The sequence below is a fragment of the Oncorhynchus masou genome, chromosome 29, assembly GCF_036934945.1.
Source record: "Oncorhynchus masou masou isolate Uvic2021 chromosome 29, UVic_Omas_1.1, whole genome shotgun sequence".
Classification (NCBI taxonomy): Eukaryota; Metazoa; Chordata; class Actinopteri; order Salmoniformes; family Salmonidae; genus Oncorhynchus; species Oncorhynchus masou.
The window spans coordinates 20,385,000-20,529,178 of NC_088240.1; the positions used below are offsets into that span (position 1 = coordinate 20,385,000).

At 43.6% G+C, this 144,179-nt stretch overlaps 2 protein-coding genes, 1 long non-coding RNA gene and 1 pseudogene across 3 annotated transcripts; 2 read left to right on the plus strand and 2 right to left on the minus strand.

Annotated features, from left to right (window-relative positions):
- The first annotated feature begins 24,477 nt into the window (after positions 1 to 24,477).
- On the plus strand, positions 24,478 to 39,124 carry LOC135521126 (probable ribonuclease ZC3H12C). The gene is made up of 5 exons (XM_064947061.1): positions 24,478 to 25,200; positions 25,370 to 25,509; positions 36,830 to 37,064; positions 37,187 to 37,293; positions 37,389 to 39,124. The coding sequence occupies exons 1-5, from the start codon at positions 24,509 to 24,511 to the stop codon at positions 38,834 to 38,836; spliced, it is 2,622 nt and encodes an 873-aa protein (XP_064803133.1). The 5' UTR covers positions 24,478 to 24,508; the 3' UTR covers positions 38,837 to 39,124.
- A 4,303-nt stretch (positions 39,125 to 43,427) lies between these two features.
- Positions 43,428 to 104,738, minus strand: LOC135519148 (radixin). Its single transcript, XM_064944224.1, has 14 exons — positions 104,535 to 104,738; positions 88,216 to 88,315; positions 69,293 to 69,376; positions 62,129 to 62,347; positions 60,459 to 60,610; positions 59,960 to 60,043; positions 59,712 to 59,858; positions 59,340 to 59,436; positions 56,316 to 56,479; positions 52,261 to 52,391; positions 48,229 to 48,389; positions 46,753 to 46,845; positions 44,624 to 44,833; positions 43,428 to 44,323 (listed from the first exon to the last, which is right to left on the minus strand). Exons 2-14 carry the CDS (start codon positions 88,225 to 88,227, stop codon positions 44,159 to 44,161), a joined length of 1,719 nt encoding a protein of 572 aa, XP_064800296.1. The 5' UTR covers positions 88,228 to 88,315; positions 104,535 to 104,738; the 3' UTR covers positions 43,428 to 44,158.
- LOC135521127 (uncharacterized) lies at positions 85,231 to 86,885 on the minus strand. The gene is made up of 3 exons (XR_010452495.1): positions 86,695 to 86,885; positions 85,944 to 86,300; positions 85,231 to 85,802 (listed from the first exon to the last, which is right to left on the minus strand). It is a non-coding gene; the product is annotated as an uncharacterized LOC135521127 (long non-coding RNA).
- A 16,844-nt stretch (positions 104,739 to 121,582) lies between the features above and the next one.
- LOC135519503 (adrenodoxin-like) lies at positions 121,583 to 134,236 on the plus strand (annotated as a pseudogene).
- The last annotated feature ends 9,943 nt before the right edge of the window (positions 134,237 to 144,179 follow it).

Below are 144,179 nucleotides of genomic sequence, written 5' to 3' on the forward strand. Positions count from 1 at the left end.
CAGCAGGAGCAGGTACCCCAGTTAGAGGAGTCGAGGAGTGCGTCCAGGAACATTTGGCAATGTTACATCATCTTGGTGCCATGATGGAGTGTGTTGTTCAGTCCATGGACCACTGGGAGATACAGGAAGTCTCTTCAGTGCTTCGACCAGCGCAACTGGGGTTACCTCTACCCGTCCCATCCGGAGCCAGTCCCAGTGGGATGCGTCTCTCCCTTCCCAAGGAGTATGATGGGACGGCAGCACAGAGTTCCAGGGATTCCTGTTACCACTGAACCTCTACCTGGCTACTGTTCACCCAGCTCCCTCGGGAAGGGATAGAGTGTCCGCCCTCGTCTCATACCTCTCAGGCAGAGCTCTGGAGTGGGCAAACACCATGTGGGGAGAAGGAGACGCGGTGTTGGACCACTTCGAGGAGTTCACCTGTCGCTTCCAGGCTGTCTTTGACCATCAGCCCGAAGGTAGAGCGGCAGGGGAACAGCTCTTCCATTTGAGGCAGGGGATGAGGAACTCCATGGAATTCGCCCTTGAATTCCGGACCTTGGCCGCCGGAGCAGGCTGGAACGACAGGGCCCTCATCGACCACTACCGGTGCAGCCTGCGTGAGGACGTCCAACATGTGTTGGCCTGCAGGGATGCCACCATCTCCTTTGAGCAACTGGTGGATTTATCCATCACCTGCGTCCAGAGGGGCTCTGTCGGTGCCATCTTCCAACACCCCTGCTCCCGTGCCCATGGAGTTGGGAGGGGCTGTGCGTAGGGAGGCTGGAGGAGGGGCCATCACGTGCACCATCTGTGGCCGCAGAGGTCCTACTGTGCCGGGTGGGTCCCTCTGGGAGTCGAGGCAACAGGAAGGGCACTCTGGCGTCATCCCAGTTGAGTCTGCACCACACTCATCCAGAGTCCTCTGTTGACCACCTGTTTGTTTCCCTGAGTTTTCCCTGCATTCCCAGCATAAGGTGCTCGTCGATTCAGTCGCAGCTGGGAGTTTTATAAAAAGAGTGTTAGTCCTTAGTTTAGGGATCCCCATTATACCTGTAGTTAGACCTTTCCCGGTTCATGCTCCGGATAGTCGACCATTAGGTTCCAGGCTAATCAGGGAAGCCACCATCTCCCTGGCCATGGAGACGTGGGGGGTCACAAGGAGAAAATCAGTCTCTTCCTCATTGACTGTCCTGTGTTTCCTGTGGTACTAGGCCTTCCCTGGTTGGCTCATCATAACCCCACTATTTCCTGGCAACAGAAGGCTCTCACGGGGTGGTCGCGAGAGTGCTCGGAGAGGTGTTTAGGGGTTTCCGTTGGTGTTACCACAGTGGAAAGTCCAGACCAGGTCTCCACCATGGCACCCCCCCAGAATATGCCGATTTAGCTCAGAAGGCGACTCAATTACCACCTCATTGACGGGGGTATTGTGCGATAACTCTCCTGGTAGACGCTGAGCTTCCTAGGAGTCACGTGTATCCCCTGTCGCAAGCGGAGACGGTGGCTATGGAAACACATGTCTCTGAATCCCTGCGTCGGGAGTACATTCGGTCCTCTACTTCACCCGCCATGTTCTTTACCTGTTTTGTGTTTACCCTGTCCTACAGACCAGGTTCCCAGAATACGAAGGCAGACGCACTGTCCCGGCTGTATGACACAGAGGAGCGGCCCATGGATCAGACTCCCATACTCCCGGCCTCTTGCCTGGTAGCGCCGGTCATATGGAAACTGGGCGCGGACATTGAGCAGGTGTTGCGTACAGAGCCCGCTCCCCTCCAGTGTCCCGTCAGGCGTATGTACGTTCCATCTGCTGTCCGTGACCAGTTGATCTATGGCCCACACATCACCCTCCTCTGGTCATCTGGGGATTGGTCGGACGGTGCGCTGTCTGACTGGGAAGTACTGGTGGTCCACCTTGGCTAAGGACGTGAGGGTTTCCTCCTGCTCAGTGTGTGCCCATTGTAAGGCTCCGAGACACCTGCCCAGTGGTAAACTACACCCCTTACCCGTTCCACAATGACCTTGGTCACACCTGTCTGTGGATTATTTAACCGATCTACCTCTTTCACAGGGAAACACTACGATCCTGGTTGTTGTGGATTGTTTATTTAAGTCCTGTCGTCTCCTCCCTCTGCCCGGTCTTCCTACGGCCCTACAGACTGCGGAAGCCCTGTTTACTCAGGTCTTCCGGCACTACGGGGTGCCTGAGGAAATAGTGTCTGATTGGGGTCCCCAGTCCACGTCGAGAGTCTGGAATGCGTTCATGGAATGTCTGGGGGTCTCGATCAGCCTTACCTCGGGTTTTCACCTCGAGAGTAACGGACAGGTAGAGAGAGTCAACCAGGATGTGGGCAGGTTTCTTCGGTCCTATTGCCAGGAACGGCCGGGGGAGTGGGCGGCGTTCGTGCCCTGGGCCGAGATGGAGCAGAACTAGCTTCGCCACTCCTCCACTAACCTCTCCCCCTTTCAGTGTGAATTGGGGGACCAGCCGTAGAATTAGGGTCAGACCGAGGCTCCTTCGGTGGACGACTGATTCAGGCTCGAGGAGGACACATGGGAGGCTGCACGTATTCACCTCCAGCGAGCCGCACTTCGCCAAAAAACCAGCGCGGACCATCACCGCAGTGAGACCCCAGTGTTTGCACCAGGGGGCCGGGTCTTGATGTGCAGTGTCGATCAATGCGGACAAGCTAATCTTTTCAGGGATACCGGAGAATGACAACAGCAGAAGCTGTGAGGACAGTGTCCGACAACTCAACTGAAACTGCCCACTGATGTTGTGTGTAATGTCACTTTCTCCAGACGATGTAATTGGTAAGGCCTCTGGGAATAGGCCACGGGCTATTATTGCATGTTTTGACATATTTAAGCAAAAGTGAATGGTGAAGAGCAGGGAGCACAAACAACACCAACAACACAAACGTGAACACCAAAATAATCCAAAGGGGCGGGTTCCACACGCTAAATAGGGAAGCAAATTTATTTTATTTATTTTTTACCTTTATTTTACTAGGCAAGTCAGTTAAGAACAAATTCTTATTTTCAATGACGGCCTAGGAACAGTGGGTTAACTGCCTGTTCAGGGGCAGAACAAGAGAATTGTACTTTGTCAGCTCGGGGATTCAAACTTGCAACCTTTCGGTTACTAGTCCAACGCTCTAACCACTAGGCAACCCTCAAGAACACACAAAATAGGAACAGGTGTAAGTAATGAGACAAAACTAACCGAAAGGAAAAAGGGATTGGTGGCGGCTAGTAGGCCGGTGACGACGACCGCCGAGCACCACCCGAACAGGCGGGGGAGCCAACTTCGGCGGGAGTCGTAACAAAGGTATGGAATACAGTTAAGTGCTTACTTGGTACGTCTATCTCATCATGCCCATCTAGTGTCGAGGTTGGTGGCGGGAGAACAATAACAAAACCAGCTGATACTGCCAATCATATTGCAGTTGTTTTACAAAAATGTATTGACTGAGCGATAATGTAAACACCCATTCTTCCAAACAAGCTATTGTCCAATGGATTGATGATCATATTATGAGCAACAAAACCTGCTCTTTCTGTCTCCAAATGGTGTCAGTAGAAGAGGTGTTAAACCTATTGAAGTCATTACCCGATGGAGAATCTACAGGTTATGCTCTTAGGGACAATTTTTTACTTTGCTATGCTGCTCCCCAGATTGCAGCTCCACTGAAGTACATATGTAATTGGTCATTGGAAAAGGGGATGTTTGCAAATGTATGGAAGCACGCTAAACTGTGTCCTATTCCGAAAGACTGCAAAGAACTCATTACTCCTGCCAATAGTTGACCAATTAGTCTACTCCCGTCACTCATTAGGTATCAAACCCCCGAGCTGACAAGGTACAAATCTGTCGTTCTGCCCCTGAACAGGCAGTTAACCCACTGTTCCCAGGCCGTCATTGAAAATAAGAATTTGTTCTTAACTGACTTGCCTGGTTAAATAAAGGTAAAATACATAAAAAATAAAATAAATTAAGATATTGGAGGGTATTGTGAGTAGACAAATATGGGAGTACATGAAAAAGAATGATCTGATTACAGTCAATCAGCATGCTTATTGCAAAAGCCATTCCACCACTGCATTGGTTGACATGACTGACCAGTGGCTCAATGCTATGGATAATGGCAGGTTTGTGGGTGTACTAATTTTAGATTTTAGTGCAGTATTTGATTTAGTGGATCACAAAATTATTTGACAAAATTCTTTCATTATGGTTTTAAGGAGGTAGCATAGAATTATTTATAGTCTTATCTAACTGACAGAAAACAGTCCACCTATATCAATGGTTCATTTTCTTCCCCTCATACTTTAAACTGTGGAATACCGCAGGGCAGTTGCCTTGGGCCACTTCTTTACTTAATATATACCAACGACCTTCCTTTTGCCTTATCGGAAACTCAAGCTATTATATTTGCAGAAGATACTACAATTTATACAGCAAGACAATTGGTTCAACAGGTACAGCAAGCTCTACAAGTGGATTTGGAAAACATCAGGGATTGTTTTTGCAAACTTCTTTTAAACACCAAGAAAACCAAAGTTATGTTTGTCTGTTCCACCAACACAGCATGGGATTACAATTAAGTATGTGAGGAGTACAAATTGAGGAAGTGGTAAAAAACAAACTACGAGGAGTGCAGATCGACAACTGCTTATCATGTTCATCTCAAATAACGAATCTATGTATAAAAAAAGTATTAAAACTGTATGCATGATCATAAGGATAGCTACATATTTACCTGGAAATATTCTTAAGCAAATAAGGAGTCAGGTGAACTACTGTTCTGTGGTCTAAGGAAATTCATCAGCAAGTGAAATTAGGAGGCTGTAGATTGCACAGAACAAAGCAGCAACGATTGTTTTAAGGTGGAGATATGGTTCATCTGTTGTAGTTATGTGCAATGCTCTTGGTTGGTCATCAATCAACAAAATAATTTTAAAAAACATGCTTATTTTATTTAATAATTTACGCCATTTAAAACGGCCAAACTCTATTCACATCAGTTTTCAGTTGGTAAGAGACAGACATTCAGGAAATACTAGGAATAGATTGTCCACCATCTATGTGTTATCCAGAAGAGAAATAAGAGAAGAGAAAGAGAAATAGGCTAAATAACATTTTGATTTAGAGCAATAAAGAAATGTAATAATTTATCTGAGCAAACCAGAAACCAGACTTTTGGAAGATTAGTCCAAATGAGGACTAAAAGAGATCCTAATAATCAAATGAAATGTCCATTGCTAGTATTTCTTGGCCCAAGCAAGTCTCTTCTTATTATTGGTGTCCTTTAGTCTTTGCAGCAATTTGGCCATGAAGGCCTGATTCAAGCAGTATCCTCTGAACAGTTGATGTTGAGATATGTCTGTTACATGAACTCTGTGATGCATTAATTTGGGCTGCAATTTCTGAGGTTGGTAACTCTAATGAACTTATCCTCCTTTGTTCTTAACGTACTTGCTTAGTTAAATAAAGGTTACAAAAATAAAAAAAATAAAAAACCGAAGTGGCAGAAAAATACACAGTAGTATCATCCGCATACAAGTGAAGGTTACTTTCCTTTCCTTCCTTTTTTTACAGACAAACAAATATTGTTAAAATAGATAGTAAAAAGTACAGGACCCAAAATCGACCACTTTTGGACACCTTTTGTAGCATCATGGAAACCTGATTTAACATCATTAGAAAATACACATTTTGTCCTGTCTCTCAGGTCGTTTTTAAATCAGTTACATGCAGCCTGATCCAGGCCAATTTTGGACAACTTTTGAATTAATAATGAGTGGTCCACAGTGTCAAAAGCCTTTGACAGGTCAATTATAAGGGCAGCACAATGTTGCCTGCTGTTAACTATATCATTTATAAACAATGATGAAGCAGAGATGGTCCTATGACCTGGCCTGAAGACAGATTGATGAACATTTTGAATACATTTTGCAAACAGGAAAGATCTTAACTGAGAATTGATCACAGATTCTAATATGTTTGCAAGGCAGGAATGATTAGAAATAGGGCGATAGTTATTTATGTCACCAGGTTAAACACCTTTGTGGGGAGGAGGTACATGGGCTGCCCTCCAAACCCTGGGGATAGTACCAGTTACGATTGTCAGAGTTAAAATATGTGTTAATGATTCAGCAATCAAGATGTGAAAAGCTGCAATAAAAACAGGTCAAGCATATCTACACCAGTGGATTTCTTTTGCATCAATCTTAAAAGCAAGGCAGTTAGCACAAAATAGGTAGTAAGTTGTTGAAATGAAAACAAAGATTCACTAGTAAATGATGACTGCCCTCTGGGACTGTGCCTTTCCTCCAGCAGCACTGGCTTAGTCTCATTCTCCATGCCTCTTATTGTGCTTACAACATTACGGTTTACCACTTACGTAAATTGTGTGTGAGACTGCAAAGTGCAAAATATGTTTTTATTCAACTCATTGACTTATAACTGTTTTATAGGTGGTTGTGTTCATCAAGGCCAGTTTTGGATTGTTGAATCACAGCCAAAATCTGCTAATGGTTTCTGTCGAAATAGGTGATCATGCAAAGGATCTATCTAAGCAGCATATGTCTGGAACAGTTGTTTTAGTTTTGTCATCACTCTCTCATCATCCAACAACTTCTACTTGAAAGACATCCATTTCTCAGTCATCAAGTTTATTATAGTTGTGACTGCTGTGCATGTGGATGTTTTTGTGGATGTATTTACAAGTTTCTCTGCATGTTCCCATGTGCTCTTTCCCCTAGTCTCTAGTGGGCCCCAGACATGACCATGGCCCCCTGGGCCGACTGTGTGTGTGTGTGTTTGTGTGTATGCATGTGCATGTGTGTATCAGCAGAAGCCAGCACACTCCCATTCAGATGGGAAAGGGTGGGTGTTTGGGGGTAGTGATGGAGATGATGTTTGGCTTAACAGCTGGCACGGGGCCATAGGAGACCTGCTCCCCGGCTTTGTTCCTCTCTGGCCCCAGTGACATGGCACTCGCCCTGCTGTCCCCCCTGCCTCCCTTCTCCTCCACACCCCTCTCTCTGGACCCCCTGAACCAAACAAACCCCTGTCCGAACCCCACCCTTTCAGGGGCAAGGCCAGTGGTGTCCGATCCATCATGAGTTAATCAGAGAGCGCTAAAAACAGACACCAGATGCACAATGAATGACAACCACATAGATATATAGATATATAGATAACCCAGGCATGAATCTGTGATCGGCAATGTAGTCACTACCACTGCTATGGGTGTTCAAGGGCTGTTGACCTTGTCTCTGTGTCATATATCATAGTAGTAGAAATGACTGGGGAGGTCTGTATAGGGCGTGTCCGGTCAGAGTCTCTGTTAGGGAGTACACTGGGATTCCTAGTGTGCTAGTCTGACTGGCACATTGTTTCTTGGATGATGAGGAAAGTGTTGTTGAGTTAGGCAGTTAGGCCATAGTATCTCAGTGAAGTCTTTACTCCTTTTCTCTGGGTTTGTAGGGGAGGAATCCACTCCATCACTATTAACCAACAGCTCTGAATAAACAGCAGGTGGTGGTGGGGGCGGGCGGGGGGGGTCGTAGAGGTACAATGGACTGGCCTTAGGCCTACTGCCCTCAGGATCACTTAAACCAATGTGCACAAACACACACCACACACACCGAGCATGCACACCTCCCAACACAATACTAACAGCCCTCACACATGCTCCCCCCTATGGAGAAGACCGCAAGACTAAGGAATCTAACAGGCCCCCATGCTGTGTATGTTTGCTCATGCTGTGTATGTTTGCACAATAGAGAGTGTCCATGTGTGGTGGTGAGTAGAGATAGCGGACAGAGCATCAGCTGGGCTTCTGGACTACCTCGTCCCCTTTAGAGGCCCTTTGCCTGAAAAAAGTATGGCACTTGGGTTGAAGAGGAGGCGCTACCAGGGAATGCCATCCCCCTCTGTCCCCTTCCTTCCTCCGTCTTTTTTCAATCACTGTTTATCTTTTAGTATCTCTTTCTCTGCTACTTTCTTGTGGCATGTCCTTCATTTAAGTCAGTATTGATGGGATGGAGCATCTCTCTCTGTCTCTCTAGTTTCTGTTTAGAGAAGGGGCAGTTCGCTCAGCCTAATCAGATATGGCACTTTACAACTACACTGAACAAAAATTTAAATATGTGTGTGTGTTTTCCATCTAAATTATACACATATCCTAGATTCTGGGCCTGAGTAACAGGCAGATTACTTTGGGCACGCTTTTTATCCGGACATGAAAATATTGCCCCCTATCCCTAAGAAGTTTTAAACAGGTCAACATTCACAAGGCCGCAGGGCCAGATGGATTACAAGGATGTGTACTCCGAGCATGCCCTGACCAAATGGCAAGAGTCTTCACATTTTAAACCAGTCCCTGACTGAGTGTGCAATACCAGCATGTTTTAAGCAGACCCCAATAGTTCCTGTGCCCAAGAACATGAAGGTAACCTGCCTAAATGACTACCGACCTGTAGCACTCATGTCTGTAGCCATGAAGTGCTTTGAAAGCTGGTCGTGGCTCACATCAACACCATTATCCCAGAAATCCTAGACCCACTCCAATTTGCATACCGCTCCAACAGATCCACAGATGATGCAATCTCTATTGCACTCAACAATGCCCTTTCCCACTATTCATTGACTACTTCATTGACTACAGCCCAGCGTTCATCACCATAGTGCCCTCAAAGCTCTCCACTAAGCTAAGGACCCTGGGACTAAACACCTCCCTCTGCAACTGGATCCTGGACTTCCTGACGGGCCGCCCCCAGGTGGTAAGGGTAGGCAACAACACGTCTGTCACGCTGATCCTCAACACTGGGGCCCCTCAGGGGTGTGTACTTAGTCCCCTCCTGTACTCCCTGATCACCCATGACTGCGTGGCCAAACATGACTCCAATACCAGCATTAAGTTTGGTGATGACACAACAGTGGTAGGCCTGATCACCAACAATGATGAGACAGCCTATAGGGAGGAGGTCAGAGACCTGGCCAAGTGGTGCCAGGACAACAACCTCTCCCTCAATGTGATCAAGACAAAGGAGATGATTATGGACTGCAGGAAAAGGAGGACCAAGCAGGCCTCAATTCTCATCGACGGGGATGTAGTGAAACAGGTTGAGAGCTTCAAGTTCCTTGGTGTCCACATCACCAACAAACTATTGTCAGGACCCGGTTACGAACCCGGGTCTCCGGAGTGAGAAACAGTCACTTAACCAACAGAGCCACGAATAGTCGGCAGAAACCAGAAGATGAGGCAGACACAGCAGTACTTGAGACGGTGTATTTAATAAAGTAAAAAGTGAAGTCCTTCAGGAAAACATGTAACTCCACAACCTCAAAAGGAATTCCACAAGAACAAAGGTAATCCTCCAAGACAAAAAGGTAAATCCACATGGTGGTAGGTATAGCATAAAAAGCCTCACAAGACACTCAAAAATAAATAAACAAGAACAAAAAACAGAATTCCACAAGAGAGTCCACTGGGATCAACAAGAGTTCACAGAATACTAGGGCTGGGTGCTAACATACAAACACAGAGCAAAGAACTGAGGAAAACTAAGGATTTAAATACAATCAGGGAAACGAGGCTCAGGTGCAAATAATAATGGGGATCAAGGGAAAACAAAAGGTCAAAAAGCACAATGGGGGCATCTAGTGACCAAAAACCGGAACAACCCTGGCCAAATCCTGACAACTATCATGGTTCAAACACACCAAGACAGTTGTGAAGAGGGCACAACAAAGCCTATTCCCCCTCAGGAGACTGAAAAGATTTGGCATGGGTCAGATCCTCAAAAGGTTCTACAGGTTCTACAGCTGCACTCTGCACACAGCTGCACTCTTGAGATCATCCTGACTGGTTGCATCACTGCCTGTTACGGCAACTGCTCTGCCTCCAAACGCAAGGCACTACAGAGGGTAGTGCGTTCTGCCCAGTACAGACAAGTGGTACCGGAGCGGCATGTCTAGGTCCAAAGAGCTTCTTAACAATCTTTGCATAGTCACTTTAACTCTACCTACATGTACATATTACCCCAATTACCTTGACTAACCGGTGCCCGGTTAATCCACTGTTCCAAGGCCGTTATTGAAAATAAGAACTTGTTCTTAACTGACTTGCCTCGTTAAATAAAGGTAAAATAAAAAATTTTATGAACATGCACCTGTGGAACGGTTGTTAAGACACTAACACTTACAGACGGTAGGCGATTAAGGTCACAGTTATGAAAACTTAGGACACTAAAGAGGCCTTTCTACTGACTCTGAAAAACACCAAAAGAAAGATGCCCAGGGTCCCTGCTCATCTGTGTGAATGTGCCTTAGGCATGCTGCAAGGAGGCATGAGGACTGCAGATGTGGTAGGGGCAATAAATTGCAATGTCCGTACTGTGAGACGCCTAAGACAGTGCTACAGGACGGACAACTGATCGTCCTCACAGTGGCACACCACGTGTAACAACACCTGCACAGGATCGGTACATCCGAACATCACACCTGCGAGACACGTACAGGACGACAACAACAACTGCCTGAGTTACACCAGGAACGCACAATCCCTCCATCAGTGCTCAGACGGTCCTCAATAGGCTGAGAGAGGCTGGACTGAGGGCTTGTAGGCCTGTTATAAGGCAGGTCCTCACCAGACATCACAGGCAACAACGTCGTCTATGGGCACAAACCCACCGTCGCTGGACCAGACAGGACTGGCAAAAAGTCCTCTTTACTGACGAGTCGTGGTTTTGTCTCACCAGGTGTGATGGTCGGATTCGCGTTTATCGTCAAAGGAATGAGCGTTACACCGAGGCCTGTACTCTGGAGGGGGATCGATTTTTAAGGTGGAGGGTCCATCATGGTCTGCGGCAGTGTGTCACAGCATCATCAGACTGAGCTTGTCATTGCAGGCAATCTCAACGCTGTGCGTTACAGGGCAGACATCCTCCTCCCTCATGTGGTGAAGTTTTCCTGACATGACCCTCCTGCATGACAATGCCACCAGACATACTGCCTGTTCTGTGCGTGATGTCCTGCAAGACAGGAATGTCAGTGTTTTGCCATGGTCAGCGAAGAGCCCAGATCTCAATCCCATTGAGCATGTCTGGGACCTGTTGGATCGGAGGGTGAGGGTTAGGGCCATTCCCCCCAGAAATGTCCGGGAACTTGCAGGTACCTTGGTGGAAGAGTGGGGTAACATCTCACAGCAAGAACTTAATGTACTTAATGCAGCTGTTGGCCACACCAGATACTGACTGTTACTTTTGATTTTAACCCCCCCTTTGTTCAGGGACACATTATTCAATTTCTGTTAGTCACATGTCTGTGGAACTTGTTCAGTTTATGTCTCAGTTGTTGAATCTTGTTATGTTCATACAAATACTTACACATGTTAAGTTTGCTGAAAATAAACGCAGTTGACAGTGAAATGTGGGTTTATTTTTTGCTGAGTTTTGTTGTCAAAAATTGATTTCTTGTAATCTTTTGGTTGAACAATTTGTAAGTCGCTCTGGATAAGAGCGTCTGCTAAATGACTTAAATGTAAATGTAAATGTAAATGAACAGGTGAAAGGTCAGTGATGAAAAGTCACAATTCGGGAAAACTCAGGTAATTACGAGTCGGGGTGTAGTTCAAGCTAATCTTTTGAAACTAATGTTTTTAATCATTCCGAAGGCACCATTAGGTGTTAAGGCACCATAGGTGTGAAGGCACCATAGGTGTAAGTAAAGGTACCATTAGCAACAGATCTCAACAGGACTAGAAATAGATACGCATCACTGGTTTTAGTGCATTTCACTATGTCAACACTTTTCTTTTTATCGAATTAAAACGTGTTGGAGCACCTCTAAGATGCCTTTTGTGAGACTGTATTTTTTTTAGATGTAAGGCATGAGTTTGCTTGTTCTGTGTTTTGTTTATGCAGAGGAAGAATCCAACATATACGTCTCTCTATTGTTTGTTAAAGAGTTGAGGAGAGTTGAGAGTTGAGTTTGGCTTTGTGCCTGGGAGATATTGCATTTGGGGTTTCTGTGTTATATGCAAATATGTGTCTGTACGTGATAATGGGATACATGTTGTCACAGTAACTGGAGAGGAAATGTAATGCGACATCTCCCTGGCTCTCAGGGACAGAGAGTTACCAACCCCAGTTGTTTAACTGTTGCCTCACACTGACTCTTTGATAACCTCAAAGTCCAAAAGTAATCCCTGTCTGTCGCTATCCGATTCCTTTGAAAAGAGTGCACCATTTTGTCGAAGTGTGTCCAAACATTTAGGACCCCCCTGCCCTCATCCCCCTCTCTCTCTCTTTCTCTCTTGCTCTCCCTCTTTCTTTCTCTCTGGACCTCCAATGAAACTGAACATTTTTGCAGTGTCTCCCTTCACTTGTAATTACAAGTTGGGGTGTAGTGATTCGTAAGGCACCATTAGGTGTGAAGGCACCATTAGGTGTGAAGGCACCATTAGGTGTGAAGGCACCATTAGGTGTGAAGCCACCATTAGGTGTGTAGGCACCATTAGTTATGTTTCCTGACAGAGAGATATCAACCCTCTCTCTTTCTCTCTGGACCTCCAATGACACTGAAAGCTTTTGCAGGGTCTCCCTCCACAAGCCCATCTTAACTTTTCCCCTCTTTTTTCCTTCTTTCCCATCCTCCCCTTCCCCATTCCATCTCTTCTAACACCATTTAGGAATATGCACTACTTTTAACATAATTCAGCTCATTGTCTGCCCACCCCCACCCTCTGGGGGACAAGGGGCCAAGGGAGACAGTGGTCCCCAGTGAGCCAGGTGTTCCCACTCTGTAATGGCTGCAGCCTGGTGCCTCTGCAGCTGCCTGCCGGCCGGGACCCTTTTGTTTGCCTACCATTGTCAGTGCACGCCCCTTGTCCATTCATGGCTCGAGCTGGAGGGGTGGAGGGAAGGGAGAGGTGCTTATTTTATTGCCATATTGGTGTGTGTGGGTTTGTGTGTGTGTGTGTGAGTGAGTGAGTGAGTGAGTGAGTGAGTGAGTGAGTGAGTGAGTGAGTGAGTGAGTGAGTGAGTGAGTGAGTGAGTGAGTGAGTGAGTGAGTGAGTGAGTGAGTGAGTTTGTGTGTGTATGTTTGCGTGTGTGTGTGTGAATAAATGTGTGCCGGAGTAGATGGCTTGGTGGTGGTCACTGCTGTGCTCTTATTGGTCACTAGGCAGTCTGTGTGTAATGGGGAAATGAATGGTAGACACTGCAGCTCCATCTGTTCACACTCACATTGTTCAACCCTCCTGCCTTGGGACCAGACTGCAGCACTACCAAACCTAAAAAGGCATTGAGTTGCGTTGAGTTTGGACCACTGTGCTACAAGGAAGCTTGATTCACTACACCTCCGTTTGGATTTTTTGTCACTTTATTCATTCTCTGCTGGATACATAGAACCTGGATTTGTACGTACAAAAATTTGAAAAAGCTGAGAAAGTCCTTCTGGCATGCTGGAATGACCAAAGCTATTCTGTCCAGAGCATATCTTTAGGAGTTCCTTCTGTATTTGTGTTGCTGTTCTTTTCTTCTTCCTTTTCTTCTTCCAAGCCTGTGGTAAGTCTTTTAATAAACATTTGTATAGGCAGTTATATACATTCATTTTATAGTTACAACAAGTGTATAGTTACAACAAGTGTATAAACTACATCTGAAATCAACATTTTCTCTGTCTGATCCTGACCGTTGCACAGTTTAGTGCACAATTGTTCATTGTCATTGATTATGTGATTTACTTTAAGTGTTTTTGTTTTCCGAAATCTTGGTTGGAAACAATCTTAAATATATCTAATGATAGATAAGCTTTATCCCAGTTTGATTATTTATTTATTTGATATCTATGATAAATGAATTGATAAATAGACTAAATCAATAATACCAGTATACAATCAGTAAAACAGCAAAGATGTAAGATGCTAATTGTCCTAAACATAGATATGTGGTCCTCAGTTGGTTGCGCAGGGTGCTTGCACCACCAGGGTTATGGGTTTGATTCCAGGGGCCACCCATATGTAAAATGTATGTATGCATGACTTTAAGTTGCTTTGGATAAAAGCGTCTGCTGAATGGCATACATTATTATGTTTATACTCTGAACATAGCAACCAGGGAATCCCTACCCCATTGAAGTTTACATTTACAATGGTTGAGGTTAGTGTTAGGTAAGGGTTATGGGTATGGATGGCCCAAGGATCCCAGATAGCTCTAACCCATAAAACAGTGTTGGAGTAGACAATACAAGATGGAGTGTGTTAGTGTTGAAGCTTTTCATTTCACCTTTGGGCTAAAGATACAGTTTATGTTTGAAAGATCAAATTGTTCAATCCATGTAGTCAGGCGCTTTCAGAGTCACCAGTCTTCATGTTTAATGACAGGGGAAAGACAGGTCAGGGATTGCTGCCAATGAAAATAAAACATACTTTCACCTACAGTATATTATGATACAGTGAATATTTTGTCTGAGAGAGCGAGAGAGACAACCTATCCACTGTCGCTATGTACAGACACAGTGAGCGTTGTTATTGATAGAGGCCACTTATAGGCAGACCTGGCTCTCAAGAGAAGACAGACTGTCACACCCTGACCTTAGAGAGCCTTTTTATGTCTCTATTTTGGTTTGGTCAGGGTGTGATTTGGGTGGGCATTCTATGTTCTTTATTTCTTTGTTTCTGGCCGAGTGTGGTTCCCAATCAGAGGCAGCTGTCTATCGTTGTCTCTGATTGTGGATCATACTTAGGCAGCCCTTTTCCCTCCTTCTGTGTGGGATCTTGTCTTTGTTTGTGTGCATGTAGTTTGCACAATGAAGCTGGTCGGTTGTTTTATTCTTTATTGTTTTGTCTTTTCTAAAGTTTCAGTTCGTTAATAAAGTATGTGGAACTCAAAGTACGCTGCGCCTTGGTCGCATCCTTCATCCGACGACACCCGTGACACAGACTATGTGCCCACAATATGAGGTGGAAACTGAGCTGCACTTCCTAACCTCCTGCCACAGATTACACAGACCCACAAAGAATTTTAAAACAAATCAAACGCTGATAAACTCACATATCTATCTGTCAGGCGAAATACCACAGTGTGCAATCACAGCAGGAAGATTTGTGGCACATTGGCACGAGAAAAGGGCAACCAGTGGAGCACAAACAACATTGTAAATAACACCAATATTTATCTGTTTATTTATCTTCCTCTACTATTCGTACTAGAAGTATTTTGCACATTGCTAAAACACTGTACATAGCTGATAATATAACACATGAAATTTATTTTTGAGTGCAATATTTACTGTTAGATTTTAATATTTGAAAATGTTCACTTTTGTTTATTGTTTATTTCACTTGCTTTGGCAATGTCCCCATGCCAATAAAGCCCCATTTAATTTAATTTAATTGAGAGAGCGAGAGAGAGAAGCATGAGCAATAGAGAGAGAGATGGGGGGGGCAGAATATAAAATGAGTGAACGACTGAGCAAATGGAAATTTGTGTTCATGTCTGTGCTGAGGGGTGAAAGTGAGGTCCATTACCGGGTCACATGACAGTGGTGATATGTATCAGCCTTTACTGAGCGCCAGTTTCCGTGGTCCCCTGTGGTTTCAGTGGGCATCTGTTGCCCCTTCTGCCTATACACTCCCCCTGTCCCTCCTCCCCCTCTCTTTCACTCCTCTTACCTCCCTTTCTTTGTCCCTGGCTCAGTGCAGACTTCAGAGTGTCATGGCTCAGCATTCAGAGGGGAATAGGTCAGGTCTTCCCCAGCCCCAGGGGAGATAGCAGGGCCTAAGGGGGCTAACCCTGGCTCTCTCCCCCAGCCCCAGGTACAACTGTCTCGAACACTGAGGAGGAGGCCGCAGCATCTGCTCACTGTAGTAGGACCTTAGCGCCCACTTCCATCTCTGTCTCTATCTCCATGTCGAGATTTAGCTTGCCTTTTATTTCCATTTTTCCATATCATTCTTTGTCTTTATTTGTATCTCTCTCCAGCTGGAATTATAGCTTTACATTTACTTCCACTCATCTTTGCTGGAGACTGAGGCAGCGCAGAGAGAAGAGCAGTTGTGGCGTTTCTAGGACTGCTAGTGTCTGTGGTTATTGTATGCAAAATAAAATGTGCAACCAGGGTCACTTATTTTCTAAATAGCCATTCAAGTTTCTCTTCATCTCTAATACAGAATTGTTCTGGTTTCTGTTGTTGTGTTTAATAAAACAAGATTACACTTAAATCATCATATAAATACGTAAAATAAAGAAGAAATGGACATATAACTCTATAAATGAGTCAAAGGACCTTGGGCATTCATTGATCTGATCTCAAAGCCTTGGAACTCTCTACATTGTAATTTAAATTCAGTGTCTATTCAGCCATGGTCCTTTACATCTGACTACAGTACAATCAATTGACTGAGAACTGCACTGTACTACTTATCTTCATGGGGAGAATGAGTATATCTATGATGTGTAGAAACATGGAAATAATCTGACCTCCTTATCCACTGCTTATGGAAGATTTTAATGGTGTCTGTATTTGTTTGGAAGATTGTTTGGGTAAAATGTGGAGGTTGTGTGTTTGTGTTTAAAGAGAGAGAGAATAAGAGTGTGTGTGTAGTGTTGGTGTGTGTGTAGTGCTGGTGTGTGTGTAGTGCTGGTGTGTGTGTGTTCATGTCGGTGTGTGTGTTCGTGTTGGTGTGTTTGTGGTGTTGTGTGTGTGTGTGTGTGTGTGTGTGTGTGTGTGTGTAGTGCTGGTGTGTGTGTGTTCATGTTGGTGTGTATGTTCGTGTTCATGTTGGTGTGTGTGTTCGTGTTTGTTTGTGTTTGTGTGTGTGTTGTGTTGGTGTGTGTGTGTGTTGGTGAGTGTGTTCGTGTAGGTGTGTGTGTAGTGTGTATTATCATGTTTAAACACTTGCGGATTCCATCTGATGAGCAGTGACTCAGGCCCGCACAAGTACATCTGTTCTGATTTTAATGGGGTAATTGTGTGTGTGTGTGTGTGTGTGTGTGTGTGTGTGTGTGTGTGTGTGTGTGTGTGTGTGTGTGTGTGTGTGTGTGTGTGTGTGTGTGTGTGTGTGTGTGTGTGTGTGTGTGTGTGTGTGTTTGAACAGCCCCATCCTCTGTCTGTGCACACCGCACGCCACTGTGGAACAATGCTCTGTCAGAGGAGTCCAGATTGGGATGGCAGCAGCATTGTTTGGGGACGGCAAGCCAGACACACTTTAGCCCCCCCATATCACCCTCCCACACACACACTCTCTCTTTCTTTGTTTGTGCCCCTTTTGTTGTTAGAGGACTAAATTATTTCAGCCATCTTGTGGCATTCATAGCGACCCACAATGGGGCAGCAGCTTGGATACTGAGGGGCAGGTCATTAGGAGGCCTTTTTTCCAATACTGAGATCCCACCTTTACCATACTTATACATGCAGACACACACAGACATATACACACTCATACATCACTCCACACACACACACACACACTTATACACACTCATATATCACTACGCACACACACCCATACACACTCATATTTCACTCCACACACTGAAACACACTCATATACCACTCCAGACATTCCCTTAAGTTAGATGTGCAGTGGTCTGGTGTAAATACAGGGCTATAGGACAACTGCTTGTGCACATTGATGAAATAATAGTATAATGCAAAAGTCTAGCAACCCAATGATTCCGTGTTCAAATCTCATCACTGACAACTTTTGCATTTTAGCTAAGTAGAACTGTGCAACTACTTACTACTTTTTAGCTACTTTGCAACAATTTAACATGTTAGCTAACCCTTCCCCTAACCATAACTCTTTAACCTAACTACTAACCTTAACCCTAAGCTTAAATTGTCGCCAAGATGGCATAGCAGTCAGACGTCTTTTGTCCTCGTCTTGTCGTGTCCCGTGTATATATATATATATATATATATATGTATTCTATGTATTAACTTTCTTCGCATACCTATTTATATATTTTTTTGCTTTTCCATAAACTCATCTTCAAAACACTTTCCTGCAACCCGCCTCACCAATTTATATTTAAAAAAGGAAAGTATTATTTACCTCAAATCTGTTTTCCTCCATAGAAGCTAACCAGAAGCTAACCAGAAGCTAACCAGAAGCTAGCCAAAAGCTAGCCAGAAACTAGACAGAAGCTAGCCAGAAGCTAGCCAGAAGCTAACCAGAAGCTAATCAGAAGCTAGCCAGAAGCTAGCCTGAAGCTAACCAGAAGCTAACCAGAAGCTAGCCAGAAGCTAGTTAGCTTATTTACTGGCTAATCGTTCGTATTCAGCTAACCACGGTTTGTGGTCATCAGCTATCCTTTAGCTCGAAAATCTATCGCAAGTTTTGTACGGCGCGGCTCGGACCGGAACATACCGGTCCTATTTTTCTCTCCATGTCCCCGGATTTCAACCGCAAGCTCTGGACATTTATACCTGGATCTCGGAGCTAGCTAGCTGCTATCCGTGTGACTATCGGCTTACGTCGATTCCAGAGCAAACATCAATTATTCCGGAGCTAGCCAGCTGAAGAGTTCCATCAGTCACTCCTGGGCTACAATCACCTATCCGGACCCATTTTACTGCCAACGCGGAGCCCCACTGGGCCTTCACAACTGGACTACCGACGTTATCTGCCCGAGGGAGTTATCCAGCTGGCTCCTCCGTCTTGACGTTACCTGAACGCCCATCTGTGGTCCGCTAATTGTTAGCTGTCTTATCGGCTGCTATCTGAATAGACCTATCGGACATTTTTTTTTCTTTCTTGGGCCTCTATAACTATATCTATTTTTTTTTTTGAATTGGATTGATCCGCTCTACCACACGGAACCCTACTAATCCTACCGACAGAAACGCACGAGGTGGCTAAAAACAGACCTCCATCCTATGCTAGCTTGCTACCGATGGCCCGGCTAGCTGTCTGAATCGCCGTGACCCCAACCAACCTCACTACTCACTGGAACCTTTTGATCACACGACGAAGCATGCCTCTCCTTAATGTCAATATGCCTTGTCCATTGCTGTTCTGGTTAGTGTTTATTGGCTTATTTCACTGTAGAGCCTCTAGTCCTGCTCACTATACCTTATACAACCTATTAGTTCCACCGCCCACACATGCGATGACATCTCCTGGTTTCAATGATGTTTCTAGAGACAATATCTCTTTCATCATCACTCAATACCTAGGTTTACCTCCACTGTATTCACATCCTACCATACCTTTGTCTGTACATTATACCTTGAAGCTATTTTATCGCCCCCAGAAACCTCCTTTTACTCTCTGTTCCAGACATTCTAGATGACCATATCTCATTGCTTTTAGCCGTACCCTTATCCTACTCCTACTCTTTTCCACTTGTGATGTAGAGGTGAACCCAGGCCCTGCAGTGCCTAGCTCCACTCCTATTCCCCAGGTGCTCTCTTTTGATGACTTCTGTAACCGTAATAGCCTTGGTTTCATGCATGTTAACCTCTAGCGTTGAGCAATCCCGTATCCGGGAGCGTAATCATAGCCTCAAGCTCATTAGCATAACGCAACGTTAACTATTCATGAAAATCGCAAATGAAATTAAATAAATATATTCACTGACAAGCTTAGCCTTTTGTTAACAACACTGTCATCTCAGAATTTCAAAATATGCTTTTCAACCATCGCTACACAAGCATTTGTGTAAGAGGTATTGATAGCTAGCATAGCATTAGCCTAGCATTCAGCAGAAAACATTTTCACAAAAACAAGAAAAGCATTCAAATAAAATCATTTACCTATGAAGAACTTTGGATGTTTTCAATGAGGAGACTCTCAGTCAGATAGCAAATGTTCAGTTTTTCCAAAAAGATTATTTGTGTAGGAGAAATCGCTCCGTTTTGTTCATCATGTTTGGCTAAGAAAAAAAAACAAAAATTTAGTCATTACAACGCCAAACTTTTTTCCAAATTAGCTCCATAATATCGACAGAAACATGGCAAACGTTGTTTAGAATCAATCCTCAAGGTGTTTTTCACATATCTATTCGATGATAAATAATTCGTGGCAGTTGTGTTTCTCCTCTGAAGAAAATGGAAACATGCACACAGCTGGAGATTATGCAATAATTTCGACGGAGGACACCAAGCGGGCACCTGGTAAATGTAGTCTCTTATGGTCAATCTTCCAATGAGATGCCTACAAATACGTCACAATGCTGCAGACACCTTGGGGAAACGAAAGAAAGTGTAGGCTCATTCCTGGCACATTCACAGCCATATAAGGAGACATTGGAACACAGCGCCTTCAGAATCTGGACCATTTCCTGTTTGAAATTTCATCTTGGTTTCGCCTGTAGCATAAGTTCTGTGGCACTCACAGATAATATCTTTGCAGTTTTGGAAACATCAGAGTGTTTTCTTTCCAAAGCTGTCAATTATATGCATAGTCGAGCATCTTTTCGTGACAAAATATCTTGTTTAAAACGGGAAGGTTTTTTTATCCAAAAATGAAAAGAGAGCCCCCTATATCGAAGAAGTTAACATTAGAAGCCTCCTCCCTAAGTTCTAGCTGTGTCTGAATCCTGGCTTAGGAAGACCACCAACAATTCTGAAATTTTCATCCCAAACAACAACATTTTCAGACAAGATAGAACTGCCAAAGGGGGCGGTGTTGGAATCTACTGCAAAGACAGCCTGCAGAGTTCTGTCCTACTATCCAGGTCTGTACCCAAACAATTTGAACTTCTACTTTTAAAAATCCACCTCTAAAAACAAGTCTCTCACCGTTGCCACCTGCTATAGACGACGCCCCCAGCTGTGCTCTGGACACCATATGTGAACTGATTGCCCCCCATCTATCTTCAGAGCTCGTGCTGCCAGGCGACCTAAACTGGAACATGCTTAACACCCCAGCCATCCTACAATCTAAACTTGATGCCCTCAATCTCACACAAATGATCAATGAACCTACCAGGTACCTCCCCAAAGCCGTAAACACGGGCACCCTCATAGATATCATTCTAACCAACTTGCCCTCTAAATACACCTCTCCTGTCTTCAACCAAGATCTCAGCGATCACTGCCTCATTGCCTGCATCCGTAATGGGTCAGCGGTCAAACTACCTCCACTCATCACTGTCAAACGCTCCCTGAAACACTTCAGCGAGCAGGCCTTTCTAATCGACCTGGCCGGGGTATCCTGGAAGGATATTGATCTCATCCCATCAGTAGAGGATGCCTGTTTTTGAGTTTTTGAATGACTTCCTAACCATCTTAAATAAGCATGCCCCATTCAAGAAATTTAGAACCAGGAACAGATATAGCCCTTGGTTCTCCCCAGACCTGACTGCCCATAACCAACACAAAAACATCCTGTGGCGTTCTGCATTAGCATCGAACAGCCCCCGTCATATGCAGCTTTTCAGGGAAGCTTGAAACCATTATACACAGGCAGTTAGAAAAGCCAAGGCTAGCTTTTTCAGTCAGAAATTTGCTTCCTGCAACACTAACACAACAAACATTCTGGGACACTGTAAAGTCCATGGAGAATAAGAACACCTCCTCCCAGCTGCCTACTGCACTGAAGATAGGAAACACTGTCACCACTGATAAATCTGCATTTGTCTATGGCTGGCCATGCGTTCCACCTGGCTACCCCTACCCAGGTCAACAGCACTGCACCCCCCACAGCAATTTGCCCAAGCCTTCCACATTTCTTCTTCTCCCAAATCCAGTCAGCTGATGTTCTGAAAGAGCTGCAAAATCTGGACCCCTACAAATCAGCCGGGCTAGACAATCTGGACCCTTTCTTTCTAAAATTATCTGCCAAAATTGTTGACACCCCTATTACTAGCCTGTTCAACCTCTCTTTCGTGTGATCTGAGATTCCCAAAAATTGGAAAGCAGCTGCGGTCATCCCCCTCTTCAAAGGGGGGAGACACTCTTGACCCAAACTGCTACAGAGCCATATCTATCCTACCCTGCCTTTCTAAGGTCTTCGAAAGCCAAGTCAACAAACAGATTACCGACCATTTCGAATCTCACCATACCCTCTCTGCTATGCAATCTGGTTTCAGAGCTGGTCATGGGTGCACCTCAGCCACACTTAAGGTCCTAAACGATAACTTAACCGCCGTCGATAAGAAACATTACTGTGCAGCCGTATTCATTGATCTGGCCAAGGCTTTCGACTCTGTCAATCACCACATCCGTATCTGCAGACTCGACAGCCTTGGTTTCCTAAATTATTGCCTCACCTGGTTCACCAACTACTTCTCTGATAGAGTTCAGTGTGTCAAATCGGAGGGTCTGCTGTCCGGACCTCTGGCAGTCTCTATGGGGGTGCCACAGGGTTCAATTCTTGGACCGACTCTCTTCTCTGTATACATCAATGATGTCGCTCTTGCTGCTGGTGAGTCTCTGATCCACCTCTACGCAGACGATACCATTCTGGATACTTCTGGCCCATCTTTGGACACTGTGTTAACAACCCTCGAGGCAAGCTTCAATGCCATACAACTCTCCTTTCGTGGCCTCCAATTGCTCTTAAATACAAGTAAAACTAAATGCATAATCTTCAACCAATCGCTGCCTGCACCTGCCCGCCTGTCCAACATCACTACTCTGGACGGCTCGGACTTAGAATACGTGGACAACTACAAATACCTAGGTGTCTGGTTAGACTTTAAACTCTCCTTCCAGATCCACATCAAACATCTCCAATCCAAAGTTAAATCTAGAATTGACTTCCTATTTCCCACCAAAGCATCCTTCACTCATGCTGCCAAACATGCCCCTGTAAAACTGACCATCCTACCAATCCTCGCCTTCGGCAATGTCATTTACAAAATAGCCTCCAATACCCTACTCAACAAATTGGATGCAGTCTATCACAGTGCCATCCGTTTTGTCACCAAAGCCCCATATACTACCCACCATGTACGCTCTCGTTGGCTGGCCCTTGCTTCATACTCGTCGCCAACCCACTGGCTCCATGTCATCTACAAGACCCTGCTAGGTAAAGTCCCCCCTTATCTCAGCTCGCTGGTCACCATAGCATCACCCACTCGTAGCACGCGCTCCAGAAGGTATATCTCTCTGGTCACCCCCAAAACCAATTCTTTCTTTGGCTGCCTCTCCTTCCAGTTCTCTGCTGCCAATGACTGGAACGAACTACAAAAATCTCTGAAACTGGAAACACTTATCTCCCTCACCAGCTTTAAGCACCAGCTGTCAGAGCAGTTTACAGATTACTGCACCTGTACATAGCCCACCTATAATTTAGCCCAAACAACTACCTCTTTCCCTACTGTATTTATTTTATTTTATTTATTTTGCTCCTTTGCACCCCATTATTTTTATTTCTACTTTGCACAAATCTACCATTCCAGTGTTTGACTTGCTATATTGTATTTACATTGACACCACGGCCTTCTTTTTGCCTTTACCTCCCTTATCTCACCTAATTTGCTCACATCGTATATAGACTTGTTTCTACTGAATTATTGACTGTATGTTTGTTTTACTCCATGTGTAACTCTGTGTCATTGTATGTGTCGAACTGCTTTGCTTTATCTTGGCCTGGTCGCAATTGTAAATGCGAACTTGTTCTCAACTTGCCTACCTGGTTAAATAAAGGTGAAATAAATAAATAACTCCTAACCCTAATTGTTTATTATATTGCGTATACCCCTGAGTCCAGGTTTCCCTGGGTCCCTAGATTAGTGTGTCACCGTGTTCAGATGATGCTGTAATACACGTCCCTTTTAAAGGGGTCACTGAGAAATTAGGAGGCTGGCCCATTAGAACAGGTCTTTCTTTTTTTCAGCCAATCACAAACCCCAGCACACAACCACTGATCCTAGTTTGAACATCAGGTGGTGAATGTAAAGAGTCCCCTTTAAATCATGTCAAGACAAAAAAATATCATCCTGCATTCTCCTATATGGGTGTAGTTGCAATGCAGAGTATGTTATTGAGTGTCAATTCTGCCAGGTTTGTGTGTCTTAGCATGGTGTGTTGTTAACACCGACGTTGATGAGAGCTTCTCTGAATGCTGATTTCATCGCTGCTAAAATGCAAATCAGTTGAAGTGAATGATGGAAACGATGGTTTTAAACCTGCCCTTTTGGAAATGCATCTGGTGTGTCATTCAGCCTAACGCTTAATAAGCTCTACTACAGCTCAGGTTACTCAAATAGAGCTCTTCAAGGTTACCTACCACCTGCAGCATGGGGAGGGCTGGGCTCAGTGATTTAAGGGAGGGCTGGGCCCAGTGATTTACTCTGGCTGTTATAAAGTATCTCAACAAGTTAGGAAATAGGAGTCAAATGACTTGGGGGTTAATTGTAACATTACGAAAGGTTCAGATAGAAAAGTATTGAAAATTCCCCAGATTTACAGGAGGAAACCAGTCTGACCAATGCACTTCCTTCTCCCCAAGGCTTCTGTCTCAGGATTGGTCAGAGAGCAGCCTATCAGCAGCAGTGACATTGGGGTCGTCCGGGGTCAGTGGTCCGGTGTTAGATACTGGATGTATGAGACGGCTTAATGGGCCTGAAGGACCATCTGGAGGATGAAACAGGCCACATCCTCAACCTGGGGCTGGATTTGGACTACCTCCACGTGGAAGGCAGCGACCGCCAGGCCAGCTTGAGTGCCACAGTTGGCACCCACTCAGGAGCCTTGGAGGGGGACGAGACGGAGGTAGGAGGCACCCATAGCAGTGTCAGTAGTAGCAGCATCAGCAGTAGTAGTAGTTGTAGTAACTCCTCTGAAGAGAGTGCTGCGTCGGACAGCGAGGATGAACGAGGGGTGCAACATGGCTCTGGTTCTGACGCTCAGACCACCCACCCACACCCCTGTCACCCTGCTGGGCAGGGCCCGGCACAGAGCCCCCATTCTAGAGACCCAAAACACTCCACCAACCCCTTCACAGTGTATCGCTCCAAGATGGAGTTTGCCCTGAAGCTGGGCTATTCTGAGGAGCTGGTTCTGCTGGTTGTGCGTAAGCTAGGGCCCGACGCCCTCATCAATGACATACTGGGAGAACTGGTCAAACTGGGCACCAAGTCAGAAATGGATCAGGCTGGGGGGTCAGCCACCTCCCACTCGCCCTCCTCCTCCTCCTTATCCTCCTCCTCTCTGGACTCCTGCAGGCTGGACTGCTCCTCCCAGCTGATTTTGGATGACAAGGAGAACATCAGGCCTGTGGTGGTGGATGGGAGTAATGTAGCCATGAGGTGAGTCAACACAAACTGCTGCTGCATTCAGAAACACTTTACTCAGGTTCCTTTTCACTCTGAAAAACCTTATCCACTAGTTCTTCTAATCTTTATTCTGTAGTATTATAGAAATAAACGAAGACGCCAAGAATTTCATGACCATGGATTTGTGTATGTTTTTCCACAGCCACGGGAATAAGGAAGTGTTCTCCTGTCACGGCATCCAGCTGGCTGTTGATTGGTTCCTTGAGCGCGGTCACCGTGACATCACTGTGTTTGTGCCCGCCTGGAGAAAGGAACAGTCCAGACCGGACACCCTCATCACAGGTTAACCAGCATTTCCACGTGCACCCCCAACATTCCATAACTCTCCAAACCCCCACCTTATTTTGATTAAACTCCACCCTCACTCCTGTTTTAAATCACCTCTTTCTCCCAACGTTTGTGTCTTCCCTTTACTGTCAAAGGACAGTAACACCAATAACACATTTTAGGTAATTGAGGATGCTCAAATCTCAGGACATTAACCCTTAAAAAAACGTCATCTATCCTCCTGAGACCCCCCAAAAAATGTTTTAGAAAAAAACATGTCACCAAAAATATGTTTAGGCAAAATTATTTAGTTATTTATATTTCATGGTAAGAGCAAAAATGTCCTCTGTGGTCATTAGGATTTAATTATGAAAACATGTACAGTAAGGGCGAAAAATGTTTTGAGAATAACATAAATATTAATTTTCACAAAGTCTGCTGCCTCAGTTTGTATGATGGCAATTTGCATATACTCCAGAATGTTATTAAGAGTGATCAGATGAATTGCAATTAATTGCAAAGTCCCTCTTTGCCATGCAAATAAACTGAATCCCACAAAAACATTTCCACTGCATTTCAGCCCTGTCACAAAAGGATCAGCTGACATCATGTCAGTGATTCTCTCGTTAACACAGGTGTGAGTGTTGACGAGGACAAGGTTGGAGATCACTCTTCATGCTGATTGAGTTCGAATAACAGACTAGAAGCTTCAAAAGGAGGGTGGTGCTTGGAATCATTGTTCTTCCTCTGTCAACCCTGGCTACCTGCAAGCAAACCCATGCCGCAATAATTGCTTTGCGCAAAAAGGGCTTCACAGGCAAGGATATTGCTGAAGTAAGATTGCATCTATATCAACCATTTATCGGATCATCAAGAACTTCAAGGAGAGTGGTTCATTTGTTGTATAGAAGGCTTCATGGTGCCCAAGAAAGTCCAGCAAGCGTGAGGACCATTTCCTAAAGTTGATTCAGCTGCGGGACCCAAGAAAGTCCAGCAAGCGTGAGGACCATTTCCTAAAGTTGATTCAGCTGCGGGATTTGGGCACCACCAGTATAGAGCTTGCTCAGGAATGGCAGCAGGCAGGTGTGAGTGCATCTGCCTCACATTTTCTCTGATGAATCCCTCTGATGAAATTGTGTGGGGCATTCGGAAAAAAGCTTGTCCGGAGAAGACCAGGTGAGCGCTACCATCAGTCCTGTGTCATGCCAACAGTAAAGCATCCTGAGACCATTCATGTGTGGGGTTGCTTCTCCGCCAAGGGAGTGGGCTCACTCACAATTTTGCCTAAGAACATAGCCATGAATAAAGAATGGTACCAACACATCCTCTGAGGGCAACTTCTCCCAACCATCCAGGAACAGTTTGGTGATGAACAATGTATTTTCCAGCATGATGGAGCACCTTGCCATAAGGCAAAAGTGATAACAACGTGGCTCGGGGAACAAAACATCAATATTGTGGGCCCATGGCCAGAAAACTCCCCAGACCTTAATCCCATTGAGAACTTGTGGTCAATCCTCAAGAGGCGGGTGGACAAACAAAACTCCACAAATTCTGACAAACTCCAAGCATTGATTATGGAAGAATGGGCTGCCATCAGTCAGGATGTGGCCCAGAAGTTAATTGACAGCATGCCAGGGCGGATTGCAGAGGTCTTGAAAAAGAAGGGTGAACACTGCAAATATTGACTCTTTGCATCAACTTAATGTAATTGTCAATAAAAGCCTTTGACACATATGAAATGCTTGTAATTATACTTCAGTATTCTATAGTAACATCTGACAAAAAATATCTAAAGACACTGAAGCAGCAAACTTTGTGGAAATTAATATTTGTGTCATTCTCAAATCTTTTGGCCACAATGGTACATTACAGTCAATGGGCACAGTAGGTGAAAAACATCATTGTGGCATCTGGGTGTCCACTATAGAAGGCATTTCTTAATAAGCTCTTACTTAGCTCTTATTTAATGTGAAACCATTATTACACAGTCCTGCCAACTCATTTAACCTCTAGTGACTCCCCATCCCGCATGAGGGAGCGGAATCATCGACTGACACTAATTATCATAACGCAACGGACATAAATATTCCTAGAAAATATTCCTATTCATGAACATCACAAGTGAAATATATTGAGACACAGCTTAGCCTTTTGTTAATCACCCTGTCATCTCAGATTTTCAAAATATGCTTTATAGCCAAAGCTAGACAAGCATTTGTGTAAGTTTATCAATAGCCTAGCATAGCATTTTGTCCAGCTAGCAGCAGGTAACTTGGTCACGGAAAGCAGAAATACAATCAACTTAAATTGGTTTTTTTAACCTTTATTTTACTAGGCAAGTCAGTTAATAACAAATTCTTATTTTCAATGATGGCTTAGGAACAGTGGGTTAACTGCCTGTTCAGGAGCAGAACGACAGATTTGTACCTTGTCAGCTCGGGGATTTGAACTTGCAACCTTTCAGTTACTAGTCCAACGCTCTAACCACTAGGTTACCCTGCCGCCCCGGAGTAGCCTTTGATGAGCTTCGGATGTTTTCACTCACGAGACTCCCAGGTGAAATAGCTCCGTTTGTTCTTCACGTTTGGCTGAGAAATCGACCGGAAATTGCAGTCACGAAAATGCCGAAAAATATTCCAAATTGGCTCCATAATATCGACAGAAACATGGCAAAAGTTGTTTTTAATCAATCCTCAAGGTGTTTTTCAAATATCTATTCGATAATATATCCACCGGGACAATTGGTTTTCCAGTAGGACTGATTGGAATAATGGCTACCTCACAATGCTGTAGACACCTTGGGGAATACGGAGTAATCTGGTTGATAGCCCATTCACTGCTCAATAGGGACGCATTGGAACGCAGCGCTTTCAAAACATGAGGCACTTCCGGATTGGATTTTTCTCAGGCTTTTGCCTGCAATATCAGTTCTGTTATACTCACAGACAATATTTTTACAGTTTTGGAAACTTTAGAGTGTTTTCTATCCTAAGCTGTCAATTATATACATATTCTAGCATCTTGTCCTGACAAAATATCCCGTTTACTACGGGAATGTTATTTTTTGAAAAATGAAAATACTGCCCCCTAGTCACAAAAGGTTTTAACTATTCCTGGGATATTCACTCGCTAGAAGTAATTTGAATATCAAACTGACAAAAGTGATAATTATTAATTACACACTTCTTTTCAAATTTCCAAAAAATGTGCTGATTCTGACGACAGCCATTTTCTTCTACCAGGAAGATAAAGTTGTCAAGGTCATACCACCACACGTGATATAATTGTACATCCCAGAATGTCCTCTCAAAGGGACAACATGACTTAATACAGTGGCTTGCATGGCCTTAGAGATACGGACCAAGAACTGATGTTCACTGGAGAGGACAAAAAATGGAGGATAAGATGAATGATTTCCCTTAATTGAAATTGAGTAACACCAATGATACTTTGTTTCAAGGCATAAACATACATTTCTGCAGTATAAGGGACTTGCATTATGTTTTATCATTGATAAAAGTTCAATATAAACACAGACATATATGATGTGTAACTATATGTCAATTTTAAAGTGTTTTTCATGGTTGCAAAGGCGAGGGATGCACACAAATTCAAGGACAAACCTGAAGCCACTTTAGACTGTTATAGACTTGTCTAACATTTTACCGATATCATTTATTATTTTCATATAGGTGGAAATTGTGTACTTTTACATTCTCTATAGGCACAAGCTGAGCCCTGGTGTTGGGCTACTTGACATTTAAATGTTTCATCAGAAAAGAATCACAAACAAACGCTGGGTGGGTTTGTTCATGAATACAAATAAAATCAAAATAAATGTTATTGGTCACATACACATGGTTAGCAGATGTTATTGCGAGTGTACTGCAAAGGACTAGAAGTGAGGCAGCCCTCTCTGTTGTTGCCATCTTAATTAATTGGTTTTTACATGTCTCACCAGAGTAAAAGTCTGAAGCCATAGACGATTTCTGCACCTAAGTTCCTAGTTTATATTATACTGTATAAGTTCAATCAATCAATCAAATGTATTTATAAAGCCCTTTTTACATCAGCCGATGTCGTAAGTGCTATACAGAAACCCAGCCTAAAACCCCAAACAGCAAGCAATGCAGATGTAGAAGCACTGTGGCTAGGAAAAACTCCCTAGAAAGGAAGGAACCCAGGAAGAAACCTAGAGAGGAACCAGGCTCTGAGGGGTGGCCAGTCCTCTTCTGGCTGTGCCGGGTGGAGATGATAAGAGTACATGGCCAAGATGTTCAAACGTTCATATATGACCAGCAGGGTCAAATAATAATAATCACAGTGGTCATAGATGGTGCAACAGGTCAGCACCTCAGGGGTAAATGTCAGTTGGCTTTTCATAGCCGATCATTCAGAGTTAGAGACAGCAGCTTCCGTAGAGAGAGAGAGTCGAAAACAGCAGGTCAAGGACAAGGTAGCACATCCAGTGAACAGGTCAGGGTTCCATAGCTGCAGGCAGAACAGTTGAAATTGGAGCAGCAGCAGGTGGACTGGGGTGGACTGGGGACAGCAAGAAGTCATCAGGCTAGGTAGTCCTGAGGCATGGTCCTAGGGCTCAGGTCCTCCGAGAGAAGAGAGAAAATTGAGAAAAGAGAGAAAGAGAAAGAGAAAGAGAGAGAGTTAGAGGGAGCATACTTAAATTGACAAAGGACACCAGATAAGACAGGAGAAATAATCCAGCCCCTGTAATAGCGTTAGAGGCAGAAAATCCCAGTGGAGAGAGGGGAACCGGCTAGGTAGAGACAGCAAGGGAGGTTCGTTGCTCCAGTGCCTTTCCGTTCACCTTCACACCCCTGGGCCAGACTACACTCAATCATAGAACCTACTGAAGAGATGAGTCTTCAATAAAGACCTAAAGGTTGAGACTGAGTCTGCGTCTCTCACATGGATAGGCAGAACATTCCATAAAAATGGAGCTCTACAGGAGAAAGCAATGCCTCCAGCTGTTTGCTTAGAAATTCTAGGGACAATAAGGAGGCCTGCATCTTGTGACCGTAGCGTACGTGTAGGTATATACGGCAGGACCAAATTGGAAAGATTGGTAGGAGCAAGCCCATGTAATGCTTTGTAGGTTAGCAGTACAACCTTGAAATCAGCCCAAGCCTTAACAGGAAACCAGTGTAGAGAGGCTAACACTGGAGTAATATGATCAAATTTTTTAGTTCTGGTCAAGATTCTAGCAGCCGTGTTTTATTTTTTTAAATGTATTTATTTAACCAGGTAGGTCAGTTGAGAAGAAGTTACCATTTACAACTGCGACCTGGCCAAGATAAAGCAAAGCAGTGCGACAATAGTCAACAACACAGAGTTAGACATGGGATAAACAAATGTACAGTCAATAAAAATAGAAAAATCTGTATACAGTGTGTGTAAATTAAGTAAGGAGCTAAGGCAATAAATAGGCCGATAGTGGCGAAGTAATTACAATTTAGCAATTTACACTCGAGTGATATGTGCAGATGAGGATGTGCAAGTAGAAATACTGGTGTGCAAAAGAGTAGAAAAATAAAAACAAATATGGGGATGAGGTAGGTGGTTGGTTGGATGGGCTATTTACAGATGGGCTGTGAACAGCTGCAGCGATCAGTAAGCTGCTCTGACAGCTGCGCTTAAAGTTAGTGAGGGAGATATAAGTCTCCAACTTCAGTGATTTTTGCAATTTGTTCCAGTCATTGGCAGCAGAAAACTGAAAGGAAAGGCAGCCAAAGGAGATGTTGGCTTTGGGGATGACCAGTGAAATATACCTGCTGGAACGCATGCTACGGGTGGGAGTTGCTATGGTGACCAGTGAGCTGAGAAAGGCGGAGCTTTACCTAGCAAGGACCTATAGATGACCTGGAGCCAGTGGATTTGGCGACGAATATGTAGCGAGGACCAGCCAACGAGAGCATACAGGTTGCAGTGGTGGGTAGTATATGGGGCTTTGGTGACAAAACGGATGGTTCTGTGATAGACTGCATCCAATTTGCTGAGTAGAATATTGGAGGTTATTTTGTAAATGACATCGCCGAAGTCAGGGATCGGTAGGATATTCAGTTTTACGAGGGTGTGTTTGGCAGCATGAGTGAAGGAGGCTTTGTTGTGAAATAGAAAGCCGATTCTAGATTTAACTTTGGATTGGAGATGCTTAATGTGAGTCTGGAAGGAGAGTTTACAGTCTAGCCAGACACCTAGGTATTTGTAGTTGTCCACATATTCTAAGTTAGAACCGTCCAGAGTAGTGATGCTGGTCGGGTGGGTGGGTGCGGGCAGAGATCGGTTGAAGAGCATGCATTTTGTTATACGAGCATTTAAGAGAAGTTGGAGGCCACGGAAGGAGTGTTGTTTAGCACTAACTGAAGTATTTTTAGTGCTTTATCCAGGTAGACGGAAAGTAGAGCATTGCATTTGTCTAATCTAGAAGTGACAAAAGCATGGACTAATTTTTCTGCATCATTTTTGGACAGAAAGTTTCAGATTTTTGTAATATTATGTAGATGGAAAAAAGCTGTTCTTGAAACAGTCTTGATATGTTCATCAAAAGAGAGATCAGGGTCCAGAGTAACGCTGAGGTCCTTTTATTTGAGACAACTGTACAACCATCAAGATTAGTTGTCAGATACAACAGAATATATTTTTGTTTCTTGGGACCTAGAACTAGCATCTTTGTTTTCTCCAAGTTTAAAAGTAAAACATTTGCCACCATCCACTTCCTTATGTCTGAAACACAGTCTTCCAGGGAGGGAAATGTTGTGGCTTCGCCATGAAATGTACAGCTGTGCATCGTCCGCATAGGAATGAAAGTTAACATTATGTTTCTGAATGACATTACCAAGAGGTAAAAATATATAGTGAAAACAATAGTGGTCCTAAAACGGAACCTTGAGGAACACCGGAATTTACAGTTGAATTGTCAGAGGACAAACCATCCACAGAGAAAAACTGATATCTTTCATGACAGATATGATCTAAACCAGGCCAGAACATGTCTGTGTAGACCAATTTGGGTTTCCAATCTCTACAAAAGAACGTGGTGACCGATGATATCAAAAGCAGCACTAAGGTCCAGGAGCACGAGGACAGATGCAGAGCCTTGATCTGATGCCATTAAAAGGTCATTTACCACCATCACTAGTGCCGACTCAGTGCTATGAAGGGGTCTAAAACTAGACTGAAGTGTTTCATATACATGGTTTGCCTTCAGGAAGGCAGTGAATTGCTGTGCAACATTTTTTTCAAAACATTTTGAGAGGAATGAGAGATTCGATATAGGTCGATAGTTTTTTATATTTTCTGGGTCAAGGTTTGGATTTTTCAAGAGAGGTTTATATTACTGGCACTTTTAGTGAGTTTGGTACACATCTGGTGGATATGGAGGCGTTTATTATGTTTAACATTGGAGGGCCAAGCACAGGAAGCAGCTCTTTCAGTAGGTTAGCTGGAATAGGGTCCAGTATGCAGCTTGAAGGTTTAGAGGCCATGATTATTTTAGTCAATGTGTCAAGAGATATAGTATTAAAAACTTGAGTGTCTCCCTTGATCCTAGGCCCTGGCAGTGTTGCGCAGACTCAGGACAACTGAGCTTTGGAGAAATACGCATATTTAAAGAGGAGTCCGTAATTTGCTTTCTAATGATCATGATCTTTTCCTCAAAAAAGTTCATGAATTTATCACTGCTGAACTGAAAGCCATCCTTGCTTGGGGAAAGCTGATTTTTAGTTAGCTTTGCGACAGTATCAAAAATAAATGTTGAATTGTTGCTATTCTCCTCAATTAATTTGGAAAAATAGGATGATCGAGCTGCAGTGAGGGCTCTTCGATACTGCACGGTACTGTTTTTCCAAGATAATCGGAAGACTTCCAGTTTGGTGTAGTGCCATTTCCATTCCAATTTTCTGGAAGCTTGCTTCAGGGCTCTGATATTTTCTGTATACCAGGGAGCTAGTTTCTTATGACAAATGTTTTTGGTTTTTTGTGGTGCGACTGCATCTAGGGTATTACACAAGGTAAACTTGTTGTACTCTGACGTTTTTGGGTAGGTGGAGGGAGTCTGGGAGGGAATTTAGGAATCATTGAGTTGTTCGAGAATTTATAGCACGGCTTTTGATGACCCTTGGTTGGGGTCTGAGCAGATTATTTGTTGTGATTGCAAAAGTAATAAATGGTGGTCCGATAGTCCAGGATTATGAGGAAAAACATTAAGATCAACATTTATTCCATGGGACAAAACTAGGTCCAGAGTATGACTGTGGCAGTGAGTAGGTCCAGAGACATGTTGGACAAAATCCACTGAGTCGATGATGATGAAAGCCTTTTGGAGTGCGCCTGTGGACTTTTCCATGTGAATATTAAAGTCACCAAAAAACATAATATTATCTGCCATGACTACAAGGTCCGAAAGGAATTCAGGTAAGAATGCTGAATAAGGTCATTTTATGGGGGGGAAGTGAAATTTGCTATCGTAAATGTTAGCAACACACCCGCTTTTGCGGGAAGCGCAGAGGATATGGTCAATAGTGTAACCTGGAGGAGAGGCCTCATTTAATACAGTAAATTCACCAGGCTTATGCCATGTTTCAGTCAGGCCAAATACATCAAGACTATGATCAGTGATGAGTTCATTGACTATAACTGCCTTGGAAGTGAGGGATCAAACATTAACATGAACTATTTTGAGATGTGAGATACTGTATCACAATCTCCTTCAATAATGACAGGAATGGAGGAGGTCTTTATTCCAGTGAGATTGCTAGAGCAAAACACTGCCATGTTTAGTTTTGCCCAACCTAAATTGAGGCACAGACATGGTCTCAATGGGGATAGCTGGGCTGACTACACTGACTGTGCTAGTGGCAGACTCCACTAAGCTGGCAGGCTGGCTAACAGCCTGGTGCCTGGCCTGCACCCTATCTCATTGTGGAGTTAAATGAGTTGGAGCCCTGCCTATGTTCATACATAAGATGAGAGCACCCCTCCAGCTAGGATGGAGACCATCACTCCTCAGTAGGCCAGGCTTGGTCCTGTTTGTGTGTGAGTCCCAGAAAGAGGGACAATTATCTACAAATTCTATCTTTTGGGAGGGGCAGAAATCAGTTTTCAACCAGTGATTGAGTTGTGAGACTCTGCTGTCGAGCTCATCATTCCCCCTAACTGGGAGGGGGCCAGAGACAATTACTCGATGCCGACACATCTTTCTAGCTGATTTACACGCTGAAGGTATGTTGCGCTTGGTGACCTCTGACTGTTTCATCCTAACATTGTTCGTGCCAACGTGGATAACAATATCCCTATACTCTCTACACTCGCCAGTTTTAGCCTTAGCCAGCACCATCTTCAGACTAGCCTTAACGTAGGTAGCCCTGCCACCTGGTAAACAGCGTACGATCGCTGATCGATTCTTAACTGCAGGTCTAATACTGAGAGTAATGGAGTCGCCAATGACTAGGGTTTTCAATTTGTCAGAGCTAATTTGTCAGAGCTAACCATGTGACATCTCACCATTAAATGTGCTGCATGGTCAAACTGACATCTTTATTGGCCTTGCATCATTTACAGTGATATGGCCTCTGCAGAAGTCAGGGCATTCACACTTCTTGCGCTTTGTAGAGCAGCGCAGAGCTGTTGTGAAGGAATCAAATCAAATCAAATGTTATTTGTCACATGCGCTGAAATGCTTACATAAATGCCCTTAACCAACAATGCAGATTTAAAAAAATACCTAAAAAAGTATGAGATAAGAATAGCAAATAATTAAAGAGCAGCAGTAAATAACAATAGTGTGGCTTTATAGTACCGGTACAGAATCAATGCGTCAATGTAACTGAGGTAATTATGTACATGTAGGTAGTGTTATTAAAGTGGCTATGCATTGATAATAACAGAGAGAGAGTAGCAGCAGCATGCGTGAGTAGCAGCAGCGAGGGTGGGGCAATGCAAATAGTCTGGGTATCCATTTGATTACCTGTTCAGGAGTGTTATGGCTTGAGGGTAGAAGCTGTTTAGAAGCCTCTTGGACCTAGACTTGGCGCTCCAGTACAGCTTGCTGTGCGGTAGCAGAAAGAACAGTCTATGACTAGGGTGAATGGAGTCTTTGATCATTTTTAGGGCCTTCCTCTGACACCGCCTGGTTTAGAGGTCCTGGATGGCAGGAAGCTTGGCCCGAGTGATGTACTGGGCCTTGCGGTCGGAGGCCGAGCAGTTGCCATAATAGGCAGTGATGCAACCCGTCAGGATGATCTCAATGGTGCAGCTGTAAAACCTTTTGAGGTTCTGAGGAACCATGCCAAATCATTTTCAGTCTCCTGAGGGGGAATAGGTTTTGTAGTGCCCTCTTCACGACTGACTTGGTGTGCTTGGACCATGTTAGTTTGTGATGTGGACACCGAGGAACTTGAAGTTCTTAACCTGTTCCACTCCACTACAGCCCCGTCGATGAGAATGGGGACGTGCTCGGTCCTCCTTTTCCTGTAGTCCACAATCATCTCCTTTGTCTTGATCATGTTGAGGGAGAGGTTGTTGTCCTTGCACCACACGGTCAGGTCTCTGACCTCCTCCCTATAGGCTGTCTCATCATTGTTGGTGATCAGGCCTATCACTGTTGTGTCATCGGCAAACTTAATAATGGTTTTGGAGTTGTGCCTGGCCGTGCAGTCATGAGTGAACAGGGAGTACAGGAGGGGACTGATCACACACCCCTGAGGTGCCCCTGTGTTGAGGATCAGCGTGGAGGATGTGTTGTTACTTACCAATACCACCTAGGGGCGGCCCATCAGGAAGTCCAGGATCCAGTTGCAGAGGGAAGTGTTTTGTCCCAGGGTGCTTAGCTTAGTGATGAGCTTTGAGGGCACTATGGTGATGAACGCTGAGCTGTAGTCAATAAAACCAATTCACACATAGGTGTTCCTTTTGTCCAGCTGGGAAAGGTCAGTGTGGAGTGCAATAGAGATTGCATCATCTGTGGATCTGTTGGGGTGGTATACAAATTGGAGTGGGTCGAGGGTTTCTGGGATAATGGTGTTGTAATGAGCCATGACCAGCCTTTCAAAGCATTTCATGGCTACAGACGTGAGTGCTACGGGTCGGTAGACATTTAGGAAGGTTACCTTAGTGTCAAGGAAGTGAGTTTGTATCTATACAGGACCCCCACCTACCGTCAACCAATCATGTGAATGTGGAGAAATATGGAGCTATACAGAGCCCTCCGCATTATTACAACATTTGAAAGGCGCATGGCGATGTGTTACGGTGCTCAATTTGGCCTCTGCAATTGCGTTACATAATGCATACCTCTCTCTCTCTCTTCTCTCTCTAGACCAGGAGATATTGCGGCATCTGGAGAAAGACAAGATCCTTGTGTTCACTCCCTCTCGTCGGGTCCAGGGCCGCCGGGTGGTCTGCTACGACGACCGCTTCATCGTCAAGCTGGCCTACGAGTCCGACGGCATAATCGTCTCTAACGACAACTACCGGGACCTGGCCAATGAGAAGCCAGAGTGGAAGAAGTTCATTGATGAGCGGTTGCTCATGTATACGTTCGTCAATGACAAGTATGGAAGTCCCACCAACACAGTGGACAAAGAGCCTATCACTATTCGTATCTGGAGTTGTTTTTCCAAGGGGATTGATCTGTGGATATCTGATGGTGTGTCTGGTATGTGGTTGTGTCCAGGTTCATGCCTCCTGATGATCCTCTGGGTCGCCATGGTCCCAGTCTGGAGAACTTCCTGAGGAAGAGACCAGTTATCCCAGAACACAGGAAGCAGCAATGTCCCTATGGTAACACCTAGCCATTCTCTCTTATGCATCATTCATTCAGCCTCTTTTGGTTTGTCTCAAAATTGAGAGTTAACCATCCTGTATTCTCTCCTTAGGGAAGAAGTGCACTTACGGCCAAAAGTGTAAGTTCTTCCACCCTGAGAGAGGCAGTCAGCCCCAACGCGCTGTGGCCGACGAGCTGCGTGCCAAGAACTCCTCTTCATCCTCTACCTCTTCCTCCAAAATGGTGGGCGAGGCTCTGATGGTGAAGAGTCACAGCATGTCCAGCAGCTCCAGGGTAGACGGGATCCCAGACCCCCACCAAGCTCCCTCAAGGAGACAGTCGGACCCCAGCCTTTGCGCACCCTCCTACAACGACCTCCTGGAAGAGCGTCTGGGCAGGAGGACTAAAGCAGAGGCCCGCAGAGGGAGTAGCAGCAGCAGTAGCAGCAGCAGCAGCCTCCTGGCTTCTGCTCCTGGGGGACCTCCTTCCAGCCACGGCTTCTCTCTTCAGGACTTTGGGAACACCTCCTCCAAAGCTCCAGGGCTGTCGGGGCTTGGTCACTCAAAGTCATACTCCACCTGTGAATCCCCGGAGCTAAGCTACCACTCCCTGATGGGGGCTTACTCCAGCCTAAGCCTGGTAGTGCCGCGGAGCCCCGATCGGCTGTTCCCAGCTGACCTACGGACGGGCTCAATGGTGTCTGACTGCAGCAGCGAGGGCAGCGTGAGCTCAGACTCCTTCTCCCCTGATCCCCTGCTGGATGACAGCCTCAAGTGCCACTATCCCCACCCCCATCACCACCACCATCACTGCCCTAGCTGCTACCCACATCACCCCAACCACCCACCCCCTGGTTTGACCCAGCACCCCCATGGAGGCTCCCACCATGGCTACCCTCTAGCTCAGAGCAGCCTGGAGGATCCTCCCTCCTCCCTCCACCACTTCAAGGCCCAGCTCTCCTACCTTCCTCCCCATATTCAGCAACCGTCTGTGGGGAGCCACTCTGGCTGTTCTGGGAACTACCCCCCCCAACCTCTATCCCAGACCTCAAGCCCCCACTCCCACTCTCACAGCTCTCCTCTGGGGCATAACCTGGGGGGCTCCACCTGGCAGGACAACAACAGCCTCTACAAGCAATCCCCTGTCCACCCAAGGAGGATCTACCCTGGGCCAGGACAGGAGCAGCGACTGGCCAGATGGGACCTCCACTACAAGCATCTCCCCCAGGCCTGCTACGAGCCTTTCACTTTCCAGTCCCTGCCTGAGGGCCGCAAACAACCCTGGCACTCACCCTGGCCCAGGGGGACACACTCTCCCCATCCTCAATCCCTTTCCTCCTCCCATCTTCCACCTCTTACCCACCACTCTACGGCCCCCCAGCACCAGGAGCCCCCTGCCCTGGGCAGATACCAGAACGTGAGGGAGAATGTGTTTGTCAACCTGTGTAACATCTTCCCCCCAGAGCTAGTGAGGGTGGTGATGGTGAGGAACCCCCATGTGATGGACGCCCAGCAGCTGGCTGCAGCCATCCTGGCTGAGAAGTCCCAGGCTGGCTACTGAGTACTGGCTCTACTGTAGCAGAGGAAATAAGTGGGGTGCTCAACTCTATAGTCTCCCCAAAACATCTACGATGCAGGGGAAGATGCTTTATCTTTTTCCATCAAATATTATTTTTTTCAACCTTATTGGTTTTTTTTCACTGCCCTGCTCGTTCATTACTGTTGTGTGTTATGAGAACTCCTTCAGCACTTAAGGTCAGGATTCCGGAGATTCTGAATGGGATGTGTTGCTTTAATTTATTTATTTTGTAATATATTTTAAATTATTTCTATAGCTTTTCATATTTTTTAATGGCACTTTTCATAGATTTATTTATGATTTTTATTTTATTTTTGGAAATCATATCATAGGGTAAGGAGGGCTCAAGTGTTTCAGGGTGCTTCAGAGTTAGGGAAAGTGTCAAAACAGGGTGAATTCTGGGATTCCAAATCTAGGGTATAGTTTGTCGTCATAAAATTACACTTCCAAACATTTAAACTTAAAGACAAAGCAGATACATAAGTCCAAGCTACACTGATTTCATTTCATCCCTGTCATTTCTCATCAGAGAATTGTTAAAACAGGAGGTGAATTTGATATCATGGTTGAAAGATTTAATGAATTTCCCCTTTAGAGAAGTGAAACGCAGGAACTCCAACTGTTAAAGGCCTGATAAAGTTCATGTGAAAACCCCAGATTATTGTTTACTCTTACATACAGGAGCTAGTTCCTCTCTGGGGAGAGACCAAAAACTTACTTCACAGCATGGAAGATTGCGATATTGATTTTCTTTTCCTTTTTTAAATAATTTTTCTTTGTCCTCCAAAAAACATTCTGGCCATTGAAATCATATCAAGATGGTTCTTGAGGATATTCAAACTAGTGCAGGTGCACTGTTCGTTTTAACAGTTTTTTAAATATATATTTTATTTTACGTATGAATGTGTTAATTTATTTGTCCCTTTGTCATTTTCATTATGAGTAAGAGTATTTTAGTTAAAGAGGGTATTGTTACAAGAGAAGACGTCTGGTGTAACCATCCAGACAGACAGACAACTGTAACTTCAGTCTGTGGACAAGGTATTTCTAAACTCTAGCTCCTGGCTAAGAATCCATTGCAAGTTGTCACTATCACTGAGTGAATATAATAAATAGTTAGGCAATGACACCTCTCACACAGCAGTCCAAAACACTGGACTTGTGTTGCCAAGGTAACCTGACCACCACATACTTTAGTGAACAAGAGAATGCCTCTCCTCGTTGATACAAATTGTATCCTATTAACTTAAACCAGATCATTGTTTTATATGAGAATATTTATACAAAAGGTATTTTGAGTATATGTGGCGTAATTGGTCACATTTGTTACTGTTCTAAAATATACTGAACAAAAATATAAACGCAACATGTAAAGTATTGATCCCATGTTTCATACAAGATCCCAGATATTTTCCATACGCACAAGAAGCATATTTCTCTCAAATGTTTACATCCCTGTTAATGAGCATTTGCCAGGATAATCCAGATGTGGCATATCAAGAAGCTGATTAAACAGCATTATCATTACACAGGAGCAACTTTTGTTCAGTATATATTTTGGGATTTCTAAAAATTGTGTTTTAAGAAGTATTTGTGAAAGAAAAGGGCATCAAATGCAATTTCTTCAAACTACTGTACTGTGATTGATGATCAGCATACAGAGAGGACAGAAAAAGGTTTGGGACGTCCATACCCCATTGAAGTTGACATTTGAAATGGTTAAGGTTTGTGTTAGGTAATGGTTAGGATGGAGGTGAGGGCTTAAGGTAGGGATGTCCCAAGGATTCTGGAAAGCACAGATCGACAGGAAAAGGTGGGTTGTTGTTTTATTATTGTTGAACTGAAATTGTGTTGGGTGGTCTCAGTCATGTGAGTGTGACTGTGGGGGTCAGCTTTATGGTGAAGCCAGGATTTATTTGTTCACCATCAGCCTCTGTTGACAGTCATGATCTTTCTCTTAATATATTTCTGTACAGTGGTTCTCAGCTCTCTCTTCAAACTAAGGCTATCCCTTCAGAGGATCAGTGGAACACCGCTGACTTGACAAAGACAGCACTTAGTCTCTGGAACCAATTTCTCAACATGACAACAGCCAAAAGTGAATTCTTTTAGCTGAGCAACGTGTAGCACCTTCTAGGGCACTATGTGCCAGTGTGCTTCTCTGTGTGGCAAAGTATTAAATGCCTCTACATGGCATTGTGCTTCTTTTAACCACATCTGATGATAGTCTGAACCATGTTCAGTTAAAAAATGTAATATTTTTCCATGTTCAGATTTTTTAAAGAGATGTTTTTGGAATTCTGTGTGATGTTTTTAATTTTTTTATCAGCATTAAGATATTTGAGGGGAATTGTTTGGGTGGTTTTCCTCAGTGTCACTGGATATGGCCTGTGCTGTACTCTACTGTTAATCTCTGCTATAATGAAACACCCTTTGATAAGATGACTTGTTCGGTTTGGTTTGTTCGGTTTGCAGACAGTGTATGTATACTGTATGTCAGTGGAGGCTGCTGAGGGAAGGACGGCTCCTAATGATGGCTGGATTGAGTAAATGGAATGGCATCAAACATGGAAATCATGTATTTGATACCATTCCACTTAATCTGCTCCAGCCATTACCATGAGGCTGTCCTCCCCAATAAAGGTGCCACCAACCTCCTGTGGTATATGTGCTGGTTTTTGTATACAGTTCTTGGTTGAATTTCTTCCACCAATTTTTTTATCATTTTGGAATTTGGTTAATTTTATTTTATCTGACTGGTTAGTACATTATTCTATTCGACTGTTTGTTTCATTGTGTCCGTCTGTATCCAAGGCCTACAATTCAGGTTTAAAAAACAGTTTGTCAGACACTTCTCCAAATACCATGTATAATTTATTTAAATATTCATCCCTGTTATGCTTTAAATCCAACATAATTTGTGCTACAATAAAACTGTTAAATCTAATAAATGCCTTATAAAAGTGTGAAAAATAAGGTTGGGATGCAGTATTCCGTCAGGGACCAAAGCAATTGGCAAAATGATTGTTGAGGGTTAGCCTATGTTATATATGTATTATGATGATCCTCTCTTCACAGGTCAACATGGGTCATTTTCAAGCCAAAATGTAATGGAGGAAAATGGAGAACTGTGACCTGATATGATGTTCTTGCCTTAGTGACTGTACAGTATGTGAATGGGGGGGGGGCAACGCATGTTAAAACAATGAGCTTTAAGTACCGTAACCCCAGAGCACGTGACTCTTTATAACACTCTAGCATGTGTAGCAGTCTTACTTGCTGATTCAGGGAACTGAGGCCAAATGGAAAATGTTGACTCCTTATGAGTTATGAATAATAAAGCAATAAAGCCTTACTGAAGGTGGTGACAATGAGTCTTTTTCAGGGGGAAAGGAATGGGTTTGCTGCCTAAATTGTTCTCAGGTTAATTTAGATACAGTAGGATGCTAGTGAGGCATGTGTGTATCATGTGATAATGGAATTTCAACACTCGGGGGGCATATGTCAGACATGTACTCTAGCCTACACTGAATGGGATGACAGGTTAATGACACTTAATAAGAAGCTCATCATTTCAACACTCGGGGGGCATATGTCAGACATGTACTCTAGCCTACACTGAATGGGATGACAGGTTAATGACACTTAATAAGAAGCTCATCATTTCAACACTCGGGGGGCATATGTCAGACATGTACTCTAGCCTACACTGAATGGGATGACAGGTTAATGACACTTAATAAGAAGCTCATCATTTCAACACTCGGGGGCATATGTCAGACATGTACTCTAGCCTACACTGAATGGGATGACAGGTTAATGACACTTAATAAGAAGCTCATCATTTCAACATCATGATAATAATGCTAGACTTTCCTCCACTTTTGCATGTCAATTCAAATAGGCCTACCTGAAATATTCTTCACAACTTTTATATCTATTTTTTTATTATTATTGTCATACTGAACGGAATGTCTGAAGACGCGTACATAAATAAACTCCAACATCTGAAATTAAATTTAAAATCAAAACAGTTGTTCCATTTACTGTGGTGATGAAGTTGAATGAATAACCTGGTTTGTTGTCATCCACAACACTACACATGTACTTTGGAAGGATTACCACCATTTAGGTTTCACTTAAATGATTTCACATCTAGAAGAGGTCAGTACATATAGTACATACTGTACTTTGGTTGACATTTCAGGATAACACAGTTGACATTACTATTTTACCTAGTCTTAGATTTCCCAGACTGGAACATTGGTTATATTGTGGGAGGCAACCCGTCGGTCTAGACGAGAGACTGTTTTACCAGTTGTAGGAGGAGCTAGACAGATCATTTGTTACATAACCTTAGTGTCAAAACCATGATTTAGACCACTAAAATGTCTCAGGTGGTTTTATGGTTATTTTCCCTTCACTCATTCTTAAAATGCCTGGAAGGTGATTCATCTGGAATGTTCAAAATAAACAGTTCCTCATACCACTCAGTCCATATAATATTGACCTGCTGCCTGCCTCCCATTCCACCCTCATCCAACCTGGGATAAATACTTTAACTGACTGGAAGTAAGAAATATACATGGATTCTTTATTGTGGACCAAAATATATGTTAACAAAACCGTCAATGGACTGTGAATAACACAAACGTATAGGTTTGAAGGGACAAATAAAAACCTGTGTTCAAATTCTGAAGGAATTAAACCACTGGTTCAACATCAGCTGACCCATGACTAGAGCACAGCTAACTCACCACAGTTAAATGTGAAACCAAAACTAAAGTAATGTAAATGAAATAAGACAAATAAGGCAGTTTAAGAAAACCATTTAAATACTTGATCACAAACAAAAAAAAGTAAGGTACGATATTTAAAGCTTTACATACATGCTTGTCAACAACATCAAAAAACTACAAATGGCAATTCTCTCAATAAAAGCAAGATATTCGCTAATTTCTCTCTACATTATTTTAAAAAAATCCATTCTTACATCAGACATGCAAGGGTTCAATTATCCTTTGCTCAAAGAGAAGTTCATTTCGGCAGGATATGTTGCTTGTCATTCCAGATTGGATGATTCCAGATGTGGTTGGGTGGAGCTCTAAGCATGGAGCGGTTTGATTGGCCAACCGCTAGTGGGCAGAGCTTTGGCAAGGAGTAGTGGGTGGGACATTGAATCCACACACCTCTGGCCTTTTTGCAAGTACGGATTTGGGGGAACGGGGTGGGAACGAGCAGGGTCGGCTATCCAAGAAAGTGAGCTGTTGTCATGGCAATGTGAGGGTGGGAGGGTGCTGACTCTTACATGGACTCGAACTCGTCAATGCGCTGCTTGGTGTTGCCCTGTCGGATCTGGCGCAGGGTTTTGTACTTGTCCCTCCCAGCCTTCACATTCTCCGCATGTAGCATGTCATTCTGGGTCTTCTTGGTGTCGTCCCTCGCCTGAGCCAACTCTGAACTCAGAGCCTGACAAAGAGGGAGAGGGGAAAGCAGAGAACACTTCATTTTGACAGTTGCAGACAGATGGTGTATTGTTCAACATATTATCAGCAAACTGTTGATCTACTGACCCCAACACTAGCCCTAGGCCTAAACATAACCCTACATTTTTTTGCAGTTGATAGCTACAAGCATTTTGCTACACCGACAATAACATCTGCTAAATATGCGTGTGACCAATAAAACAGTATTTGATTTTTATCTTGTTGAGCCTGTATGGGTCTATCCATCCTAATGATGTGAGGCCACGTCTTCCTGAGCCTCTACCTGCAGCTGTTTCTTGACGCGTTCGTTCTTCTGGGCCTCTGTGACACGTTCCTCCTCGCTGCGGTGGCTGGTGACCCCGTCACTGTGCAGCTCGGTACTGCCCTCTGCGTTCGTCTCATCTTGTTCATCGTGCTCCGGCGCCGGGGGTGATGACATCACATACTTCAGCTCCTCTTTAGTCTTTTCCAGGTCTTCCTGGGCTGAGATGGCCTGGCGGGAGGGTTAATGTGGGAATAACTGTTTGTCACTTGGTGTTCAATAAACTACTCATCTATTGTATCATATATAACAATCATACAGTACTGACACATTTCAATATTCTATTTGGAACAGGAAACACAAAAACATTATTGCTTACACACACACACACACACACACACACACACACACACACACACACACACACACACACACACACACACACACACACACACACACACACACACACACACACACACACACACACACACACACACACACACACACACACACTTCAAGACAACTTTGTCAAAAGACAGGGACACTTGTATTTAAAGTGCTTGTCGGTGTGGGACCTGAGTAGACCAGAGACTTTCCAAAAACAATAAAACACTCACGCAGACACACACATAGTAAACTAGGGGTTAACATGCAAATAAGGGACACAATAACATCTTAAAATCATATTGTTCTGGCACACAATTTAAAAAACTCAGCTCTTACTCATACATATACTGAACAAAAATACAAAGGCAACATGCTACAATTTCAAAGATTTTACTGAGTTACAGTTCATATAAGGAAATCAGTCAATTGAAATAAATTCACTATGGATTTCACATGACTGGGAATACAGATATGCATCTGTTGGTCACAGATACCTTAAAAAGAGGTAGGGGCGTGGATCAGAAAACCAGTCAGTATCTGGTGTGACCCCTATTTGCCTCATGCAGCGTGACTCCTCTCCTTTACATAGAGTTGATCAGGCTGTTGATTGTGGCCTGTAAAATGTTGTCCCAGTCCTCTTCAATGGCTGTGCTAAATTGTTGGATATTGGGAGGGGAACTAGAGCATACTGACGTACATGTAGATCCAGAGCATGTTCAATGGGTGACAATCCTGGTGAGTATGCAGTTCATGGAAGAACTGGGACATATTTAGCTTCTAGGAATAGTTTACAGATCCTTGCGACATGGGGCCATGCTGAAACATGAGGTGATGGCAGCGTACGACAATGGGCCTCAGGATCTCATCACGGTATCTCTATGCATTCAAATTGCTATCAATAAAATGCAATCGTGTTCTATAGCTTATGCCTGCCCATACCATAACGCCACCTCTACCATGGGGCACTCTGTTCACCCACACAATGCCATACATGTGGTCTGCGGTTGTGAGGCCGGTTGGACGCATGGCCAAATTCTCTAAAATGATGTTAAAAGCGGGCTTATGGTAGAGAAATTAACATTAAATTCTCTGGCAACAGTTTTGGTGGACATTCCTGCGGTCAGCATGCCAATTGCGTGCTCCCTCAAAATTTGAGACAACTGTGGCATGTGACAAAACTGCACCTATTAAAGTGGCCTTTTATTGTCCCCAGCACAAGGTGCACCTGTGTAAAGATAATGCTGTTTAATCAGCTTCTTGATATGCCACACCTATCAGGTGGATGGATAATCTTGGCAAAGGCGAAATGCTCACTAACAGGGATATAAATACATTTGTGCACACAATGAGAGAAATAAGCTTTTTGTGCATATGGAACATTTCTGGGATATTTTATTTCAGCTCAAGGAACATGGGACCAACACTGTACATGTTGCCTTTAAATTTTTGTTCAGTGTACATTAGATCTTATGAATGCTGTTAAATTATTTGGTTTGAGGGCATACAGCCCCACACATTTGGATACAGACACTATTACTTATGTGTCAGTCCCAGGGGGCAGAGCAGTGGAGGCTGCTGGGGACGGCTCATAATAATGGCTGGAACTGAGTGTTTTGGCTGGAATGGAGTGAATGGAATGGTATCAAACACATGAAAACCATATGTTTATGTTTGATACCATTCTATGAACTCTATTCCAGACATTATTATGATCCATCCTTCCCTCAGCAGCTGCCACTGGATCAGAGCGAGGTAGCCGTTACTTTGTGTTGCCATTCAGTCGCCTCCTCTTCCTTCTTCCTCTTGGCCTCTTCAAGCAGAGCGATTTTGGCAGTGAATTCTCCTAGCTCAGCGGCCTGCGAGAGACAAGCACAAAGCACTCTTCTGTCAGACATACACACCAACACACTGGCCACCAGACTGCAAGAGCTGACCATGGCGCCCATGAGGTTTATGAAAATGTAATTGACACATGGTTTCATGGTGAGTACTGTTAACCATGTAATAGCACCCATTAAATATTCTTTGAAATACCAAAGAGAGAGTGGGGGGTGGTGAGAGCAGAGAACTTCCCCTGGGGCACGCTGTCTGCACATTAACACCTCAGATATCTGTCAGCACCCAGAGATTATATTTACTTATCATTGCAAAATAGGCAGGTAGCCTGGCGGGTAGGAGCGTTGGGCCAGTAACTGAAAGGTTGCTGGATCAAATCCCCAAGCAAGGCAGTTAACCCACTGTTCCCCGGGCACTGATGACATGGATGTTGATTAAGGCAGCCTTCAGCACCTCTCTGATTTTGATGGGTTGGGTAAAATGCGGAAGACACATTACAGTTGAATGCATTCAGTTGTACAACTGACTAAGTATCTCCTTTTATCTTAAAGGTTACTGCCTCAGGGCATTCCAACACTGTATAAATGTTATTTCCCTACACCCAATGACAAGGTGTCTAGTCTCTTTGGCTTATTGTCTCCCTCTCTCCGTATCACTCGTAACTCTACCAACTTGGCAGTACTTTTTGGGGATGTTATTTCACACCTTATTACTGTAGCTCAGAACGCATCCTTTGCATTATTACATAAAGCCGGAAATAACTTTTAGATATTAGAGCGGTGGTAGAGCAGTGGTAACTCACCAGCATTTTGTTACAAGCATTTTGCTACACCCGCAATAACATCTGCTAAATATGTATATGTGACCAATCAAATTTGATGTGGAAACAGCTACATGAGCAATAAGCCTACTGTCAGTCATTTGGAGCTGTAAGCCATTAGCAGAGCTATGGGATTCCAGGTTAAATACCATGAGGAATAACCAAATCACCTTTGGAATGCATGTCGTAAAAGCATCCATACATTTTCTGTAAGCAAGGGAGGTGTTTACAAGAGGTAAGTCAGTGTCACTCATTTACATAGAACCATAGGTATTGATGTGATAATAATTTAGCAGGTACAGTGCAGATATGTTGTAGGTTAGAGTGTTTACAAAGGTTTTAGTGTGTTGGACAATCCAGAAGAGACCGATGGCTTAGAGAATTGCTGTATACCTGTCTACAGTAGGTATATGTACATCCTTCCTTCAGGTAATCAATCAATAGGAAGTCGAGTAGGGTGTCTATTATATTGCATTCATCAATCATTTAATATAAAATCAGTGATTTCTTCAAGGAAGGAAGGAAAGAAGGATGCACTGAAAGTATGTTAACGGGACCCTGATCGAAAGTGGTGAAGTGTTACCAGTTGTTCCTGGTTCTTCATCTGGTCAGCGGACTGTTTAGCCAGCGCTGCCTTGGCCTCCTCAGCTGCCTGTCTCTCTCCCTCCAACCTTTCCGCCTCCTCCTTCGCTCTCTTCCTCTCCTGGTCCAACTCCAGGGCCCTGCGTGTCTGCTCCTCCAGCTCTGTATGAGTGCACACACACACACACACACACACACACGCAACAATGTACTGTATAACAAATATAATCAGATCTTAGTTAGAGTCGCACCTATAGCGTTTGCTTCCAACTCACAAATACATAGATCCCCTGAACGCAGCCCACTCTCCTGAACGCAGCCCACTCACCAGATCCCAATTACTTGAATTCTGTTTTTGCCTGCCTCACTAATGACGCCTTTTGCCTATTCCCTGCCTGTACTTTAGCCTATCGGATTTCCTGTTATTGCCTGATCTCCCGGATGACGTTACTAGTCTTTCCCTGCTTGTACTGTTGCCTTTTTGGACCCCCTGTGTATGACCTTCTGCCTGCCCCTGGACCCAGCTACCTGCCACCTCCTGTGGTCCTTTACAAATAAACACCTGCTGCACCCTGCTCTTGAAACCAGCTCTCTGTCTCCCATCGTGTTCATTACAGCACCCATCTTTCCAGACACACATTCATCTCATGAAACACAAGAGGACTTGAATAATCTCCCAATAATCTGGAACACAAATGTTTATATAGGGAGATACCTCTGAGAAAGGCCCGACCTATATTTGATGAGAGCATTTCTAGAGGCAACATTCTGTAGAAATCAATCATTCTGATTGGAATGGCCCTTTCAGGATCAAATCATTTTTTATATTAGCTAAGCAAACTCCTGTCTTTTACCAACAGAATGGCTCTGCAGTGATTCATTAGATCTGCTGGGGATTTCAGGGCTGTAGCTAACTCTCTCCCTCCAGCCGTTCACTATGTAAATACCCACCAGGTGTGTTCTGTCCTTTTCGGTTATGACAGCCGTGGTGCTAGGGCCAACACTATAGAGAATGAATGTTCATGTCCCCCTCCCTGTAACATGATAAAACAGCTAACAGTCCTTCTATGGTCTCTAAATGATAGCCCATTCCTCACTCCTCCTAATAAGAGCTAGTGTGCAAATCCCAGTGTTGCGTACTATAGCATGTGAACATGTCTGAACATCAGCTGTGAACTACAGCGGGTGTAAGTGTTACTCCAGGGTGTTGGTTGCATGATAACCTATGACATGTAAAATAAGTGAGATGATCAGTCCCATTTACATTGTTCCTCTGAAGTTGTATCCGTTGCTGGTGTGTGTGTAATGCATGTGCATGTAATTTGTGTGCATTTATGTAATGTAAGTGTGTGTGCGCGTGTGTAATGCATGCATGTAAGTGTGTGTGCGCGCGTGTGTAATGCATGCATGTAAGTGTGTGTGCGCGCATGTCTAATGCATGCATGTAAGTGTGTAATGTTCATGCGCTTGTCAGAAGTTTACATACACTTAGGTTGGAGTCATTAAAACTTCTTAGGGATCAAATCCCATTAACGGGATCAATTTGACAACATCCGGTGAAATGGCAGAGCGCCAAATTCAAATTAATTTATTAGAAATATTTAACTTTCATACAATCACAAGTGCAATACACCAAATTAAAGCTTTAAAGCTTTGACAATCCAGCCACAGTGTCAGATTTCAAAAAGGCTTTACGGCGAAAGCAAACCATGCTATTATCTGAGGACAGCACCCCAACAAACAAACACAGACAATAATATTTTATCCAGCCAGACGCAACACAAAACTCAGAAATAACGATATAATTCATGCCTTACCTTTGAAGAACTTCTTCTGTTGGCACTCCAATATGTCCCATAAACATCAAAAATTGTAATTTTGTTCGTTTATATCGATTATATCGTTAGATCTCCAAAATGTCCATTTATTTGGCGCGTTTGATACGGAAAAACATTGGTTCCAACTCGCTCAACATGACTTCAAAATGTCTAACAAGTTACCTGTAATCTTTGTTCAAACAACTTTCCTAATACAACTTTAGGTTGTTTTTAACGTAAATATTCAATACAATTTAAGACGGGATAAACTGTGTTCAATAGCGGATAAAAACAAAGTGGTGCGAGCTTCAGGTCATGCGCCCCAACCACAACAGTACACTAGACTCAACCCTCGTTCTGAAAAGCCCTACTTCTTCATTACACAAAGGAAAAACATCAACCAATTTCTAAAGACTGTTGAGATCCAGTGGAAGCGATAGGAACTGCAAGCAAGTGCCTTAGAAATCTAGATCCACATAGAAAAAACATTGAAAACACTCACCTCAACAACAACAAAAAATCCTAGATGGTTTGTCCTCGGGGTTTCGCCTGCCAAATAAGTTCTGTTAAATTAATATGCATATCCTAGCTTCTGGGCCTGAGTAGCAGGCAGTTTACTTTGGGCACGCTTTTCATCTGGACGGGAAAATACCGCCCCTAGCCTAGAGAGGTTAAAACTAATTTTTCAACCACTCCACAAATTTCTTGTTAACAAACTATAGTTTGCAAGTCGGTTAGAACATCTAATTTGTGCATGACACAAGTAATTTGTCCAACAAATGTTAACAGACAGACTATTTCACTTATAAGTTAACTGTATGACAATTCCAGTGGGTCAAAAGTTTACATACACTAAGTTGACTGTGCCTTTAAACAGCTTGTGAAATTCCAGAAAGGGATTGCATGGCTTTAGAAGCTTCTGATAGGCTAATTGACATAATTGGAGGTGTACCTGTGGATGTATTTCAAAGCCTACCTTCAAATTCAGCACCTCTTTGCTTGACATCATGGGAAAATCAAAAGAAATCAGCCAAGACCTCAGGAAAAACAATTGTAGACCTCCACAAGTCTGGTTCATCCTTGGGAGCAATTTCCAAACACCTGAAGGTATCATGTTCATCTGTACATACAATAATACGCAAGTATTAACACCATGGGACCACACAGCTGTCATAACGCTCAGGAAGGAAACGCGTTCTGTCTCCTAGATATGAACGTACTTGTGCAAATCAAAGTGCAAATCAATCCCAGAACAGCAGCAAAGGACCTTGTGAAGATGCTGGAGGAAACAGGCACAAAAGTATCTATATCCACAGTAAAACAAGTCCTATATCGACACCTGAATGGCCACTCAGCAAGGAAGAAGCCACTGCTCCAAAACCAAAACCCAGACTATGGTTTGCAACTGCACATGAGGACAAAGATCGTACTTTTTGGAGAAATGTCCTCTGGTCTGATGAAACAAAAATAGAACTGTTTGGCCATAATGACCATCATTATGTTTGGAGGAAAACGGGGGAGGCTTGCAAGCCAAAGAACACCATCCCATCCGTGAAGCACAGGGTTGGCAGCATCATGTTGTGGGAGTGCTTTGCTGCAGGAGGGACTGGTGCACTTCACAAAATAGACGGCATCATGAGGAAGGAAAATTATGTGGATATATTGAAGCAACATCTCAAGACATCAGTCAGGAAGTTAAAGCTTGGTCGCAAATTGGTCTTCCAAATGGACAATGACCCCAAGCATACTTCCAAAGTTGTGGCAAAATGGCTTAAGGACAACAAAGTCAAGGTATTGGAGTGGCCATCACAAAGCCCTGACCTCAATCCTATAGAACATTTGTGGGCAGAACTGAAAAAGTGTGTGCAAGGAGGCCTACAAACCTGACTCAGTTACACCAGCTTTGTCAGGTGAAATGGACCAAAATTCACCCAACTTATGGTGGGAAGCTTGTGGAAGGCTACCCGAAACGTTTCACCCAAGTTAAACAATTAAAGGCATTGCTACCAAATACTAATTGAGTGTATGTAAACTTCTGACCCACTGGGAATATGATGAAAGAAATAAAAGCTGAAAGAAATAATTCTCTACTATTATTCTGACATTTCACATTCTTAAAATAAAGTGGTGATCCTAACTGACCAAATACAGGGAATTGTGAGTTTAAATGTATTTGGCTAAGGTGTATGTAAACTTCCAACTTCAACTGTAGATACCTTTCTGGGCCTTTAGCGTCTGTTGCTCAATCTGTCTGAGCCTCTCGACAAGCTCGTCCTTCTCCTTCTCTATCTTCGCCCTCTCCTTCTCTGCATGCTCTCGTTTTCTCTTCTCGTTCTCTAGCTGGGCTCTGTAAAACAAAAAGAGGCACAGTTGATGAAAATGCCAGGGCTAATAATATATTCAAATTAAATGTAATTAATTGTTGAATATCTTACTCATATCATTCAATATTTTGTTGTATAAAATATGATCACAACACTGGTGCAACTTTCTGCAACTTCAAGATGCTTTGCAAAAAGGTAAAACACAAAAATGCACTTCCGGCGCCAACAGAGATGGCCGCCTCGCTTCGCGTTCCTAGGAAACTATGCAGTTTTTTGATTTTTTTTACGTGTTATTTCTTACATTAGTACCCCAGGTCATCTTAGGTTTCATTACATACAGTCGAGAAGAACTACTGTATATAAGATCAGCGTCAACTCACCATCAGTACGACCAAGAATATGTTTTTCGCGACGCGGATCCTGTGTTCTGCCTTACAAACAGGACAACGGAATGGATCGCATGCAGCGACCCAAAAAAACGACTCCGAAAAAGAGGGAAACGAGGCGGTCTTCTGGTCAGACTCCGGAGACGGGCACACCGTGCACCACTCCCTAGCATTCTTCTTGCCAATGTCCAGTCTCTTGACAACAAGGTTGATGAAATCCGAGCAAGGGTAGCATTCCAGAGGGACATCAGAGACTGTAACGTTCTGTGCTTCACGGAAACATGGCTCACTGGAGAGACGCTATCCGAAGCGGTGCAGCCAACGGGTTTCTCCACGCATCGCGCCGACAGAAACAAACACCTTTCTGGTAAGAAGAGGGGTGGGGGCGTATGCCTTATGGCTAACGAGACATGGTGCGATGAAAGAAACATACAGGAACTCAAATCCTTCTGTTCACCTGATTTAGAATTCCTCACAATCAAATGTAGACCGCATTATCTACCAAGAGAATTCTCTTCGATTATAATCACAGCCGTATATATCCCCCCCCCAAGCAGACACATCGATGGCTCTGAACAAACTTTATTTAACTCTTTGCAAACTGGAAACCATTTACCCGGAGGCTGCATTCATTGTTGCTGGGGATTTTAACAAGGCTAATCTGAAAACAAGACTCCCTAAATTTTATCAGCATATCGATTGCGCAACCAGGGGTGGAAAAACCTTGGATCACTGTTACTCTAACTTCCGCGACGCATATAAGGCCCTGCCCCGCCCCCCTTTCGGAAAAGCTGACCACGACTCCATTTTGCTGATACCTGCCTACAGACAAAAACTAAAACAAGAAGCTCCCACACTGAGGTCTGTCCAACGCTGGTCCGACCAAGCTGACTCCACACTCCAAGACTGCTTCCATCACGTGGACTGGGACATATTTCGTATTGCGTCAGATAACAACATTGACGAATACGCTGATTCGGTGTGCAAGTTCATTAGAACGTGCGTTGAAGATGTTGTTCCCATAGCAATGATTAAAACATTCCCTAACCAGAAACTGTGGATTGATGGCAGCATTCGCGTGAAACTGAAAGCGTGAACCACTGCTTTTAATCAGGGCAAGGTGTCTGGTAACATGACCGAGTACAAACAGTGCAGCTATTCCCTCCGCAATGCTATCAAACAAGCTAAGCGTCAGTACAGAGACAAAGTAGAATCTCAATTCAACGGCTCAGACACAAGAGGCATGTGGCAGGGTCCACAGTCAATCACGGACTACAGGAAGAAATCCAGCCCAGTCACGGACCAGGATGTCTTGCTCCCAGGCAGACTAAATAACTTTTTTGCCCGCTTTGAGGACAATACAGTGCCACTGACACGGCCTGCAACGGAAACATGCGGTCTCTCCTTCACTGCAGCCGAGGTGAGTAAAACATTTAAACGTGTTAACCCACGCAAGGCTGCAGGCCCAGACGGCATCCCTAGCCGCGCCCTCAGAGCATGCGCAGACCAGCTGGCTGGTGTGTTTACGGACATATTCAATCAATCCCTATAACAGTCTGCTGTTCCCACATGCTTCAAGAGGGCCACCATTGTTCCTGTTCCCAAGAAAGCTAACTGAGCTAAACGACTACCGCCCCGTAGCACTCACTTCCGTCATCATGAAGTGCTTTGAGAGACTAGTCAAGGACCATATCACCTCCACCCTACCTGACACCCTAGACCCACTCCAATTTGCTTACCGCCCAAATAGGTCCACAGACGATGCAATCTCAACCACACTGCACACTGCCCTAACCCATCTGGACAAGAGGAATACCTACGTGAGAATGCTGTTCATCGACTACAGCTCGGCATTCAACACCATAGTACCCTCCAAGCTCGTCATCAAGCTCGAGACCCTGGGTCTCGACCCCGCCCTGTGCAACTGGGTACTGGACTTCCTGACGGGCCGGCCCCAGGTGGTGAGGGTAGGTAACAACATCTCCTCCCCGCTGATCCTCAACACTGGGGCCCCACAAGGGTGCGTTCTGAGCCCTCTCCTGTACTCCCTGTTCACCCACGACTGCGTGGCCACGCACGCCTCCAACTCAATCATCAAGTTTGCGGACGACACAACAGTGGTAGGCTTGATTACCAACAACGACGAGACGGCCTACAGGGAGGAGGTGAGGGCCCTCGGAGTGTGGTGTCAGGAAAATAACATCACACTCAACGTCAACAAAATTAAGGAGATGATTGTGGACTTCAGGAAACAGCAGAGGGAACACCCCCCTATCCACATCGATGGAACAGTAGTGGAGAGAGTAGCAAGTTTTAAGATCCTCAGCATACACATCACAGACAAACTGAATTGGTCCACTCACACAGACAGCATCGTGAAGAAGGCGCAGCAGCGCCTCTTCAACCTCAGGAGGCTGAAGAAATTCGGCTTGTCACCAAAAGCACTCACAAACTTCTACAGATGCACAATCGAGAGCATCCTGGCGGGCTGTATCACCGCCTGGTACAGCAACTGCTCCGCCCTCAACCGTAAGGCTCTCCAGAGGGTAGTGAGGTCTGCACAACACATCACCGGGGGCAAACTACCTGCCCTCCAGGACACCTACACCACCCGATGTTACAGGAAGGCCATAAAGATCATCAAGGACATCAACCACCCGAGCCACTGCCTGTTCACCCCGCTAACATCCAGAAGGCGAGGTCAGTACAGGTGCATCAAAGCTGGGACCGAGAGACTGAAAAACAGCTTCTATCTCAAGGCCATCAGACTGTTAAACAGCCACCACTAACATTGAGTGGCTGCTGCCAACACACTGACACTGACTCAACTCCAGCCACTTTAATAATGGGACTTGATGGGAAATGATGTAAATATATCACTAGCCACTTTAAACAATGCTACCTTATATAATGTTACTTACCCTACATTATTCATCTCATATGCATATGTATATACTGTACTCTATATCATCGACTGCATCCTTATGTAATACATGTATCACTAGCCACTTTAACTGTGCCACTTTGTTTACATACTCACCTCATATGTATATACTGTACTCGATACCATCTACTGTATCTTGCCTATGCTGCTCTGTACCATCACTCATTCATATATCCTTATGTACATATTCTTTATCCCCTTACACTGTGTATAAGACAGTAGTTTAGGAATTGTTAGTTAGATTACTTGTTGGTTATTACTGCATTGTCAGAACTAGAAGCACAAGCATTTCGCTACACTCGCATTAACATCTGCTAACCATGTGTATGTGACAAATAAAATTTGATTTGATTTGATAAGAGCAATACAGAGATATCCAGTCCATAGCTGTCTCTAAATAGCCTCATTAGACACACGAGAGCAGTGTTAGGATGGTGGATCGGCCTAATATTTCAATTATATTTCTGTAATTCCCAATATCCGCTCTTCTCACCTCCTTTGAGGAGGGAATACAGAGATCCACCCTTTATATAGCTCTGGTACAGAGATATTTTATACAATGCTGCCCCCTTCTGGTCAGGATCACAACTACATGTTTGCATGTGTTCTTTCTGTACCTTTCCATCTGTTTGTGGTGTTTCTCCTCCCTGGCCTGGGCCTTCATTTGCTGAACCTCAATGGTGTCAGGCTTCCTCCTCCTCATGTACAGTTCATGGTTCCCCATGCACAGCGCCAGGATACGCTTGTTGATCCGCAACCGCGGGGCATAGAACACAAAATCCTATAGAGAGAGGAGTGGAGAGGAAAAGGGGAGATGAGGGAGAGGCAGAGAGGAGGAGGAAGAGGCAGGGAGGAGAGAGGAGGGGAGATGAGGGAGAGGCAGAGAGGAGGAGGAAGAGGCAGGGAGGAGAGAGGAGGGGAGATGAGGGAGAGGCAGAGAGGAGGAGGAAGAGGCAGGGAGGAGAGAGGAGGGGAGATGAGGGAGAGGCAGAGAGGAGGAGGAAGAGGCAGGGAGGAGAGAGGAGGGGAGATGAGGGAGAGGCAGAGAGGAGGAGGAAGAGGCAGGGAGGAGAGGAAGAGGCAGGGAGGAGAGAGGAGGGGAGATGAGGGAGAGGCAGAGAGGAGGAGGAAGAGGCAGGGAGGAGAGGAAGGAGAGAGGAAAAGAGGAGGGGAGAGGAAAAGGGGAGATGAGGGAGAGGCAGAGAGGAGGAGGAAGAGGCACGGAGGAGAGAGGAGGGGAGATGAGGGAGAGGCAGAGAGGAGGAGGAAGAGGCATGGAGGAGAAGAAGGAGAGAGGAAAAGGGGAGATGAGGGAGAGGCAGAGAGGAGGAGGAAGAGGCACGGAGGAGAGAGGAGGGGAGATGAGGGAGAGGCAGAGAGGAGGAGGAAGAGGCAGGGAGGAGAGAGGAGGGGAGATGAGGGAGAGGCAGAGAGGAGGAGGAAGAGGCAGGGAGGAGAGAGGAGGGGAGATGAGGGAGAGGCAGAGAGGAGGAGGAAGAGGCAGGGAGGAGAGGAAGAGGCAGGGGGAGGAGAGAGGAGGGGAGATGAGGGAGAGGCAGAGAGGAGGAGGAAGAGGCAGGGAGGAGAGAGGAGGGGAGATGAGGGAGAGGCAGAGAGGAGGAGGAAGAGGCACGGAGGAGAGAGGAGGGGAGATGAGGGAGAGGCAGAGAGGAGGAGGCAGAGGCACGGAGGAGAGAGGAGGGGAGATGAGGGAGAGGCAGAGAGGAGGAGGAAGAGGCAGGGAGGAGAGGAAGGAGAGAGGAAAAGAGGAGGGGAGAGGAAAAGGGGAGATGAGGGAGAGGCAGAGAGGAGGAGGAAGAGGCACGGAGGAGAGAGGAGGGGAGATGAGGGAGAGGCAGAGAGGAGGAGGAAGAGGCATGGAGGAGAGGAAGGAGAGAGGAAAAGAGGAGGGGAGAGGAAAAGGGGAGATGAGGGAGAGGCAGAGAGGAGGAGGAAGAGGCACGGAGGAGAGAGGAGGGGAGATGAGGGAGAGGCAGAGAGAAGGAGGAAGAGGCAGGGAGGAGAGAGGAGGGGAGATGAGGGAGAGGCAGAGAGGAGGAGGAAGAGGCAGGGAGGAGAGAGGAGGGGAGATGAGGGAGAGGCAGAGAGGAGGAGGAAGAGGCAGGGAGGAGAGAGGAGGGGAGATGAGGGAGAGGCAGAGAGGAGGAGGAAGAGGCAGGGAGGAGAGAGGAGAGGAGATGAGGGAGAGGTAGAGAGGAGGAGGAAGAGGCATGGAGGAGAGGAAGGAGAGAGGAAAAGAGGAGGGGAGAGGAAAAGAAGAGGGGAGAGGAAAAGAAGAGGGGAGAGGAAAAGAAGAGGGGAGAGGAGAAGAGGGGAGAGGAAAAGAGGAGGGGGGAGAGGAGGAGGGAGGCAGAGCAGGGAGGGGAGAGGAGGAGGGAGGCAGAGCAGGGAGGGGAGAGGCAGAGGAAGGGGAGAGGAGAGGCGGAGGAAGGGGAGAGGAGGAGAGGGGAGAGGAGGAGTGAGGGGAGAGGAGGAGTGAGGGGAGAGGAGGAGTGAGGGGAAGGCATGGAGGAGAGAGGAAGGGAGGAGAGAGGAAAGGAGTGGAGGGAAGAGGAGGGAGGGGAGAAAAGGAAAAGAGAAAGGGGTTGACTCATTTTGCAGGTAATTTTACATTTAAGGAATTTAGCAGTCATTTTACGAATTTACAGATTAGTGCAATGTCTTTATTATATTATCAATATTTATTGTACATTGTGTTGTATTGTTTCCTCCCGCCTTCCCCAACCTTCCCAGTAGACTGACCAACCCTTAACCTTCCCCAACCTTCCCAGTAGACTGACCAACCCTAAACCTTCCCCAACCTTCCCAGTAGACTGACCAACCCTAAACCTTCCCCAACCTTCCCAGTAGACTGACCAACCCTAAACCTAACCCTACCTTCCTGGTAGACTGACTAACCCTACCTTCCCGGTAGACTGACCAACCCGAAACCTTACCTTCCCAGTAGACTGACCAACCCTAAACCTAACCCTACCTTCCCGGTAGACTGACTAACCCTACCTTCCCGGTAGACTGACCAACCCGAAACCTTACCTTCCCAGTAGACTGACCAACCCTAAACCTAACCCTACCTTCCCGGTAGACTGACTAACCCTAAACCTAACCCTTCCTTCCTGGTAGTCTGATTAAGCCTAACCCTAAACCTAACCCTACCTTCCCGGTAGACTGACTAAACCTAACCCTACCTTCCCGGTAGACTGACTAAGCCTAAATCTACCTTCCCGGTAGACTGACTAAGCCTAAACCTACCTTCCCGGTAGACTGACTAACCCTAAACCTACCTTCCCGGTAGACTGACTAAGCCTAAACCTACCTTCCCGATAGACTGACTAAGCCTAAACTTACCTTCCCGGTAGACTGACTAAGCCTAAACCTACCTTCCCGGTAGACTGACTAAGCCTAAACCTACCTTCCCGGTAGACTGACTAAGCCTAAACCTAACCCTACCTTCCTGTTAGACTGACTAAGCCTAAACCTAACCCTACCTTCCTGTTAGACTGACTAAGCCTAAACCTAACCCTATCTTCATGGTAGTCTGACTAAGCCTAAGCCTAACCCTACCTTCATGGTAGACTGACTAAGCCTAAACCTAACCCTACCTTCCTGGTAGACTGACTTACTGGAGCTTTCTTGTCGATCGGTTTGATGACAAACTTCTTGTCGCTGAAGGAGATGTTCCTGATCTCGCTCCAGGGGAAGCCAATCTTTGGTGTCAACCTGGGGAGAAGGGAATGAAAATATGTACTGTCTCAACACTATGCTAGTACAGTACTATGCCATGTGAAGGTAACTACCTACCCATATCAGTGTAGTATTAAATTAAGCTAGAGGCACCATCCATGCCCAGCAGAGGGCGATAGTGTCATGGAGTATATCTGACAAGGCCTTGCTCAGGTATGCTCTCTTATGTTCCACCTTAGTGGATGAATGGCATATTCCACCTTCCACTCTAAAATAACAACAACAAAAAACTGTATATCAGTATTGCGTACTTGTCCTCGTGTTCGTAGATATTGAGTCCCAGTGCATCCACACCCAGCCACAACTCTGTTCCCTTCTTGTTCTTGATCTCAAAGTAGTTGACGCCATACATCTCCAGGTCCTGGGCTATCTTCAGATACTCCATCACTGAGTCCTCTCTGTGGACACAAACACACATTACAACTTGTGTAGAGAAGCAAGTTTGACACTAACAGACTCATAAAGAAACACACATATAGACCCTCATACAAAGCCCTACCTGAGCATGCCTCTGTGTTCCTCATGCCAGGTCTGTATTCTGTCCTCCCACTGCTCCTTAGTCAACTTGTGCTGCTCCAAGACTCTGCAGGACACACAAAAACATACAAATGGTTATTCAAACAGGGTTATTCAAAAAGGGCCACACTAGAGGCCTAGCATCAAAAGACAGAACAGATTTATAGTGAGGGAGGGGCAAGCCACTCTACTGAAGAACAACTCCTTTACAAAAGCACACAATCCCTCCCTCCAGCACACACTAACGGGGGAGTATGGAGAGAATTCATTAAGTACCAGGACATTCCAGCCTCCTCAACCATTGTAGGAGCAATTTCAATAGAAATTCTCTGAGTTACTATGACAGCAAGACTCTTCCCCTGGTATTCTTTGAGTGGGACAGAGAGGGGCAGAGGAAGTGAAGGTGGAAATGTGGAGGTCTCTTCTGTACAGAGAGGGTTAGAGAGGGGACAGAGAGAGAGAGGTGCGTGTGGGGTACGGACCTCTGTGGCAGCAGACGGTCGGAGGTGAGGTAGCCAGGCCTGTGGAGTTCTCTGTTGTAGTCTGCGTACTTGGCCTGGACAGAGTAGGAGGCCAGCAGCACGGCTGTCTCTGGAGGACAGTAGTTCTCATCATTCAGGATGGCCTCCTTTACCTGGCATGGGCAGGGAACACACACACACTTGTTTAAGTACTTTGTTTGGATTTGCAATGTACATTGTGAGTATGAAGGACACCAATAAATACTGAACAAAAATAAACGTAACTTGCAACAATTTCAAAGATTTTACAGTGACAGTTCATATAAGGAAATCAGTCAATTGAAATAATTTCATTAGGCCCTAATCTATGGATTTTACGTGACTGGGAATACAGATATGCATCTGTTGGTCACAGATACCTTTAAAAAAAAGGTAGGAGCATGGATTAGAAAACCAGTCAGTATCTGGTATGACCACCATTTGCCTCATGCAGCTTGGCACATCTCCTTCGCATAAAGTTGATCAGGCTGTTGATTGTGGCCTGTGGAATGTTGTCCCAGTCCTCTTTAATGGCTGTGCAAAGTTGCTGGATATTGCCGGGATCTGGAACTCACTGTCGTACAAGTCGATCCAGAGGATCCCAAACATGCTCAATGTCTGGTGATGGAAGAACTGGGGCATTTTCAGCTTCCAGGAATTGTGACATGGGATCGTGCATTATCATGCTGAAACATGAGGTGATGGTGGCGGATGAATGAAATGACAATGGGCCTCAGGATCTCATCACGGTATCTCTGTGCATTCAAATTGCAATTAATAAAATGCAATTGTGTTCGTTGTCTGTAGCTAATGCCTGCCCATACTATAACCCCACCGCCACCATGAGGCACTATGTTCACAACATTGACATCAGCAAACCACTCGCACACACACGAAGCCATACACGCTGTCTGCCATCTGCCCGGAACAGTGAAACCGGAATTCATCCGTGAAAAGCACACTTCTCCAGCATGCCAGTGGCCATCGAAGTTCAGCATTTGCCCAATGAAGTTGGTTACAACGCATGACTGTGGTCAGGTCAAGACCCTGGTGAGGACGATGAGCACGCAGATGAGCTTCCCTAAGACGGTTTCTGACACTTTGTGCAGAAACCTTTCAGTTGAGCAAACCCACAGCTGCCCGGATGGCTGGTCTCAGAGGATCCCGCAGGTGAAGACTCCAGATGTGGACGTCCTGGGCTGGCGTGGTTACGTGGTCGGTTGGACGTACTGCCAAATTCTCTAAAACAACATTGGAGGTGGCTTATGGTTGATAAATTAACATTAAATTATCTGGCAACCGCTCTGGGGGACAATCTTGCAGTCAGCAAGTCAATTGCACGCTCCCTCAAAACTTGAGACATCTGTGGCATTGTGTTGTGTGACAAAACTGCACATTTTAGAGTGGCCTTTTATTGTTCTCAGCACAAGCTGCAAATAATCATGCTGTTTAATCAGCTTCTTGATATGCCACACCTGTCAAGTGGATGGGTTCTTGGCAAAGGAGAAAAGCTCACTTACTGACGAAACATGTGACCAACAATTTACATGTTGCGTTTAAATTTTTGTTCAGTATAAGTGTGTGTGTGTGTGTGTGTGTGTGTGTGTGTGTGTGTGTGTGTGTGTGTGTGTGTGTGTGTGTGTGTGTGTTACCTGCAGGAAGAAGAGTCTCTGTGTGATCTCCTGGATGAGTTCCTCAGACACATCCTCCGGGAAGAACTTGGCTCTGAACTTAAACTGCAGAGGGTTCTCCTTCTTCACATCCTGCTGCGTCACCTTCTTGTTGAGTTTGAGCCACGTGCTGTAGCCTTTACTGTCTGTGTACTGCAGGCCAAAGAACCACACCTCCCGGAGGCCCACTGTCTTCACCACCTGAAAACACAATATGTGTCAATGGTTAGCAGGTTAGGCCTCACGTAGCACTGAGAACCCAGATTCACCCTAGCCCAATGCCTGCTCACCATTGAGGCTCAAGTGTGTGAGCCACCTCACTGTTTCACCCATAAGTGGGAGAACATCACTTTTTTACAACACTCCTCTGTTCTCCATTCACACGACATCTCTTTCTCTCTCTCAGAAAGGTCTCTGACGGTGTGTTCTCTCAGGTGCCGGCTCAACCATCAGGCCTGATGTGATTTATAGTCAATAGAGCACCGCTGACCAGGGACATCATTCACTAACAACACATCATTAACCATCACTCCTGTGTTCCAATGACACCAGTCTCAACGTCAACAAAGAAGAGGCGACTGACTCTGGGATGCTGGCCTTCTAGGCAGAGTTGCAAAGAAAAAGCCATCTCTCAGATTGGCTAACAAAAAGAAAAGATTAAGATGGGCAAAAGAACACAGACACTGGACAGAGGAAGATTGGAAAAAGGTGCTATGGACAGACAAATCTAAGTTTGAGGTGAAAAGTGAAAAGATGGAAGAGTGCTTGACGCCATCTGTCAAGCATGGTGGAGGCATTTTGATGGTCTGGGGGTGCTTTGATGATGGTAAAGTGGGAGATTTGTACAGGGTAAAGAGATCTTGAAGAAGGAAGGCTATCACTCCCTTTTGCAACGCTTAATTGGAGCCAATTTCCTCCAAACTATGCAAGAACTATTTAGGGAAGAAGCAGTCAGCTGGTATTCTGTCTATAATGGAGTGGCCAGCACAGTCACCGGATCTCAACCCTATTGAGTTGTTGTTGGAGAAGCTTGGCCGTATGGTACATAAGAAGTGCCCATCAAGCCAATCCAACTTGTGGGAGGTGTTTCAGGAAGCATGGGGTGAAATCTCTTCAGAATACCACAAACAAATTGACGACTAGAATGCCAGGATTCTAGTTGGACGATTCTTTGAGGAGGATTCTTTGACGAAAGCAAAGTTTGAAGAACACAATTATTATTTAAATTAAAAATCCTTATTTATAAACCATGTTAACGTCTTGACTATATTTCCTATTCATTTTGCAACTAATTTAATGTATGTTTTCATGGAATACAAGAACATTTCTAAGTGACCCCAAACTTTTGAACAGTAGTGCATATGTGTACCTTATGATTCATCTCAAAACAGGCCTCCTAGATCACAGAAAGGGAGGGGTAACTCCTGAGGTATGTTAGTATTAATATTGACATGCATAACACCATAGAGCCTCTTTTTTCATTTCACCTTTATTTAACCAAGTAGGCTAGTTGAGAACAAGTTCTGCGAAATGGCCAAGATAAAGCACAGCAGTTCGACACATACAACAACACAAAGTTACACATGGAATAAACAAACAGTCAATAATACAGTAGAAAAAGTCTATACACAGTGTGTGCAAATTAGGTAAGGTAAGGGAGGTAAGGCAATAAATAGGCCAATAGTGGTGAAGTAATTACAATATAGCAATTAAACACTGGAGTGATAGATATGCATAAGATTATTGTGCAAGTAGAGATACTGGGGTGCAACGGTGCAAAATAAATAAATAAATACAGTATGGGGATGAGGTAGTTGGATGGGCTATTTACAGATGGGCTATGGACAGGTGCAGTGATCTGTGAGCTGCTCTGACAGCTGGTGCTTAAAGCTAGGGAGGGAGTAAGAGTCTCCAGCTTCAGTGATTTTTGCAGTTCATTCCAGTTATTGGCAGCAGAGAACTGGAAGGAAAGGTGGACAAAGTAAGAATTGGCTTTGGGGTGACCAGTGAAATATACCTGCTGGAGCGTGTGCTACGGGTGGGTGCTGCTATGGTGACCAATGAGCTGAGATAAGGCGGGGCTTTACCTAGCAAAGACTTGTAAATGACCTAGAGCCAGTGTGTTTGCGAAGAATGTGAAGCGAGGGCTAACCAACGAGAGCGTACAGGTCGCAGTGGTGGGTAGTATATGGGGCTTTGGTGACAAAACGGATGGCACCATGACAGACTGCATCCAATTTGTTGAGTAGAGTGTTGGAGGCAAGTTTGTATATCACATCACCGAAGTCGTTGATCGGTAGGATAGTCAGTTTTACGAGGGTATGTGTGGCAGCATGAGTGAAGGAGGCTTTGTTGCAAAATAGGAATCCGATTCTAGGTTTAATTTTGGACTGGAGATGCTTTTAATTAAATTTTACCTTTATTTTACTAGGCAAGTCAGTTAAGAACAAATTCTTATTTTCAATGACAGCCTAGGAACAGCGGGTTAACTGCCTGTTCAGGGGCAGAATGACAGATTTGTACCTTGTCAGCTCGGGGGTTTGAACTTGCAACTTTTTGGTTACTAGTCCAACACTCTAACCACTAGGCTACCCTGCCGCTTAATGTGATTCTGGAAGGAGAGTTTACAGTCTAACCAGACACCTAGGTATTTGTAGTTGTTCACATATTCTAAGTCAGAACCGTCCAGAGTAGAGATGGATGGACGGGCAGGTGCAAGCAGCAATCTGTTGAAGAACATGCATTTAGTTTTACTTGCATTTAAGAGCAGTTGAAGGCCACGGAGGAAGAGTTGTATGGCGTTGAAGCTCGTCTGGAGGTTAGTTAACACAGTGTCCAAAGAAGGGCCAGAAGTATACAGAATGGTGTAGTCTGCGTAGAGGTAAATCAGAGAATCACCAGCAGCAAGAGCAACATCATTGATGTATTCAGAGAAGAGAGTTGGCCCGAGAATTGAACCCTGTGGTACCCTCATAGAGACTGTCAGAGGTCCGGACAACAGGCCCTCCGATTTGACACAATGAACTCTATCAGAAAAGTAGTTGGTGAACCAGGCGAGGCAGTCATTTGAGAAACCAAAGCTGTTGAGTCTGCTAATAAGAATGTGGTAATTGACAGAATCAAAAGCCTTGGCCAGGTCGATGAATACGGCTGCACAGTATTGTCTCTTATCAATGGTGGTTATGATATCATTTAGGACCTTGAGCGTGGCTGAGGTGCACCCATTACCAGCTCTGAAACCAGATTGCATAGCGGAGAAGGTACAGTGGGATTTGAAATGGTCGGTAATCTGTTTGTTAACTTGGTTTTTAAAGACCTTAGAAAGGCAGGGTAGGTTAGATATGTCTGTAGCAGTTTTGGTTTAGACTGTCTCCCCCTTTGAAGATGGGGATGACCGCGGCAGCTTTCCAATCTTTGGGAATCTCAGACAATACGAAAGAGAAGTTGAACAGGCTAGTAATATGGGTTGCAACAATTTTGGCAGATCATTTTAGAAAAAGAGGGTCCAGATTGTCTAGCCCGGCTGATTTGTAGGGGTCCAGATTTTGCAGCTTTTTCAGAACATCAGCTATCTGGATTTGGGTGAAGGAGAAATGGGGAGGCGTGGGCGAGTTGCTGTGGGGGTTGCAGGGCTGTTGACCGTGGTAGGGGTAGCCAGGTGGAAAGCATGGCCAGCCATAGAAAAAATGTTAATTGAGAATTTCAATTATCATGGATTTATTGGTGGTGACAGTGTTTCCTATCTTCAGTGCAGTGGGCAGCTGGGAGGTGGTGCTCTTATTCTCCATGGACTTTATAGTGTCCCAGAACTTTTTTGAGTTTGTGCTACAAGGCCTACTCGCTGAAGTGTTTTAGGGAGAGTTTGACATTGATGAGGGGTGGTCGTTTGACCGCAGACCCATTACGGGTGCAGGCAATGAGCCAGTGATCGCTGAAATCTTGGTTGAAGACAGCAGAGGTTTATTTGGAGGGCAAGTTGGTTAGGATGATGTCTAGGAGGGTGCCCGTGTTTACGGATTCGGGGTTGTACCTGGTAGGTTCATTGATAATTTGTGTGAGATTGAGGGCATCAAGCTTCGATTGTAGGATGGCCGGGGTGTAAAGCATGTCCTAGTTTAGGTGACCTAGCAGCACGAGCTCTGAAGATAGATGGGGGAAAATCAATTCACATATGGTGTCCAGGGCACAGCTGGGGGCAGCGGTGAGAGACATGTTTCTGGAAAGGTGGATTTTTAAAAGTAGGAGCTTGAATTGTTTGTGCACAGACCTGGATAGTGAGACAAAACTCTGCAGGCGTTCTCTGCAGCCTCTTTGTGCTATTGGGGAAAATAAATATTAGATTGATTAAATATGTTACTGAATTTTATTTGGAATTCAGTTTAATTTCAGTTTTCAGACCTGATTTGCTCGTTTTTATTTAGTTGTCTAAAAATATATCTATTTTGTTGTAATATGATTTAGTTTCAGTTTTAGTGTTCGGTTCAGAAAGCATGCATGGGCCAGGCTAGGAGCCATGTGTGTTGAAAAGTGTTTTTTTGGGATGTCACTAATGGGGGGCAGTAATACAGTCATGACCAAAAGTTTTGAGAATGACACAAATATTACTTTTCACAGAGTCTGCTGCCTCAGTTTGTATGATGGCAATTTGCAAATACTCCAGAATGTTATGAAGAGTAATCAGTTGAATTGCAATTAATTGCAAAGTCCCTCTTTGCCATGCAAATGAACTGAATCCCAAAAAATCAGTTCTATTGCATTTCAGCTCTGCCAGAAAAGGATCAGCTGACATCATGTCAGTGATTCTCTCGTTAACACAGGTGTGAGTGTTGACGAGAACAAGGCTGGAGATCACTCTGTCATGCTGAATGAGTTTAAATAACAGACTGGAAGTTTCAAAAGGAGGGTGATGTTTGGAATCATTGTTCTTCCACTGTCAACCATAGTTACCTGCAAGGAAACACGTACCATCATCATTGCTTTGCACAAAAAAGTGCTTCACAGGCATTATATTGCTGCCAGTAAGATTGCACATAAATCAACCATGTATCGGATCATCAAGAACTTCAAGGAGAGCGGTTCAATTGTTGTATAGAAGGCTTCAGGGTGCCCAAGAAAGTCCAGCAAGCGCCAGGACCGTCTGCTCAAGTTGATTCAGCTGCGGGATCGGGGCACCACCAGTACAGAGCTTGCTCAGGAAGGGCAGCAGGCAGGTGTGAGTGCATCTGCGTGCACAGTGAGGCAAAGACTTTGAGGATGGCCTGGTGGCAAGAAGGGCAGCCAATTCTCTCCAGGAAAAACATCAGGGACAGACTGATATTCTGCAAAAGGTACAGGGATTGTACTGCTGAGGACTGAGGTAAAGTCATTTTCCCTTTCCGATTGTTTGGGGCATCCGGAAAAAAACTTGTCCGGAGAAGAAAAGGTGAGCGCTACCATCAATCCTGTGTCATGCCAACAGTAAAGCATCCTGAGACAATTCATGTGTGGGGCTGCTTCTCCGCCAAGGGAGTGGGATCACTCACAATTTTGCCTAAGAACACAGCCACGAATAAAGAATGGTACCAACACATCCTCCGAGAGCAATTTCTCCCAACCATCCAGGAACAGTTTGGTGACTAACAATGCCTTTTCCAGCATGATGGATCACCTTGCCATAAGGCAAAAGTGATAACTATGTGGCTTTGGGAACAAAACAATGATATTTTGGGTCCATGGCCAGGAAATTCCCCAGACCATAATCCCATTGAGAACTTGTGGTCAATCCTCAAGAGGCGGGTGGACAAACAAAACCCCACAAATTCTGAAAAACCCCAAGCATTGATTATGCAAGAATGGGCTGCCATAAGTCAGGATGTGGCCCAGAAGTTAATTGACAGCATGCCAGGGCGGATTGTGGAGGCCTTGAAAAAGAAGTGTCAACACTGCAAAATAGACTTTTTGCATCAACTTCATGTAATTGTCACTTATGAAATGCTTGTAATTATACTTCAATATTCCATTGTAACATCTGACAAAAATATGTAAAGATACTGAAGCAGCAAACTTTGTGAAAATTAATATTTGTGTCATTCTCAAAACTTTTGGCCACGACTGTACATAATAAGGTGATGGGTCAGGTCATAGGTTAGGCTGAGTTTCATCTCTCGTGGACAGGCCAGTTCAACAGAAATGGTACCATAGATCAGCCATGGTACAACAGGATGCATTAGACAAAAAGCAGTATTAGTTCCGGTGCTTTGAACAAATCACGATTTCGGAAGAGGAGGGAACAATCGGCCATCAGACTTGGATCAACAGTTGGCCCAGTGCGGTGTGTGTGAGAGTGAGTGAGTGAGTGAGTGAGTGAGTGAGTGAGTGAGTGAGTGAGTGAGTGAGTGAGTGAGTGAGTGAGTGAGTGAGTGAGTGTGAGAGTGGAGTTAGAGAGAAATTATTTTGTAGAAAATGCAACAGAGTATCTTGTAGTGTGTGTGTCTTTGTGTGTGTTGCAGCGATTATCACATGGTGTGCATGCAAGAGTGTAAGTAAAGGTCATTGGAGTCCAGTGACTGAGTGTGTCATTGGAGTCCAGTATGTCCACTGATATGACTCTGCCTGCGTGACCAGCAGAGTCAGCAGAAGAGGATGCCTGCTGAGTCAGAGCTGGGCTCCAGTCCAGCACTACAGAGATAACTAGTTTCTAACAATCTTTGGACTGGAATGGAGTCGCAAATTTAACTGACTGTCAAAGTAAACCACATTACGAGTTAAAAGGTTTCAAATATCAGCATTTCCTCGACTCACATACATAGCCATTTCCTGTCTCAATCAGCTTCCATGGGAAACACATGCAAACAATATCTGTCTTTACATCTCTCTGCCTATCCCTCTCTGCTGCTCCAGCAGTCTCCTGTAGCCCACCCGAGTTCTGCTACTGAAAGCTGCCCTTTCTTCACACAACACACACACTGGCCTCCCACCTCTCTGTCTCAGTCTCCACTGGCCTCTCTCTGTCACTGCTCTGCACAATGACTGCTTTGTTTCTCTGTCTCAGTCTCTTCCTGACAATACCCATACAGGCTCTAACTAGACCAGCTCCCAGCCTTGTTGACCCTCTATAGTGTGTGTATGTGTGTGTGTGTGTCTGTTCTAAGTCAACCCCATGCTTACCTGGTCAAAGAGCTGTTTGCCGGTGGTGTTGGGCTGGATGGCAAACTCCAGCTCTGCATCCATGGTGGTGACCCGCACATTGATCTACATAGACAGACAGAATACCCATTAGTAACTCATATGTTCATAAACACAGACAGTACTTTAAGCAAAAGGAGAGGAAACATTTGTGCACAGCAGGGTAATTCTCTTCCAAGGTGCTGGTTTTGACGAGACCAATTTGAGCATAGAAAAATCAGAGGATACACATGTTAACTCTTAAAGAGCGTGTGAATTTTTTCAGCTTTTTGTTAAAAATCGCGCAAAATTTCAACGTCCTGCTACTCATGCCAGGAATATAGTATATGCATATGATTAGTATGTGTGGATAGAAAACACTCTGAAGTTTCTACAACTGGTTAAATCATGTCTGTGACTATAACAGAACGTGTGTAGCAGGCAAAGCCCCAAGGAAAACTGTTCACAAAAAACAAAACAAAATATCCCTCTGCCAGTTCTCTGTATTGTCTATGGCAAGGGAAAATAGATAGCGCCCAGTTTACAGTTCCTACAGCTTCCACACGATGTCGCCAGTGTTGGGAATTGGGTTGAAGTTAATCCTTGGTGAAATGAAGAATAGGCACTTCCTGTCAGAGGTTACACTGTGGAAAGTAATGAAAGAGAGAAAATCGTCCATGATTTGTTGACTTGCTGCTATTGAATACAGATCGCCCCGTGATCAATTTGATCGATTATTAACGTTTACTAATACCTAACGTTGGATTACAAAAGTAGTTTGAAGTGTTTTGTGTCAAAGTTTATAGGCAACTTTTTTCATTTAAAAAAATGACGTTGCGTTTTAGAAAGCTGTTTTTTCCTTGGATCAGACGGGTTTCATAAATGGACATTTTGGGTATACATGGACGGATTTAATCAAAAAAAGACCCTATTGTGATGTTTATGGGACATATTGGAGTGTCAACAAAGAAGCTCGTCAAAGGTAATGAATGTTTTATATTTTATTTCTGCGTTTTGTGTAGCGCCGGCTACGCTAATTCCTTTGTTTACGTCCCCTTCACGTATTTCGGGGGGTTGCATGCTATCAGATAATAGCTTCTCATGCTTTCGCCGAAAAGCATTTTAAAAATCTGACATGTTGGCTAGATTCACAACGAGTGAAGCTTTAATTGAGTACCCTGCATGTGTGTTTTAATGAAAGTTTGAGTTTTATCGAGTACTATTAGTTGTCACTCTGAAATTTCCCCTGATGTTGATCCCTGTACAGGGACAGCAGCCATAACTCAGATATGTGTGTCACACAGAACCCACTTGGCAGCATACTCCCCCTCCCTTCCCTTCCTCCCTTCCCCCTCCCTCCCTCAGCCAGTCTCCTTAGCTGCATCCCTCCATCTCACAGCTGGAGAGAAGAGAACACATACTGTTAATGTACAGCAGTAAAAAGTGAGAGTCCACTACACTGATACACCACCACTGCTGGGTAACTGAAAAGAGAGGGCCAAGGGATTTAGCTGCATATACTGTAGCCTAACGCGTGTTCACGTGGATGTTGGAGTTATCGGACTGTGTTGAGTGGGCACCTGTGCAGTCTTCTCCTGAAGACATGTAAGTGTGTGTGCTCCACTTCTTATCATTCGTCTAGAAATATCTCTAACCTCTTGTAGGACATCTACTCACACACTCCATATGCACGCCACGAGCACACAAGTCAGACAAATTCTAAAGTGAGAATGATAGCCTATGTCAACTACCCCTTTATGTGACTGCTTAGTTAAATAAAAAGGTTAAATAAAAAAGAATAACAAAAAAAAAGTTGTGCAACGATGCATCCAAGAGGGGGCTGTGCCAAAGACATACCCCCTGAAGACGAAACACACACACACACAAAATAACTCCTGTCAATTCACATGATGCAGCTCATAAGACACAAAATAAGCCAGAAAGTGCTCTGGGCCAGAATCTAAGTGAGTCACACTTGCTCTGTTGAAATGATCCCCTCTCTCACTCTCTCTCTGTCCCATTTCTCTCCCCTTCTCCTCTTGTCCCGAGGCACTGAGCTTCACAGAAAGAGGGTACAATAGCAGTCATTTGGCACCAGAATAGCAGCAGCAGCCATTTGACTGAGGATTCTCTGATGGCCCTTTAGCTCACTGGTTCTCAATCCTGGTCCTGGGGACCCTAAGGGGTGCACATTTGTTTTTGCCCTAGCACTACACAGCTGATTCAAATTATCAACTCATCAAAAGGATTTCATCATTTGAATCAGGTGTGTGGTGCTAGGGCAAAAACAAATGTGCACCCCTTTGGGTCCCCAGTATCAGGATTGAGAACCACTGCTTTAGCCCGTCAATGAGTAAATACCTCTGGTACAGAAACAGAACTCTCTGGGTTTGAATTATTCACTGCTTTAAGAAAAAATCCTCAATGCCAGCTGAACTTGAGGAGTGAATAGTGCAGTGTAGTTCCGTTCTAGGAGATGAAATGTAGGCCAAAGACGGAGACGAAACAGGAAATAAATTAAGTGTTTCAGACTTGCACAAGGGGCAATAATGGACCCAATCCAATGCAATCCTATTCTTTTGTGGTGCTGCTATATGCAATCAAGTGCTAACAGTCAGTATTTGTATAATATGTGTTAGAGGTCGAACGATTATGATTTTTCAACGCTGATATCGATACTGATTATTGGAGGACCAAAAAAAGCCAATACCGATTAAAATCGGACGATTTTTATATACACTGCTCAAAAAAATAAAGGGAACACTTAAACAACACAATGTAACTCCAAGTCAATCACACTTCTGTGAAATCAAACTGTCCGCAACACTGATTGACAATACATTTCACATGCTGTTGTGCAAATGGAATAGACAACAGGTGGAAATTATGGGCAATTAGCAAGACACCCCCAATAAAGGAGTGGAGGTGGTGACCACAGACCACTTCTCAGATCCTATGCTTCCTGGCTGATGTTTTGGTTACTTTTGAATGCTGGCGGTGCTTTCACTCTAGTGGTAGCATGAGACGGAGTCTACAACCCACACAAGTGGCTCAGGTAGTACAGCTCATCCAGGATGGCACATCAATGCGAGCTGTGGCAAGAAGGTTTGCGGTGTCTGTCAGCGTAGTGTCCAGAGCATGGAGGCACTACCAGGAGACAGGCCAGTACATCAGGAGACGTGGAGGAGGCCGTAGGAGGGCAACAACCCAGTAGCAGGACCGCTACCTCCGCCTTTGTGCAAGGAGGAGCAAGAGGAGCACTGCCAGAGCCTATCAAAATGACCTCCAGCAGGCCACAAATGTGCATGTGTCTGCTCAAATGGTCAGAAACAGACTCCTTGAGGGTGGTATGAGGGCCCGACGTCCACAGGTGGGGGTTGTGCTTACAGCCCAACACCGTGCAGGACGTTTGGCATTTGCCAGAGAACACCAAGATTGGCAAATTCGCCACTGGCGCCCTGTGCTCATCACAGATGAAAGTAGGTTCACACTGAGCACATGTGACAGACATGACAGAGTCTGGAGACGCCATGGAGAACGTCCTGCTGCCTGCAACATCCTCCAGCATGACCGGTTTGGCGGTGGGTCAGTCATGGTGTGGGGTGGCATTTCTTTGGGGGGCCACATAGCCCTCCATGTGCTCGCCAGAGGTAGACTGACTGCCATTAGGTACCGAGATGAGATCCTCAGACCCCTTGTGAGACCATATGCTGGTGCGTTTGGCCCTGGGTTCCTCCTAATGCAAGACAATGCTCGACCTCATGTGGCTGGAGTGTGTCAGCAGTTCCTGCAAGAGGAAGACATTGATGCTATGGACTGGTCCGCCCATTCCCCAGACCTGAATCCAATTGAGCACATCTGGGACATCATGTCTCGCTCCATCCACCAACACCACAGACTGTCCAGGAGTTTGCGGATGCTTAGTCCAGGTCTGGGAGAAGATCCCTCAGGAGACCATCCGCCACCTCATCAGGAGCATGCCCAGGCGTTGTAGGGAGGTCATACAGGCACGTGGAGGCCACACACACTACTGGGCCTCATTTTGACTTGTTTTAAGGACATTACATCAAAGTTGGATCAGCCTGTAGTGTGGTTTTCCACTTTAATTTTGAGTGTGACTCCAAATCCAGACCTCCATGGGTTGATAAATTTGATTTCCATTGATAATTTGTGTGATTTTGTTGTCAGCACATTCAACTATGTAAAGAAAAAAGTATTTAATAAGAATATTTAATTCATTCAGATCTAGGATGTTTGTTTTAGCGTTTCCTTTGTTTTTTGAGCAGTGTGTGTATATATATATATATATATTTGTAATGACAATTATAACAATACTGAATGAACACTTATTTTAACTTAATATAATCCATCAATAAAAAAAATAAAAAAGTGCAATATGTGCCATGTAAAAAAGCTAACGTTTAAGTTCCTTGTTAAGAACATGAGAACATATGAAAGCTGGTGGTTCCTTTTAACATGAGTCTTCAATATTCCCAGGTAAGAAGTTTTAGGTTGTAGTTATTATAGGACTCTTTATCTCTATATCATTTGTATTTCATATACCTTTGACTATTGGTTGTTCTAATAGGTACTTCAGTGTTGCCAGCCTAATCTCGGGAGTTGATAGGCTTGAAGTCATAAACAGCGCAATGCTTGAAGCACAACGAAGAGCTGCTGGCAAATGCGCGAAAGTGCTGTTTGAATGAATGGTTACAAGCCTGCTGCTGCCTACCATCGCTCAGACTGCTCTATCAAATCATACTTAATTATAATAAAACACACAGAAATACGAGTCTTAGGTCATTAATAATGGTCAAATCCGGAAACTATAATTTCGAAAACAATATGTTTATTATATGCGGAACCGTTACGTATTTTATCTAACGGGTGGCATCCCTAAGTCTAAATATTGCTGTTACATTGCGCAACCTTCAATGTTATGTCACAATTATGTAAAATTCTGACCAACTAACTACGATCTTTGTTAGGAAGAAGTGGTCTTCACACAGTTCGCAACGAGCCAGGCGGCCAATGTGCTGCATATACCCTGACTCTGCTTGCACAGAATGCAAGAAAGGTGACACAATTTGCCCAGTTAAAAGAAATTCATGTTTGCAGGCAGTATTAACTAAATATGCAGGTTTAAAAATATACCTATATAACTGATTTTAAGAAAGCCATTGATGTTTAGGGTTAGGTACACATTGGTGCAACAACAGTGCTCTTTTCGTGAATGCGCTTGTTAAATCACCCGTTTGGCGAAGTAGGCTGCGATTCAATGACAAATTAACAGGCACCGCATTGATTATATGCAACATAGGACAAGCTAGATAAACTAGTAATATCATCAACCATGTGTAGTTAATCACTAGTTATGTTAAGATTCATTGTTTTTTATAAAATAAGTTTAATGCTAGCTAGCACCTTACCTTGGCTCCTTGCTGCACTCGCATAACAGGTAGTCAGCCTGCCACGCAATCTCCTCGTGGAGTGCAATGTAATCGGCCATAATCGGTGTCCAAAAATGCCAATTATCGATTGTTATGAAAACTTGAAATCGGCCCTAATTAAATGTATATTTTATATATTTTTATACTATTTTCTGGGTGACCTGAACATTGACCGGTTAGAAACTAGAGTTGAAGTTGGACGTTTACATACACCTTAGCCAAAACATTTGAACTCAGTTCTTCACAATTCTTGACATTTAATCCAAGTAAAAATTCCCCGTTTTAGGTCAGTTAGGATCACCACTTTATTTTAAGAATGCGAAATGTCCGAATAATAGTAGAGAGAATGATTTATTTCAGCATTTATTTCTTTCATCACATTTCCAGTGGATCAGAAGTTTACATACATTCAATTAGTATTTGGTAGCATTGCCTTTAAATTATTTAACTTGGGTTAAACATTTTGGGTAGCCTTCCACAAGCTTCCCACAATAAGTTGGGTGAATTTTGGCCCATTCCTCCTGACAGAGTTGGTGTAACTGAGTCTGGTTTGTAGGCCTCCTTGCTCACAAACGCTTTTTCAGTTCTGCCCACAGATTTTCTATAGGATTGAGGTCAGGGCTTTGTGATGGCCATTCCAATACCTGGACTTGTTGTCCTTAAGCCATTTTGCCACAACTTTGGAAGTATGCTTGGGGTCATTGTCCATTTGGAAGACCCATTTGCAACCAAGCTTTAACTTCCTGACTTATGTCTTGAGATGTTGCATCAATATATGCACTTAATTTTCCTTTCTCAATTATTAATAAAAATTCCAGATTGTCTGCATAATCACAAAATTCAACTCAGTCATCCATACATACACCACCTAACATGCCACCAGGGGTCTCTGCACAATTTTATACAGAGCAATGATCGCATGGAACTCCGTTCCATCACCAATTTCTCAAGCAAACAGCATAATTACCTTTTTTTAATTATTAAAAAACAACTCATGGAACAGCGGGGACTGTGAAGGGACAAACACACATGGTTTGTAAATCGTTGTATTTTACATTTCTGTGACTGTCCTTGTCTATCAATGTATCAGTGTTTTGTTACTTGTCATGTGTTTTGTTACTTGTCTTGTCAACCATCTGTGTTTAATTGTGGACCCCAGGAAGAGTAGCTGCTGCTTCTGCAAAAGCTAATGGGGATCCTAATAAACAAATAAATAACAACAAGTCTCATAACCAAACATCAATATTAATTTAGCCCATCATAACTATATGGGTCATTTGTAGCTTCAGCGCCAATATGTGGCCATCTATTTCCCAGTCTGTGTGTAATAACTTCCATTGCTTCAGTGTGTGTCTGTGACTGCAGCAGTCAGAGCCAGTGGTACAGTATCAACCGGATATATCCTAAGGGAGGAAGGAAGAGTAGAGGCTGGTAAAGGAAAGAGAGAGAGAGAAGAGAGAGAGAGAACCGACTCAGTGAGCATAGCCTTGCTATTGAGAAAGTCCACAGTAGGCAGACCTGACTTTCAAGCGAAGACCGGCTATGTGCACACTGCCCACAAAATGAGGTGGAAACTGAGCTGCAATTCCTAACCTCCTGCCAAATGTATGACCATATTAGAGATACATATTTCCCTCAGATTACACAGACCCACAAAGAATTCAAAAACAAATCCAATTTTGAGAAACTCCCATATCTATTGGGTGAAATACCACAGTGTGCAATCACAGCAACAATATTAGTGACCAGTGTCCACAAGAAAAGGGCAACTAGTGAAGAAAAAACACCATTGTAAATACAACCTATATTTATGTTTAATTATTTTCCCTTTTGTACTTTAACTATTTGCACATCATTACAACACTGTATATAGACAGATGACATTTGAAGTCTTTATTATAACTTTTGTGAGTGTAATGTTTACTGTACATTTTTATTGTTTATTTCATTTGTAAACATATGTTTCCCAATAAAGCCATTAAATTGAAAAAGAAATTGAATTGAGAGAGAGGGAGAGCAAGTCAGAGCCGAGCGGAGATCTGCAATAAGACGTGTGACAGAGGGAGTAAATATCCCAGTTCATAGTTAGCCAACTCAGCAGACAGACTGACAGCACTGGGCTTGCTATATACAGTACATCACCGGCCAGCAGCAGCAGAGATGCAGCTGGGGACAATGCACTAGCAGTAAGAGGGGTGTGCATGCCAGAGACAGAAGCTTGAAGGGAGAGCAGTGTGCACAAGCAGAGGATGTGCCTTTTGATTGTTGCACTAGGAATTGTGCACTAGGAAAGAGGAGCAAGAGAATATGTTAAGGAAGTCAGGCTAAAGGAGTGTGCACAAGGAGAGCGGATCTATCAGGAGCGTGCACAAGGAGAGCGGATCTATCAGGAGCGTGCACAAGGAGAGCGGATCTATCAGGAGCGTGCACAAGGAGAGCGGATCTATCAGGAGTGTGCAAGAAGAGAGCGGATCTATCAGGAGCGTGCACAAGGAGAGCGGATCTATCAGGAGCGTGCACAAGGAGAGCGGATCTATCAGGAGCGTGCACAAGGAGAGCGGATCTATCAGGAGCGTGCACAAGGAGAGCGGATCTATCAGGAGCGTGCACAAGGAGAGCGGATCTATCAGGAGCGTGCAAGAAGAGAGCGGATCTATCAGGAGTGTGCATGAGGAGAGAGGTGCAATGCTAGAAGAGCATACACATAGAAAGCAGTAGGTCAGGTATTATTAGAGGAGGATGTTGACATGTTGGTAGTCAGTGAATTAGCAGGTCAGGACAGGGCTGTCGGAGGTTTAGTGGGTCACGGCTTTGGTGTCTATATATACAGTAAGTACTGTGTCTTTATGTGTTGTGTAAATTAGGGTTACGGCGGGTTAGGATGGGGCTGTATGAAGGGTTTGGTTCGTATATAAGTGTCTTCAGAAAGTATTCATACCTCTGGACTTATTCCACATTATGTTGTGTTACAGACTGAATTCAACATTTATTAAATAGTTATTATTTTCTCACCCATCTACACACAATTCCCCATAATTACAAAGTGAAAACATGATTAAAAAATAATTCCACTTTGACATTATGGGATGTTGTGGGTAGACTAGTGACAAAAGAAATCTAAATTAAATCAATTTTAAATGCAGGCCTTAACACAACAAAATGTGGAAAAAGTCAAGGGGTGTGAATATTTTCTGAAGGCACTGATATATATACAGTGCATTGGGAAAGTATTCACACCCCTTAACATTTTCCAAATTTTGTTTCGTAACAACCTTACTCTAAAATTAATTAAATTGTTTATTTTTACTGGTACTGTATATACACACTACATGACCAAAAGTATATAGATACTAGAGGTCGACCAATTAATCAGAATGACCGATTAATGAGGGCCGATTTCAAGTTTTCATAACAATTGAAATTGGTATTTTTGGGTGCCGATTTTGCAGATTTAAAAAAGTCAGCTAAGAACACATTCTTATTTTCAATGACGGCCTAGGAACGGTGGGTTAACTGCCTTGTTCAGGGGCAGAACGACCGATTTTCACTTTGTCCGCTCGGGGGATCCAATCTTGCAACCTTACAGTTAACTAGTCCAACGCTCTAACCACCTGCCTCTCATTGCACTCCACGAGGAGCACAGCGCTGGTTATGACTTCAAGCCTATCAGCCTAATGGCTGGTGTAACCGATGTGAAATGGCTAGCTAGTTAGCTGGGTGTGCGCTAATAGCGTTTCAAACGTCACTCACTCTGAGACTTGGAGTAGTTATTCCCCTTGCTCTGCAAGGCCCGCGGCTTTTATGGAGAGATGGGTAACACTGCTTCGAGTGTGGCTGTTGTCGATGTGATCCTGTTTCGAGCCTAGGTAGGGGCGAGGAGAGGGACGGAAGCTATACTGTTACACTGGCAATACTATAGTGCCTATAAGAACACCCAATAGTCAAAGGTATATGAAATACAAATGGTATAGAGAAATAGTCCTATAAATACTATATTAACTACAACCTAAAACCTCTTACCTTGGAATATTGAAGTCTCATGTTAAAAGGAACCACCAACTGTCTCATGTGCTGAGCAAGGAACTCAAACATTAGCTTTTTTACATGGCACATATTGCACTTTTACTTCAACATTTTGTTTTTGCATTATTTAAACCAAATTGAACATGTTTCATTATTTATTTGAGGCTACATTTATTTTTATTGATGTATTATATCAAGTTAAAATAAGTGTTAATTCAATATTGTTGTAAGTGATATTATTACAAATAAAAAAACGTTTCATTTAATTTCATTATTATTATATATTATTTTTGAAATCGGTATCGGCTTTTTTTTGGTGTTCCAATAATCGGTATTGGCGTTGAAAAATCCTAATCGGTCGACCTCTAGTAGATACAGTGGGGCAAAAAGTATTTAGTCAGCCACCAATTGTGCAAGTTCTCCCACTTAAAAAGATGAGAGAGGCCTGTAATTTTCATCATAGGTACACTTCAACTATGACAGACAAAATGAGGGGGAAAAAATCCAGAAAGTCACATTGTAGGATTTTTAATGAATTTATTTGCAAATTATGTTGGAAAATAAGTATTTGATCACCTACAAACAAGCAAGATTTCTGGCTCTCACAGACCTCTTCTTTAAGAGGCTCCTCTGTCCTCCACTTGTTACCTGTATTAATGGCACCTGTTTGAACTTGTTATCCGTATAGAAGACACCTGTCCATAACCTCAAACAGTCACACTCCAAACTCCACTACGGCCAAGACCAAAGTGCTGTTAAAAGGACACCAGAAACAAAATTGTAGACCTGCACCAGGCTGGGAAGACTGAATCTGCGATAGGTAAGCAGCTTGGTTTGAAGAAATCAACTGTGGGAGCAATTATTAGGAAATGGAAGACATACAAGACCACTGATAATCTCCCTCGATATGGGGCTCTACCCAAGATCTCACCCCGTGGGGTCAAAATGATCATAAGAACGGTGATCAAAAATCTCAGAACCACATGGGGGGGACCTAGTGAATGACCTGCAGAGAGCTGGGACCAAAGTAAGAAAGCCTACCATCAGAAACACACTACGCCGCCAAGGACTCAAATCCTGCAGTGCCAGACGTGTCCCCCTGCTTAAGCCAGTACATGTCCAGGCCCGTCTGAAGTTTACTAGAGAGCATTTGGATGATCCAGAAGAAGATTGGGAGAATGTCTTATGGTCAAATGAAACCAAAATATAACTTTTTGGTAAAAACTCAACTCGTCATGTTTGGAGGACAAAGAATGCTGAGTTGCATCCAAAGAACACCATACCTACTGTGAAGCATGGGGGTGGAAACATCATGCTTTGGGGCTGTTTTGCTGCAAAGGGACCAGGACGACTGATCCGTGTAAAAGGAAAGAATGAATGGGGCCATGTATCGTGAGATTTTGAGTGAAAACCTCCTTCCATCAGCAAGGGCATTGAAGATGAAAAGTGGCTAGGTCTTTCAGCATGACACTGATCCCAAACACAGTTGCAAATCAGAACTTGTTCTCAACTAGCCTACCTGGTTAAATAAAGGTGGGGGGAAGATTTTTTTTAAATTAAATTAACCGCCCGGGCAACGAAGGAGTGGCTTCGTAAGAAGCATTAAGGTCCTGGAGTGGCCTAGCCAGTCTCCAGATCTCAACCCCATAGAAAATCTTTGGAGGGAGTTGAAAGTCCGTGTTGCCCAGCAACAGCCCCAAAACATCACTGCTCTAGAGGAGATCTGCATGGAGGAATGGGCCAAAATACCAGCAACAGTGTGTGAAAACCTTGTGAAGACTTACAGAAAACGTTTGACCTCTGTCATTGCCAACAAAGGGTATATAACAAAGTATTGAGATAAACTTTTGTTATTGACCAAATACTTATTTTCCACCATCATTTGCAAATAAATTCATTAAAAATCCTACAATGTGATTTTTTTTCTCATTTTGTCTGTCATAGTTGAAGTGTACCTATAATGAAAATTACAGGCCTCTCATCTTTTTAAGTGGGAGAACTTGCACAATTGGTGGCTGACTAAATACTTTTTGCCCCACTGTACCTGCTCATATTACATCTCATTCCAAAATCATGGGCATTAATATGGAGTTGTTCCCCCCTTCGCTGCTATAACAGACTCTAATCTTCTAAGAAGGTTTTCCACCCCTATACATTGCTGACGGGACTTGCTTCCATTCAGCCAGAAGAGCATTAGTGAGGTCACGCACTAAAGTTAGGCGATTAAGCCTGGCTCGCAGTCGGCTTTCCAATTAATCCCAAAGGTGTTCAATGGGGTTGAGGTCAGGGTTGTGTAGGTCAGTCAAGTTCTTCCACACAGATCTTAACAAACCATGTGTATGAAGTCACCACAAGAATAATAAACAAGCAACTTTTGCTAGTCCCCACAAGGTCAAATGCTATTCTAGGTGGTTAAGGGTTACAGTTAAGCTTATGGTTAGTTTTAGGTTTAGGAGCTAGGTCTACTGTGGGTTTAGGGTTAAGGTTAGGTTTTAAGTTAAAGGTTAGGGTAAGGAGCTAGGGTTAGTTTTAGGTTCAGGGCTAGGGAGAATATTATTTTGAATGGGACTTAAGGTTATTTATACAAGACTGTGTGTGTGCGCACCCACACACACACACACACACACACGTGTAAGCGTGTCTGCACATATGCATGTGTGCACGTGCATAACAGGTGGCTGACAACGTGGCAGACACCTTGCGGGCTTGCTTTAATGTAATTGTAAAAAGCTGCCCAACACCACTAAACAGGGATTTAAACACTGACTGGGGCACAGAAAACAATGACTGTAGGATTAACCTCTTAGGCTGGGAGATGGGACCTTAGTAACACTGCATCATTAACGCATGATGGACCACTTTAAAACGGAAAGGTTGCACGATATATATTCCACAAATCTAACAACATAGATTGATTATGTTCGATCTAAACGGTCTTTATGAAAAAGTTTATACAAATATATATATATATATAATTATACACTTCAATAGCTACAGGACGAGCTACAGAAGTCTTGCAGGTAGACCACTTTTAACCCTTCAAGAAATTATTATGTGGCCTAGATCCTGGTATTGGAGGTAATTCTGGTGCGTTGTAAAGATAATTTCCTTTGTGTCGTAGCAGTACCCATCCTATAGCCCATCAATAGCTTCTTTCTATAAGGAAATAATTTAATATGTTTGTGTATGCGTGTTCGAGAGCAAGAGAGGGCGAGAGAAACTGAGCGAAACTGAGCAGGAGAGAAACAGAGGGAGAGAAACTGAGCGGGAGGGAGGGAGAGAAACTGACATATACTGTAGAATAGAACAGCAAACAGAGCAAGATGTCTCAGAACTGATAGGAGCTGATCACCAACTGACAAAACACGTAGAGACAGCAGTGCACAGTGAATACTAGAACCCTCCATTCTCTGACTGCAACTCGGCTATACATACAGTAGCAACGTCTGCTAGTTAGCGGTCAATTCAGTTTCTTTGCAGCGAATTCAGGAAGTAAATTGGAAATGGCTTAGAAAACCAGGCAAAAAAAAACGATAACACCATCTTTATGCTTGAGTGGCTATTTCTTTTTGTCCAGTGACCCCCAAAGCAAAGGTAGCCCATTACATATCCCCAACCCAAGCAACACTTGATAAGTATTGGTAAAAATTGGTTAAAGATGGACAGCTGTGACTTGTAGATAGCAAAATAGTTGTGAAGAGATGTGCCATTGAATCGGTACATGGTTTGTGAACTGATACACAAGACAACGCTGGATTCAAAACCTTTCAGTTTAACTGATTATATGAAGTTCTTGAAATCAATAGAATGTGATATACATGTATATGGGGTATAGAACCATCCCAGCTCTGCAGATTTTGCTGCGAAGAGACAGAATCATTAGATATTTTTTTTACTACTGTCCATATGTAGCTTGTTTTTGGTCGCAGGTTCAAGAATGGCTGAATAATTGCACCATTTACCTGGGGCTAATAGCACTGCTAGGTGATTTAAAAAGTCATAGTCAATCGATCAATAACAATTATACTCATAACAAAAATGTTTCTTTAATTTACAATATGTAGAATCTATGAGAATAGAAAGGTTCAGAACTTTTATGAAAGTTCTGAAAAACAAAAAAAAATATTACAATAGTTAACTATACTCTGTCTGTGAACATGTATACAGTAAGTCTTGTTGTCCATTAGTTTACTCCAATTAGGGGAGGGGGGGGTAGGGTTAGGAGAAAATATAAAAAGAAAATTGTAGAATAATAGTGAAGATATCAAAACTATGAAATCATGTAGTAACCCAAAAACACCCTTTGCCTTGATGACTGCCTAGTGTGTAAAGCTTTCTCTCAACCAGATTCACCTGGAATGCTTTTCCAAAAGTCTTGAAGGAGTTCCCACATATGCTGAGCACTTGTTGGCTGCTTTTCCTTCACTCTGCAGTCCAACTTGGGTTGAGGTTGGGTGATTGTGAAGGCGAGATCATCACTCTCCTTCTTGGTCAAATAGCCCTTACACAGCCTGTAACTATGGGTCTTCCTTTCCTGTGGCAGTCCTCATGAGAGCCAGTTTCATCATAGCGCTTGTTTTTGAAATGTTCTGCATTGACTGACCTTTATGTCATAAAGTAATGATGGACTGTCGTTTCTCTGCTTATTTGAGCTGTTCTTGGCATAATATGGACTTGGTCTTTTACCAAATATGTCTATCCCCTACCTCGTCACAACACAACTGAATTGCTCAAACGCATTAAGGAAAGAAATTCCACAAATTAACAAAGCACACCTGTTAATTGAAATGCATTCCAGTTAACTACCTCATGAAACTGGTTGAGAGAATGCCAAGAGTGTGCACAGCTGTCATCAAGGCAAAGTGTGGCTACTTTGAAGAAACTCAAATATAAAATATATTTTGGTTTCTTTAACACTTTTTTGGTTTCAACATTATTCCATGTGTTATTTCATAGTTTTGATATCTTCACTAATATTATACAATGTAGAAAATAGTAAAAAATAAAGAAAAACCCTTGAATGAGTAGATGTGTCCAAAATTCTGACTGGCACTGTATATTTACAAAAATATATATATAAGGGGGATTGGAAATTATGCAGATAATTACATTGTGGCTTCCATCAATCTGCAATATTCAATCTGTTATACCCCCACCAAAAATATAAAACCTTGATCAGTACGGATTTTCCATATGGTAAACTGTGTGTGTGTGTTTGTGGTACCAGACAGGCCTAATTAAATGCACAGCTGTTTGTTGCTAAGCCGGTTACCAGGGGCTTTAAGGCACAGAGGACCCGGCTTTACCCCTCTTCACTCCCTCCTCCTCTACCGCACCTCTCTTCACCCATCCTCATCTATCTCACCCCTCTTAACCATTGACCTCTACCTCACCCATCCTCCTCTACCTCATCACACTTCACCCTCTGCCCATCCCCTTTACCTCCATTACCTCACCCTTTCCTCTTGCCCGGGATCTACTAGATTTGTTTTACCTAGCAAGACATTTAATAGAAAAGATACAGAAACGGATGTAGGGACATGCAGCCAAGAGAGCAAGGGTTGAGTGTTTCAAGATAGGTATTTTGGGTCCAAACTGCTGCAGAAGACTCTTGATTTACCACCACCAGCTGTCCTACTAGGCACCACAACACCAAGTCCATGTTTTTCTGGGAGATGCAGCTTTCTCCCTACATGAGAAACTGAGTCGCCCTTATCCAGATATGTTGATAATAGAATGTTGGAATCAATTTTTCTATTTCTAATTTCCCTTGTTACTGTATAGATGTATGCACATCTGTATGAGAAATGTCATTTTATTAAGGCTTTTGGAATATGCTTCTGGAAAATTGTATTATTTTTTTACCAAATAGGCTATATTTGATATCTAACATATATTCTTATTATCTCTCATTCACAGGTGTCCATCTCAATGAACCTGGGCGTACCTACAACTACCGCCACTCTTGTTGTCATAGAGAAAGCATTCGGCATCATGGCTGCAAGGATAAGGACTCTTGTTCGGCTAATCGAGTGTACCCCTGAAAAGGCTAAGGACATTCTGAAGGCTTGTCTGGCCTTCCACAACTACCTGTCCTCCACAGATGAAGCTCATGAACCGAAACGAAAGATAAGTGTCTCCCGCTTTTGGGGACACTCCCCTGCCTTCTGACAACTACCAACCTCGAGAGTGGAAGTGGGTTGTGGCCTGGGGACAACAATCTCCAAGAGCCAGGCAGACTCTCCCGTGCCAGGGCGACACAGCTTGCATGCGAAACAAGAAACAAGCTCAGGGATGTCTTCTCCCCCCCGCATGTGTGCAAAAAGACATGGTTAGGAGAGGACAACTCAACCCATGACCAGCCAATCATGCAGAATAGGACTTTGTTTGGACTACTCACACACACACCCCTTGATGGAGGCACGCATTCTTTGTGTGCACTGTGAACCAAAGTATTTCGTACTAAAATGTAGTTTTAATCTTGTTAATGAATTGAAACCAAATTTTTATGATGTCTGTGTGTGTTAATTTAGATTGAACTACACCACACAGCTCTACAGCACACAGCTCTTCTCAACATTGTCAGTACTTGATTATCAAATAGAATGCATTGAAACACCTTGTATCGAGATGAAGAAAGAGCTTTTTCAGCACACAAAAAAATAAACCTTATTCTTGCATCTGGGCTCTGAAAGTAAACCACAATACAACAGTGTCTGCTAAGAACAGACATGTAAACAACACATCAATTAAATATCATTAAAGTGTCAGACAAATGAATTATTTGAAGAATAGTACAAATGTGTCTGTGAAAAACAGACACGCAAACAACAAGACAAGTGTCTATGGAATAAAATTGTCTAGAGTCTGACTCCTGAGATGTCTGAACAACAAGAACCAATTGTTCATTTCACTGTGGTCCCAGTCGTTCGGTCCATGTCTTCTTGAAGTCATGCACAAATTCATGCAGCTGGTGATCGAATTCCAACCCGAGTTTTGTCAATAGTTCATCCATGAAATCAGCTATAGGTGCCAGGGCCCTGTGGAGAGGATGAGAAGAGGGGGGACATGTTAGGAGTGTCTGTGGCGAGCAGTGTGCATGGTGAGGAGAGGAGGGAAAAAGGACAACAAAAGAAAGGAAAGGATATCAGAATAAAGGAGGAGAGTCTGAAATGATTTACCTCTGGGTGGCTCAATGCATGACGTTCTCCAGATCTTGAGATCGGTCTTTGCAACGCCTTTACGGGTGATGTGTCTGAGTCTGCAGCTCTTTTCTCCCTTCTTCTCACAGTCCTGCTACTACTGCTGCTGCTCTGTGGCATTGGTGAGGAGCAAGCCAGTGGAGTAGGTATTGGAGGTGGGCCCAGGATAGGGTTTCCCAGGTCCTTCATAGAGATGGTTTTCCATTCTGCACTGCAGCTCAGTGCGGGAGATGGGCTGGGGGTTAATGACCAGTCAGTGCTGGGGGCCGGTGAAGAGGCAATGCTGGGGAGCAGAGAACAAAACCTGGTGCTGTCCCCATTCACTGGTGTTTGTGCCTTGGAAAAGAAAAAGGAGAGGGCTTTTTAGTTCACATAATCAAACCATCCAAAACAACCAATGAACAACATATCAAATATCATTAACCAAGACTAAAATAGACTATAATGTTGCAAATGTTTAAGCTGAGTTGAGTTGGCCTAGCTAGATATTTGCAACAGCTGGACCTTGATACCGAACTTTGACTTAGGTATTACCAATGTGGGAAGCTTATGATTTTCTTTCTCTGACGAAATTATGTTTAATCAAAAGGTTGTAAAGATCTTTAGTTTAATTGGTTGGCTTGCTTGCTTTCTCTACATGAGTATGCTGCTAAGCTAGAGCTAGCTGGCTGGGTTTAGTTCGCAAACATGGCTACTCTTTTCCTCGACTACAATAGAAAATACAACATACCTCATTCTCTGGTGAAGATGGCATGTTGCTTTCTGTCTTGCTTACTTCTGTCCCTCCTTGGCTAAGAAACGCTTGAAGTTGTCGTTCACCATGTTGAATCACACTGAGTTTTCGGACTAAATCGAGAAAAAGAAACTCGTGCCACCCCTACAGTTGACCAATCGTCAACAAAGGGGTGTAGACTTCGGCTAGCTTCGTCAAAACATTGTGTGCACGAACAGATTAACAAAACCCTTAAAGACCAAAACTAACCAAACTATCACAAAATGTCTTCATAATATATGCACAAGGAGAAACTAGGAGAGGATGCAAATAGAGAGGGAGGACTAGAAGGACATCAAAAGGTATTGAGAAAATAAAGAGCAGGGGAGAGCGACGGTAGACGTGGAGAGTGGAGGATTAGGTAGAGCCTACATTTTTTTAAGTGTTTGGGCTAAGGTAAGGTTGAGGGAAAGGGATGGGTGAGTGAACTTCACACTTGATAATTAGATTTAGTGACTTGGATAATTCCCATTATATTAATGAAAACCGGCTTATGAAATATTTAAAGCCTGCCTGTGTCTCCGGCGGGTGGGGGCAGGCATGCTGGTGTGGAGCAGGGAAAGTAGTGAGGCCAACCAGAGGGACGACATGTGCAAAACGTTTCAGTAAATCAATAATGCATTAAGTCCCACCACGCCCCACACCATAGTCCTACAATGGTGATACATGCTTACAAGCGACCAAGCGACACAAATATGCAGATGAAGTACACACACAACAAACAAGTCCTCACTAACACACATACAACCACCCCCCCCCCAAAAAAAAGAAACCTGCAGACACTCGGCCCTCCGTGGAATGAGTTTGACACCTCTAGTTTACAGTGATCGACGGACTATAGAGTGGAGCGTTTACAGTGATTATGTAAACCACAGGGAGACTCTCTGGAGCTCTCCATCAGTCTGTCCCCAAGCTCTGAGTCTGTTACAAACAAAATAAGCCTGTGTGTGTGTGTGTGTGTGTGTGTGTGTGTGTGTGTGTGTGTGTGTGTGTGTGTGTGTTCAAAATAAGAGTAAAAGATGACTTTGTGTTTTCTCCAAACAGGTCTGAAGTGGGTAATCAGGACTCTGTTTTTGTTTGTGTGTTGGGGGGGGGGGGGGGGGGTACTGTGTGGTTGTCAGTGGAGGCTGCTGAGGGGAGGACAGAGCAAATGGAATGGCATCAAATAGGTGTGTGATGTATTTGATACCATCCCACTAATTCCGCTCCAGCCATGAGCCTGTCCTTCCCAATTAAGGTGCCACCAACCTGCGGTGTATGTGAGTGTTTGCTACAGTCAGGTTACTGTGTCCTAACATGTGGCTGCTGTTCTTGGATGGTGTGAAAGATACTTTGGGACAAAGCCTGAGGTGTTGTGGTGGAAAATACATTGTGAAATTCACAACACAACCTGAACATTCACGCCTCCTGTAAATATTGTTTTCCCCAATGTGTTTATACATCTACATTTTCATCATTTTTTCCTGAGGTGAGTCTCACCGGTTTGGGCATCTTTGTCCTCTCTCCAGCCTTGCCCTTCTGCTGAGAAAATGCAAAGAAATCGTCCTCCGTCTCGTTGACTCGCCCTGGGCTCCACTGCCTGTAGGAGAGAGCGGATAAGAATAACTTAACACTATAAATAACAAAGAAAAGTACAGATCAGTTACCATTAACACAGAGAAAGAAAAAATTGATCTAACATCAATGTCAGTGATAATTGACAGTTCGGGATAACAAAACTCATGTAAAAAACCATCAAATCAAATTTATTGATATAGCCCTTCTTATATCAGCTGATATCTCAAAGTGCTGTACAGAAACCCAGCCTAAAACCCCAAACAGCAAGCAATGCAGGTGAAGAAGCACGGTGGCTAGGAAAAACTTCCTAGAAAGGCCAGAACCTAGGAAGAAACCATGCTAGGAGGGGTGGTCAGTCCTCTTCAGGCTGTGCCGGGTGGAGATTATAACAGAACATGGCCAAGATGTTCAAATGTTCATAAATGACCAGCATGGTCCAATAATAATAATCATAGTAGTTGTCGAGGGTGCAGCAAGTCAGCACCTCAGGAGTAAATGTCAGTTGGCTTTTCATAGCCAATCATTAAGAGTATCTCTACCGCTCCTACTGTCTCTAGAGAGTTGAAAACAACAGGTCTGGGACAGGTAGCACATCCGGTGAACAGGTCAGGGTTCCATAGCCGCAGGCAGAACAGTTGAAATTGGAGCAGCAGCACGGCCAGGTGGACTGGGGACAGCAAGGAGTCATCATGCCAGGAAGTCCTGAGGCATGGTCCTAAGGCTCAGGTCCTCCGAGAAAGAAAGAGAGAATTAGAGAGAGCATACTTAAATTCACACAGGACAAGACAGGAGAAGTACTCCAGATATAAACAGACTGACCCTAGCCCCCCGACACAAACTACTGCAGCATAAATACTGGAGGCTGAGACAGGAGGGGTCAGGAGACACTGTGGCCCCATCTGATGACACCCCCGGACAGGGCCAAACAGGAAGGATATATCCCCACCCACTTTGCCAGCCCCCACACCACTAGAGGGATATCTTCAACCACCAACTTACCATCCTGAGACAAGGCCGAGTATAGCCCACAAAGATCTCCACCACGTCACAACCCAATGGGGGGTGCCAACCCAGACAGGAAGACCACGTCAGTGACTCAACCCACTCAAGTGACGCACCCCTTCTAGGGACGGCATGGATGAGCACCAGTAAGTAAGCCAGTGACTCAGCCCTTGTAATAGGGTTAGAGGCAGAGAATCCCAGTGGAGAGAGGAGAACCGGCCAGACAGAGACAGCAAAGGCCAGACTACACTCAATCATAGGACCTACTGAAGAGATGAGTCTTCAATAAAGACCTAAAGGTTGAGACTGAGTCTGCGTCTCTCACATGGATAGGCAGACCATTCCATAAAAATGGAGCTCTATAGGAGAAAGCAATGCCTCCAGCTGTTTGCTTAGAAATTCGAAGGACAATTAGGAGGCCTGCGTCCTGTGACCGTAGCGTACATGTAGGTATGTATGGCAGGACCAAATTGGAGAGATAGGTAGAAACAAGCCCATGTAATGATTTGTAGGTTAGCAGTAAAACCTTGAAATCAGCCCTTGATAGAACAGGAAGCCAGTGTAGGGAGGCTAACACTGGAGTAATATGATCAAATTGTTGGGTTCTAGTCAGGATTCTAGCAGCCATAGTTATTACTAACTGAAGTTTATTTAGTGCTTTATCTGGGTATCCGGAAAGTAGAGCATTGCAGTAGTCTAACCTAGAAGTACCAAAAGCATGGATTAATTTTTCTGCATCATTTTTGGACAGAACGTTTGATTTTTGCAATGTTACGTAGATGGAAAAAAGCTGTCCTTAAAACAGTCTTAATATGTTCGTCAAAAGAGAGAGAGATCAGGGTCCTTCACAGTTTAATTTGACATGACTGTACAACCATCAAGATTGTCAGATTCAACAGAAGATCTTTGTTTCTTGGGACCTAGAACAAGCATCTCTGTTTTGTCCGAGTTTAAAATCTTGCTCCAAGATGGCATAGCAGTCAGACGTCTTTTGTCCTCGTCTTGTCGTGTCCTAATATATATATATATATATATATATATATACACACACACACACACACACACAACTTTCTTCGCATACCTTTTTATATATATTTTTTATTTTACATAAACTAATCTTCAAAACACTCTCCTGCAACCTGCCTCACCAATTTATATATAGTATTATTTACCTCAAATCTGTAATCCTCCATAGAAGCTACTCCAGAAGCTACTCCAGAAGCTACTCCAGAAGCTACTCCAGAAGCTACTCCAGAAGCTACTCCAGAAGCTACTCCAGAAGCTACTCCAGAAGCTACTCCAGAAGCTACTCCAGAAGCTACTCCAGAAGCTACTCCAGAAGCTACTCCAGAAGCTAGTTAGCTTCTTTACTGGCTAATCGTTAGTATTCAGCTAACCACGGTTTGTGGTCATCAGGGACCCCACTAATCCTACCGATGGAAACGCACGGGGTGGCTAAAAACAGACCTCCATCCTATGCTAGATTGCTACCGATGGCCCGGCTAGCTGTCTGAATCGCCGTGACCCCAAGCAACCTCACTACTCACTGGACCCTTTTGATCACTCGACTAAGCATGCCTCTCCTTAATGTCAATACGCCTTGTCCATTGTTGTTCTGGTTAGTGTTGATTGGCTTATTTCACTGTAGAGCCTCTAGTCCTGCTCACTATACCTTATCCAACCTATTAGTTCCACCACCCACACATGCGATGACATCTCCTGGTTTCAATGATGTCTCTAGAGACAATATCTCTCTCATCATCACTCAATACCGAGGTTTACCTCCACTGTATTCACATCCAACCATACCTTTGTCTGTACACTATACCTTGGAGCTATTTTATCGCCCCCAGAAACCTCCTTTTACTCTCTGTTCCAGACGTTCTAGATGACCAATTCTTATTGCTTTTAGCCGTACCCTTATCCTACTCCTCCTCTGTTCCTCTGGCGATGTAGAGGTGAATCCAGGCCCTGCAGTGCCTAGCTACACTCCTATTCCCCAGGCGCTCTCTTTTGAGGACTTCTGTAACCGTAATAGCCTTGGTTTCATGCATGTTAACATTAGAAGCCTCCTCCCTAAGTTCTAGCTGTGTCTGAATCCTGGCTTAGGAAGACCACCAAAAATTCTGAAATTTTCATCCCAAACTACAACATTTTCAGACAAGATAGAACTGCCAGATGCCTGATAGATGATAGATGCCTGGTAATTTTTCAAATGCCTTCCTAACCATCTTAAATAAGCATGCCCCATTCAAGAAATTTAGAACCAGGAACAGATATAGCCCTTGGTTCTCCCCAGACCTGACTGCCCTTAATTAACCAACACAAAAAAATCCTATGGCGTTCTGCATTAGCATCGAACAGCCCCCATGACATGCAGCTGTTCAGGGAAGCTAGAAACCATTATACACAGGCAGTCAGAAAAGCCAAGGCTAGCTTTTTCAAGCAGAAATTTGCTTCCTGCAACACTAACTCAAAGTCCTGGGACACTGTAAAGTCCATGGAGAATAAGAACACCACCTCCCAGCTGCCCACTGCACTGAAGATAGGAAACACTGTCAGCACTGATAAATCCACTATAATTGAGAATTTCAATAAGCATTTTTCTATGGCTGGCCATGCTTTCCACCTGGCTACCCCTACCCCGGTCAACAGCACTGCACCCCCCACAGCAACTCACCCAAGCCTTGCCCATTTCTCCTTCTCCCAAATCCAGTCAGCTGATGTTCTGAAAGAGCTGCAAAATCTGGACCCCTACAAATCAGCTGGGCTAGACAATCTGGACCCTTTCTTTCTAAAATTATCTGCCAAAATTGTTGCCACCCCTATTACTAACCTGTTCAACCTCTTTCGTGTCATCTGAGATTCCCAAAGATTGGAAAGCAGCTGCGGTCATCCCCCTCTTCAAAGGGGGAGACACTCTTGACCCAAACTGCTACAGAGCCATATCTATCCTACCCTGCCTTTCTAAGGTCTTCGAAAGCCAAGTCAACAAACAGATTACCGACCATTTCGAATCTCACCATACCTTCTCTGCTATGCAATCTGGTTTCAGAGCTGGTCATGGGTGCACCTCAGCCACACTTAAAGTCCGAAACAATATCTTAACCACCATCGATAAGAAACATTACTATGCAGCCGTATTCATTGATCTGGCCCAGGCTTTCGACTCTGTCAATCACCACATCCTCATCGGCAGACTCGACAGCCTTGGTTTCTCAAATGAATGCCTCGCCTGGTTTACCAACTACTTCTCTGATAGAGTTCAGTGTGTCAAATCGGAGGGTCTGCTGTCCGGACCTCTGGCAGTCTCTATGGGGGTGCCACAGGGTTCAATTCTTGGACCGACTCTTCTCTGTATACATCAATGATGTCGCTCTTGCTGCTGGTGAGTCTCTGATCCACCTCTACGCAGATGACACCATTCTGTATACTTCTTACCCTTCTTTGGACACTGTGTTAACAACCCTCTGGGCAAGCATCAATGCCATACAACTCTCCTTCAGTGGCCTCCAATTACTCTTAAAAACAAGTAAAACTAAATGCATGCTCTTCAACCGATCGCTGCCTGCACCTGCCCAACATCACTACTCTGGACGGCTCTGACTTAGAATACGTGGACAACTACAAATACCTAGGTGTCTGGTTAGACTGTAAACTCTCCTTCCAGACCCACATCAAACATCTCCAATCCAAAGTTAAATCTAGAATTGGCATCCTATTTCGCAACAGAGCATCCTTCACTCATGCTGCCAAACATACCCTTGTAAAACTGACTATCCTACCAATTCTCGACTTCAGCGATGTCATTTACAAAATAGCCTCCAATACCCTACTCAACAAATTGGATGCAGTCTATCACAGTGCAAACCGTTGTCACCAAAGCCCCATATACTACCCACCATTGCGACCTGTACGCTCTCGTTGGCTGGCCCTCGCATCATACTCGTCGCCAAACCCACTGGCTCCATGTCATCTACAAGACCCTGCTAGGTAAAGTCCCCCCTTATCTCAGCTCGCTGGTCACCATAGCATCACCCACCTGTAGCATTCGCTCCAGCAGGTATATCTCTCTGGTCACCCCCAAAACCAATTCTTTCTTTGGCAAGCCTCTCCTTCCAGTTCTCTGCTGCCAATGACTGGAACGAACTACAAAAATCTCTGAAACTGGAAACACATCTCCCCCACCAGCTTTAAGCACCAACTGTCAGAGCAGTTTACAGATTACTGCACCTGTACATAGCCCACCTATAATTTAGCCCAAACAACTACCTCTTTCCCTACAGTATCTTTTATTTATTTAGCTCCTTTGCACCCCATTTTTATTTCTACTTTGCACATTCTTCCACTGCAAGTCTACCATTCCAGTGTTTTACTTGCTATATTGTATTTACTTTGCCACCATGGTCTTTTTTGCCTTTTCCTCCCTTATCTCACCTCATTTGCTCACATCGTATATAGACTTGTTTATACTGTATTATTGACTGTATGTTTGTTTTACTCCATGTGTCACTCTGTCGTTGAATGTGTCGGACTGCTTTGCTTTATCTTGGCATGGTCGCAATTGTAAATGAGAACTTGTTCTCAACTTGCCTACCTGGTTACATAAAGGTGAAATAAATCAAATAAAAAAATACAAAATTAAAGTAGAAAGTTTGCAGCCATCCACTTCCTTATGTCTGAAACAAAGGCTTCTAGCGAGGGCAATTTTGGGGCTTCACCATGTTTCATTGAAATGTACAGCTGTTTGTCATCTGCATAGCAGTGAAAGTTAACATTATGTTTTCGAATGACATCCAAGAGGTAAAATATATAGTGAAAGCAATAGTGGTCCTAAAACGAAACCTTGAGGAACACCGAAATTTACAGTTGATTTGTCAAAGGACAAACCATTCACAGAGACAAACTGATATCTTTCCTACAGATAAGATCTAAATTAGGCCAGAACTTGTCCGTGTAGACCAATTTGGGTTTCCAATCTCTCCAACAGAACGTGGTGATCGATGGTATCAAAAGCAGCACTAAGGTCTAGGAGCACGAGGACAGATGCAGAGCCTCGGTCTGACGCCAATAAAAGGTAAATTACCACCTTCACAAGTAGAGTCTCATTGCTATAATGGGGTCTAAAACCAGACTGAAGCATTTCGTATACATTGTAGATAATGTTGAGAGGAATGGAAGATTTGATATAGGCCGATATTTTTTAAATATTTTCTGGGTCAAGGTTTGGCTTTTTCAAGAGGCTTTAATTACTGCCACTTTTAGTGAGTTTGGTACACATCCGATGGATAGAGCGCTGTTTATTATGTTCAACATAGGAGGGCCAAGCACAGGAAGCAGCTCTTGCAGTTGTTTAGTTGGAATAGGGTCCAGTATGCAGCTTGAAGGTTTAGAGGCCATGATTATTTTCATCATCGTGTTAAGAGATATAGTACTAAAACACTTGAGTGTCTCTCTTGATCCTAGGTCCTGGCAGAGTTGTACAGACTCAGGACAACTGAGCTTTGGATGAATACGCAGATTTAAAGAGTCCGTAATTTGCTTTCAAATGATCATGATCTTTTCCTCAAAGAAGGTCATGAATTTATTACAACTGAAGTGAAAGCCATCCTCTCTTGGGGAATGCTGCTTTTTAGTTAGCTTTGCGACAGTATCAAAAATACATTTTGGATTGTTCTTATTTTCCTCAATTAAATTGGAATAATAGGATGATCGAACAGCAGTGAGGGCTCTTCGATACTGCATGGTACTGTCTTTCTAAACTAGTCGGAAGACTTCCAGTTTGGTGTGGCGCCATTTCCGTTCCAATTTTCTGGAAGCATGCTTCAGAGCTCGGGTATTTTCTGTATACCAGGGAGCTAGTTTCTTATGACAAATGTTTTTAGGGGTGCAACTGCATCTAGGTTATTGCGCAAGGTTAAATTGAGTTCCTCAGTTAGGTGGTTAATTTTGTCCTCTGACGTCCTTGGGTAGGCAGAGGGAGTCTGGAAGGGCATCAAGGAATCTTTGTGTTGTCTGAGAAGTTATAGCACGACTTTTGATGCTCCTTAGTTGGGGTCTGAGCAGATTATCTGTTGCAATTGCAAACGTAATAAAATGGGGGTCCGATAGTCCAGGATTATGAGGAAAAACATTAAGAGCCACAACATTTATTCCATGGGACAAAACCAGGTCCAGAGAATGACTGGGACAGTGAGTAGGTCCAGAGACATGTTGGACAAAAACCCACTGAGTCGATGATGGTTCCGAAAGCCTTTTGGAGTGGGTCTGTGGACTTTTCCATGTGAATATTAAATTCACCAAAACTTTGAATATTATCTGCTATGACTACAAGGTCCGATAGGAATTCAGGAAACTCAGTGAGGAATGCTGTATATGGCCCAGGAGGCCTGTAAACAGTAGCTATAAAAAAAGTGATTGAGTAGGCTGCATAGATTATGACTAGAAGCTCAAAAGACGAAAACTTTTTTTTTTTGTAAATTGAAATTTGCTATCGTAAATGTTAGCAACACCTCCGCCTTTGCGGGATATGGTCACTAGTGTAACCAGGAGGTGAGGCCTCATTTAACACAGTAAATTCATCAGGCTTAAGCCATGTTTCAGTCAGGCCAATCACATCAAGATTATGATCAGTGATTAGTTCATTGACTATAACAACTGCCTTTGAAGTTTGGGATCTAACATTAAGTAGCCCTATTTTGAGGTGAGGTATCACGATCTCTTTCAATAATGACAGGAATGGAGGAGGTCTTTATTCCAGTGAGATTGCTAGAGCAAAACACTGCCATGTTTAGTTTTGCCCAACCTAAATTGAGGCACAGACATGGTCTCAATGGGGATAGCTGAGCTGACGACACTGACTGTGCTAGTGGCAGACTCCACTAAGCTGGCAGGCTGGCTAACAGCCTGCTGCCTGCACCCTATTTCATTGTGGAGCTAGAGGAGTTAGAGCCCTGTTTGTTGGTAGATAAGATGAGAGCACCCCTCCAGCTCGGATGGAGTCCGTCACTCCTCAGCAGGCCAGGCTTGGTCCTGTTTGTGGGTGAGTCCCAGAAAGAGGGCCAATTATCTACAAATTCTATATTTTGGGAGGGGCAGAAATCAGTTTTTCAACCAGCGATTGAGTTGTGAGATTCTGCTGTAGAGCTCATCACTCCCCCTAACTGGGAGGGGGCCAGAGACAATTACTCGATGCCAACATCTTTCTAGCTGATTTACACGCTGAAGCTGTTGCGCTTGGTGATCTCTGACTGTTTCATCCTAACATCGTTGGTGCCGACGTGGATAACAATATCCCTATACTCTCTACACTCGCCAGTTTTAGCCTTAGCCAGCACCATCTTCAGATTAGCCTTAACGTCGGTAGCCCTGCCCCCTGGTAAACAGTATGATCGCTAGATGATTCATTTTAAGTCTAATACTGCGGGTAATGGAGCCGCATATGACTAGGGTTTTCAATTTGTCAGAGCTAATGGTGGGAAGCTTCGGCGTCTCAGTCCCTGTAACGGGAGAAGTAGAGACCAGAGAAGGCTCGGCCTAAGACTCCGACTCGCTGCTTAATGGGGAAAACCGGTTGAAAGTTTGTCGGATGAATGAGCGACACCGGTTGAGCATTCCTACAGCATTTCCATGAGAACGTTGTCCGGCTGCGGGGACCGTGCAAGGGGATTTGTTCTAACGTTACTATCTGTACTTACTGGTGGCACAGACGCCGTTTCATCCTTTCCTACACTGAAATTACCCTGCCTAACGATTGCGTCTGAAGCTGGGCTTGCAGCACAGCTATCCTCGCCGTACGGTGATCGTTGTCCTGTATATTATGAGTACAGCGACTGCAATTAGAAGGCATCGTGTTAATGTTACTACTTAGCTTCGGCTGTTGGAGGTCCTGACGAACCACGTCCTGATAAATCGTCCGGAGTGAAAAAGTTGAATGAAAAAAAAGTTGAGTGAGGGAAAAACTAAAAATATAAACGGTAATTAAAAAGTAAAAACCGTAAAGTTGTCAGGTAGCAAAGTGAGGTTGGCAACAAAATGCACAGCAACACGTAAACAACTCTGAAAGTTGTGACATCACATTTCAATTTATTTTGTATTGAGGCAGTTGTAGTGGTTACTACACTTCCCAACTGGAAACATATGCTGGCTCCTGAACAACAACTCCAAACAGTGAAAAGAGAAAATGGGGGGGAACGTACATGGCGGGAGGGAGGGGGAGGGCTCGAGCGCAGGCGGTAGGTAGGCCTTGAAGTAGTCCCTGTGGTGACAGAGCCCTGAGATGGCAAAGGCCAGAAATAGGCTCTGCTAATAAAGTAATGAAAGTCAGCCCAGAGAGATGTGATAGCAGCCAGCCAAGCAGGCAGGGCTGCAGAACTAAGCAGGAAATGAGGAGCAGGCTTACTGAGGAACGGTAATCTGACTCTACCTTTACCTTTCTCTCTCCCTAGCAAAGACTGGGGGAACAGATATACTGCAGTGTGATAGGAGAGGTAGAGAACCCAAGCTGAGCCTGCCCCACTTACCTGGTACAGAGGAGATAAAAGAGTGGACAGAATCACTAGAGAATGATGGAGGAAGAAGGGGCAGAAGCTCCACATTGCTTCCTAACTTAAACTTTCTCCCTAATTGAGCACGAAGGAAGAAAAATAAAGGTTATTCTAACTTCAGAGTAATAATTACCCTTTTGAAGGACACATGAACTATTTTAGATAAGGTATTGAGTCCAAATAGACATTTCATGCTATTCCTCTACTTTTTAATCTCCCTTTTATCTCCCTCATAAATTATAGGGTGTAGTCAAGTCCCTGGACTCCCTGCGTTTAGTAGGGCACAAAGTTGTGGTACGCTGAGATAGAAATATATCAGGCCAGACATGCCTCTCTAACATGTAGAGGAAGCAATCATATCTATTACCATCCTCAACGTGACACAGGTGCTTAGATTTCATCCCTAGAGCAGGACTGGTTTCTATATATTCTAGCTATATTAGTCTCTATAAAGGACCTCCGGTGGGTCTTTGGGAGAAAGATGACCTATGATTTCCCCACCCACCTCAGGGCAGCCTTAACCTGCGACTTTGTGAGGTCATTAATTAGCATCCGGTGCCAAATACTTTCACTTTTAGGCAGAGAAAAGCTATAATCCTGTCTGCAGTGTGTGTGTGTGTGTGTTACCTGACCCCTCCATTCACCAAATCCTGAGTGTCACTCTCAAACGGATACAGCTTCCAGGTCACCATTCATGCAGAAAGTAACAGGCTCTGCTCTCCACACACATATTACTCTTTCATCTCTCTCCCTTTGTATTTTTCTTTCGCTCTCTCTGACGCAGTAGCTTTTAACAGGACATGGCTTATAGCACTCATAAAACTAGTTACAGGCATCTAAGTGACAAGCCTTTTCCACACCCTGTCAGTGTACTCCTCACGAATCCTGTTTCCCTCCTCTCCATTCCCTTCATTTCATACTTTCACTGCAGTGGTACAAGCGAGTGGAGAAGGCCTGCTGAACACATGGGCCAATGGGTTTGCGAGGTGTGCGTGTGTGTGTGTTTACAGATGATGGCCACATCTCTAGTTGTGGTGTGAGTGATCCTACAGAGGGTATACAAACAAAGGAGATGTAGAACCCACTACAACAAGACACTGTACTAGGCTCTCCTTATGGGGGCATTACAATTTCCAGAGAGTTGGGTGAAAGGCTCACAAGAGTGACACTGTGTACGATCTCTGTCATGACCTCGCCTGATGGTTCCAAAGAAAAGTTCACCCCCCCAAAAGATATTACACATCAAACCTTGTTACTTTTGCCAAGCCCATCAAGAAAGACCCTGATTGGCTAACCACTCCTCCATTCACAGCTATTTTTGTCTGTTGGCAAGGATACTCACATACACACAGTGCTTTTAACAGTGTTTTCAACTTATATATTTAACACACTTTGACATACATTATTACATTGTGCATGTTCATTTACACAGTATTCAACATGTCCTCTTGGTTCACATCTTGCTGCTACGCCACCATGTCCATGTCAGTTATCATTTAGTTCATTTGAATATTTTCTCGTCATTGATGTGAGGACTTAGTTATCTAATGTTGATGGGGCATATTAACCTGTTTTAAGGATACTCCTGAATCAAATCAAAGTTTATTTGTCACTTGCGCCGAATACAAAAGGTGTAGACCTTACAGTGAAAATGCTTACTTACAGGCTCTAACCAATAGTGCAAAAAGGGTATTAGATAAAGAATAAGTAAAGAAATAAAACAGTAAAAAGTAGCGAGGCTACATACAGACACTGGTTAGTCAGGCTGATTGAGGTAGTATGTACATGTAGATATGGTTAAAGTAACTAGATATGGTTAAAGTGAACACTATGATCAATAATAGTTTCTTAAGTGTACCTTTAACAGAGCTGACATTCAAGTGCCTTCACTCTATTGCTTACCCCTATCAAGTTGTTTCAGATCTACACAATTGCCTAGGGAGGAGGGTTTACGGTTTCTTCTGGACAAGGCATAACTGTACTGGCCCAATTAGCACATGCCCTAGAGATATCCCTTACTGGGACAGTGGTTAAGGTGTTTGTCATTGGTGCTAGTGGCCTGGGTTTGCGACCCACTTGGGGAATCCCCCTACGCTCACATTCTTAGCAATATACACTGCTCAAAAAAATAAAGGGAACAAACAACACAATGTAACTTCAATTCAATCACACTGTGAAATCAAACTGTCCACTTAGGAAGCAACACTGATTGACAATACATTTCACATGCTGTTGTGCAAATGGAATAGACAACAAGTGGAAATGATGGGCAATTAGCAAGACACCCCCAATAAAGGAGTGGTTCTGCAGGTGGCGACCACAGACCACTTCTCAGTTCCTATGCTTCCTGGCTGATGTTTTGGTCACTTTTGAATGCTGGCGGTGCTTTCACTCTAGTGGTAGCATGAGACGGAGTCTACAACCCACACAAGTGGCTCAGGTAGTGCAGCTCATCCAGGATGACACATCAATGCGAGCTGTGGAAAGAAGGTTTGCTGTGTCTGTCAGCGTAGTGTCCAGAGCATGGAGGCGCTACCAGGAGACAGGCCAGTACATCAGGAGATGTGGAGGAGGCCGTTGGAGGGCAACAACCCAGCAGCAGGATCGCTACCTCCCCCTTTGTGCAAGGAGGAGCACTGCCAGAGCCCTGCAAAATGACCTCCAGCAGGCCACAAATGTGCATGTGTCTGCTCAACTGGTCAGAAACAGACTCCATGGGGGTGGTATGAGGGCCCGACATCCACAGGTGGGGGTTGTGCTTACAGCCCAACACCGTGCAGGACGTTTGGCATTTGTCAGAGAACACCAAGATTGGCAAATTCGCCACTGGCGCCCTGTGCTCTTCACAGATGAAAGCAGGTTCACACTGAGCACATGTGACAGAGTCTGGAGACGCCGTGGAGAACGTTCTGCTGCCTGCAACATCCTCCAGCATGACCGGTTTGGAGGTGGGTCAGTCATGGTGTGGGGTGGCATTTCTCTGGGAGGCCGCACAGCCCTCCATGTGCTCGCCAGAGGTAGCCTGACTGCCGTTAGGTACCGAGATGAGCTCTTCAGACCCCTTGTGAGACCATATGCTGGTGCGGTTGGCCCTGGGTTCCTCCTAATGCAAGACAATGCTAGACCTCATGTGGCTGGAGTGTCAGCAGTTCCTGCAGTTCTCTGGAGTGATGAATCATGCCTCACCATCTGGCGGTCCAACAGACTAAACTGGGTTTCGCAGATGCCAGGAGAACGCAACCTGCCCAAATGCATTGTACCCCATATTGTAGTTTGTAGGATCTAAAGTATTTGGTGCCCTGAGAACAGTGTTGCCACGTTCGCTGTTTTCCTGCTAAATTAGGCTCATTTAAAAACGATTTTGCAGGTGAAAATGTAATTGTTGCAGGTTTTTGGGCTACTTCTAAGTTGCACCGTGGCCGTCATGGCATTCCTCTTAAATATAGATTTCACTGTGACCTGCTGCTGAGGCATTGTGGCAGGCTATTGATGAGTGAGTGGTGGGTCGGGCCGGAGGTGTGTGTGTGTGTGTGAGCAGCACGCATGCTGTGACAACTTATTACCAGTGGCGGATTTAGACATAGGCGACATGGGCAGCCGCCCAGGGCGGCATCTTCCCACGAGCGGCATGGGGCGCCCGCACAAAAAAAAAACAAATATATATATATATATATATCCCGAAAGGTGACTTTTGCGTGGTCGGTTTTCTATCGCTCCTTTGCACGTCACGTCAATGATATCATGTCACTGTTTGGGAATGCGTGTCAATTAACCTTGTCGGAGTGGGCTCGCTGGGAAGGTCTGCCACTCAGAAGTACGAGATGGGGAGGGGGCAGGGGTAGGTTGACCTCAGATTCTCCCCCTACCTCGGGCTTCCAGTTGGGAGACCTATCAAATAGCACACCTCTAACTTTGTACAGTACAAAAGCAATAAGTTGTGCAATATAGTTTGTGTGTTTCTTGTTTGAAGTGCAGTAGTGTAATAATCAGGTTCTCTTCTTTATAAAGTGTGTTATTCTATTTGTGTGATAAGATTTGTGCAATTTAGTTTTATTTGTGTGGTTTTTGTTAGCAATAGAGTAATAGTGTAATCATTTATATACTACAATTTGTTTATATTTGTCTTTGCTACTTCTTTTTGATATGAGTCTTATTTTTGTATATATATTTATATAGTTTTAAATGTTATGATTGTGTTGTTCCAAATGTCTGAATAAAAATTAGTTAGTTCAGAATTTGAAGGGGGGGGGGGGGGTCACCCAGGGAGCCATACAAGCTCGAACAGCCACTGCCAGGTGTATGTAGGCTATTTAGATTGGTGTCTCCATAATGACAATTTCCAACTCTTTAAACATAAAACATTAATATGCTAAAACTGATGCACATCAAGAAACAATGGAGACAAAACACTGGAAAAATACTTTGGGCACACTAGATGAATTCGGCCGTAGTTGGTTTAAAGTGCAGTCTAATGTTTAATGCTGAAAGAAAACGGTATCAAGCGAAGTGCTTATGCATGCTTAGCTCTTGGATATTGGGGAAATTTGAAATGGAGGTTATGGAACTTCCTCATGTGGCTCTTTTTATGGAGAAAGTCCTCAATGAAACTGACAGTAGGCAAAATCTGAGGAATGATACATTTGCCACTGTTGGTCATCAAGTAGCCAATTAATGTATATGCCATTGTCGGCTACCATTTGATGCAATAAATATGAAATGACGATATCACTGGAGTCATTGCAAATCAATTTGTGCAATGAAACTTCAGTTTATGGTTGTTGTAGCCTTGTGTTATTATGCAATTATTAATGGACATGTTTGGTTAATTAAATTGGAAATTATCAAAGCTCTATCGCAATTGTTAGAATGCATTAGATTGACGGTAATAGCAGTCAGATTGTGCTACAGGTAAAACAAATTATAAAATTTAAACACTGGCTGTTGACAAGCATATTCAGTTCACATACATATTATTAATATTTATTTCAGTCATTGAAATGACCCCATCCTCAGTAGCCTATTGGGAAACAAACACTTCTTACCTCTTAATCGTCTCGTTATTCATGTTGAATAAATTAGTCAGTTAATTTGAACTAAGCAAGCTGTTAAATTGTTCAGTTTTCATCATGCCTATGTAGCCGATGTGAAATGGCTAGCTAGTTAGCGGTGGTGACGTCACTTGCTCTGAGACCTTGAAGTAGTGGTTCCCCTTGCTCTGCAAGCGCCGCGGCTTTTGTGGAGCGATGCGTAACGGTGCTTCGAGGGTGACTGTTGACGTGTGCAGAGCGTAAAGTCTATACTGTTACACCTACATCTTGTCTAGGCTAACTGAAATGAGATGTAGGCCTTGTTTAACCAAGTTTTCCTTGCTCAGAGATTGAGATCCTCTGTCCAACTCTCCCGTCAGATGTATCTACAGTTATGCACATGCGCAAAGGGGATTTATTTACAATTATAAACCTGGTTCGAGCCCTGAATGCTGACTGGTTGAAAGATGTGGTATAGCAGACCATATACCATGGGTATGATTAAACATAACGTTTTACTGTTCTAATTATGTTGGTCACCATTTTAGAATAGCAATAAGGTACCCCAGGGGTTTGTGATATATGGCCATTAAACCACAACTAACAGCTGTATCCAGGCACTCCACGTTGCATCATGCGTAAGAACAGCCCTTAGCTGTGCTATATTAGCCATATACCATACCCCCTTGTGCAAATGATCTGGTGAGGTTAATAAGGGCGAATTCTCTTCTCTTGCCACATATTCAAATTCCTTTGTTAAGTCATGTCATCCCTTGCAATAATTATAATTTTAAAACCCAAATTTAGCTTTAAACCCAAGTTACTATTATATTCCTTCTTATTTGTCTCGATAACTCTATGGAAAAAGGGTTTATTGTTTAAATATGGCAACGCCTCTCTTTGATGTGAAAAAAAAATCATAAATAGTCTAGTTCAGACCTTTTGGGACGGTTTTGAATGGTCATTGGGCTAGACATTTTAGCTTAACCTGGCAACCCTGCCTGAGACGACAAGTGAAATTTGAATTAAGTTACTAACACGAAAATAAATCTAAAGCCCAAGAAAAACTCTCCACTGGCAAGCTATTTTGAGGACCCTGGTCGCAAGAGTGCAAAAAGAAACAGCTGTTACAAATGCTGCATATAATCACTTGCAACAAAGTTGCACAAGGTTGTTTCCACTATGCCACAATGGGGAGCATGTCCATGAATCTCATAAATTCTAAAATTATATATATTTCTAAATAAACACAACTCCTTATCTATGCCAGTACAATGAATTAAATGTAACGTTTTAAAGTGTATGACGTTTCCAATTAGCGTAATGTTGATTCACAGTAGCCTAAGGGTGCAACACTAGTCACTAGCGCTTATCTAATTAGATAACTTTTGAAATGTTTAGCGTTTAAAATGTTGTTCTATTGTCGATGGACCACAGTAATGCCCTTGAATAAAACGTGGAACATGATACCAAATATTTACACAATTACAAAAAAAAAAATGGGATTAATACCAATATGCATATAGAGCGCACGTAGACTATACTTAGGTAGGCAACAAGCCTGCGTAACGACGACAAACAGCCACCGTCGAGCACAGGGCAAATCCTCTTCATTCTGAGCTGTTTAGAAGCCACCAGCGAAGAAATACACCCAGTAGAAACTCACCTCAGTAGATGGACTGCGTTCAGAAAATGGTAAACTGCCTCCCCTGGGCCCACAGGGTAGTCTACTTTATATATCCAACGCGACCAAAATAGATCGATTTGTTTTATCGTTAGACACTCCGCAGTTTCTCAGCCTTGGTATGGAGTGTGATGTATGAAGCGACTGAGCCAGTTTCACCGCCGGGCAAGAGAGAAGGTGTAGACAGTCAATATGGCCGTCGAACTTTACCGTGCGACGCGAGGCGTGCTTGAGCCGGGGGCATAACGTGTGCCGCGAAATTCAGACACGCTCCCTTCAAAGTTGAGTTGAGAGAGGAATACACGTACCCGATTAGCCACCAATCACCCCATTAACACACACACACACACAAACACAAACGTAAATATAACAAAAGAGTCAACTTCAAAATATCCTACAATAACCTGAAGGTAACCCATAGAAAGATGGACTAGACAATATAAAAAAAGTAATTATTTTATACAGGTTAAGTGTTGAGATCAGTATATCATGTCAAGGTAGTGTTGTTTCTATGAATATATTTTTTTCAGGGGCTAAAATGTCATTAAATGTTATATTTTTATTTAAGGTCTAATTAAATATAGCCTTCATTTTGTGAGTTACATAATCCACATACTGTAGTTTACAGACTAGAACAGTTCCAGGCATGACATATGACTGACTTCCAAGATCTGCTTGTGAGGATGACACTTCAGAAACATAAGACCTACCAATTTATTCACTGACATATTGCTTTCTTCTATGAGTACTGTACTGCATTACCAGCTTGTGTGAGCAGAAAATTTGACTCACTGATTATGAACATCCTAATGATGACAACATATGACTGCAATTTGTTGTGACACCTGTGGTTCCTAAACCTGTCTTCTCTATGGACCTAGGCCAACTCATACTTTTCTAAGAATATAATAAGCCTACATTTCATGCACTTGATCAAACATGTCCCGGTTTACACACACTTTCTTCTCCTACAGTCGTGGTCAACATTTTTGAGAATGTGGAAAATATTTGTGTTAAAGTTTGCTGCTTCAGCGTCTTTAGAAATGTTTGTCAGATGTTACTATGGAATATTGAAGTAAAATTACAAGCATTTCACAAGTGTCAAAGGCTTTTATTGATAATTACATGAAGTTGATGCAAAGAGTCAATATTTGCAGTGTTCACCCTTCTTTTTCAAGACCTCTGCAATCCGCCCTGGCATGCTGTCAATTAACTTCTGGGCCACATCCTGACTGATGGCAGCCCATTCTTGCATAATTCTATTTTTTATACTGTTATTGTACCAGGTAGGTTGACTGAGAACACATTCTCATTTACAGCAATGACCTGGGGAATAGTTACAGGGGATGAATGAGCCAATTGTAAGCTGGGGATGATTAGGTGACCGTGATGGCATGAGGGACAGCTTGGGAATTTAGCCAGGACACCAGGGTTAACACCCCTCTTACAATAAGTGCCATGGGATCTTTAATGACCTCAGAGAGTCAGAACACCCATTTAACAACCCATCCAAAAGACAGCACCCTACACAGGGCAATGTCCCCAATCACTGCCCTAGGATTTTTTTTAAACAAGGTAAGAGTGCCTCCTACTATCCCTCCAACACCACTTCCAGCAGTATCTGGTCTCCCATCCAGGGACTGACCAGAACCAACCCTGCTTAGCTTCAGAAGCAAGCCAACAGTGGGATGCAGTGGTAATCTAATCAATGCTTTGAGATTGTCAGAATTTGTAGGGTTTTGTTTGTCCATCCTCCTCTTGAGGATTGACCACAAGTTCTCAATGGGATTAAGGTCTGGGGAGTTTCCTGGCCATGGACCCAAAATATCGATGTTTTGTTCCCCGAGACACTTAGTTATCACTTTTGCCTTATGGCAAGGTGCTCCATCATGCTGGAAAAGGTATTGTTTGTCACCAAACTGTTCCTTGATGGTTGGGAGAAGTTGCTCTCGGAGGATATGTTGGTACCATTCTTTATTCATGGCTGTGTTCTTAGGCAAAATTGTGAGTGAGCCCACTCCCTTGGCGGAGAAGCAACCCCACACATGAATGGTCTCAAGATGCTTTACTGTTGGCATGACACAGGACTGGAGGTGAAGGCCCTCGGAGTGTGGTGTCAGGAAAATAACCTCACACTCAACAATATGAAGGAGATTTAATTTTACCTTTATTTAACCAGGCAAGTCAGTTAAGAACAAATTCTTATTTTCAATGACGGCCTGGGAACAGTGGGTTAACTGCCTGATCAGGGGCAGAACGGCAGACTTGTACCTTGTCAGCTTGGGGGTTTGAACTCGCAACCTTCTGGTTACTAGTCCACCGCTCTAACCAATAGGCTACCCTGCCACCCCAAAAGACAGCACCCTGATGATTGTGGACTTCAGGAAACAGCAGAGGGAGCACTCTCCTATCCACATCGATGGGACAGTAGTGGAGAGAGTAGTACGTTTTAAGTTCCTCGGCATACACGTCACAGACAAACTGAATTGGTCCACCCACACAGACAGCATTGTGAAGAAGGTGCAGCAGCACCTCTTCAACCTCAGGAGGCTGAAGAAATTTGGCTTGTCACCAAAAGCACTCAAACTTCTACAGATGCACAATCGAGAGCATCCTGTCGGGCTGTATCACCGCCTGGTACGGCAACTGCTCCGCCCACAACCGTAAGGCTCTCCAGAGGGTAGTGAGGTCTGCACAACGCATCACTGGGGGCAAACTACCTGCCCTCCAGGACACCTACACCACCCGATGTCACAGGAAGGCCATAAAGATCATCAAGGACAGCAACCACCCGAGCCACTGCCTGTTCACCCCACTATCATCCAGAAGGCGAGGTCAGTACAAATGCATCAAAGCAGGGACCGAGAGACTGAAAAACAGCTGCTATCTCAAGGCCATCAGACTGTTAAACAGCCTCCACTAACATTGAGTGGCTGCTGCCAACACACTGACTCAACTCCAGCCACTTTAATAATGGGAATTGATGTAAAATATATCACTAGCCACTTTAAACAATGCTACTTAATATAATGTTTACATACCCTACATTACTCATCTCATGTATATACTGTACTTGATACCATCTACTGCATCTTGCCTATGCCGTTCTGTACCATCACTCATTCATATATCTGTATGTACATATTCTTTATCCCTTTACACTTGTGTGTATAAGGTAGTAGTTTTGGAATTGTTAGGTTAGATTACTCGTTGTTACTGCATTGTCGGAACTAGAAGCACATGCATTTCGCTACACTCGCATTAACATCTGCTAACCATGTGTATGTGACAAATACATTTGATTTGACACAGGACTGATGGTAGCGCTCACCTTGTCTTCTCCGGACAAGTTTTTTCCCGGATGCCCCAAACAATCGGAAAGGGGATTCATCAGAGAAAATGACTTTACCTCAGTCCTCAGCAGTACAATCCCTGTACCTTTTGCAGAATATCAGTCTGTTCCTCATGTTTTTCCTGGAGGGAAGTGGCTTCTTTGCTGCCCTTCCTGACACCAGGCCATCCTCGAAAAGTCTTCGCCTCACTGTGCATGCAGATGCACTCACACCTGCTTGCTGCCATTCCTGCGCAAGCTCTGTACTGGTGGTGCCCCGATCCCGCAGCTGAATCAATTTTAGGAGACGGCCATGACACTTGCTGGACTTTTTTGGGCGCCCTGAAGCCTTCTTCACAACAATTGAACCTCTTTCCTTGATTTTCTGATAAATGGTTGATATAGATGCAATCTTACTTCAGCAATATCCTTGCCTGTTGAAGCCCTTTTTGCGCAATGCAATTATTATGGCATGTGTTTCCTTGCAGGTAGCCACAGTTGACAGAGGAAGAACAATGATTCCAAGCACCGCCCTCCTTTTGAAGCTTCCAGTCTGTTATTCAAACTCAATCAGCATGACAGAGTGATCTCCAGCCTTGTCCTCGTCAACACTCACACCTGTGTTAACGAGAGAATCACTGACATGATGTTAGCTGGTCCTTTTGTGACAGGGCTGATTCAGTTCAGGGATTCAGTTCATTTGCATGGCAAAGGGGGACTTTGCAATTAATCTGATCACTCTTCATAACATTGTGGACTATATGCAAATTGCCATCATACAAACTGAGGCAGCAGACTTTGTGAAAATTAATATTTGTGTCATTCTCAAAACCTTTGGCCACGACTGTAGTCACACATTCTCACATGTTGGCAACACATTCTCATTATTACTTAGTCACTGTTCTCTGACTGTCCCTCACACTACCACCACATCGTAACTGCCCCCATGCTGTGTTGATGAGTCATACCTAGCCTACCTACTGATGTGGTTACTTCACACTCCATTACCAACGCCTTATGAGGTGACATTTCTTGATTTGGTTTTATATATTTTTATTTTTGCACTGTTTGACATCATACTGCATTGCGGTGCTTATTTTAGAAATTGGAATGTGCTGGAACAAGTGAACCGTGGATGGGGTAGCTGGGGGTGTTGCCTGGGGGCCTCTGAGGTAGTGGAACACATGAAAACAAATCACCTTTATAATAAATCATTGCATGCATTATCATCGCTTTTGCTACTGGCGTAGAGCTGTAGAGCTGAGGTGCTTGCAGAAGTTGCACACATGGGGAAACATTTTTGTAGCCTAAGGTCTGTGAGAAATGTGGCTTTTATAAACGCATTTCATGCAAATCTACATAATTTTAGATGACTGAAGAATTTAGCAGAAATATTTGAAAACCTCACATGATCGAAATGAGAGGCTACTTTGATACTGACAAACTGAGAATCTGAGATCAATAAATCCATATTCAATCTATTGTAACGGAATTCCTCTTCTTCAGAGGAGGAGTAGCAAGGATCAGACCAATGTGCAGCGTGGTACATGTCCATAACGATATATTTAATAAATCAACAGAATACTGAACAAAATAACAAAAGTACAAACAACCAAAACAGTCCCGTATGGTGAAAACACTAACACAGGATACAACTACCCACAAAACACAATAGAACACAGGCTACCTAAATATGGCTCCCAATCAGAGACAACGACTGACAACTGCCTCTGAGAACCATACTTGGCCAAACACATAGAAATATAACAGAACATAGAAAAACAACATAGAATGCCCACCCAAACTCACACCCTGACCAACTAAAATAAATACATAAAAAAGGAACTAAGGTCAGAACGTGACATCTAGAAATAGCCTAGGCGTGTGAACAATGTAAAAAAAATATATATACACACACTGCTCAAAAAAATAAAGGGAACACTTAAACAACAAAATGTAACTCCAAGTCAATCACACTTATGTGAAATCAAACTGTCCACTTAGGAAGCAACACTGAATGACAATACATTTCACATGCTGTTGTGCAAATGGAATAGACAACAGGTGGAAATTATGGGCAATTAGCAAGACACCCCCAATAAAGGAGTGGAGGTGGTGACCACAGACCACTTCTCAGTTCCTATGCTTCCTGGCTGATGTTTTGGTCACTTTTGAATGCTGGCGGTGCTTTCACTCTAGTGGTAGCATGAGACGGAGTCTACAACCCACACAAGTCGCTCAGGTAGTGCAGCTCATCCAGGATGACACATCAATGCGAGCTGTGGCAAGAAGGTTTGCTGTGTCTGTCAGCATAGTGTCCAGAGCATGGAGGCACTACCAGGAGACAGGCCAGTACATCAGGAGATGTGGAGGAGGCCGTAGGAGGGCAACAACCCAGCAGCAGGATCGCTACCTCCGCCTTTGTGCAAGGAGGAGCACTGCCAGAGCCCTGCAAAATGACCTCCAGCAGGCCACAAATGTGCATGTGCATCCACCTCATCAGGAGCATGTCCAGGCGTGTAGGGAGGTCATACAGGCACGTGGAGGCCACACAGATCAGATCTAGGATGTGTTATTTTAGTGTTCCCTTTATTTTTTTGAGCAGTGTATTTATCATTGCGTTAATAAAGCTGCGTACAAACATGGTCTTCTATTGTGTTCTTGAGTAAGGCAGCTCCAAAATGCAGGTGTTTCAGATTTGCTCAGTGCTTCCTGTGGTGGTGGGGCAAGCCAGCAGAAAATACAGAGCATTGAGCCGTGATTGGCTCAGTGTTCTGTCACTCATGGAGACACTACGTTACCGCCAAGGGACGAGATAGCTAGCAGTCATAACTTTTCTAAGATTTTTAAAGTATGATGTTGACATCAGTTCAATCAAAGCTACTGTAGATATGTGATTTGACATAATTTAATCTGTGGCCAATGACCTTAAGCCTTCTTGGATGGGCACTTCTAATGTAACTCTATGGCAGCACTCAAGGGGCTTGAATTTTCTAGCTTTACTCTTAGACTTGGCGGTGACGTAGAGTTCCTAAGAGTGACAGAACACTGAGCCAATCACGGCGCAACGCTCCATATTTTCTGCTGGCTTGCCCCACCACCACCACAGAAAGCACTGAGCTAGTTTGAAACACCTGCATTTTGGAGCTGCCTTACTCAAGAAAAAAAAAGAAAGACCCTGTTTGTACAGTATGCGGCTTTATTAACTCAATTATATATTTTTTACATTGTTTACAAATTGATATGTGACACGTATTAATGCCAAAATAACATAGAAAACAGGAAATCACCCCCCAAAAAACAAAAACAAATGTGGGGCTCAAACGGGTCGGGATCTGCCCTAAATAACGGGTCACCACTCTGTGTGAAGACAGATTGTACAATATGAGGAAATTATAGTCCTAAACAAGCTTTCCAGTTTCACTGACGTACTTATTGATGGGGCGGCAGGTAGCCTGGTGGTTAGAGTGTTGGACTAGTAACCGAAAGGTTGCAAGTTCAAATCCACGAGCTGACAAGGTACAAATCTCTTGTTCTGTCCCTGAACAGGCAGTAAACACACTGTTCCTAGGCTGTCATTGAAAATAAGAATGTGTTCTTAACTGACTTTCCTAGTAAAATAAAAGGTAAAATTTAAAAAAAATAAAATGATGGGCAGCTCACTCACCGGCAATGGCCTATGCACTCCTGTCAAAAGCTTTTCACTGTTCACTCAATAGGCCTATTTGGGAGTTGATAACTTGTAAGGTACAGACAGTCTTCTTTTTTTAGCAGGACCCACTCGCTTTCCAAACCTGTGTTTTCCCACGATTGTATTTGAAATATTACAAAAGGCCTGTTTTGGCTGCATGCTATTCACTGACAGATTTGAGTGTTCCCGACTGTAGGCATGGCTTGTGATTGGCCTACAAACAATCCACAGCTAGATCATTTAAAAAAAACGAATGAACCACTGTGGCTAAATTATAGGCCTACTCCTGGTGTAGTATTCAGAATTGTATTTTTTTTCTGAACAGACAACAGTAATTCTAGAACTTTGGCAAATGTATTTATATTTATCAGGGATGCTGCACCACCTCCAGCACCCTTCCCACAGCTATGATTCCATAAGGAAATAAATGAAGTTCAACGCTGGAGAGATGAGAGATGCAGGCTCATGTCTATTAGAGCAGAGAGAGATCATAGAAAGTGAATCTTGTTTGAGTTATGTGAGAGGTACAGGCATGCTTGTATCGGGCTAAATTGTTGCGCAAACCATAAACCCGGACCAGCCTTAACACTTGAATCAATTCCTAGAATCTCACATTGCGTTTTTCAGGTGACAGCCAGGAGAAATACAGAGAAGTGAATTTGAATTAACTCTCAATTGCTTTTATTAGGTTTTTTACATTGCAAATAATTTGGCATGCCAGGAGAGGTATCGGATTCTAGCAAATGTTTTCGTAACAAAACAATCCAAAACTGCGAGGTGCCTGATCCTGTTCCAGCAGGATCTAGCTCAAATTAAGCACTGTAATGCATTTTTAGGAGCTAGTAACATAAGCATTTCGCTGTACCCACTATAACATCTGCTAAACTCTGTACGCGATCAATAAATTTTGATTTCACTCTTTAAGCCTGTGGCATGTCTCTGACTCATTTAGTCTGCATTAACACAGGAAATGTGTTTTTCACCCATAGGTCTTTTGAACAATCAGACCAGCTCTGGAAAAGGTCTGATGTGATTGTTCAAAAGACAAATTATTAGGCAAAATATCAGAATTGGGCTGCCTGTGTAAATGCAGCCAGATGAGCTCAGTTTATCACTTCGCTGCTGTAACACTGAATACTGACTGTAAAGCCATTATCACCATCTAGTGGGCAAAAGAGATTAAAGTTCTCTCATATTATCACCATCTATATATAACCGGCTGCCCATCTCTTGTTTTGTCAGTCACTCAATTAGCCATATCAGTTTACAGGTCCTAAGGGACACTGACCTCCCAGGGGGGACTTTTGATTTTGTTAGTCACTCTCACTCAGATATCATTAACATGGCATATGTCTTGGAAATGTGTAGAATTGCAGGAAATTTGCTATTAAACTGCAAAAATGCCTCTCTGCCCTATTGCAAAATAAGTAGAATTGCATGCAATGTGTTACAAAGTGGCAAAAATGTTCACCCCATGGCAAAATGTCTATAACTGAAGAAAACTTGCTTTAAAACAGAAACATTTTCTCTACACCCCAGAGCGAAATGTGTAGAATTGCAGGAAATGTACTATACAATTAAATTGTTCTCTCTGCTGTCAGGAGGCGGGCATCTACATTTTTTTGCAATATTGTATCTTATATAATAACAAGACATCAAGGTATATCTGTCATTTTCAGACATCTGAGCTGCAGTTCCTCTTAAAATCTTTAGGGTTTATACAGTATTGGGACATTGGGGATGGTGAAGGGGATTATGATCTAACTCTAATCTGTCCCTGAGTTTTGATTAACCCCTCCTCTCGCATGCTGTCCGGTCCTCTGGCAGTCTCTATGGGGGTGCCACAGGGTTCAATTATCGGGCCGACTCTTTTCTCTGTATATATCAATGATGTTGCTCTTGCTGCGGGCGATTCCCTGATCCACCTCTACGCAGACGACACCATTCTATATACTTCCGGCCCGTCCTTGGACACTGTGCTATCTAACCTCCAAACGAGCTTCAATGCCATACAACACTCCTTCCGTGGCCTCCAACTGCTCTTAAACGCTAGTAAAATCAAATGCATGCTTTTCAACCGATCGCTGCCTGCACCCGCATGCCCGACTAGCATCACCACCCTGGATGGTTCCGACCTTGAATATGTGGACATCTATAAGTACCTAGGTGTCTGGCTAGACTGTAAACTCTCCTTCCAGACTTATATCAAACATCTCCAATCAAAAATCAAATCAAGAGTCGGCTTTCTATTCTGCAACAAAGCCTCCTTCACTCACGCCTCCAAACTTACCCTAGTAAAACTGACTATCCTACCGATCCTCGACTTCGGCGATGTCATCTACAAAATTGCTTCCAACACTCTACTCAGCAAACTGGATGCAGTTTATCACAGTGCCATCCGTTTTGTCACTAAAGCACCTTATACCACCCACCACTGCGACTTGTATGCTCTAGTCGGCTGGCCCTCGCTACATATTCGTCGCCAGACCCACTGGCTCCAGGTCATCTACAAGTCCATGCTAGGTAAAGCTCCGCCTTATCTCAGTTCACTGGTCACGATGGCAACACCCATCCATAGCATGCGCTCCAGCAGGTGTATCTCACTGATCATCCCTAAAGCCAACACCTCATTTGGCCGCCTTTCGTTCCAGTACTCTGCTGCCTGTGACTGGAACGAATTGCAAAAATCCCTGAAGTTGGAGACTTTTATCTCCCTCACCAACTTCAAACATCTGCTATCTGAGCAGCTAACCGATCGCTGCAGCTGTACATAGTCTATTGGTAAATAGCCCACCCATTTTCACCTACCTCATCCCCATACTGTTTTTATTTATTTACTTTTCTGCTCTTTTGCACACCAATATCTCTACCTGTACATGACCATCTGATCATTTATCACTCCAGTGTTAATCTGCAAAATTGTAATTATTCGCCTACCTCCTCATGCCTTTTGCACACAATGTATATAGACTCCCCTTTTTTTCTACTGTGTTATTGACTTGTTAATTGTTTACTCCATGTGTAACTCTGTGTTGTCTGTTCACACGCTGTGCTTTATCTTGGCCAGGTCGCAGTTGCAAATGAGAACTTGTTCTCTCAACTAGCCTACCTGGTTAAATAAAGGTGAAATAAAATAAAATAAACTTTCATCCAGTCTAATTAACCCCTCCTCCCCATCCTTACTTCCACCCAGTCTTCTAATTAACCCCTCCTCCCCATCCTTACTTCCACCCAGTCTTCTAATTAACCCCTCCTCCCCATCCTTACTTCCACCCAATCTTCTAATTAAACCATTGTCTCCTCCCCTATTCCTCCTTCATCCCTACCATCCCCACCTCCATTCACCCAGTAGGTATAAAGCTGCCCCTAGACACTGATCTCTGGTCAATTTAGCAGTTTCCACGAATTAAGGTTGGGATTAGAGGGTAGGCTGATCCTAGATCTGTGCCTAAGGGCAACTATCGAAAGTCTAATGCTAATGCCAAGTCTTACTGTAGCCTATACATTGACCTGAGGGTTCATTGTTAATTTAAACAAAACCAAGGCTGCATGAGTGAGTTTAACAAATCTATGGTTAAGTCAACTGAGTGCTTTGTGATGGGATTAATTGAAATACTACAGTAAATTGATTAAATGGTCTGTGGCTGGTTAAGAGTATTATGAGACCTTGGGGCGGAGACCAGTGTGGGGGAATAAATCAAGATCTATAAGCCTATTGAAGACAGGAAACATATTAAAGAGATGAGGGGCAAGAGCCAAACTGCTCCACACAGAATATTTTGTTCCATAAATAGCATTCTCAGGGGGTGACAGAAGGCAGTAGTCTGGTGATATTTGTTGGATTTCAATCTGTTTATGTAACAATGCATCACATTACACACATTTCTATAGGCCAGGGATAGGCAACTAGAATTTTTTTCTAAATAACTTGACTGTTGCCGGCAGCTACTGTAGCCTATACATTGATACTTGGTCGAGCCTAAACAATGCCTGAATGAACGGTTCCACTTTATTTGACAGAAAAAAACAGGTTAAGAAATGCAAAATAATGAATCTACTTAAAGTAGATGAATTGATATGTTTATTTTTTAAATTACATTTTAGAGTGCTTGTGGGAGGCAATCAGTATTAGAAATAAACCATGGAGTCTAGGATTTTAAATTAATTAGTAACCTACCACGCACAGTGCTGCTCAAGACACACAAGCACAGGCCCACACACACACACACACAAATCCTGGTTTGGGTTACATTGTTCTGTGTAATTTGTCCCCTCCTGTCCTATGAGCAATTCCGAGGGAGCCAGGAGTAATCCATTTAGGACAGCAAGTAAGGTAAAGGTTTTGCACTCCACTCTAGCCTGGTACATTTCTACACTCCTGAGCTGCTTCTCATTATTGATTGGCTATACGTGAGGGTATTTTACATTGGCGTCGTGGCAACATGTCAGTTGCGTCTGCATTAAGAAAAGTTTTTTACATGTTTGCACAGTTTGTTACGATGCCGAACGTAATGTGATGTTCCGTTTCACGCAGCATCTAGGATTTGAAAATCACCGTATCTGACCCAGGCCTCTGGCGATAATACAGCGCTACTGAGCATCTGTGTACAGCCACCAAGATAGGAAAAATGTATGTCTACAACGTTATTACTTAGTGTTCAACACTAGCCATAAACCTCAACATATTACCCCCAAAAGAGAAATGTAACAACTATTAATCGCATGCCGACTTAGAATCAGGTGCATTGTTTTGCGCAGTTTAAGACGAAATGTGATAATAGTTGTTACATTTCTCTTTTGGGGGGAATATGTTAAGTTTTATCGCTAGTGTTGAACACTAAAAAGCCGCTTTTATGTGTTGCAATGCTGTGGACATACCCAACAAACAGAATGGTGTGGGATTATACTGCTCATTAATATCGTTCATGCAAATCGACCGATAATTGGCCTCAGCCAATGAGCCAACATGACATCATGTTCTATGAGGAAATAGCAGAAAAGAGGGTAGCTGCAGCCCAATATGGCAGCCAGAGACTGGGTGCATCGAAAGAAATGGGGGTTTCAAAAAAAAAGTAGGTGTATCGAAAGCGCACATGTTATTGGTCAGATTTCCTGTCAGTTCTTGCCAGCTCGTGCAGAGACTCATGGAAACATGACTGTGTAGGAAGGCACATCGAAATGAATTTGAGGACGTTTGGGAAACTCAAAATGATGGTGTCATGAAATCACTCAGGGTGTGGAAAAACATTTGTTGTGAACATTTTAAATGTATCACATTTCATTGCAATTGTGTAGGTTACTGTGCGCAATGTCATTATTAAAACTTGTCGAATTAGGTTATCCTGGTGGCAGATCTTCATGTCTTGTCACAATTGCTTTCATACACCCACTTCTTTAGACATGCCCACTACTCCGAGAACAGTCCGGGACGCAGCTACCTTTACTTTGAAATAGTTAGCGTTTTATGAAAGGGCCTGTTTGAGATGCAAGTTTGAGGTGGGGTGTTTTTTTCTCCCATTTATGCTTTGGCCACAAATACAAGTCAACAACATTATTTGGGTATGAGATAACAGAATATGAACTTTTATAAGTTATATTTTCACTGGACAGTTAGTTTAAAACAGCCATAGTTGTTTCTGAACAACAGCTCAAATTTCCTCAGATCAAGTTTATCTGTAATGGGATGGCCTTGAACACAGCCACAAATGACTGTACATCTAGAAGGGTGGTGATTACTGGGTTTAGAAGCCCTTATCTTGCCTATAAGGCCATCCAGCCTAGCCAGTTCCTAGAAAGAAACAGAAAGTCCTGAGGAACAAACCAAAGTGCGGTGACATTTCTTTTACATTGAAAGTGCCAGACAAGATGGTGCCGACAGAAAGGGTCACCCTGTTTCTAGCCAACTTTCAGTATTTTGTTTGTTTTTTGTTTTATTTCTTACATTATTTACTCGTCTCCAACTCAATCATCAAGTTTGCTGGTGAGACAACAGCGGTAGGCCTGATTACCAACAATGACGAGACAGCCTACAGGGAGAAGGTGAGGGCCCTGGTGGAGTGGTGCCAGGAAAATAACCTCTCCAACGTCAGCAAAACGAAGGAGCCGATTGTGGACTTCAGGAGACAGCAGAGAGAACACGCTCCATCCACATCGACGGGGCCACAGTGGAGAGGGTGATAAGCTTCAAGTTCCTCGGTGTGCACATCACTGACAACCTGAAATGATCCATCCACACAGACAGTGGTAAATAAGGCGCAACAGTGTCTGCCTTGGCCTCTAAGGCCCTCACAAACTTCTACAGATGCACCATTGATAGAATCCTGTCAGGCTGTGGGCAATTGCACTGTCCGCAACCGCAGGGCTCTCCAGAGGGTGCTGTGATCAGCCCAACACATTACCGGGGGCACACTGCCTGCCAACCAGGACATCTACAGCACCCAGTGTCACAGGAAGGCCAAAAAGATTATCAAGGACCTCTGCCACCCGAGCCACGGCCTGTTCACACTGTTACCATTTAGAAGGCATAGGCAGAACAGGTGCATCAAAGCAGGAACAGAGAGACTGAAAAACAGCTTCTATCTCCAGGCCATCAGACTGTTAAATAGTCACCACAAGCCAGTCACCGCCCAGGAACCTACCCTAAACTTAGTCACTGTCACTAGCCGGTAATCCAATCTCTACTCTCCCCTGCATATTAGAGATTGCTGCCCTATGTACATAGTCATTGAACACCGGTCACTTTAATTATGTTTACATACTGTTTTACCGGCTTCATAATCTTGTCAAGGCTCATCCTACACCTCTTCTATTCATATACACATCATTATACACTGAGTGTACAAACATTATGACCAACTTCCTAATATTGAGTTGCACCCCCATTTCCCCTCAGAACAGCCTCAATTGGACTCTACAAGGTGTTGAAAGCGATCCACAGGGATACTGGCCCATGTTGATTCCAATGTTTCCACAGTTGTGTCAAGTTGGCTGGCAGTGGATCTCTACTCCGAATAGCTTGTTCCATCTCATCACAGAGATGCTCAATTGGATTGAGATCTGGTGACTGGGCAGGCCACTGCAGTAAGCTGAATTGGCATTTGTGGAACCATTTCTGGACAATCCTAGCCTTGTGGCATGGGTATTATCCTGATGAAAAAAAATCTATTTGCAGGTGGATACACTGCTTCCATGAAGGAATGCATCTGATTGGCAATGATGTTCAGATATCCTGTGACATTCAAACATTGATCTACTTTTATCAAGGGGCCCAATGTGTGCCATGAAAACTCACCCCACACCTTCATCACCACCGGCCTGCAATTTTGACTCGCGGCATGATGGATGCATGTACTCGTGGTTTTCTCCATACCCTAGGTATTTGGGCACCAATGTTGTACTCGACTGTGAGTTGAATAACTGTGCCCGTCTGTTGCGTTGCACAATTCGTGTCAGCTTCCATTGTCCTCTCTCATCAATGACCCGTTTGCGACCACTGGCCTGCACTTGGCTGGATGTCCGTTGGGTAGGGGACCATTCTTGATACACACTGAAAACTATTGAGTGTGGAAAAACCCAGCAGCATTGCAGTTATTGACACAAACCGATGCGCCTGGCACCTACTACCATACCCCGTTCAAAAGCACTTAAATCTTTTGTCTTGTCCATTCACCCTCTGAATGGGACATATACACAATCCGTATCTCAATTATCTCAAGGCTTAAAAATCTTTCTATAACCTGTCTCCTCTCCTTCATCTACACTGATTGAAGTGGATTTAACAGGTGACATCAATAAGGGATCATGGCTTTCACCTGGATTCACCTGGTCAGTCTATGTCATGGAAAGAGCAGGTGTTCCTAATGTTTTGTACACTCAGTGTGTGTGTGTGTGTGTGTATATATATATATATAGCATCTCTGTGATGAGATGGAACAAGCTATTCGGAGTAGAGATCCACTGCCAGCCAACTTGACACAACTGTGGAAACATTGGAATCAACATGGGCCAGTATCCCTGTGGATATATATTCCGGACTCTGATGTTGCTCGTTCTGACATTTCTTAATGTGTTTATTTTTATTTTGGGGAATTTGTGTGTATTGTTTTGTATTGTGAGGTGTTACTACACTGTTGGAGTTAGAAACAAGAGCATCTGCAAAATAAGTGTATGCAACCAATAAAATTTGATTTTTATTGAATTTCTTTAATTCATTAGAGAGAGTGAGCAGGTGCACTCTTCGGGGAGAAGGTGTGGCGACTCCATGCCAAAACTGTCTTCTCACATGTTGACACAAGAGGGCAGCAAAAGATTACCATAAACCACTGTGCTGAGGACACTCCCTTCCCTTGTATGTGCTGTTTACTCTTTTGGTTTAGTATTTAATTCAGAGGCGGACTTAGACCAGAAATCATCCCTGGCATTTATAACACACTTGCCCATTTTTTTCCCATTATGACCCCAAGTTTTAGCCAGATAATTCTAATTTTGCAGACTGTACTGTACTGGGCTAAAAATGGATCAGCTCATCTGGCATTTGCCTGAAATACCAGATGACCAGTCCTTCCCTGATTGCATTTGAAATATTTAATTAGTATTTCACATTTCTTGTAGTAGCCTTTGGTATTTAAATTAATAACTAAATTGTTAGTGGCAGCAGCATGAACACTTTGACCTTGACTAAACCATGTTGTCTGGTTACAATGAAGACTGTTTGTTTGCATAGGAGGGAGGAGCACTGACTGACATGACAGTTATCAAGCTCTCGGGTCTGACCTCTGTTAAAACCTCTACGGGATCGGTGTCCCCCCGCGGGACGGTTGTGCTAACGTAGGCTAATGTGATTAGCATTAGGTTGTAAGTAACAACATTTTTTCCCAGGACACAGACATATCTGATATGGGCAGAAAGCTTAAATTCTTGCTAATCTAACTGCACTTTCCACTTTACAGTAGCTATTAAAGTGAAAGAATACCATGCTATTGTTTGAGGAGCGTGCACAATTATGAACTTGAAAATGTATTAATAAACCAATTAGGCACATCTGGGCAGTCTTGATGCTAAAATACGTTAAGGCCTTTCTCTTGCATTTCAAATATGTTTTTTATTTTTATTATCTTTTACCAGATCTAATGTGTTATATTCTCCTACATTAATTTCACATTTCCACAAACGTCAAAGTGTTTATTTTCAAATGGTATCAAGAATATGCATATCCTTGCTTCAGGTCCTGAGCTACAGGCAGTTAGATTTGGGTATGTCATTTTAGGCAAAAATATGAAAAAAGGGTCTGATCCTTAAGAGGTTTTAAACCCCCATGGCAGTGATTCAGCATGTTAGAGTACAAACAGAGAAAGTGTGTTGTCCTTATTGTCTAACTCTATAAACCAAAGCCTCTGGCCAACACAGTACAGCACAGCACACAGAACAGTCTGCCTTGTAAAAGTCTGTTATGTTGATGGTGTTTGGGTGCTGTGCTCTGGCAACCAAACCACTACAGTGTTGGATACTCAACAGACAATGTTGCTTTTTATCAGATGATGAGGTAAGACGAGGGGATACTTGGTACTGTGACCAGACAGCACTAAATGGGCACCAGAGTTTGTCGACCATCCACTAAAAGCCTACATATCAGTGAAACTATGTTTTAGTTTTTCTAAGAAAAAGAGTAAGTGAAAAATAATAGAATGATGTGTTTGTGGGTAGCTTACCTGGATACTTTGGTCCTTTTGAGGCTTCAACTAAATGTATTTGCACCGCTAACATACATCATGTAAACTCATTTCAGTTGGGTTCAAAGGCAGTCCAATATGTTTTGATCCTGTGAAGGTTTTATGATGCTGTTCTTGGCTCACCTGAAGAGTAATGTACAGTATACACCTGAATACACTTGAATGATCCCACCTCTCTCTCACGCTCTCATTCTGTCTCATTCTGTCTCCATTTACTCTCTCTCCCATACTCTAGGTCAGAGGAGAAGGTGACAGTCTATTTCTTCAACCGTGACGCTATTTCATCAACCGTGACAGGCAGAAGATCACCACTTCCTGTGCCAAGGGCAACAGTTTTCTAGACCTGGTCGTCGACCAAAACGTATATATCGATGGCTTTGGTAAGTTTGGTGTGCCATGGTGAAATTGGTCAACAGACAAGTGGATACAGTCCTGGTTAAATGCTTTACTGTATATGGTGCATGCACTGTTGGTATCCTGGAAATTGCCAACATGGGTCCATATTTATGATGCTGTGTTTATTTGATAAGATCCAAGACACATTTCCCAGAATAAGCTGAGAAGAAGATGGAGGATGGTATGGCATTGTGTCCATATTAGGGCATGTAGTAAGACTGTCACCCTCTCACTAAGAGCGGCACTTCAACATGCTGCCCATGTACCTCTGGCACTCTGGGCACGTTTGGTTGGTTTCCACTAAATATTTGCATGACTTTATATGGATGAGCCCCAGGATCAAACAGTCTATCCAGACATAGTGATAGAACCGATGGAGGGAGGCAGAGAAGAAGCAGAGAGAGAGAGAGAGGGTCAAAGAGAGGGGATGAACACAATATGCGTCAGCAAAGTCACCTTTGATGATTGCAAGGCTTTCTTTCTCGCTCTATATTTCCTTTTCTCTTCCTCTGTCACTCTTTTCTGCTCTTTTCTCATGCACATCTGTCCTATTTAGGCATTGACATGATACAATCTGGATCCCTGGAAGGACTCTGTGTTAAAAAGAGAAAGAAAACCGGTCTGGTGTTCTCTTCTTTTGCAGATGTCAGGACTTCAACATTGTTCATTTTACAGTCATCTGGTGAATCATTTTATGTTAAAAACATTTCCAAAAGAGACACTTAATTGTCTTGATTTTCACATGCTGTTATTAACACTGTCCTCAGGTTAGGTACTTGTCGTATGTGTGTAAGAAATTTACAATTATTAGTTTTTATGAGGAAAAACCTACATTTCTCGCATTCTTAGTTAATTCTTAGTGACTACCGCATAAAGCTGGTTGACAGAATGCCAAGAACATGCAAAGGGTGGCTCCTTTGAAGAATCTAAAATATATTTTGATTTGTTTAATACTTTTTTTGTGGTTACTATATGATTCCATATGTGTTATATCATATTTTTGATGTCTTCACTATTATTCTACAGTGTAGAAAATAGTAAAACAAAGAAAACCCTTGAATGAGTAGCTGTGTCAAACTTTCAAATCAAATCAAATCAAATTGATTTATATAGCCCTTCGTACATCAGCTGATATCTCAAAGTGCTGTACAGAAACCCAGCCTAAAACCCCAAACAGCAAGCAATGCAGGTGTAGAAGCACGGTGGTTAGGAAAAACTCCCTAGAAAGGCCAAAACCTAGGAAGAAACCTAGAGAGGAACCAGGCTATGTGGGGTGGCCAGTCCTCTTCTGGCTGGCTGAACAAGCATCTCTGTTTTGTCCGAGTTTAAAAGTAGAAAGTTTGCAGCCATCCACTTCCTTATTTCTGAAACACATGCTTCTAGCGAGGGCAATTTTGGGGCTTCACCATGTTTCATTGAAATGTACAGCTGTGTGTCATCCGCATAGCAGTGAAAGTTAACATTATGTTTTTGAATAACATCCCCAAGAGGTAAAATATATAGTGAAAACAATAGGTGTCCTAAAACGGAACCTTGAGGAACACCGAAATTTACAGTTGATTTGTCAGAGGACAAACCATTCACAGAGACAAACTGATATCTTTCCGACAGATAAGATCTAAACCAGGCCAGAACTTGTCCGTGTAGACCAATTTGTTTTTTTTGTGTTTTTCCTACTCAGACTCCCGTGACCCATTCAAAACTGCCGGCGACCCAAATTTTGGTTGTGACCCACCAGTTGAGAATCACTGCTATATAAGACCTCTATGGCAGGGCTACTCAACTCCCGGCCCTCAAAGTATTGCTGGATTTCTACTAAACTAACACCTCATGTCAAATTATGTGGGGCTCGCAATGGCCCGCACAGCCACAAGCAATAACCTAAATGCAACCATTAACTTGGACAGGCATATCTGGCAACCCAGACTAATAAAGAAGAAACTCAAATTGGGTGCAAAGTTATCAACAATGTTGATGGAGGGCCTGGAGAAAGTAGTTAAGCCAAAGAGGCCCTGGGTGGTGCTGCAGAAAGAGTTCGTTAGCGGGTGGAATTTGGCTGCAGAACAGTGTAAGAGGCGCGAAGGGAAAGGAGAGAGGGAAGGAGAGAGAGAGGGACTCCATTCGTTCTCAATCCTACTTGGACCATGTGAGGCCAAGGCTGGTAAAAACCAAGTGCTCCGATAACATTCTCCTTATTCAGAGAGAACTCTCCTCTCGCAGAAGGAAGGACGTCCTGAATGGAATGTGCATTTCATAGGCTGAACTGATTTTAATGGACTGTTTCTGGGCAGGTCCAGGGTGTGGGTGGAACTGTGTTTTGAATGAACCCAACGCGTGGCTCAGCCAGGTGTAAAGCTCCCAACCTCTCGCCTCTTTCTCTCTCCTCACAGTGAAAACCGCTACATGCCTTAGAGTAGACCTTAATCCAGTTGCTCCAGAACTTTATAGTGCCTTGATCCTCTGAGCCTTCTGGACGTCCATGTCCCATCAAATGAACAAAACAATGTTTTTAGCTCCAACCACACACATGGCGCCTCACTCGCTCACTTACTCACTCACTCGCTCTCCCCATACTAAAACTGCAGGGTGAAGGTAATACAATGATGTGTTTCCCCAAACGTTTCAATCAAATGAAATAAACGAAAGTCAGTCAAGTCTTGGGCTCTGCTCTACCGATAGATCCTGATATACATCATCCCTTATCCCTCACCCTTTGAGCTGGAAGAATTTAGAAACATGATGTCCTAAACCAGCAATGTACAGTGCACTGTAATGTATTTAAATTGTAATGTAGTCAACATCTGTAATGTACATGATCTAATCCAGGACAGAGTGGTCTGTAATGTACAGTCTCATTGTATTACATCCTTTAGTTAGTTCCCCAAAGCAAATTCTTTAGAAACATCTAGTCCAGTTTAAACTTCAGCAGTAACAGTTGAGCAAAGCTATACAGTCATTACATATCTTATAGAAGTATAACTCCTAGGTGACACATTCAAACCTGTGTAGTATGGCTACCTTTGTTCTGCCTGGTTTCAACACCCAACCCTGTGTACTCTGTACATACCGTTCATAATGGAGAATGGCCTTGGATATCATTCCAGCTAGCTCTCACAGTCTCACGCCAGAATTAGATGTGCATCCATGTTTCTCAAATGTCAAAAGTGTTTAAGGTTAAGTTTAGGCATTAACTCCACATGTTTAAGGTTATGGTTAAGTTTAGACATTAACTCAGAAATCGTAAGGTTAGGCATTAACCCTGAATGGTTAAGTTAAGGCTTCAGTTATACAAAAGTTATATTTAAATCCAAACTGGTTCTCTAGCAAATTAGGAAGAATGTCTCACCTTATGTTCAAGAATGGCCTTTTCCCCTTTATTCAGATTACAACCTCTCACTTTCAGTTATTTGAAAAGGAAATTATCTCCCAAATTGCTATTTTTAAAACAAGCCATAGAAAGTTTGTTGCAATTTCAATTTAATCCACCAGAAAAGAAAGAACAAATAATACAACAAATATTCTGGTTAAACTCAAATATTTTAATTGTTAAAAATACTTATTTAAAAAAAAGGTATAATCTTTGAAAATGATATCATAAATAGGACTCGTGGAGTTGTTACACATGCAGCTAACAAAAACATATGGAAATGTCTGCTCTACCCAAAATTACACCCAACTAATTGTTTTTTTGCATTACCGCAAAAATGGAAGAGGAAAGAGGAAGGGGAAAAAAGTGAGAAACTTCTCTGTCGGCCCTGCATTAAAGACAATAATTGGTTAAAGAAAATTGTGATAAATAAAAAGTATACCAGTTTCTTAAGGACCAAACAATTGACAACCGTGCCGTATGCAGTGGGGAGAAAAATAATTTGATACACTGCCGATTTTGCAGGTTTTACTACTTACAAAGCATGTAGAGGTCTGTAATTTTTATCATAGGTACACTTCAACTGTGAGAGACGGAATCTAAAACAAAAATCCAGAAAATCACATTGTATGATTTTTAAGTAATTAATTTGCATTTTATTGTATGACATAAGTATTTGATCACCTGCCAACCAGTAAGAATTCCGACTCTCACAGACCTGTTAGTTTTTCTTTAAGAAGCCCTCCTGTTCTCCACTCATTACCTGTATTAACTGCACCTGTTTGAACTTGTTACCTGTGTAAAAGACACCTGTCCACACACTCAATCAAACAGATTCCAGCCACTCCACAATGGCCAAGACCAGAGAGCTGTGTAAGGACATCAGGGTTAAATTGTAGACCTGCACAAGGCTGGTATGGGCTACAGGACAATAGGCAAGCAGCTTGGTGAGAAGGCAACAACTGTTGGCGCAATTATTAGAAAATGGAAGAAGTTCAAGATGAGGGTCAATCATCCTCGGTCTGGGGCTCCATGCAAGATCTCACCTCGTGGGGCATCAATGATCATGAGGAAGGTGTGGGATCAGCCCAGAACTACACGGCAGGACCTGGTCAATGACCTGAAGAGAGCTGGGACCACAGTCTCAAAGAAAACCATTAGTAACACACTACGCTGTCATGGATTAAAATCCTGCAGCGCACGCAAGGTCCCCCTGCTCAAGCCAGCGCATGTCCAGGCCCGTCTGAAGTTTGCCAATTACCATCTGGATGATCCAGAGGAGGAATGGGAGAAGATCATGTGGTCTGATGAGACAAAAATAGAGCTTTTTGGTCTAAACTCCACTCGCTGTGTTTGGAGGAAGAAGAAGGATGAGTACAACCCCAAGAACACCATCCCAACCGTGAAGCATGGAGGTGAAAACATCATTCTTTGGGGATGCTTTTCTGAAAAGGGGAAAGGACGACTGCACCGTATTGAGGGGAGGATGGATGGGGCCATGTATCGCGAGATCTTGGCAAACAACCTCCTTCCCTCAGTAAGAGCATTGAAGATGGGTCGTGGCTGGGTCTTCCAGCAAGACAGCGATCCGAAACACACAGCCAGGGCAACTAAGGAGTGGCTCTGTAAGAAGCATCTCAAGGTCCTGGAGTGGCCTAGCCAGTCTCCAGACCTGAACCCAATGGAAAATCTTTGGAGGGAGCTGAAAGTCCGTATTGCCCAGCGACAGCCCCGAAACCTAAAGGATCTGGAGACGGTCTGTATGGAGGAGTGGGCCAAAATCCCTGCTGCAGTGTGTGCAAACCTGGTCAAGAACTACAGGAAACGTATGATCTCTGTAATTGCAAACAAAGGTTTCTGTACCAAATATTAAGTTCTGCTTTTCTGATGTATCAAATACTTATGTCATGCGATAAACTGCAAATGAATGACTTAAAAATCATACAATGTGATTGTCTGGATTTTTGTTTTAGATTCCGTCTCTCACAGTTGAAGTGTACCTATGATACAAAGCATGTAGAGGTCTGTAATTTTTAAGTTGGAAAACCTGCAAAATCGGCAGTGTATCAAATACTTGTTCTCCCCACTGCAGATGGACAGGTGGAAATCTGTCCTTTTGTCTGATGAGTCCAAATTTTAGATTTTTGGTTTCAACCGCCCTGTCTTTGTGAGACGCAGAGTAGGTGAACGGATGATCTCTGCATGTGTGAAGCATGGAGGAGGAGGTGTGGGGGTGCTTTGCTGGTGACACTGTCTGTGATTTATTTAGAATTCAAGGCACACTTAACCAGCATGGCTACCACAGCATTCTGCAGCGATACACCATCCCATCTGGTTAGTGCTTAGTGGGACTATCATTTGTTTTTCAACAAGACAATGACCCCAAACACACCTCCAGGCTGTGTAAGGGCTATTTGACCAAGAAGGAGAGTGATGGAGTGCTGCATCAGATGACCTGGCCTCCACAATCACCCGACCTCAACCCAATTGAGATGGTTTGGGATGAGTTGGACCACAGAGTGAAGGAAAAGCAGCCAACAAGTGCTCAGCATATGTGGGAACTCCTTCAAGATTGTTGGAAAAGCATTCCAGGTGAAGCTGGTTGAGAGAATGCCAAGAGTGTGCAAAGCTGTCATCAAGGCAAAGGGTGGTTACTTTGAAGAATCTAAAATCTTAAATATATTTTGATTTGTTTAACACTTTTTTGGTTACAACATGATTCCATATGTGTTATTTCATAGTTTTGATATCTTCACTAATATTCTACAACGTAGAGAATAGTAAAAACAAAGAAAAACCCTTGAATGAGTAGGTGTGTCCAAACGTTTGTGTGTGTGTGTGTGTGTGTGTGTGTGCGTGTGTGCGTGTGTGCGTGTGTGCGTGTGTGCGTGTGTGCGTGCGTGCGTGCGTGCGTGCGTGTATGGTTTGCCATTGGCTTAAAACAAAAATCTGAAAGACAATTTTCTATCACTGGATTTGAACTTGCAACTTTTGGAATCAGAGGCAAATGCTTACGCCAATTCACAGGTGACCTTCATTCACATCATCACATTGATATCCTAATAAAGTATCATATTCTCATCCATTCATCCCGTAGTCTCTGAGGGATACAGCCCATATGATGGTGATGCAGAGCCAGAATTAGCTCATTGCTTTGTAAGGGCTTTGTAACCATCAACAAGCATCAACAAAGAGAGATGCTAGAGGTGCTCAGCAGTACCATCAGAAGGGCCAGTACTAATTGGAGCTGAACTGACTGGGGAGGTCTTACCTCACTCGCACTGACCTGTGTCCCTGGAATGAATTATGCTCTACAGTGAATTACATCCAACATAATAAGGCATTATTATGACATAATAGGGCATTCCGTTACTCAGAATGGAGCCATTTTGAAGGCTGGGGGGTTTGCCAGAATGACCCACCCACCACTAACCCCCTACACTCAACTCCCCAGATAGCACAGCGCCAGAGTGTCTCGGGATTCATCCAGAACCAGACATGATATTAATTTAATGCTTTACATTGATATAGCACATTTCACTAGGTCTGAGTTCATTAGCTATATTGATATAGTATAAGCTGTGTCTTGTCAGTTTGATTGTGTGCGTGTGTTCCCCAGGTGCGTGTGAGGGGACCCTGGCCTGTTCCACCTGTCATGTGATCCTGGATCAGAAGGGGTACGACCAGCTGGGGCCCATCATTGATGAGGAGAATGACATGCTGGACCTGGCCTTTGGCCTCACTGACATGTGAGTCTCGCACGCACACGCATACACACACGAAGGCATACATACACACACACGTAAGTAGGCATTCCCAAACACACATTGACAGGAAGATCAATGTGGCTTAAGGCCTCACAAGTGACACACTTGCTGATGCATACCCATCACATACTTTATACTCTCTCCGAAACACACAGAACACCTACAGTATGAACATGTTGAGCCTGGCCCATGGCCTAACCAGCACGTGAGTGACAGCTGGCTAACACCTTCACACCTTCTCATTAGTCACGATACCTCAGGTAGGTTTCAGATGCCGGGTGAGATGAGCAGATTAAAGATATAATCATACTTTGACTATTGACGGTTGTTTCTGCCCAATTCACTTCACATTAGAATATAATCAGTTTGGTATGAAAATTGTACAAACTCCCCTCAGGTGACAAATCAGATAAGTACAGTTATAAAACATTTTCTGATTAAATATGTGTTTTTTTCCCTCACAGGTGCTCTGTGTCAGCAACTTGAGGCTCTCAGCCACCTTGTAGATTTTAAAAATGTTTTAATTCACCTTTATTTGACCAGGTAGGCTAGTTGAAAACAAATTCTCAACTTCAACTGCAACCTAGCCAAGAATAAAGCAAAGCAGTTCGACACATACAACACAGAGTTACACATGGAATAAACAAAAATACAGTAAATAATATAGTAGAAAAAATCTATATACAGTGTGTGCAAATGAGGTAAGATAAGGTAGGTAAGGCAATAAATAGGCCGTGGTGGCGAAGTAATTGCAATATACCATTTAAACACTGGAGTGATTGATGTGCAGAAGATGACTGTGCAAGTAGAGATACTGGGTTGCAAAGGAGCAAAATAAATAAATAGGTGAGATGAGGTAGTTGGATGGGCTATATTAAAGATGAGCTATGTACATGTGCAGTGATCTGTGAGCTGCTCTGACAGCTGGTGATTAAAGTTAGTGAGGGAGATATGAGTCTCCGGCTTCAGTGATTTTTGCAGTTTGTTCCAGTCATTGGCAGCAGAGAACTGGAAGGAAAGGCGGCCAATGGAGGAATTGGCTTTTGGGGTGACTAGTGAGACATACCTGCTGGAGCGCGTGCTACGGGTGGGTGCTGCTATGGTGACCAGTGAGCTGAGATAAGGCGGGGCTTTATCTAGCAGGGACTTGTAGATGACCTGGAGCCAGTGGGTTTGGCGACGAGTATGAAGCGAGGGCCAGCAAACGAGAGCGTACAGGTCGCAGTGGTAGGTAGTATATGGGGTGAAGGATGCTTTGTTGCGAAATCGGAAGCCGATTCTAGATTTAATTTTGGATTGGAGATGATTAATGTGAGTCTGGAAGGTGTTGTCCACATATTTTAAGTCAGAACCGTCCAGAGTAGAGATGCTGGACGGGTGGGCAGGTGCAGGCAGTGATCGGTTGAAAAGCATGCATTTTGATTTACTTGCATTTAAGAGCAGTTGGAGGCCATGGAAGGAGAGTTGTATGGCATTGAAGCTCATCTGGAGGTTAGTTAACACAGTGTCCAAATAAGGGCCAGAAGTATACAGAATGGCGTTGTCTGCGTAGAGGAGGATCAGAGAATCACCAGCATCAAGAGCGACATCATTGATGTATACAGAGAAGAGAGTCGGCCCGAGAACTGAACCCTGTGGCACCCTCATAGAGACTGCTAAAGGGCCAGACAACAGGCCCTCCGATTTGACACACTGAACTCTATCAGATAAGCAGTTGGTGAATCAGGCGAGGCATTCATTTGAGAAACCAAGGCTGTTTAGTCTGCCGATAATAATGTGGTGATTGACAGAGTCGAAAGTCTTAGCCAGGTCGATGAATAGGGCTGCACAGTATTGTCTCTTATCGATGGCGGTTATGATACCGTTTAGGGTGTGGCTGAGGTTCACCCATGACTAGCTCTGAAACCAGATTGCATAGCGGAGAAGGTACGGTGGGATTCTAAATGTTCGGTAATCTGTTTGTTAACTTGGCTTTCGAATACCTTAGAAAGGCAGGATAGAATAGATATAGGTCTGTAGCCGTTTTGGTGTCTCCCACATTGAAGAGGGGGATGATTGCGGAAGCTTTCCAATCTATGGGAATCTCAGACGATACTAAAGAGTGGTTGAACAGGCTAGTAATAAGGGTTGCAACCATTTTGGCAGATAATCTTACAAAAGAGAGGGTCCAGATTGTCTAGCCCGGCTGATTTGTAGGGGTACATATTTTGCAGCTCTTTCAGAACATCAGCTATCTGGATTTGGGTGAAGGAGAAGTGGTGGAGGCTTGGGTGAGTTGCTGTAGGGGGTGCCGGGCTGTTGACCGGGGTAGGGGTGGAAAGCATGACCAGCCGTAGAAAAATGCTTATTGAAATTCTCAATTATAGTGGATCTATCGGTGGTGACAGTGTTTCCTAGCCTCAGAGCAGTGCAGTGGGCAGCTGGGAGTAGGTGCTCTTATTCTCCATGGACTTTACAGTGTCCCAGAACGTTTTTGAGTTTGTGCTACAGGATGAAAATTTCTGATTGAAAAAGCTAGCCTTAGCTTTCCTAACTGCCTGTGTATATTGGTTCCTAACTTACCTGAAAAGTTGCATATCACTAGGGCTATTCGATGCTAATGCAGTACGCCACAGGAAATTTTTGTGATGGTCAAGGGCAGTCAGGTCTGGAGTGAACCAACGGCTATATCTGTTCCTGGTTCTACATTTTTTTGAATGGAACATGCTTATTTATGATGGTGAGGAAGGCACTTATAAAGAATAACCAGGCATCCTCTACTCACGGGATGAGGTCAATATCATTCCAGGATACCCAGGTCGATTTGAAAGGCCTGCTCGCTGAAGTGTTTTAGGGGGTGTTTGAAAGTGATGAGGGGTGGTCGTTTGTCCGCAGACCCATTACGGATGCAGGCAATGAGGCAGTGATCACTGAGATCTTGGTTGAAGACAGCAAATGTGTATTTGGAGGGCAGGTTTCTATGAGGGTGCCCGTGTTTACTGATTTGGGGTTGCACCTGGTAGTTTCATTGAGAAATTGTGTGAGATTGAGGGCATCAAGCTTCGATTGTAGGATGGCCAGGGTGTTAAGCATGTCCCAGTTTCAGTGACCTAGCAGCATGATCTCTGAAGATAGATGGGGGGCAATCAATTCACATATGGTGTCCAGGGCACAGCTGGGGGCAGAGGGTGGTCTATAACAAGCGGCAATGGTGAGAGACTTGTTTCTGGAAAGGTCGAATTGTTTCGGTACAGACCTGGATATTAAGACAGAACTCTGCAGGCTGTCTCTGCAGTAGATTGCAACTCCGCCCCCTTTGGCAGTTCTATCTTGGCAGAAAATGTTATAGTTAGGGATGGAAATTTCATGGTTTTTGGTAGTCTTCCTAAGCCAGGATTTAGACACGGCTAAGACATCCGGGTTGGTTGAGTGTTTTAAAGCAGTGAATAAAACAAACATAGGAAGGAGGCTTCTAATGTTAAATGCATGAAACCAATGTTTTTACGGTTACACAAGTCAACAAATGAGAGCACCTGGGGAATAGGAGTGGAGCTAGGAACTGCAGGTCCTGGATTAATCTCTACATCAGTAGAGGAACAGAGGAGGAGTAGGATAAGTGTACAGCTCAAGCCTTTAAGAACTGGTTGTCTTGTACGTTTGGAACAGAGAGTAAAAGGAGCAGGTTTCTGGATGTGATAGAATATATTCAAGGCATAATGTGCAAACAAAGGTATGGTAGGATGTGAGTACATTGGAGGTAAACCTAGGTAATGAGTGATGATGAGAGAGATATTGTCTCTAGAAACATTTAAACCAGGTGATGTCATCACATATGTGTGAGGTGGAACTAAATGGTTGGTTAAGGCATATTGAGCAGGGCTAGAGGCTCTTAAGTGAAATAAAACAATAATCACTAACCAGAACTGTAATGGACAAGGCATATTGACATTAGGGAGAGGCATGCATAGCCGAGTGATCCAGTGAATGGTTGGGCTGGCTGGATACACAGCGATTGAGACAGCTAGCAGGCCGGGGCTATCAAGCTAGCAGAAGGGCCTTAAAGGGACGTCGTGATGGAGGAAAGTCTGTTGTAGCCTCCTCGTGCGGTTCCGTCGATAGACCAGTCATGATGGATTAGTAGGGTTCCGTGTAGCAGAGGGGTTCAGTCCAATTGGCAAATGGATCTATTCAGCTAACAGTCCAATATGCTCTAGACAGCTCGAAGGCTGCGGCTAGCAGGCTAGCAAATGGGCATTCAGGATACGTTGCGACGGAGGGGCCTGTTGGGAAAAAAACCTTGGGCAGATTACATTGGTGGTCCAGTCGTGATGGATAACCAGGGCTTCGTGTAGTAAAAGGAGCCCAGGCCGATTGGCAAAATAGGAGTAGTGGCAAGAGAAATTGGCCGATGGACCTATTAGCTAACAGTCCAATATACTCTCGACAGCTAGCGGGCCGCGTATAGCAGGCTAGCTGATGGGCATTCAGGGGACGTCGCGTGACGTAGGAGCCAGTTGAGTAACCCCATCAAGCAGATTTCGTCGGTAGTCCTGTCGTGAAGAATCGGTAGGGTTTCGTACCCCGTACCGGCAGTAAAAGGGGTCCAGGCCAGTTGGCAGAATAGGTATTGTAGCCCAGGAGTTGCTGATGGACCTCTTCAGCTAGCCGGGAGATGGGCCTAGCATAGGCTAGTTCCAGGCTAATTGGTGCTCGGGACAGAGACGCTAGCCAGGAGTAGTCACACAGATTAAAGCTAGCTAGCTGCAATGATCCAGGTGAGACTCTTGTCTGTCTGTAACATTTAACCTGGTCAAGACCAGATCTTTCCCCTGGCGACCTTTCACATATCTAACATGATTATCCAGAAAACATCATTTCTAATCTAATGTTATTCTCTAGAACACATCATTATCAGACACTGACTGAGTGCTTAATTCTCTACTAATGAGGAATGTTTCATCCCAGTCTGATCTTTAACAAACATGCATCTCCCACATGGCTCCCATCCAGTTTGAGTGAAAATACAGTTTAAACAGTAACTCAGACATGTAGAATGATAACATAACATGTTACGTAAGGTACATTCACATGTGAATGTGAACATACTGTATGTGCACTTATCATGCATGGTTACAGACAGTTTGCTTTAGCTGTCTGTAGCATTAAATTATTATCATTTATATTTTGGGGGTCACGAGTCCCCGAAAAAGCCAAACCAAGCTGCTCGTGGAAAGGGAATAGATATGATAACATGATTCCTAAAGTGTGTATAATGACCTTGTCCCTGTACCTGCTGTCTCCTGTCCTGCAGGTCTCGTCTGGGTTGCCAGGTCTGCCTATCCAGAGATCTGGAGTGAGTAACAGTCTGTTTGCCAGACGGGGTGAACGACATAGGCGATTTGATGATGCTGGACCTACACTGTAAAACAAATGGTGTTGTTTTTACAATATTATACAATAAAAATAACAGTACTGTATTCATTATTTACAGCAAATTGCCGTAAATCGCAATACACTGTGGGTGATTTTAGGCATAACTGGTCAATTTTACCGTAAATTCGAAATAAACTTTGTTTTAACAGTACATTACTGTAAAGAAGTGCTGTAATTCCACCCCACAGAATACATTACCTTACCAGTAGTTGGTGCATGGTATTGTTGTTTCATGGTGCTGTTGTCTCATTTTGAGGAATGCCTTGAAAGAGGCGACATTTGTTGCAACCGTTAGTTAGAGTGATCTGGTGATGTCGAGTGATGTAAAGTGATATACCAATGTATCTGATGTGTGGCAACAAGTCCTAAACCTTAAACCTTTAATGGTTGAGTATTTGCCATATCCATTGGCCTGTTTTGCCCTGTAGTCACCGCCAGTTTGGAAGCCTTTGTTAAGGATTCTAGAAGTGCAAGTGATATAAAATATAAAATATTAATATATACTGAACAGAAATATAAACGCAAAATGCAATAATTTCAAAGATTTTACTGAGTTACAGTTCAGGAAATCAGTCAATTGAAATAAATTAATTAGGCACTAATCTATGGATTTCACATGACTGGGCAGCGGTGCAGCCATGGGTGGGCCTTGGAGCACTTAGGCCCAACCCACTTTGCAGCCAGGCCCAGCCAATAAGAAGGAGCCTTCACCCACAAAAGAGCTTTGGAGGCGGCTTATGGTATAGAAATGAACATTCAATTCTCTGGCAACAGCTCTGTTGGATATTCCTGCAGTCAGCATGCCAATTGCACTCCCCCACAAATCTTTGTGTGACAAAACTGCACATTTTAATGTGGCCTTTTATTGTTCGCGACACAAGGTGCACCGGTGTAATGAGCATGCTTTTTAATCAGCTTCTTGATATGCTGCACCTGTTAGGTGGATGAATTATCTTGTAAAGGAGAAATGTTCACTAACAGGGATGTAAAAAAAAAAATTGCCCCCCTTTGCCCTCAGAACAGCCTCAATTCATTGGGGCACTGACTCTTCAAGGTGTCGAAAGCGTTCCACAGGGATGCAGGCCCATGTTGACTCCAATTCTTCCCACAGTTGTGTCAAGTTGACTGGATGTCCTTTGGGTGGTGTACTATTATTGATACACACAGGAAACCTTTGATGTGAAAAACCCAACAGCATTGCAGTTCTTGACACAAACCGGTGCACCTAGCACCTACTACCATACCCAGTTCAAAGGCACTTATATATTTTGTCTTTCCCATTCACCCTCTGAATGGCACACATAAACAATCAATTGTCTATCATGTCTTTATAGTATCATTAAAGGTGAAGACTGTTATTTTATCAAATCAATTCTCTGTAATTATTATTACGTGATTAAACTAATCATGTATATTTAATTAACTAGGAAGTTGGGGCACCATGGATAATCTTCAGATTACAAAGTTATACTTTTCCGAATACAACTCTTCAGATATTTTAATATCAAAACAATTAGTCTTCTATTAATGAATTATTATTTACCTTACGTCAGTCTCATTTCAAACATCATAGAATTCTTGGTTATCTGCACGAACCCAACCATGAATCATCCATACACCAATTGGCTTAATCATTTATTTACTAACTAACTAAATAATCACAGAAATGCACAAACAAACAAACAGTAGATATTGGTTACTAACAATGATAGGGAAGATCCCCTAGTGAACGAAACCGATATGACGGCTTGGTATACAAAGAAAAGGGGGTGTGGACTGAGAATGAGCGGGAAAGGCTAAATGGATCACTACACACAGTGGATAATTATATTAATTGAAATGCTAATCCTTTGCACATGAAGGCTCGCTCATTCAGGAATAATTGTAATCAATATGTTTATGCCCATATGTCGTTGTATTCTCTGTTGGAGTCGTCAGTCCGTCTGTGGGAGAGTCAGTTCAACAGAGAGCGGTTGTAGGTCTATCAGCGGCTATCGGTATTTGCATCCCAGGTTTACATACAGTTGAAGTCGGAAGTTTACATACACCTTAGCCAAATACATTTAAACCCAGTTCTTCACAATTCCTGACATTTAATCCTAGTAAAAATTCCCTCTCTTAGGTCAGTTGGGATCACCAATTTATTCTAAGAATGTGAAATGTCATACACTCAATTAGTCATTGGTACCATTGCCTTTACATTGTTTAACTTGGATCAAATGTTTCAGGTAGCTTCCCACAATAAGAATTTTGGCCCATTCCTCCTGACAGAACTGATGTAACGGAGTCAGGTTTGTAGGCCTCTTTGCTCGCACACACTTTTTCAGTTCTATAGGATTGAGGTCAGGGCTTTGTGATGGCGACTCAAGCTTTAACTTCTTGGCTGATGTCTTGAGATGTTGCTTCAATATGTCCACATCATTTTCTTCCCTCATGATGCCATCTATTTTGTGAAGTGCACCAATCCCTCCTGCAGCAGAGCACCCCCACACCATGATGCTGCTACCCCCGAGCTTCACGATGGGGATGGTGTTCTTCGGCTTGCAAGCCTCCCCCTTTTTCCTCCAAACATAACAATGGTCATTATGGCCAAACAGTTCTATTTTTGTTTCATCAGAGCAGGGGACATTTCTCCAAAAAGTAAGACCTTTGTGCCCATGTGCAGTTGCAAACCGTAGTCTGGCTTTTTATAGAGGTTTTGAAGCAGTTGTTCTTCCTTGCTGAGCGACCTTTCAGGTTATGTCGATATAGCACTCGTTTTGCTGTGGATATAGATATTTTTGTGCCTGTTTCCTCCAGCATCTTCACAAGGTCCTTTGCTGTTGTTCTGGGATTGATTTGCACTTTTCGCACCAAGTAGGTTCATCTCTAGGAGACAGAATGTTTCTCCTTCCTGAGCGGTATGACGGCTGCGTGGTCCCATGGTGTTTATACTTGCATACTATTGTTTGTACAGATGAACGTGGTACCTTCAGGCATTTGGAAATTGATCCCAAGGATGAACCAGACTTGTGGAGGTCTACAATTGTTTTTCTGAGGTCTTGGCTGATTTCCTTTGATTTTCCCATGATGTCAAGCAAAGATGCACTGAGTTTGAAGGTAGGCCTTGAAATACATCCACAGGTACACCAGTTGACTCAAATTATGTCAATTAGCCTATGAGAAGCTTCTAAAGCCATGATATCATTTTCGGGAATTTTCCAAGCTGTTTAAAGGCACAGTCAACTTAGTGTATGTAAACTTCTGACCCACTTGAATTGTGATACAGTGAATTATTTGTGAAATAATCTGTCTGTAAACAATTTTGGGAAAAATTACTTGTGTCATGCACAAAGTAGATGTCCTTTCCGACTTGCCAAAACTATAGTTTGTTAACAAGACATTTGTGGAGTGGTTGAAAAATGAGTTTTAATGACTCCAACCTAAGTGTATGTAAACTTCAATTGTAATTTGTAGCTGCAGTCTAGTAATTAGTATGTGAGTCTAGTAATTCATAGCGATAGTCTCAGATTTGTACCCTTTCCAGTCATGTAGCCAATGCTCCACGTGGTATGGTTTTCTAGTCTTAGTACTCAAACCTGTGCCACCTCAGCTTACACCGAGATATGCATGATCTGACGAGAATTTCCTCAGGAGGGGTTTTTATTCATAACAATAGAAAAGGGTGGTTCCATGATGCCAGATCATGTCTGTGCTCATGGGGGAGTGGCCGCTGACTAGTTAAACTTCACAGGAAATACATTTCTCTCAAAATTAAATGTTAACATCACATTACATCATTTCACAAATAATTGAATCTTTACTCATTAATTTTATATAAGAATTAGATGCTTACACCATAATTGAGAAATGTACACATTTAGAGATATAGTTATGTGTGTGTCCTGTCCCTCGTGAGGTCACCAAATGAAACACACTCAGCATAACTGTCCCTTAAGTGTCCACGGAACCTTCCCACATTCTCACAAGTGGACATATAGTTTAATTTTCCCATTTCGGGGATTTAGGAGTTCGGCCATGTGAAATCCTTTGTTCACTCTGTGGTCTCTCTCTGCATGAAAAGGGGGAGAGAGTCTCCGCCAGGAATTTACAACCTGAGATAACAGAACCTGGGTGTAAGAGAGAGTGAGAGAGGGGAAAGTCACGATCTACATCCAGAAAGCCCAAGTCATGACATGTCTCAAGGGTTAAAAATTATTTTTTAACCTGTCGACCCCCTCTTCATCTACACTGATTGAATTGGATTTAATAAGTGACATCAATAAGGGTTAAAAGCTTTCACCTGGTCAGTCTATGTCATGTAAAGAGCAAGTGTTCTTAATGTTTTATACACTCAGTGACTCAGTGAAAAAACTAAAACATCACTTAGCACCAATCCTATGTAATTCATGTAAAATACTGCAAAACACAAACCCCACCTCCCCTCAATGAATGTAATTCAATAATTAATTAATCAATTTCATCTTTACAATATAATTGCAGTAGCATTCACTTTTTTACAGTATGATACAATACATTTTTACAGAAATGTACTGTGTGTCATTGGTCTGAAGTACAGTAACTTACTAGCAGCCAGTTAATTACAGGAAGAGTATTATTCACAGTAAAATTACTACAGTATCATTATTGGTATCGTAAATAAATTACAGTAACCATATTGGATAGCAGGAATTATGCTATGGGAACATACTGTAACTCTTTCTAAGGTAACACTACAGGCAACTGTCTGCCAGTAAGTTACAGTACAAACAACAGGACATTCTTACAGTGTACAGGAAATAGCTAGTAACCTACAGTAAATAGCCAGTAAGTGAACATCAAGTTTCCACCTAATTAAAAACAAAGACTTTAATTGTCAATTGAATACATTCACTTAGACAACTGACTAGGTATCCCCCTTTCCCTTTGAAATGATCAAATTAAACAGTTTTCCAAATTATTAAGATCACTGCATCCACCCTGTATTTTGTCTCCTACTGTCATTTTACCTTGTGTCATCCATGTTCAGGTAGGCCTAAACCATGATACAAATTTGACAAAACGTGCTTAGCCTCGGGAAGTAGGGGTGCGGAAGTTGCCGTCTATGGCACGGGAAAATCTCCCTTCCCTCACCTAACATAAGATTCTCAGCACGCCCACTCCCGCGGCTATGAAAATGTATCAAACTTTTCAGTTATAATTTCTTGAAGACATTCTGAGCATTCTTCCTCTGTTCAGCATCTTTACACTGTTGCATTTTTCATTTGACAGACACCTCCTTTCCCCCCTGAGAAATGTGTGTTATGTTGCCTCCACTTTTCCCACAGTTCTAATTGAGACATAACTCACTGATGGATTGTGTGGAATCTGTTGAGGCGTGATTAGTGAGAGCAGGGGAAGAGAGGTGGCTTTTACACACTCAGTCACTTGTCTGAGATGTCTCACAGTGATGACATCCTCTTTGTTCTGAGAGAGAGAGCCGCTGACAAACACGTCAATCAATCTTCACTCTGAAAGAGGGAGTGGAAAGAGGGGAGAAATGGGTGAGGGGAGAGACGGGTAAAGGGGTGGAAAAGGGGGGAGATGAGCAAAGGTATAGAAAATGATGTTAGGTGACAAAGTTAAAAAGATACGTGTGAGAGAGGGTTGACGAAAATAGAAACATGGAGACGAAGAGAGAGGAGAGAGGTTAGGTAAAGAGGTGGTGAGGTCAAGGTAGGGGTGAGATGAGGGCTCACAGATAGGTACAAGTAGAAGGAGATATGGGTTTAAGCATATTTTTAAAAAATTGTGAGAGTAGGAATTAGAAGAGGGAAGATTGATTTATATTTAGAAGATTGATTTGATGCTAGGAAGGAAAGACATGAGTTGTAGAAGAGACTTCTAAAGTACATCATCATTTATTTGACCTTTTTTAACTTGGCAAGTCAGTTAAGAACAAATTCTTATTTACAATCACGGCCTAAGAAACAGTGGGTTGACTGCCTTGTTCAGGGGCAGAAAGACAGATTTTTACCTTGTCAGCTCAGGGATTTGATCTAGCAACCTTTCGGTTACTGGCCCAATGCTCTAACCACTAGGCTAATAAAGAAATTTGGTTGCCAATCCGAGAACAGAATAATCCTTTACATCATTGATTGGTCTGTACAATGTAACAAACAACTCTGTTTAGTCGCAACACTGTACTGTAGATCCCTGTACATCCCTCACCATCCTGAACTGAGGAATCCTGGGTGCAGATTCCTCTCTCAGTCAAAAGTAAAGGGTTATTAGAAGCAGAACTGTTATAATGATATTGTACTGTAGCTACGTGGAGGCCTTGACACAGATGTACAGGTAGCACAGAACCTTGTGTAACTGAAGAGTTCCATCTGAGTTATGTGTCAAAGGTTATTATAATTATAGCCAATTAGAGGGTGCACACACTCCTGTGGAGTCTAGACACACTCTCACCTCCATCACATGTCTCACACACACCCACACACACACACCCCTCTGTTCCATCTCCACCCATCTCCCCCCATCCCTCCCTCGCACAACCCATTGCCTGCATTTAGCGGTTACAGGGTTCACTGTTCTTGAAGTTGCATAAGTGTGCACATGCGCATTCACACAAGTTTAGGTCACAAGGGGGTCAGTGGGTAATTTGAATAACTGTTGATTCTGAGTTGTAAATCACACACACAGGCGATCACAGGATGAGGGTGGAGACAGTGTCAGGAGTTAGGGTCATCTTCTGCTTTTGGAACAGCTAACCGTAAATACAGTGTTACATCAGGAGTCAAACAGCACCTAAACCTTGTGGTCAGTGCAGGGGCTTTTTAGTGGAGAAACATGTGTTGGACATTATCTCTATTAGAGACTTCTAATCTAGGAAGAAATGGGGTTTAGGCTTCACCAACATAGATATAAGCGCACATGTATGGAAGCAGGGCAGCACAGACACACACACATACACTATTAAGTGTGCTGTAGGGACATAGGGGAACATTTTGTTTTCCAAACATTTATAAGAATGACATTTGTAGCGCTGACTCATACTCATACATGTCGTGTAAAAACAGAGGTATTTCTAGATGAAACGTCCAAAGCCAGGGGGATGTTGGGGGGTCAGATTACAGCATGTGAGGTATGCTATGGGGCAGAGAAATGGTGGTGGTGGGTGGGAATAGGCCATTGGATGAAGGTTAGCCTAATCCTTTTATTTTAATGCCAGCGAAGGTCAGTCCCCTGCCCTCCTCACCCCCTCTGACATGCACATGAAAGGGAGTAGGGACCCATGCACATGGGCCAGGAAAAAGGGCAGCTTTAAAGCCGGGGAATGCATCCGGAGGTTTCCGCACACTGATCCTCAAAGCATCCAGAGAATTCTTGATAAAAGAGAGACTGGTGGCTGATAAGGCAGAGTTTGTGTGTGTGTGTGTGTGTGTGTGTGTGTGTGTGTGTGTGTGTGTGTGTGTGTGTGTGTGTGTGTGTGTGTGTGTGTGTGTGTGTGTGTGCGTGCGTGCGTGTTAGGACAGTCGGGCAGGGTATGCTGGGGGCGTTCGTTCATGTGAGGACACACGTCTTTGAAGATCAGACAGAGGTTTCCGGGGATCTGTTTAGAACACAGCCGAGGCCAGGTGCTTGGAATACACCCCACTGAGTACAGAGACATCACTGTCATTGAGCATTCAAGCAACGTTGGATCAACATGAATTTCCATCACTGCTTGGCTGCTCTTCTGAGACTCTGGTCAGTCCCTGTCTTCCTCTATCACATTTTCTTTCCCTTCCTATCCCTATCCCTCTACCTCTCTCTGACAGGTGTCTTCCACTCTCATCAGCCTGCATCCATCTTTCCCTCTCGAAGCCGAGTGTCCACCTCAGAATCAACTCCTCAACTCGACCAGACTGATGTTATGTCTTATGCAAACTGGGCTTGGGATTTGGTGTCCAGACACATTTTTCCAAGGCCTGTAATTTTGCAGTATTTGGACTAAGTATTTGGAAAGAAAGATCTCAAAACACCTTCAGTAAATTACATGTTTATCTCTTAAAGGAATAGTCCAATCAAGATTGTTGGGGGGTACTTCTTCATTAGTCCAGTGTTTATGAAGTCCCAAAATGTTTTTAATGTCAGCAATCAAGTTTTCAAGTTATGAGTTTCAAAAGGCAAATTGTCACTTGCCACATCGTCATTGTGATGCATTTTGCAACATATGATGCATTTGGCATCTTCATTATTATGTGCAAGTGACAATTAGCTTTTTGAAAGATAGCTTTGAGTGGATGTTTTTAATAATATAGTCCTAAACTTTCGTTTTAGGACCTAAAGTGTCCAGGCTTGTAAGAAATGCCTCTGTTGAGTTTAACTTTTCTGAAAACTATGAGAAATATTAGTTGTATCTCCTTATGTTGACAACGGTATGATTGCCAGAAAGATAACTAATCCAGATTGTACTCAACATTTGCAATAATAAATATAATTTGTCTAACATATTTGTAATGACATAATATGACACATATTGTGATATTATTATCTCTGCCCTAAAGTAACATCATATGCTGGGTCCCACAGCACATTAGGGAGGGGGGGCTCACTCCTGCTTCTCATTGTAACAGTGTAACAACACCAGTATGTGTGTTAGACAAGTGATAGCTGGGAGATCAGGATTTCTATGTAGGGAGGTAACATGTTATATCACCCAGGTCAAAGAGTGCAAAACGAGAAAAAAATACAGTTAATGGCTGTTTTGACTGGGATTGGTAAGAGAGCCAGATATTATCAACTGTGACCTCATCAGGGAGGGCCTGCCAAACTATCTCACCCAGCCCCCCCCCACCACCACCCTCCCCCCTCTCAACTGGTGCCAATCAAAACAAAAGCAAACGCACCATCGCCTAGGAAACCAGAGAGGACCCGGGCATGTTGGCTGCACCTGTGCTATGGGCAACGTGCCCCATTAGAAATAACAATCCCAGAGTGGAAAGAGTGTAGACAGGCAAGAGTGGCTGTCAAAATACAAGCGGACAGATGCTCAGTGTCTCAGTCTATCACTACATGGTCATGAGTTCAACAGGTGATTCTACTGCCTTGGAATTCAACAATGCTGCCAATCAGATGATGTTCTAAATAAGTGTGTATGTTTGGATGGGGTAACCAATCTCAAATGACGAGAAACATTTAATTTTCTCCCCAGTCCCCAAGCTAATGCCTAGGCTTTAGCTTAGCTGGCAAATACAGCCTTTTGACATGCAAGAGACTGGGGTTTGGGCCCAGGCGGTCACATAAACCTGCACTAGGACCTTGTCAGAAGTCCTGTCATCTCTTGCAAATTCTGTCCTCTCAAATGGCTCAAAGTGTCAGGGATAGTAGATCACTCATGTGTATTGCAGGTTGTTAGAGCCTAGGAATGCTCGCCTCTTCAAAAATGTGACTTCTGAGGCCAGTTTAACTTCACCGACTCCAAGGCATCCACAACATAGCATTTTCAAGAGTCAAACTTTAGAGTTTGCGTTTCCAAAAGAACACGCTGTTTTACAAGCAGTTGTAATACCCTGTTAAACCATAAATGTTTTACTACAGCCTCTGCTGTTTAGCCTATGTTTTTTTGCATTGCATAAACTAATTGTGTTGCTTTCATATGCAAACTTCAAAGAAACAACATGTCTATCATTTAAGAGGCACTGTTGGTTTGAATTATTTAATGTGCTGTCCACTTAATTATTTGGACCTTTTGAATTGATGTAAACTAGAATGGCCTGATTTGGTTTAGTCAATTAGAAGTTTTTGGGCCAATTACGTCTACTCAGTGGCTTTGCAGTTGCACAGGACTTTTGTGAGCAAAGACGGACACTATTTTATTGAAGTAAAAAATGTGACAGATGAAGAGATTACAAATTGCATTTAGCAAAGAGACTGTTGCTTCATTTTACTTACCTATTGCAAGTCTAGAGAAAGTCTAGTTAAAGTTG

Bases quoted from the DNA above. Each gene is read 5' to 3' on its own strand.
- LOC135521126 (XM_064947061.1), top strand. From the start codon at position 24,509: ATGGGCCTGAAGGACCATCTGGAGGATGAAACAGGCCACATCCTCAAC. The intron at 25,201-25,369 runs GTGAGTCAACAC...GTTTTTCCACAG, and splicing joins GGGAGTAATGTAGCCATGAG to CCACGGGAATAAGGAAGTGT. The intron at 37,294-37,388 runs GTAACACCTAGC...TTCTCTCCTTAG, and splicing joins GAAGCAGCAATGTCCCTATG to GGAAGAAGTGCACTTACGGC.
- LOC135519148 (XM_064944224.1), bottom strand. The intron at 62,348-69,292 runs GTAAGCATGGGG...TTGTGTTTTCAG, and splicing joins GCAAACAGCTCTTTGACCAG to GTGGTGAAGACAGTGGGCCT. The intron at 60,611-62,128 runs GTAACACACACA...TGCCCATGCCAG, and splicing joins AGAGACTCTTCTTCCTGCAG to GTAAAGGAGGCCATCCTGAA.